Raw genomic sequence first — 141,280 nt, forward strand, 5'->3', positions numbered from 1 at the left:
GGAGCTGGACCCTGAACCCAAGGCCAGCCCGCTCAGGGCTCAGGCCCATCCCCAGGGTTGGGGGGGGGGCACATGTTCTCAACCGTGTCGGATTTGTCCCCAGCCCAAAGTCCCTGGGGAGGTTGGGGCCAATCAGCTGTGTTTGGAGAAGGCAGGTGTGGAGACCTCAGGACCCTGGTTACTCATTACATTTTATTAAATGCTGATAGTGCAAACTATCATAAATAGGCCAAGGAGTGCTAAGTCACCAGAAGGCCAGGCCGGACAAACACGAGCCTTACTGATTAACCAGGCCCGCCAGCTGCTCAGCAGCCTTGGGGAGGCCACGAGTGCCACCTCTGCCAAGGTGGCCAAGGGTCAAGGTTGGGCTTGCTCTCGGGCCCAGCCGTCAGGGATCTTGAGAACCGGCAGTGGCCGGGACCCCTCGGCTTTGGTGCCAGCTCCTGGAGCCTCTAGAAGTCCCTGTCGTGGGTGTTTCCCTATCTTAGCTGTACACATGTCCTGTGATGAGGCTGTAGCAAATTGTTACACACTCAGGGGCTCAACACAACATGAATTTGTTGCCTTAGAGCTCTGGGGGTCACGAGTCTGAAATGGGTCTCTGTGGGCTCAAGTCAAGGACCACCTTCCTGGTGGGGGCTCCAGGGGAGAATCGTTTGCTTGTTCTCTCGGATTTCCAGAGGCTGCCCACTACTGCTTGGCTCAGGGCCCCAGGCCATGATGTTGTCACGTCTCTGTCTGGGACTCTGCCTCTCCTCCTGCCCTCTTAGAAGTGCCCTTGCGACTACAGTGGGCCCAGCCACGTAATAGAGGAATACCTCAAGACCCTTAACTTAGCCGTACCTACAGAATCCCCTTCCCAAGTAAGGTCACGTGTTCCCACCGTCTGCGGATGGGGCACAGACATCTCTGGGGAGAGGCCATTCCTCAGCCGAGCATGGTGAGTTGGCTGTCTTTGCAACGATCACTGACAGCCACTGTGTCCTAAGGTCACCAGGCGTCCTTCCCACTGGCCGAGAGAAACGGGTATTATGATCTGCTCCTTCCATGGGGCCGTCCCTCAGGGTGAAGAGGTCCACCTCCTGGCAGAGGGGCACTTCCCCACCCTTGGGCCCTGACTGAGCCTTGGCCTCTATCCTCAACCATGACTCCTCTCTTGGCCTTGGGTCCGGAACTAGAGTTGGCTATGCCAAGGTCACGAGTGACCTTGGGAAAATTATTGCTGCTTTTGACCCTCCGTTTCCCCTCGCACAAAAGGGTCAACGCTGTCTCCTCCCCAAAGCTATCACGAGGATGGGTTGACACGGTAAACTGTAACTCAGATAACTCAAATACCCATAAAGGCCTCCTTGCCCTTTGGAAGGAGGATAAGATCTCTGAAAAATGCAGCCCAGATTCGGGCACTTCCCTGCTGGATATCCCCCGGGGGCTCCTGGCGCCACTTAGAGCTGAGATCAAGCTCCCTCGAGGGCCCTGCAGGGAACGTGGGGTCTGCCGTCTCGCCACCCTCACCCCGGGTTGTCCACACTGGCCGCCCCAGCTCCTTGAACGCACCGACCTGGCCACCCTTTCGGGGACTTGTCCTTGATTTCCTTTCTGTGCGGGGCACGTGTCCCCAGCGGCGTGGACCGCCAGGCACCTGTCGCCCTTTAGATGCTAGCTCAGGTGCCATCTCTTCAGACAGGCCTGACTTGCCCGCACGGTGTGAACGGTTCCCCCCTTACCCCGGCCGCTGTCACCATACCTTGTTTTTCTCCTTCGTCCCCTTTGTCACGCTCCTCCTCCTCCCGGGCACCGAGGCCACCACACCTCCCCACTTCCTTGCCGCGAGGTGTGGCCACGGGACCGCGCCCTTGGCAATGGCACCTGGGCAGGAGTGCTGTGCTCTGTTTCCAGCGCTGGTGTATGAAACTGCTCCGCACGGGCCTCCGTGCTCCCCATCCCACCCCCCCCCCCCGTCCCTGGCTGTGGGGCCGGTAAGTCCCAGCAGATGGGAGGCATGTCACACGACAGTGAAGCCTGCACCCCAAACCAGGGAAGACTGGATAACCCTCCCACACTAATCCCTCTGCGCGCGAGACACGAGTTTCTATTGCGGGAGGTGCTGAGGTTTGAGGGCCGTTGGACGACACGGACATTCTTATTTTGTGTTTTATTTATTCGCTTTTTAATTTTACTTGTATTTACCTGTTCACTGCCCATCTCGCTAAAAGGTCCCCTCCGTGCGTCAGAGCCGGGCTGTCTTGTCCCTGCTGCTGCCTCAGCTCCAACCACGGTCTCTGACACACCGCAGGTGCATGACCCAAGCTTGTTGGGCAAAAGAACAGACGAGCGAATGAGTGAGTACAATCGGCCTGACTCCCTGTTCTGCGCTCTAGACAAACCCAAAGCCCACCCCAAGTTTTTTGCAAATTCCCGGCGACTCGGGTTCAAGGGCTCAGAGTTACTGGCATGTCACTGTCCTTGCTGCCGGGTCATGAAGTCTGAGAGCCTTCATTCCATCTTCTTAGCATTGCGACACGTCACCCGTGGAGCCCCATCCCTTTCTGTGTGCACACGAACGAGCGCGCACAGGCACACGCCGGCCCAGGCCCTGGGTGGGCCCGGGGTACTTGACTGAGGCGTGTGGGAGGCAGAGGACGGGGACGTGACCCCGCAGCAATGCTTCCAGCTTCCAAAGGAAGTCAGCGACCCGGCTGAAATTTCTAGGGCCTCCCCGTCCACTCCTCCGCCCAAGTCTCCCCGCTCCCGTCTTTCACTTCCATTTCCGGCCACATGTTGTTCTAAACGCATGTTTGTTTCCCGGTTTCTTTTCCCCCCTTCCTCCTCTTCTCTCCCTCCTTGTGGCAGATGGCGCTTTTTTCCATGGTTGACGAGCTCTCCCGTTGTGCCTGCTCTCCTGTTATGTGACCTGACCACCCTCCCTTCCACCGGAGCCGTCCGTCTCCGCCTCCCGACTGTGGGCAGTCCCGTCCCCCCGACAGGGCAAGGAGGGAGTGGTCCTTCTATCCGAGACCAGGTCAGTCTGGTCCGAGACCAGCTTCTGCCAGGCCCACCGGGACACTGGCTTTTGGACCCCTGCGCTTCGTGCAAAAAGTCCTATTCCCTTCGTGGAGAAGCCCAGACCGCACGGAATGGCCGTGATGAATGACGCTCTGGTCAGCAGCCCCAGCTGAGGCCACATCGGCCACCAAACTGGCAGGCACAGATGGCTTTCGACGTGTCCAGCTACCTCACGGGGAGACAGACGTGCCACTGAGTCGTCCCAGACACCGTGGAGCAGACACAAGCCAGCCTTCCCTGCGCTCCGTGCCAATCCCCGACAGAATTTCTGGGAGTCACAAAATTGGGGCTTTCCTTTACCAGAGAGCTCTGCCCTCCAGTCCTACGGCAACCGGGACAGCTCTGCCCTCCGCTCCCTCTGTGGCAGAAAAAGATTCCCCTCCTTTTCCGAAGCCTGGCACAGGCCGTTTCTTTTGTTGGTTTTCTTTGCCCTCGGGGTCCCCGATTCCACCCCGAGCGGCTCGTTAAGGTATTTTCCTAAACAGAACTTCTCTTTGAGAGGTGTTCTGATGCCAGCGATTAAGAGAGCAAAGTGTTTTATCTCTGCCAAGGGCTCCGGTGCCTGGCACTTACGTCTGCTCAATTAACGTCCGTTTCAAATTCTGTGTTCCTTTTTGAACTCCCGGGGAGCTGCAAGGTGAATAAAAGGCTGGGGTAAGGGGGTCGCTTTCGGATTCCAGGAACACGAATTTGGCTCACGCTGGCCTTGGCATCTGATCCGGCGACAAAAGAGCCCTTATCGGGAAGTTTAACAGAGACAATACGGAGAGTCAGGTGCAATGGTGTCTGAGGAATTGAGAGGACTCACGTGTGGGGCCACCAGATGCAACGCAGGAAGGCTAGTTCGATGTGCGTTTCAGATGCACAAGGATTTTCTTTTTTTTTTTTTCCACGTAAGTATGTTCCCTGCATATCTGGGGATACTTCCCCTTAAAATATGACATGTCGACTGGCTGAAATGAAACTTCAATGGGACTTCCTGGTTTTTTTTAATTGACGAATCCTGGCAAACTCTACTCCTGAGGCTCTTGGAGGCATCGTGGAGCCTTGCAACACAGACAGCATCTCTCCCTGGGCTGGGGGATGAGGGAGGAGGGGCTGACACCGGGGGGCGAGGGGCTGAGGCTGCCCCCTGGGGCTCGCACCCTGTCAGGGACTGTCTCGCTGGGGCTGGGACCAGGGAAGGGATGAGGCCACCTCAAAGACGCTGCCCAAAGCAGAGGGAGGAACCCCATAGCTCCCTCCCTCCTCCTGCTCTCTCTCCCCCCCAGCCAGGGCCTCCCACCCGTGGGCCTGGAAAATGTAGTTTGTGAGAGCCAGTCCTCTGGGACAGAGTAGACGAGGGTAAAGTGTCCGCACTATGCATCTCACCAAAAATATATTCAAGGGATGCCTGGGTGGCTCAGCCGGTTAAGTGTCTGACTCTTGATTTCGGCTCAGGTCATGATCTCACTGTTTTGTGGGTTCGAGCCCCACGTCAGGCTCTGCACTGACAGCGCGGAGCCCGATTGGGATTCTCTCTCTCTCCCTCTCTCTCTGCCCTTCCCCTGCTCTCTCTCTCTCTCTGTCTCTCAAAAATAAATAAATAAGCCTATATATATTCGACCTCTTCAACCGTTTCTTGATCCCTCGCAATGTTTGTGGAACTACGTTAAGCAATTCAGAGGCATTATGTCATTCAATCCTTAACCAAACTATGGGGAAGGCGCGATTCTTGTCCACATTTTGCAGATGAGGACATTGAACCTCCGAGAGATTAAGAAATGTGCCCAAATGCCGCACAGGAAGTATGTGTCAGGGTCAGGTCTTTGCTACATCAGCAGGAGGTGCTCCGGCCCTCTGGGCAGGTAGGGAGAAGGGTGGAGGTCAGAGAACCAGGGGCGACATCAATTCACCCAGACCACTGGGTCCGGAAGGGGGGCCATCTTGAGCTACACCCACAGGCTTTTGCTGATGCCTGTACCTGAAACGCCTTCTCATTCTTGCTCTTCCTAAAGGCATCACATCTTTCCTTCCGATACCCACCACACACACGTCGGCAGCCAAGCAGGGTAGAAAGCAGCAGAACCCTGTAACCAGATGGCCGATTCAAATCCTGGCTCTGGCATTTATTAGCTCTGTGACTTAGGGCAAGTTCCTGAAACTCTCTTATCTATCTTACCCTTCATTTATAAAACGGGGCGGAGGATGGTGAAGATTGTGGTGGTGCTGCTGCTGCTGCTGGTGACGTCTACAGTACAGTTGTGTGGACTGTTCACTGCTCCAGACCGCTTCTATATGTAATGGGCCAGGAGCCGCCCTGCCTGCCCATGGATGTGAAGGGCCAGTGGGTTCGTCCACGTGAAGCCCTGGTTCAGTGCCTGGCCCACACTCGGCACCCGAGAAGTGCAGGCTGTTATTATATACATCACAGAACCAGCCCAAAGCAGGGCAGTGTGCTAAGCGCTCAGGGTACAAAGTTACAAGTCTGTGTGTACCGAGCGACGGGGAGGTGAGAGGGGCAGGGAACCACACCATTTCACCAAGTTGTCCTGAGCGCTGATCAGGGTACTGTCATTAGCCCAGCGGGGACAGGAGACAGCAGGGACCGGGACTGACTTAGGGACTGAGGAGGAGTGGGTCTCACGGAGAACACAGGAAAGGCGTGTGAGGGGAAAAAGCAAGTGGGGATGACGGTGAGATGAGGGGGGGACAGGAGGGCATGGGGCAGAGGGAAAGAGAGGAGAAGGGGCAATTCGAGACACAAAAGGCTGGAGAGGTTGGCAAGAGGCCAATACCCTGGGTGTCCCTGGCAACTCGGGCTGCCTTCCCTGGTAGGAAAGATCTTAAGGAGGTCGCTAGTACAGAACTGACGTCAGAGCTGTCACAGTGGCAGGGGTGGGGGGTGGAGGGAACGCACTGCAGAGAACCGACCTCCTTAAAGGGAACCCTGTCTTAGTCCAGAGACGAGATCCCCTTTGTTACCCCCAGGTAACAAAGACTTCCCGAGCACCCAGACCTATGGGGCTCCTTCTCCGGGGTCATTTGAACAGAGACCTTCCAAGCCTAGACAGCAATGCCATCGGTGGTGGAGCCTTGGATAAGTCACCACGCCTTCCTAAGCACGGAGCTGGTGGCCTCGGCTCCCGGCTCTAGGCGAGAGCTGTAAACGGCAGAGAGGACCGTGGCACTGACGCTGGAGGAGGAAGGCAGAATCGGGCAAATACCACGGTATTTCTGGGCACACCTGAACCTTAGCACGAAGTGGCCTCTGTTCTAGGCTGATCCTCCTCCGCTCCAGGCAGATCCCTCCACCTGACCTCTCCAACACTCTGTGGACCTGAGTCTTTGGCCTTGGGAGGGTCCATCCCTCCATCCCACCTGAGGCCACAGGCTCGGAGTCTCGGAGAGGATCACTGCGGGAAAAGCCTTTGGGGATCAGGTCATCCAAGCTCCTTCTTTTATAGATGAGAAAAATGGGCTCGGAGAGGGGCCAGGGGGTCCTGTGGTTCTCCGCCGAGTTGGGAATGGTGGGGAGCCTGCTCTCTGACCTTCAGACCGAGGCCCCTTTCCTTCCCATTCTGCCTCAACACTTCTGTTCACCCGGATGCCCATCCATCCAGCATTTTTTTTTTTTTTTGAGAGACTGTGCATGAGCCAGGCAGGGGCAGAGAGAAAGGGGGACAGAGGATCTGAAGCGGGCTCTGTGCCGACAGCAGTAAGCCCGATGTGGGGCTCGAACTCGGGAAACGCAAGATCATGACCCGAGCCGAAGTCCGACGCTCCACGGACTGAGCCACCCAGGTGCACCCCACCCCTCCTTTTTTAAAGCGATGCCTTTTCTTCACTCGGCCCACACGATCGAGCACCGGCTCACTGCCAGGCACCGCACTGGGCACGAGAGCTCACACGCGTCTGATTGAGAGCTCCCCGTGGAGCGAGGTAGACAGAAAGGCAAAGAAAGAATTCTGGTAAGATAAGCGTGGTGGCTGTCCCGGGGCTCTAGAAGCCTGATGAGGCATAGGATGGGGAGTGCGAGGAGGGAAGGGCCGATTCATCCTCCAGCCAAGGCCGAGAGGGCAGCAGCGGCCTTTCCAGGGGCCCAGAAGCCTGCTCCCTACCAGTCTGCCCAGCAGCACAAAAGCAGGAGAGGAGGCAATCCGTGTGGCCGGGCCAAGGAGCCCAGAACAAGCCAGAGGTGGGTGGGAGGGGCGGGGGGCTGGGACTAGGTTTCCCAGGGGGTCCAGCCTGTGGAAGAATGTGACCAGAGGTGTCATCTGACCAGCCCCTGACGTCTGGCCACGGGCCCAGCAATGCAGACCTAGGGTTCTCTCCGAAGCAGGACAGTCAAGGAATCAGCTTCTGATCTTTCCACTGCTGCTAAGACCCCAGAGACTTGGGGCAAACCTTTTATTCACTCTGAGCCCTAGTTTCCACATCCATAAAAAGGGGTTCTTCTTCACATGTATTTACCCTCTTATAGGTAGAGAGACGCCTAGGTCATTTCTACCTATTGGCTCTTGTGAATAGTGCCGCTGAGAACATTCACGTCCATGTGTTGGCATGCCTATTTTCGGTAACTGGGGTCCACATCCCTACGAGTAGGATTACTGGGTCATACGGTGATTCCGTGTAACTTCTGGGGGAGCCACCAAGCCGTGTGGCACAGCGGGCGTACCATTTTGCATTCACACCAGCGGGGGGCACCCGGAGTCTGATTTCTCCACGTCCTTGCCAGCGCGTGTCGCATTCTGACTTTTTGGTTCACGGCCATCCTGCCGGGTGTGCAGTCAGAATCTCATCAGAGTGACGCCTAACGATGTTGAGCATGTTTTCACGAGCGCCTTGTCCGTTCGTGTATCTTCTTTGGAGAAGTATCCGTTCAAATCCTTTGACCGTTTTTAGACGGGTAATTGGGTTGCTTGCCTTTTTGTTGCTGAGTTGTGGGAATTCTTTATATATTCTAGAAATTATCAGGTATGCGATTTGGAAATAATTTCTCCCAATCTGTAGGTTTTTAAAAAGAATTTATTTTTAATACTAGTTAGAAATATTTTTTTTTAAAAAAGGATCATGTGGGGCGCCTGGGTGGCTCAGTCGGTTAAGTGGCCGACTTCGGCTCAGGTCGTGATCTAGCGGTCCGTGAGTTCGAGCCGCACGTCGGGCTCTGTGCTGACAGCTCGGAGCCTGGAGCCTGCTTCGGATTCTGTGTCTCCCTCTCTCTCTGACCCTCCCCCATTCATGCTCTGTCTCTCTCGGTCTCAAAAATAAATAAGCATTAAAAAAAATTTAAAAAAAATAAAAAATAAAAAAATAAAAAAGTGTCATGTATAGATATAGTATCACCCCATCTGCCCTTCTCCTTCCCTCCTCCTTTTTTCCTCCTTCTGTTTCTTCCTTCCTCCTCCTCCTCCTCCTCTTTCTTTCTTTCTTTTCTTTTGGACATAAACTATATTCTAGAAACTCTGCTAAGAAGTTTTCGCACATTTCAATGTGGAAATTAATGGTTGCAAAATAACAAGCCAGTAAAATGTAAAAATAGATCATTCTCTGTGATGGCAACTCTGTTAAAATACACCTGCAAGGATGAGGGAGGGAGAGGAAGAACAAATTACTGGGTTCTTCTTTCTTTCTTGTTCCCTTCCTGCCTTCATTTCTTTCTTTCTTCCCCCTCCTCCTCCTCCTTCTCTTCCCCTTCCCCTTCTTCTTCTTCTTCTTCTCTCTCTCCCTCCCCCCTACCCCGACCTCCACAGAGAAAGAGAAATGACTTTATATTTCAGTAAGAGATTCCATTCATAACTTTCAGGAGTTTTCAACTCCTTGGGGATGCCTGGGTGGTTCACAGAAGAGCATTGCAAACTGTCCCTTTGTGGAATAACGGAGCCGGTCATCCTCAGGGTGATCCGTGTCTCCCACCCACCCGGGGGACCCTGAGGCCTGGGAGTGCCTAGAAGCCTGACCGAGTCTTGGCCGTGACAAAGCCTGAGCAATGGAAACTCGGGCCTTACCATTACCCATCCGTTCCATTCAAACCTCTCCGATCCCTCACACGTGCATCGTGCTCCTGGACCAGGCTTTCCGCTCGCTTCTGGGAATGCGGGATGGTCTCGGTCACAAGGGGCTCAGTGTCCAACCGGGGAGACGCACCCCCCCCAGCCCTTCCCCCAGCCCTGCCAGCAGCGGGACGGTGTGCAGAGCTGGGGAGTGCAGAGCTCCCCATCCTGAGTCCCGGCCCTGTCTGTCTCTGACTCACTGCTGTCCTATCTCAGCCATCAGCTCGGGTCTGCTCCCCTGTTCCTGGCAGGGTGCTGCTGAATGAGAGCAAGGGTGTGGGGTACTTTGTGAAGTGCACACGTGACGTAAATATGCGTCCAACCGCCCCACCAAGTGTTCTTCTGGAGGGGGCACTTTGGGCTTCCCCGCTTGCTCTGGGCTGCACCCTTCAGTGCCCTCTGTTTTCCCGAGAATAAAGCCCAACCCCCCCCCAAATTCGCAAGAGACCTGGACCCCGCTGCTCCGACCCCCGTCTCTCGTTCCTGCCTCCCTGCCTCGGTGTCACGGAGCATCTGCCGCTCTGTGATTGTGCCACACCCTGTCTCGCCTCTGGGCCTTTGCACGTGCTCGTCCCTCTGCCTGGCATGCTCTCCCACCGTTGCTTGGGTGACCATCCTTACCCCTCACGGCTCAGCCTCTTCCTCCGGGAAGTCTCCCTTGATCTCCCTAGACACGCTCAGGCCCTGTGCTCCACGGAACCCTGACTTCCTGTAGCCACGTGTCACGGTGGCTTCCCATGGCTGGTTTGACCACCTCCACTGGAAACACAAGACGGTTACATCAGGACAGCACAGGAATGACTGCCCGCCCACGGCGGTCACGGAGCTCTGCACTCAACGAACGTGGACGAATGAATCGATATGGTCCGTACCCCCAGGCTGTCCTGGGGCCTCTGTATCCGCGGCCCAGACCCACGGTCATCAGCCCCAGGAGGCTGCAGCCTACCCATGGGTGTGTGTGTGTTTTCTCATGTGCTTTTCAACTGCTTGCTGTCTGGCTCCCAACCAAACCCAGTGTTGAAAGGAATCCTGCCGAAGGCGGGTCCGTTGCGCCCTCTGGTGGCCACCACTGCTAGGTGGCCGGGCCAGCGCTCCCGGCGGGGTCAGAAGGGGAGCCTCTGGACAGCTTGGGCTTTCCCAGCGCAGGACCCACTCTACCACCTGGGACCAGCCCCTGGGGGCTCATCTCCAAAGTGCTTCAGTCTAGAACAAAGCTGACAGTCCCCTGGTCCCACACTCTTGTGGGGAACGGAGGTGTTTAATTCTCAGCCGGGACTCGTGAGCTCAGTACCTTGCTTTTAAAGTCCTGGGTGCACCCCTTCCTTGCTGGCAAGTTTCTTCACCTCCCGGAGACTGTCTCCTCATTAAATTCTCCTCTCCTGGGGGGATTGTGCTTCTTGGCAGAATTGACACAGGATTCAATGAAATTCACGTAGGCAAAGCACTTAGCCTATGTTGACAGGGTGCAGAAGGGAACCATGGTCATTATTAAGAATCTCCCACCTCTCCTGGTGTTGCCGCTGTCTGGCTACCTGCCTGTCCCCCCACCGGACTGAGGTCTTCGGATGGCAGAGACCTCATCTTGCCCGAGCCCCAGCCCCCAGTGGCCCTAGGTGAGTACTTATCAAACGAAATGCATGTAAACCTAAAGTGTGTTAGTTTCCCCCACAATCCCCCGAGGCAGACAAGTCTGGAATCCTCATTCCCACATCACAGAGAAGCTCCACGTCTGGATCCGGGTCTTGGACCCTTGGGGCCTGTGGGGGTCTATGATCCAACCAAGCCCTCTTCTCGGGGGCCTCCGGTGGGGAGAGACCTTCCAGCAATCTACAGATCTACACCACACAGAGCTCCCTGTTCCGGTTAAACTTTCAGGAAAGCCAGTTCAAATGTTATAAAACACGGAGGGGAAGGAGTTCTCGGAAGTCACGGGTACCCACAGGAAGGCGCCCTGGACATCTGCGGCTCTGCAGACACCCTCGGGGCGTCCAGGCCTCCGAGGCGATAGTTTTCCCAATAGGTACGCACCCCTTCTGGAAGCCTTGAGAAAAGATGTTCTCGGCCGATAGCCATCGCAACCCCTGGCTTCGGTCTTCCGCGCTCCAGGAAGCGTGCCAGCCACACGCGGGGAGCGCCCTGGCCCTGCGAAGAGGCAGGCTCGCTGCCCTGACCTGTGAGGCATGCCTGAGGGTCCTGAGGACCCTGCTACCCTCCCAGACTATGGTCACTTTCCTCTCGCTCCCAGCAGCAGCGTCTGGGGTGAGCGCTGCGTCCCTATGGGTCCACGTGGATGTTTCTGGACTTCACCCTCCCACCCGTTGTCCCCAAACTTTTTTTTTTTTCTGCACCTGCCCCGCGGTTACCAGCACTGTCCCTTTTCCTGGCACCTGCCACCTTGCTGCCTCCTTTCCTTCATTCCTGGCGGACTTTACAGTAAGTGTGTTTCTGCCCAGTTTGTGCCCTTATCCCGCTGACCCCAGTGTCCCTGTTTACACACAGCACCTGCCCTCCTGGGCCCTGGACGTCTGCTCTCTCCCGACTTCCCCTTTCCACCTTCCGGCTCGCCATCACCTAGACCTGCTCCATTTCAAAGTCCGTTCCGACAGCTCGTGCCACATTTCTCCCTGAAGTCATCTTGTTCCTGGCCTTGGGGACACCTCACAGCCCCGTGGAGCCGTGGCCTCTCTGTTCTTTCTAGCTCCCTTGTCCTGTTCCTCCCGAGACCGTCCCCACTCACCTCCTGTGGTTTCTCATCCAGACCCACAGCCTCCCTGGTCTATAACCTGGCAGGGTCCAATCTCCGTGTCCAAGCGGCAGGGGTCTCGGGGCCGCAGTCCCACCGTGGCGCGGTGAGGCCTGAGCTAACAGAGAGGCTGATCCGGGAACCTGTTGCTACTCGTACTCTGCGGTCCGGCTGAATCGGAGGACGTGGCTTAGAACCGCGGCAAAAACTCCAGTTGTCTTTTGCCCATCTCCTCCCCAGACGCGGCCTCCTGCCGGTTGCCAGTCTGGAGTGAGCCCCGTGGAGGCCCGGAGATGGGGAGACGTCGGGGGAGGGCGCACTTCCCAGAGCCGAGCAGGACGGTGGCTTCCTGAGCTGCCTTGCGGTTTTTACCTCATCATGCCCCCCCCCGCCCCGCCCATGACCTGCTTTAAACCTGATCACCTCCCAAAGGCCCCCCCTCCAAGCAGCATCACCCTGGGGGTCAGGACTTCAACATAGGAATGTAGGGGACATCACCGGGTCCATAGCAGTGGGTTGGGGTTGAGTACGGCCAGTGTCTGAATTATTCCATGTGCTCACGGGACGTCAGGTGGGGCAGGCGGCCAGCATCTCTGAGAAGCAGGTTACCTGGGATTCAGCCATCCTGTGAAGACCCAGTGTTTCAGCTGACGACGATCAGAAGGGCTTCCCCTTATTCTATGGGGCTCCGGGGCTTGGGCAGGTCTGGGAGGGGGAGCCCTTAGAGGGAGGGGAGCGACAGGGGCAGGTGAATCTGTCAGCATCATCCCACGGATGGAGATCGTGAATTGGGGTGACAGAACCCGGGCCCTGGGGATGCCTCTACTTGGCAGGTGTTGTTGCATCAGTGAACGAAGCAGAAGCAGAAACAGAGGCGGGTCCTTCCCCAGCAGGTGCAGAGGGACCCTGGAATCACTGGGGGACATTTCCTCACCGGGCCCCTACAGCAAAGGTGCCCTGGACCTCCCATGACCGGGACCTCACTTGGCTCTGAATACACAGAACATTTCCTTTTGTGACGCGACCTGTAGTGAATCCTGGTGTAGGTAAACCAGCTTCCTAAGGTGTGGTGAGGACAGCTGAGCGGGGCCCCGTGGGCCGGGCACCAGAGGAAGCGGGGACACCCTCCACCTTGCTGGGTGACGCTGTGTCTCACAGGACAGGCACACTTCCTAGGCACTTCCTCACGGACACGGGGGCAAAATGACTTTTGAGGCAGACTTGTCCCCCTAAACACTGCGGACGTCAACAGTAACAAAAAAGGAAGAATTTTATTTTTATTTGTTTATTATTATTTTTTAAATGTTTTTATTTATTTTTGAGACAGAGAGAGGCAGAGCATGAGCAGGGGAGGGGCAGAGAGAGAGGGAGACACAGAATCCGAAGCAGGCTCCAGGCTCTGAGCCGTCAGCACAGAGCCCGACGTGGGGCTCGAACTCACGGACTGTGAGATCATGACCTGAGCCGAAACCGGACGCTCAACCGACTGAGCCACCCAGGCGCCCTAAAAGGAAGAATTTTAAAAAGGGAGTGGCACGTGTGGAAAACATGATTGTTGAGGTGGGGTTCATCTCTTAATCAGTGCATGTATTTAAAAGTCCTCACGTTTTAAAATCAGAAGCAGGTAGAACGCTTCTTCCCAGGAACTTCTTTTTGGTTCCAGGAGCTCTTTGCTGAGCAGCCAAGCGTGTGTTTGGGGCCGCGTGAGGGGTGTGTCTGGGGGACCTTCCCAGGGTCCCCAACACCCAATCCTGGAAGACCTACGTTTGTGGGAGGCGTGGGGGGTGCACAGCACTGGGCCTGGAGGGCTCTGGCTCTCGTCCTCTGTGTCTGGGCAGGTGCCCGAGGGTCCTGAAGAAACGTTTTCAGGTCCTCAGGGCTCCCCGTGGAGGGTCCTAGCTAATTCCTACCCCTTCCTAGGCTTTGCCCGTGGGCCTGGGACTGGGTGGATGAGCGCCCACCCGGCTGAGCGTGTCGCCACCTGGTGGCCCCTTTCCCACATTGCAGCTATAATGGGAGCTCGCCCAGGTGGGAACTTGGGGGAGGCCGGGTCTCAGTGGAGGGAGCGGGCCGCATGTTAACAAAACTGAGAGAGGGGCCCTGATGGGGTGAGGTTAGCCAAGTGATGGGAACAAGGAAAGGGAATGTTAAGAGTTGAAGAAACCACTTGGAAAGAAAGCAGCACGAAAGCCCCCGGCAAGGGCGGGGCAGGAGAGGGGGCAGAAGAAATCGGACTGGGTGCCCCAGGGGGCCTCACGGTTTTGCTGGCATCTCCTTCCCTCCTCACGACTTTAATTTTTTTTCTTAACGTGTATTTATTTTTGAGACAGAGAGAGACAGAGCATGAACGGGGGAGGGGCAGAGAGAGAGGGAGACACAGAATCCGAAACAGGTTCCAGGCTCTGAGCTGTCAGCACAGAGCCCGACGCGGGGCTCGAACTCACGGACCGCGAGATCATGACCTGAGCCGAAGTCGGACGCTTAACGGACCCAGCCACCCAGGAGCCCCGTCTCCTCACGACTTTAATAACAGCTGACATCTACAGGAGGCTCCCTGGGCACTAGATTCTCTTCTTAGACTGTGGTGTGCATTCACTCATTTAATTCTCAAGCGTGTTTCTAGGCTAGGTACCCCCTCACCCAGACTTTATCCACAAGGAGCTCGGGCTCAGAGAGGTTCAGGGACATGCCCAAACTCGCACAGCTAAGTAGGAACCCAGGCAGCCCGACTCCAGGACACCTGTGTTCCTCTCTGTGCCCTCCTGCCTCTGAGGGCTGCTTTCCGAAGTTCACAAACTTCCCAAACAACTTTGGGAAGACGTCCCTAAGGTCCCAGCCTGGGAGACGTCCCCTGGGGAGGCAGCAGAGTGACAGGGAGCCCCGGACCTTCAGAGGGAACGCTTGCTTTGAACCCCACCCCTGCCCTCGTCTGGCTTTCACTCTGCACCTGTTTGCAAACATGGAAACCCAGGAACCACGCACCCGCTCCGCAGGACCGCTTTGAGAAGTCAAGTTCATGCCCAGCGGGCCGTTGTGGGAGCCGACACGAATTGGGGACTATCACCATTTACACTAATTTTACATTATAGAACCCCACGACTGGATTTCTGGACTATTCACAAAGTCAGAGACTTGTGCCGACTTTGGATCAAACTTGGGATTCGTCCACGGATGTACCTGTTTATTGGGAAGAGATGAACCCTACCTCGCCCACCCTGGGCCCCGGCCAAGGCTATCTCATTCAGCGACTGCTTGAAGCGGCCGACGCAAATCTCTTCGGGCAGGCCTCCTGAGTGATTTTTATTCTTGACCTCACACCCCTTCTGACGGCTGGCATGGTCATATCCATTTGGCGGATGGGGCAGCAGAGGGTAAGAGAGGTGAGGTGCTTCGCCATAGTCACACAGCAGTGAGAGTCACGGTGGCATTTGAGAGGCTAACGCTCTGCTTCCCGAACCTCTGGGCCCTTGGTAGGGACGGACGCAGAGCCAGGAGACCCTCAGCCGACGAGCCACTGGGGCGTTTTTAGGCCGGAGCAGAACCCCTGACCGGAAGCCGTGGGGCGGGGGGGCAACATGAAGGCATGCCCCGCCCCCGCCCAGAAACACCACAAACACACCCAAACGATAAAATAGCTTTTTTTTTTAATTCACTTTGATTTGGATCATTGGACATGTCCAACAATAAATAAAACAGAGCAAAGGCTGAGGAAGGCGGACTCTGGCTAACTTCATTCCGAATGCATTCAGATTAGCGCTCGGCTACAAACCAAACACGAGGCGAGAGGGAAAAGAAAGCAAATTTTACGACGACGACGAGGAACCAAACGAGACCGCGAGGAGTGGAAAGCGCTCGGGAAACTTTGGCCTGGACGTGAGTTCAGCGACGTGCTGACGCGGCTGGGGAGGGCGCTCGCCTCCGGGCGGGGGGCAGGGGGCGAGGTGGCAGGTTAGAGCTGGCGTCGGGGTCACGGCCATCCGCAGCTGGACACAAACGGGAGTTCTGCCCAATGAGCGCGGCTGAGCCAGGGGGTCAAGTTCAACACCAGTGCAGGTCTCTGACGGGCTGAGAGGGAAAGTGGGGGGTGGGGGGGGGTGGGCTGGACGCTTGTGGGAAGCGCATTGCCGCTCGTCTAATGAGCAAGGAAGCTGCTAATGCCCGGATGCCAGCTGTGAACGCCACTTTGGGGGGGTCTCTGCCCCTCCTGCCACAGCACCTTCTCCTCTCTGTGCCCCAGAGGCGGAGGTTCTCCAGGACGAGAAAGCGGAAAGCTGACTCCGTCTCCCAGACCACATGGCCTGTGGGCATGTCTGCTTCCAACCAGATGTCCGTGATGGACACGGTGATGACCCCGAGCTCTGGGGGGCGCCAGGGGGGTGGCACAGGGGCAGCTGCTGGCTCCTGATGGCACGTGGCCAGCGGCCGGCCATCTGTCGCTGGACAGCGGCCACTCGGGGCTTGTCCTTCCCCGGAGGAAGCATTTCTGGTGCTCCCCATGTGGGGGACGGTGAGCTCTTTTCCGTTTCCCGTTTTTGCATTCGGGCTGCCTTGACAAGAACACTTAAAGCAGAGGTCACGGCTCGAAATACTCTCTGTGACTCCACTCCACCCTTGACCCAGAGGCCCAGCCCTTCTTGCCCCCAGCACTTACAAGAATCGCCCTCCCCACCTTCTTGTCTGGCTTCCCTATTTCAAGTCCTGTTTTCTTGTATCTGGCTTCTCCCACTGAGCACAGCCCATGGGGTTTGCCCGACAACACCTGCTGAAGCCAGAGTCTCAAAAGGCATGGGTTTAAGAACTTTCTTTTCTGCCCGATGGCTCTGGGGGCCAGACGCTACAAACCTGCCCTGCTTTGTGCCCCGACAGGGGGAGGGGGTAAGGGCCGGGGCTCCGGGGGGGGCCTGTGGAAGCAGGTGCCGGTTTTGCAGGAGGTGACTCCTGGCTCACCGGGGGTTGGAGAGAGCGCCGAGATCTCTCTTCCTCCTCAGCCCCCATCTTTCTGGCTTTAGGCTTGGCACTGATGACTGCAGGCGGGGACACCTCTGCTCCACGCCTGGGGCGCGGGGCTGGCCTCCCAGGAGCCCTGTGCCTGGAGACCTGGCAGAGCCCTGGGCTGGGAGTCCAACAGTGAGCGGGGTGGACACTAAAGAACCTCCTCTGGCTGGGGGTTTCTCGTTATCCCGCCCACAGTATGCTCAATGCTCTGTGGGAAACAGTCTTGCCCAATTCTCAGCCATCCTTACCCCGGGTAGAGACGCTAACTGGCTTAAGCCAATCAGCGCATTCGATCCCAGTCCCAATGACTGGAGCGTATTGGGTTTAGACCCCTTCGCCAAGCCAACGAACACAAACGTGTGCTGGGGCACTGGGAGGAGCAAGGTTTCTCCCCTACTGGGGGGAAGGCGGCAAAAGGCAGACACCGGGGCTTGCCAGGGCCACCATGGGCAGCCTGGGGACGAGCCAGGTGGGGAGAAGGCAGAGGCCCACCCCCCATCACAGTTCGCTGAGATGCTGGATGGAACCCAGCTGGGAAAGCCCACCTCAGGATGTTTTAAACAGAGAGCCGACGATTTCCTGGTTTTGCTCAAAATGGTTGATTCGTGCCGTCACGATTGTTGGTTCACTTTTGCAAGTCGCTTCCCTTCCCCGGGTCCTGCTTTTCTGATCTGTTAAATGGGAAGGCAGGCGGGCTTGAACGGGCCTAGCGGGAGGGCGAGACGGCCAGGACCGGGCCTCCTCCCCACGGGGACCTGTTCTGACTCAGCAACGCCCAGGAGCCGACTGCGCGCCCTGAACCTGTCACCCCTGTATGGACCCAGGAAGAGCTCGGGAGTCCACCCTGCTCCCTGTCTCAGTGGCCACGGTTCTCAAGCGCTGTCCCCGGGCTCAATCAGCCAATCGACAGACGCCTGCTCTAGTCTCTGAGCGCGGATGATCAAGATGACGACCTCACAGCGAGAGCCTCATGCTTTGGAGGACTTTAAAACAGGCACACGTCGTTTGTGTGTTGTTGTTTTTTTTGTTTTGTTTTTGTTTTTGTTTTTTTTTATACATCACATTCTGGATTCTGAATCTCTGAGAATCTAATAAAGGCTAAGGAATCTCTCCCAGTGACGATGCTCATATGCACAGGCTTGGGGGGAGACAAACGCGGCATGCCATTTCTGGGGACCCCTGGGAACTGCCCAACACCACCTGTGGCCCCGGAGCTGACAACATGCCTCCCTCCCTGTTCGTAGAGGGAGAGGCTGCAGCCGGGAGAACGGGGCTTGCCAGAGAGCCGCGAGAGCGCAGGAGACAGGCCCCGTGGCTTCTGAGACTGGCATGCCTCACGCTCCCCCAGGAAGCTGTCACGCCTCCTCAAGGTGGCATGACCTGCTAGCAAATGCTCTCAACAGGAAAAACGCTTGTTCTGATTAAGGGTCAGTAACTAGAGCCAACAATCACTGTCCTCCTATACGTGTGACCCCACTCCCCACCCGGCCCCAAGGGAGTCCCGCTCTGTTTTGGAGATTCTTAGCCCGAGACCGAATCCAATCCACAATGACGAGGAAGGAAGGTGGGGCCGAAGGGAAGGAGGTACGGAGCACCCCGCAAAGCTGCCAACCTGAAACCCTGGGATCTGCCCACCGGCAAGCCCCCAAGCCCTAGACGCCCCCCACCCCGAGTCTGAAGCTCCCCAAGAACCTAGATCCAAGCTCCCCCACTCCCCGGCTGCCAGGCGAAGCAAGAACAAGCTCAACTAAGCCGTCAGGACCAGCCACAGAGCCACAAAGTGCACACGACGTCAGCGGAGTTAAAAGAAGAAATCAATAAATAATCAGGAAGGCCGAAGAGGAAAGATCAGAGCAGCCCGGGAGGGAGAGAATGAGGTATGTCTTCTCCCGCTCTGAAACTCATGTTCGTGGGATGGCCCTGCAGCCCTCAGGACACCGTGCAGGTGGCCAGCAGGGACGTGGCCCAGAGCGTGGGTTTCCTGGGGAAAGTGCCGGCTGGTGGAGGTTATACGCGTGGCCTTGGAAGGTCATGGGCGCCACATCCAACGGTCTGTGAATGTAAGCAAGAATGATGTTCCACGGCTGACGCGCCTCTGGACAGCACTGCCCGTCATCCTAGCTCTGCTCCAACTCAGGCGCTGCCTCAGGAAACTAGAAAAGATGCCCCCGAGCTATAGGGCAAGGGGGCGGCATTGCTGGGGGTCCCCTCTCCCGAGTCAAGGCTTTTGCCTTGTTTCGGCCAATGCGCGTGTTTCTCCCCAGACGCAAAGGCACGCGGAAGTGGTCAGATCTGCTCTCAGCCACGGTTACAGCCACAAAGATCCATCGCTCCAGGGACATCGGCTGGGGAAGAAGACATCTGCCGGGGCCTGAAACGCTCTGCCACGAGTCTGTGAAGACCTTCGGGGCGGGGAGCCTCTCCGGCCACCATAGATGAGCTTTGGGACGACAGCGGGGCGGCGGGGGGCGGGGGGTTGTCGAGCCAAGTGAGGGAGGGGCCGGGCATCGTGCAAAGAAAGGTGCCATCTTGCCCCCAGTGTCCACATGGTCCAACACGGCTCTGTCCTGAGGTCTTCCCTGGGTCCCCGGGCAGAGGAAAAGTCTCCGCCCATCCGTCCCGGAAAACTGTCCTTTCCTTTAGAACACAGAGTCCCAAGTATCTGCCCCCTCCCCAGAAGCCAAAGGGACCTCGGTGTTTGGAGACTGGACCCTCCCCCGCATCTCCCCACCTCCCTCCAGCTCCGGGCCAGCAGTGAGGGGCCCTCTCCATCTAAGACCAGTTCTGAGACTTCCTTCGCAGACCCGGCGGGGCTCGGGGACCTTGCTGAGCAGACGCTGCCAAATGTTGGCTCGCGGGAGGCCGCGAGGGGCACCTGAACGCCCCCACCCCCGAGGCTGGCCCTCAAAGCTCCCAGGACAGAACGGCCCCAGCGAGAGGCTGGGGCTGGACACAGAGAGGCGTGCCTCAGTTCTCCTTTGCAGCGTCATCTCCCCTTGAATATCCGGATTTTATTGATGGACGCCAAGGTGGCCGTCACGTTGGACTCAAAGTCTCCATCGTGCACCCCGGTCTTGCGAAAAGCCCCCGCCGATGGGTTGTTCTCCCAGTAGTGATGCCAGTTCCCTTTGCTGTCTGCCCCGAAGCCGTACAAGTCTACCTGCGGGGGCAAAGCAAAGGTCAGAACCAGACGGCAGGGCCACAGGTAAAACCTCTAAGAAGGGGAGCCTGCAGGCATCTCCCGAGTCTGTAAGCAATGCTTCCCAAGACTCCTAGAAACCCTTCTCCGTAGAACCCGTCCGGTTCCTTACTGGAACTCCCGGGGGCTCAGGGAAACAAAAGCAAGTTCCATAAAAGTCAAGTGTAACGCCAGAAGGCACGACGGGAGGCCAGCGCGTGGGTGGCCCCGAGGGTGCCGGGGCAGGACAGCCTCTTCTCAGAGGGAGGCTCCTGGGACTGGGCAGGGGGAGTGGGGTTGCCAGCAGGGCTCCCAGCTCTGCCTGGTGGAGCCAGCGAGCGCCAAACCGCTATTCTGAGCCTCGCGTCCCTCATCCGGAAAATGGGCCGAGAAGAATGACCGCGTTGAGGCAGGTGGCAGGTGCTGAACTCTTTCCTCCCTGAGGCTAATATCCATGCGGTTCGGGAGCCCTCACTGGCCAGTGGCCAGGGAGGCCTTTCCCACACGTGACCAGCATTTACTGAGCACTTACTCTGTGCCAAGCACTGCGATAAATACATCAGAGTTCATCACCGGGGCCCCCTGGGTGGGTGCTGGGGAAATCAGGCACTCAGGAGTCAGGTCTCAGACCTTGGAGCCTGTGACTTACCACAAGCACCAGTGAGGACGGGGGCTAACGTCAGGGCTCCCGCAGCACGGAGGACAGCAGGGCCAAGGACGCAAGGGATCTGAGATAGCAGGTGACACTTGAATTGGCTCTCGGGGGAGGCGTTGAAGATGTCCAGGAAGGAACATGCCCTCCAGGGAGAGGAAATGCTATCTGGGCTGCGGCAGCGGGGAGGGCAGATTTGGGGGGGTGGGGCCCCACCGGGGGCAGGAGACACCTCGGTGGCCAGCTGGCCAGCACGGCTTTCTTGTGAAGGCCAGCAGGGCCACAGCGGCCCCGGGGCAGGAGGGAAGAGAAGGGAGTAGCATTTCTGAGGCAGCCGGGTGGAGGTGAGGACGAGAGGTGGCTTCTGGGAGAGACAGCCCAGGCTTCTGGCGACAGTGCGGGTTCACGGGGAGGGTGGTGACAGAGCAGCCCCTCCCCCCTCCCCGGATGTCCCCCAGGACCCAGGTGGGGCAGGGGCGGGGACGGCTGCATGTGACATCTGATTGCCCCGCCTGACCCAGGGCCAGGGAGGAAGAAGGGTGTAGGTGTTGTGGCCCCCCTGCTCCTCTGCCCGGGGTGGCAGTGAGCACCCCAAATCAACATGGCTTGGCGGGCGGTCAGGCAGACCCACGAAGGGAAACACAACACGCACTTGGCAAGATCACTGGTTCTCAGTGTCGGTGAAGAGTGGAAGCCCTGGGTGCCTGGTTTCCACCTTCAGAAATTCTGGCGAACACGGGCCCGGGTGTGGTTTGGGTGCTGGGATTTAGCTCTGGGGACGATTCTAAGAGCGGCCGGGATCGAGACCCCAGCTCTCCCCCGTTACGACCTGCTCCGTTATTCTGCCCCCAGATCCGAGGCTCCACCCGCCAGCTTGACTCGGCCTCCGGAGCCTGCACAGAGCGAGCCAGAACCCTTGCCGCTGCCAACGTTCTCGGGAATGCCCAGAGCGGAGATAAGGAACGGGAGCTTCTGGGAGAAGAGCTACGTCGGGGCCCGGGTGAGGCCAGGGGTCAGCCTGACTGCAGACGCACTCCCGGACGCTCAGAGAAACGCGGAATGAGGGGCTCCCCCCGGGGTGGGGCGGCCTGGCAGGCACGGGGGGCGGGTGTACCTCATCGCAGATGTGCAGCGAGAAGATGACGGACAGAATGCCGGTGGATGGGTATCGCCCGTGGCCCTGCAGCCAGTTGTCAAAGACGTATTTGATGAAAGCCGGATGATAGATCAGGATCTGCGGGGAGAGGACACGGCCCCTCGTGAGCACCTGCTGGGTGCCCCACACGGTCGTGGCCGTGGGGGACAGAGCAGCGAACAGAGCCAGCAGCCCTGCCCTCGTGGGCCTTCCCTCCTAGTGGGAAGGACCGGCGGTGGCCTAACCACGGAGGCAGAGAGTGCTAGATAGAACACGACTATGGAGCCGTGGAGAGAAATGAAGCAGAAAGGAAATAAAGTACGGGGGTGGGGGTGGGGAGAAGGCTGGCTGAGAAGAGGGCTTCCGGTAACATTCACATCAGGCCAGGGAGGTTCCAGGGAACAGCATGCGGCGGGGTCGGGGACGCCTCTGTCACGGGGCAGGAAGACGCAGGGGCTGAGCCGCCCACCCGTCGAATGACCTCTGTGCCACGACATGACCCCACGCGCTAGCTTTCCCTCTCCTCGTGTTATAGATGAGGAAACCGCGCTCAGAGAGCCTAGGTGATGTGCCCGGTGTCACACAGCCAGGGTGGCCAAGCTGGGAGGTGCCTGGAATCAGACCTGCCCTTGACTCCACCCCCCCGGCTGCTTCGAGGACAGCGAAGGGGACGTCTCAGACGGTAGAGGGAATGCATGTCCACGAAGCCTAAGACCAGCCCCCGGGAATGGACTGGAACAGAGGACCGTGCAGGTCTCCGGTCATCACTCAGCCAGGCCTCAAGGGACTGCCATCTCTGGGAGGCTTCCCCACGTACCCACTGGGCCCACATAGGGCTCCCCCCGTTCCCTGGGCGGTGCACCCGTGCAAACGGCAGGGGCTGGAGGCCCGGGTCCAGCCATACCACAAACTGGCTGTGTGTTCCTGAGCAAGTTACTCGACCTCTCTGATCTTGACCTCACCATCTGAAGAGGACAGCATATGCAAAGGACCAGTGAGGTGGACACTTCACTTCTTCCATCCTTCCGCCCTTTGCCCACGTCTTGGCCAACCCCCCTACCAGGGGCCCCCTGGGGACGATGGAGCTATGGAGGCAGGAGGGGAGGTCTGGCTTTGAGAAGCTCACGCCACACAGCGCTGGGTCTCAAAGAGCAGCGGGCATCAGCATCCCTGGAGGGCTGGGAAAAGCCCGGATCGCTGCCCCCTCCCCTCCTCTTAGAGTGTCTGATTCAGCAGGTCTGGGGTGGGTCTGAGCCTCTGCAGCTGTGACAGGACCCCAGTGACGCTGCTGGTCCGGGACCCCCACTCGGGGACACTTTCCCGGTGTTTGTGGAGCAGGGAAGCTGAGTGGGGGCTACGGCCTCCGCGGGCACGGGGGGGGGGGGGGCCCAAGGGCTCTCTGCAGCCAGGCGCCGGCAGAGGGGGGAGGTGGTGCTGTCCAGCCTCGTACAGCTCCTTCGAAAGGAGCTTGAGCTCAGAGGAGAAGGGGCCGAGTTTGACTCACCTTATTCTTTTTCACTTTGATCTTCGCGGGGACAGGGACGTAGGTGCTGCAAGGGGAGAAAGAGCGGTTAATGCGGGGGCGGGGGGGGGGCAGGCTGCCTGCACGCAGCTCTGGCTGGGGGACACTGGAGAGGGAGGGAGGGATGCGGCCTCCCCGCCACAGCCCCGTCCCCCTGCAGCAGTGGCCCACTGTAGACACCAGAGGGCGCTCGTGGCTAATTCAGGAACTTTCAAACCGCAGCCTTTCCCCCCAGAAAGGTGGGGGGCGGGGGGCGACTTTCTCCAAGTCCCCACACCACGGAGCGCAGCAGAGGCCAGAGCGCGCATTGCCACGGCTAGGGCGCTGGCCGATGAGCCCCACGAACGCCCCTTTTCCATCTGCAAGGTTACGTGTGCCCCAAGGTGAAGGTGTAAACGCCGCGCCACCCGGCCTCACGTCCCATCTAACAGGGACAGGGTGGGAGGGCAGCCGAGCCCAGGCCTGGCCCCCTCGCTCCTCCCCTGCTTGAGCCCGCTTCCCTCAGGGCCCTCCTGGGAGGGCGGCCCCGGGCTTCCTGCACCCCAATCCGTCAGGCTTGCTGGCTGGTCCTCAGACAAGGAGGCTTCTGGCCTTGAGGACAGTGAAGCCACTTCCTTTAAGGAAGAGGGAGGGAGCTAGGAACCCGAGACTGGCTCTCAAGCTAGGACAGCATGCTCAGGGCAGGCCTCTGATCCCTCTTTGGGGGAGGGGAGGGGAGGGAGGGGAGGGAGGGAATGGGAGGGGAGGGGAGGGGAGGGGAGAGGCCTCTCCACCCCAGCCCCCCAGGGGACTCACTGAGAGATGGTGCCCGTGGTGGTGGCACTGACCACCCACTCCAGGTCGGTGGTCTTGAAGGGGACGAGGACCATGCTGACGTTCTCCCCCAGCTCCCTGAAGCTCTCTGGGTACACCAGATGGTGCGTGGTCTTGCTCCCGACGTCGGCCTCAAAGCCCGCTGTGGGGGCCTTGTTCATCCTGGGGGACAAGGGACAGAAGGTCGCGCGTCGCATCCCACGGGCACGGGTCAGCCTTAGCTCCACAAGCCTGTGATGTCACCTCTGGTGCCTCACCCTCCGTGGCTGGGCCCCAGCTTCCCGAGCTGGAAAAGGGACTCAAGTCGTTAAGACGCAGCGCAAAAGCTTGCGTAGTTCGTTTTCTCTCCGTTTCTCTTTTACGACCTCACCCGAGCCTGACCATCGTCTCTGCTGATGACCTAGGAAGCACAAGGCACCACCCTGGCCCCTCAAGGCACCTCGTTAACACCTTAATGGTAATGACAACCACACCTGGGAGGCATCCTGTGGCCCTATTTTCCGGTGGAAGAAACCCGAAGGCAAAGACTTTGTCTCAGGACACACAGCTTCCGGGTGGCAGGCTCCAAGTCAGGTTTGTCTGACCCGCTCCCCCTCACCACGAATATTCCTGCTGCACGCCGGGCACACTGAGGCTCCCAGAAGCCAGGCGAGGGGTCTAAGGGCATAAACGCAGAGACCTCGGAAGCGGGAGACTGTTCTAGAAGGCCCCTGGGGAGCAGCAGCCCCCTGCTGCCTGTCCTCGCGCTGAGGCGCTCGTGACCCCGGGGGGCCGAGCGCACAGCGTGGTGGAGATTATGACAAGAAACCCAGGATACACGTCTTCCTGGAGGATCTGTTTTTACTCGGTGCCGGGGAAACGAATTTACATTAAAGACATGCGGTTTTATTACGGCCTCGACTGTAAAACGGGACTGAGTTTTCAAGATTAAACGGGAGTCTTCAAATAAATCTTGCCCTCTCGCCAGGCGTCTCCGTGCCAAGCTCCTGGCCCCGCTGGCTTCCTCCCGCGAGTCGTTCCCCATCTGGGTCCAGAGCGGCGCTGCTCGTCCGCTTCCCTCCCACGATGCACGGCTGGGGAAACTGAGGCCCTCGGGGGGCGGGGGCGTGGCCTGGGGTCCGCGGGGGAGCCTGGCCATGCCGGGACTGGGGTGTCTCGACCTCCTGACCCTGGGCCGAGGCGCCTCTAGCAGCTAAGGGGACGGGCGCTCACCTCAGCACGAAGTCGTGGCCGTCTATCTGAGGCCCGTACCAGGACTCCCTCAGGTTCCCGGAGTTGCCCACCACGGCACAGCGCCGGCAGCCCCCCGACTTCTTCTCCAGCAGGGGGTCCACGTTCCCAGGCACCACCTGGAACAGCTCCTTGATGGTATCGTTCAGGTTATTGGGTTGCTTCTCCCGCTGGAGCCTCTGCGGGCCGAGGACGGAAGGAGACAGGTCAGCCCAGCTGTGCTGCCTCTGGCCGCTCTCAGCCAGCCGGCTGCTGGGCCCCCAGCGCCCCACGAGTGCTCGCTGGGCCCCTAGCTCCCCCCTGTGCTCGCTGGGCCCCAAGCCCCTCCCCGCTGTGCTCATGTGCTCACTGGGCCCAGAGCTCCTCCCTGTGCTTACTGGGCCCAGAGCTCCCGCCCTGTGCTCACTGGGCCCCAAGCTGCCCCCTGTGCTCACTGGGCCCCAAGCCCCTCCCCGCTGTGCTCACTGGGCCCGGAGCCCCTTCCCTCTGTGCTCACTGGGCCCCTAGCTCCCCCCTGTGCTCACTGGGCCCAGAGCTCCCCCCTGTGCTCACTGGGCCCAGAGCTCCTCCCTGTGCTTACTGGGCCCAGAGCTCCCGCCCTGTGCTCACTGGGCCCCAAGCTGCCCCCTGTGCTCACTGGGCCCCAAGCCCCTCCCCGCTGTGCTCACTGGGCCCGGAGCCCCTTCCCTCTGTGCTCACTGGGCCCGGAGCTCCCCCCTGTGCTCACTGGGCCCCTAGCTCCCCCCTGTGCTCACTGGGCCCAGAGCTCTCCCCTGTGCTCACTGGGCCCCAAGCCCCTCCCCGCTGTGCTCACTGGGCCCCAAGCCCCTCCCCACTATGCTCACTGGACCCCTAGCTCCCCCCTGTGCTCACTGGGCCCCTAGCTCCCCCCTGTGCTCACTGGGTCCAGAGCTCCCTGCTGTGCTCACTGGGCCCAGAGCTCCTCCCTGTGCTCACTGGGCCCAGAGCTCCCCCCCTGTGCTCACTGGGCCCCAAGCTGCCCCCGGTGTTCACTGGGCCCCAAGCCCCTCCCTGCTGTGCTCACTGGGCCCGGAGCCCCTTCCCTCTGTGCTCACTGCGCCCCTAGCTCCCGCCTGTGCTCACTGGGCCCGGAGCTCCCCCCCCGTGCTCACTGGGTCCCTCCCTGGCACCTTCCTTTTTGCTGGGCACCTGGAAACTGAGGAGGCTCAGACAGCTCTCTCCGGAAGCCCAGGAACCCCTCAGGGAGGTGGGAAAGATCACTCACTCATATTCCGCAAATGTTTATTGAGCACCTACTGTGTGCGAGCTACTCTGCCAGCCACTGAGGCATCGAGACCCGGTAATATGAGAAAGCCACACGAGAGAAAGGTCAGGTGACCCTCCGTGCCCACCACCCCCGCCTCTGCTCCCTTCCTCCTCCTGACCACCCCCCACCCCCCACCCCCCAGGGACCACTGGGCTCCAGCAAGACTGAGAAACTAGCCCTTTGCTGGACGCGTCAAGGCCTCCGATGTCTGCCTAGCAAATCGCTTTCACCCTTTAAGACCAAGCTCGAGACTTCTGACTTCCTCACCCCTGGTAGAACCTGGAGACATTTCCTAAGGAGCATCCCATCGGACTCTGTCACCATGTCGCTGTGTATATATCACACCACACTGGAACGTAGGTGATAAGGATGTTCTGGGGCCCAGCCTGGTGGAACCACATGTCCCAAATCCAAACCGGGATTTGAACCCAGGCTTTTAGAAACCGAATGTAAAGTCTCTCCCACAACACGGCCCCTGTCTCAGACCCTTGGAACCCAGACCTCGGGAAAGCCCAGCCCCTGGGCTTGGGGGAGGTGGCTGCGGGGTGAGTCCCACCAGCCTCTCCCGGCTCCAGGCCCCGGGCAGTGACTGGGAAAGAAAGGAGAGGTTAGAGATTGCTTTGGCCGTTGTCCAGCACATTAGTGACGGGGCACATAGGGAGATTCAGAGGCACGCAGGCCCCCACCGCCCTGTGACGGGAGGAATCAGATCGCCGAAGGAGAGGCCCATCGGTAAGCCCAGATGGCTCCTTTAGTTAAAACCCCCAGCCCGTCCTCCGCACCTGCCATGGGCGATAAGACTGGGACCGCTGAGCACACACACATAAAACACAGAGAAAGAAAATAACAACCGTTGGTGAGGATATGGAGAAACTGGAACCCACATACGCCGTTGGCGGGGAATGCAAAATGGGGTGGCCACCGCGCATAACAAACACAGAACTACCACGTAAGTCGGCAATCCCATCCCAAAGCACGTCCTCAAAAGAACAGAGAGCAGGGTCACGAGCAGACACCCTGCTGTTCACAGCACCATGATTCACAGCAGCTGTAAAGCGGACGCAAGCCGAATGTCCACTGACAGGTGAACGGATAGGGCAGGTGTGGAACATCACTCGGGTCACAAAAAAGAAGGAAATTTTGATAGACGCTACAGCATGGGGGGGCGGGTCTTAGAAACTCATGCTTGGTGAAGTAAGCCGGACACAAGAAGACAAATACGGAGGGGTCAGATCCATAGCGACAGAAGGCAGAATGGTGGTTGCCCGGGGCCGCGGGAGGAGGAAGAGGAGTTAGGGTTTAACAGGTGCAGGGTTTGGGGGACACAGGGAAAAAATGCTGGCTATAGGGTTTGGGGGACACAGTGAAAAAATGCTGGCCATAGGGTTTGGGGGACACAGTGAAAAAATGCTGGCTATAGGGTTTGGGGGACACAGTGAAAAAATGCTGGCTATAGGTGGTGGTGAGGGTTACACAACAGTGGGAATGTGCTTAAAGCCACTGAATTGTACGCTTACCTTATGGTTAATGTAGTAAATACTGTTAGGTGTATTTCAACACAGTAAAACAGAATAATCTCCAGGTTAAACACCTGCTTCGGATAAGATCTCCTGGGAAGCACCCGAATCAAGGAGCCCGACTCAGTAGGGCTGGGCTGGGCCCAAGAACCTGCATTTCCAACCGCTCCCGGGCAATGCTGGGACAGGCAGAGGGCCCCAGCCAAGCTCTCCTTCAGGAGCCTCCATAAACGGCCCCACCCAGGAAGGGCCCCTTTGCGCCCAGCACTGCGAAGACACGCTCAGGACCAGCGTCCTCACATTGTGTCATTACCTCGGGGGAGTCTGGCACAGTCTGTGGGATTCAGGGGTGACGTGGCATTCCTCAATCCAGCGCTCAGCAGTATTTACTGAGCACCTAGTATATCACATGTGTGCGTGCTTTGCCTCGGAGGCCCCGGGGCTTGAAGCCGGCAGGGGACGTGACTCGGGAGCACAGCACAGCATCCTCTTGAGCCCGGCTATTACTGACTTACTCATCATTCATGACTCATTGCAGGAAAAAAAAAAAGTAAGTTCATTTTAAAAGGAACTCTCACATCCCCACCACAAAGGGACAGCAAGGATTACTTGGCCGGAGAAGAAGGAGAAGAAGGAGGAGGAGGAGGAGAAGGAGAAGGAGAAGGAGAAGGAGAAGGAGAAGGAAAGAAAGAGAAGGAGAAGGAAAAGGAGAAGAAGAAGAAGAAAAGAAGAAGAAGAAGAAAGTCATTGCAGAAAACAATGAAAACAAAATAACGTTATTTCATTTCGGCTCATTCGGTTGCTTGCCCCGGGCAAGATGCCCACCCTCCGTTAGAAGGAAAGCCGGCAGGTGTTGAAGTGCAAAAGGAAACATCGGGTCAGGTTCAAGTCCTCGCGACTGCAGACCCAGCGAGAGAATGACAGCGGACTCCCTTCCTCGCTCTGAGATGCGCGATTCTGGAACCCTCGCGTCTGACGCCCTCGCATCACCTAGAATCACGCCGCTGGCCACGCACAGGCGGCACATGGCCCCATGTCAGCAATTCGGGGTCCGCTGCAGGGCTTTCCTGGCAGCGCTGGAGACCCCGAGGCCCCGAGAGGGGAAGGGGCCAGGCCCTTGGGCGCGTCAGCCGCACAGCCGGGAAGAACTTGGGGGAGGAAAGCCGGGCTGTGTTTCTGCAGGTTAGAATCCGAAATCACCCACCGGCCAGCTGGGTCAGTCGGGGCAGGGCACTCAATGCTGCGTCCCTGCTCCTGTCCCCCTGGGGAAGGAACAGTCTGTCGCGTCTCCCTGCCTTTTGTAAGTAACAGGAAGGGCACTACCAGGTGCTGACTTGCGCATCGGAGAGAACGTTGCATTCAAAGTTCACCCTCCCCGCCCTGCTCGTCCTGAGGAGTTTCCCAGTATCCTTGTCTGCATCCAGTCCGTGCTCCGGAGGCACCTGCCAACTGTGGACGGGGAAGCTCGAGAACGCCTGCGACTCAGGGCGGGGCCGGGAAGCAGAGGCCAAGTCCGGGATGCGTCCGCGAGGGGCGGGCGCTGTCTGCAGCGAGGGAGGGCCGGGCATGCCGTCTCCACTGCGGGACCCACTTCGGCGGGCTGGGACAGGGAGGCGCACATCCTGGGCACACTCACGCTCGGAGCACAGTCTGGGAGAGCCTCCCTCACTGCACGTGCCCTTGCACGTGATGTCACGGGGATCTTGGGGGGCGTGAATCACAGCACAGACAGTCCAGCTTGGAGGCGTGATGTCTGGCCTTCTGTGCCCCCTGTCACAAGCCCCCGTGTGTGCTGCAAAGAGGCACCCTCTCCTCCCATCCCTCCTTCTTTCTCCATCCAGCGAACCCTGCTCCTCCTTCCTGGTCCAGCCTGCCCTGCGGCACCTGGGAGGCCTCCCACAACCCCCCACGATATTGGTCCTGGCCCTTATGCATGTGCTGCGAACCTCGGGTCCCTCAGCACAGGCGTCGTGTGACCCGCAGCTGTTGTGGGCTTGTCTGTCCGGCCCCCTCGGCATCCGAGCCACAAGCACAGGCGTGACATTCGGTAGCCTGCTCCGTGTGCCTTTGCTGTGCTTGCTGAATACGTGAATGTCCTCCACCAGGGTCGACACACATTCACACACCCACGGGACCCATCGCTGCTGAGCCCCCATCATGTGCTCGATGCCGTGTGGCGTGGGCAGGTTAGAGCGGGGACTTTTGCCGGACTTTGAAAGCCCATCATAGGTGGGAGCATGCATTGTTTTTTTGTTTTTTCTTAAGTTTGTGTATTTATTTATTTATTTATTTATTTATTTATTTATTTATTTAGAGGGAGAGGCAGAGAGAGAGCGAGCGAGACAAAGAATCCCAAGCAGGTTCTGCACCCGACGCAGAGCCTGAACTCTCGAACTGCAAGATCGCGACCTGAACCGCGAAACCAAGAGTCAGAAAGCTTAACCGACTGAGCCACCCAGGCGCCCCCCACACATTCTGTGGCTCCTCTTACACGCCGGGCCCTGCGCGGAGCTCTTCATAGGCGTTTTTCTCATTTATTTCCCATAACCGTCCTACGAGAAAGGTGATACGAGGCACCCATTTTACAGATGAGAACACTGAGGTGCGGTGAGGTGGAGTGGGTTCCCCAGGACCCCCCAAGATATGAGTACCCGGGCCTGGCTCCAGGGCTTAGGCACTAGAATGTGATCCCACTGTGCCCCTCACCAGTGAGAAACAGGGGTTAAGATGACCTCCCGGGCTGTGGTGAAGTCGGGGGGCTGGAGGGCAGTGCCTGGAAAGCTTGGCCAGAGTGGCTCTTGGCATTGGATGGGGGCTGCAATTATCAAGTGCACTGAGCGCGATGATCGGGCAGCAAAGACATCTCCTGCGGTTGGGGCAGGACCCCGGGCCCCACGGAGCGGGAGGGCCCAACACCGCGTGGCCTGTCTCAGGAGTGGAAATGTGGCCGGGACACAGGGTGCCTGGGACAGAGGCGGGAGGAGAAGGTCACCGGGCAGGCAGATGGCGGGCGGGCACCAAGCCCGAGGGGGACCCTGTGCGATTGCCCCGGTCTTCCTGCTCCCGTCGGAGCTACATCTGCCTTGTGTTTTTCACCTGCCGGGAGGCCCCTGAGACCCACGGGGACCTTGAAGCTCAGAGACGCGGGACCCCACAGTTCTGGCCTCAGAGTCCCCCCGGCTCGGCCGGTCGGCCCCAGGCCCCGACATCACATCCTCCGCACTTTCCCAAAACCCCGGGGAAGGAGGGACGAAGGGTCTGTGGGCCCGGCTCCCCCACTGGTGGCTGAGTGGCCTCGCCTGGCTGGGTGCTCCCTGGGTACGGACCGAGCTGGAAGTGCCGACTCCAGCCGTCGCCTCCACGCCGGGCTCCGAGGGGTCTGGGACGCGGCGAGTGTGGGAGTCACACAGTGTGAGCCACCTTCCGCTGGCTCCCTGCCAGCCGAGCGCCCCGCAGCTGGGCTCTGACCGGGCTCACGACATTTTAAAGGCACGGGCTCTGTGGTTGGAGCCCTGGGTCTGGATGCATCAGGGACATTTTGCCCCGGCTGTCTGGGGGCCCACAAGCCCGGCCCTGACGCATCTTGGAATCCCTAAGCTGCTTTTGACTGCAAATACTCCGGGCCTCCACCCACAGAACAGGGGTGCCTGTCAGACGTGGTGTCCTGCTTCTTCACTCCAGACATGTGGCCCGCATCCCGTCAAGGAACCCGGAAGCTCTAACGCCCGGCTCGTTGCTATCGATTTCTGTTCACCGGGGGCTCCCTCTTCCCAGCGCCCATCTCTTCCAAGTGGCCACCAGGGGCTGAGCTGCAGAAAAAGAAGGGCTGTAGATAAGAGCTGGGGGTGGGGACGTGGGAGGACAATTTGATAAAATGCTAACAGTCACTTGGAAAAATGTTCAGCCTTGATAAGCGCGGGGGGGGGGGGGGCGGAAAGCAAATTCATTACTACTTGCCCATTCAGCCAGCAAAAAAAAATAAATAAATAAATAAATAAATAAATAGAAATGTTAGCAGCTAGGGGCGCCTGGGTGGCTCAGTCGGTTGGGCGTCCGACTTCGGCTCAGGTCATGATCTCGCGGTCCGTGAGTTCGAGCCCCGGGTCGGGCTCTGTGCTGACAGCTCAGAGCCTGGAGCCTGCTTCCGATTCTGTGTCTCCCTCTCTCTCTGACCCTCTCCCATTCATGCTCTGTCTCTCTCTGTCTCAAAAATAAATAAACATTAAAAAAAAAATTTTTTTTTTAAAATGTTAGCAGCTAATGTTTGCCGTGTCGTAGAGAACGTGGGCAAGGCGGCCGGTATAACCTCAGTCTGAGACTCGGCAAGATGAAGACGTTCGCTCAAAAGCACTCTTGGTAAGACCTGGAACGTCAGGAGCAAAACCCAGGGACCGTGACGCTACGCCCTGATTTCTAAGTCTAGAAGGCACAGAGCATATTCTGTGAAGATACCTAGGGTATAGCGAGAAACCGATGTGCTTTTCTTACACCTTTTTGTACATTCTGGGCTCGGCCCAGCCTGCAAATTTTAGAAACTGCCCTCCCTGAGGGCCTTAGGGAAGGAGGTCGATGAATACCGTCCTGGCTGTCCACTCTAGAAGTTCCCTGCCAGGGTCATCTGGTAACACCTGGAGACGTTTTGGTTCTCACAGCTGGGGGACGGGTGAGGCCGGCATTTAGTGGGTAGAGGCCAGGGACACTTGTGCCAAACGTCTTACGATGTGCACGACAGTCCCAGAAACAAAGAGGTATCCAGGCCCAAGTGTCAAGAGTGTGAAGGCAAAACCCTGCCTGGCCAAGCTTTGGTCCACTGCCCCCTTTAGCAGACTCTGGAATCTTCGAGGGGGCGTAGACCCTGCCTGCTCTGTTCTGTCACCTCCCCGGAACGCACCCCAGGACCTGCACACTGACGTGATCAACACAGCTCAGTGAGTGAACCAAGGCTCGGCCCAGGCATTCCGACTCACTTCTTCTGAGTCATTTCAGCCTCTTCTCAGATGTCCAAATGGACCACAAGCTCCCGGAGTGCAAGAGGTGCTTAAAGAGGGGCGCCTGGGTGGCTCAGTCGGTTAAGCATCTGATTTTGGCTCAGGTCATGATCTCACAGCTTGTGAGCTCGAGCCCCATGTCGGGCTTTATGCTGTCAGCACAGACCCTGCTTCGGATCCTCTGTCTCCCTCTCTCTCTGCCTCTCCCCTGCCCCATGCGCTCTCTCTCAAAAATAGACCAAAAAAAAAAAAAAAAAAAAAAAAAAGAAGAAGAAAGTAAAAAAAAAGAGTTGCTGAAAAGGAAAGTCGGCTTCTTACAGGAAGCCCCCCCTGGTTTTCTCAGCCTTCACTCAACTCCACTTCTTAACAGGATACATGAAGGCCTTCATGAGCTAACGTCAATGGCCTCATGGCTCACACCCCACACCCCCCATTCGCATTCGGATTTTAGCCAGGACGCTCTATGCCTCCAGCAACCCCACCGGTCTTTCTCACGCCTCTAGGCCCATGCACCAAGCGGTCCCTCTGCCTGGAGAGCCCTTCCTCCGGTCCCCACCCGGACAACCTCTCTGAATCTTTTATGATGAGCGTGGCCACGGTCTCCTCCGACAGCCCCAGACCCAGGGTGGGGTTTGACGCCCCTCCTCTGCACCTGTGCATCTCCCGCGCTCCCTCCCAAGTACCGCTCTATCGCCCTGGCGTGCGGCTGTCCGTCTCCTCCCTCGCCACCCCTGCAACCCAAGAAAGGGAAGACTTTTCCATCTCCATATGCTGGCGCTTGGCATACAGGAAGGGCCCAAGGAATCTCCATGGGAGGAATTATTTCTTACTCCCCTTCAATCCACTTTGGGGCTCAACACCCGGAATAACCTTTCAGACCACTAGACCGGATCGCGGACGCCCCTGGCTAAGATCCACGGAGGCTCCCTGGTGCACACAGAACAAACCCGACGCCTCACCGTGGTGCCACCCACCTCCAGGCCAGCACACCCAGCGGGCGCCACCCCAGGGCCCCTGTGCTCGCTGCTGCCGTGACTCCGGCACGTTCTCCAGGCCCTTCCGTGGCCGGCGCCTCCCCTACCTCTGGGGCTTAGCTCAAGTCCTGCCTCCTCAGAGACCTTCCCCGACAGCCCCATGACGGAGCCCCCTGGCCCCTGGCTCCTCTCACAAACCTCCTCTGGTCTTCCTCAGGGCACTTCCCCCTGAGCTTGGCTTCTCCGTCTCGGATCTGTCTCTCTCGGCCAGAACAGAGTTCCAGGAGAGTAGGGACCGTGTCTCTTTTTTGCATCTCGATATCTAGCGGGTGGAGCGGTGGCCCTGCACAAACGTTATGACCACGTCCCAGCTCCCGAACTTGTGAAGGGGCGCTTGTGGAAAAGGGTCATGAACGAGCATCCTGGATTTAGAGGCCCCTGAACCAAGTAACAGGTGGCCTTAGAGAGAAAGGCAGAGAGAGAGAGACCAGAGACCCAGAGAGACCCAGAGGGGAGGGTCGTGTGAAGATGGCGGCTGAGCCTGGTGTGATGTGTCTGCTGTTTCAAACCACCCAGTTTGGGGCAGCCGTCTACGCAGACACAGGAAGCGAACGCAGAACGCTCTGCTCTGATCTACGCGTCGCGGGTCCCCGACCAATAGTTGTTGGGTGAATGAATGGGAGCCTGGCGGGGCCCCCCGGGGGCCCAGCCCCCGCCCAGTCCGGACCCACACCCAGTCCCCGGCTCTCACCAGCCACCAGCTGTAGGTGTCCTCCTCCAGGAGCGCGTTCTGGGCCGTGAGCAGCGGCTGCATGGACCGGTTGAACCTCTCGTCGAACCAGGGCGAGACCCTCTGCTGCCCGATGCAGCGGGCGCACGTGCAGGGCCTGTGCGCGTACTTCATGAACTTCTTGAAGTTCTCGGACAGCTCGACGACCATCTGCTTGGGGAACCAGGTGGTGGCCACCGTGGTGTGGGAGTAGTTCAGGAAGAAGGAGGTGAGGAAGATGAAGAGGACGAGGAGGGTAAGCACTTTGAGAGTCCTTTTCCTCACGGTCACCATTTCTGCTCTGTCCGGAAGGACGCCTCCCAGGGACGGGCTGGAGGAAATCACGCCCGGGAGCGGGGCGGTGGGGGGGGGGGGGGGACGCAGAAGAAAAATCCCAGAGACGGAGGCTCGGTCACAAGGCGAGGCGGGGACTCCCAGGGGGACTGCGGCCGACTTCGCTCCCGCGGGCCAGCGGCCACCCCAGTGTGCCGGACATCACCCTGTGACGGCCGGCGGCTAAGTGACCACTCGGGGTGAGGTTGATTCCCCTCGCATATAATCTGTCTTTCCAGGAGATAAGCAGGCGGCTTGGTCAGCAGTCCTTAAACAGCCAATAGTGTCTCTCGAAGCTTTAATCAAACTTAATAATATGATTTCCGTTCCCATCCAAAGGGGTTGAGGGGCAATTAATCTTTGTGACAGAGGCAGGGACTCTCGGAGGGGGGTGGTGGTGAGGACCTCAAAGGAAGGGTCACGGTGCAGGAGAGAGGGAAGGTGTCTTTGCCACCGTCCTCCGGAAGGGATGATGTGTGCTGATACTCAATTACAACCCGGTCTTTCCCACGCTGTCACCATTAAGCAGCCTGCTTGACGAAGGCACTGAGGGCCGTCTGTCTCCTGCACGGAAAAGGAGGAAGAAAACAGGGTGAAATCGCATTAGCTTGTTATAAAAACCCATCTCTCTCTCCTCACCTCCTCCAGGATGAGCTCCGTGATCTCCCACTCTGTTGTCAAGCCAAGAGGTGGGAGGCTACGGAGGGTTTACTCCCCGTCTTGAGCCTCGGGGTGTGCCTGGGGCTAACGGGATGTTGGCGCCTATTCCGCTAGGTTGCTAAGGGACACAGAAGCTGCCCCCCCCATCTCTCCACAGCCAGAGCCTTGTACATGTAAGCGTTCAACCGAAGTTTGTGAAATGAGTCAACAATGCACGAACAGCGCCAGGCACCCAGAGACCGCTACGCACGTGCTCCTTTCTCGCTCCTTCACTGTCCTTTGGATTCTGAATTCAACAACAATTCTACGCTTCCGCGCACCCCGGCATGCACGCTCTGCCGGTCAGCCTCAGCCCTTTGAAGCAGGCTTTCGATGGCCCAGGTTCAAGTTCTGGTTTACCAGCCCTGTGGTCTTGGGAAGTCTGTCAGTCTTCCCGGCCCTCAGTTTCCTCTTCTGAGAAATGGGAAAACGACACCCCCACTCAGAAGTGGTTAGAAAGGTAAGGTAAAATGCGACAGGCTGAGCTTCTGGGATGTTAGGTGACTGTTCAGCTTTTCTTTTCCTCTTTCCACGCATGACTGAATGAGGATTCTTGGATGATCCACTAAAAGCTGGACACGATGGTCGATCATTCTTGCGTACCTATCTCGTCCAAGAGTCCTCAAAGCGTACTGCCAGACAAACGGGGGTCCCCCGTTTTGTCCTCAGAATAAACAGGCTCAAGGAGACCACATGGCCTTCCGCAGGTCATGGGGAAAAGAGGAAGCAGGTCCTGAATCCAAATCCACACCCCTCTGATCCCACGCGCGGGGAGGGGAGTTCCAGGATCAAGGACTCTGCTCGGGAAGCGATACGCTATCTGGCAACTGGTCTTCGGCTGGAAGGGTGCACCGAAAGGGGGAGCAGATCTCATCAAAGGAAGCCGACAGGGACTCCTCGGATATGCATAGCACAAGTCCCCGGACGTCCCTGACCTTATGGCGGTCATACCTCTTCACTTGAGCATACTGACTCTGGTCTTTGCTTAGCATGTGTCCCCTGCCCCAGCCCCAATCTCCGTCGGGTCAATTCCTCCCCATCCCCGATGTGTAGATGCCACAGGTACATTTTTTTTCTAGGAAAGTAACGGTTGGAGGGCTATTGATTACTATAGAAAAAACGGGGGGGGGCAAAAATCAGATTAAATCCATAGCGCATTCCTGGAGACATCCAGGGCTCCAATGTGCTACCGCCCTCTACGACCTTCCCGATCTTCAGCCCAGCGGGCAAGGGGACATCTTGATTTGCCCAGTGCACACTTGTCACTGTTCAAAACAACCCCACTTGTCCTGGTGACCTACGGGTGTCCAGAGTTGTCCCTTCCGGCCACCCCCCCCCCCCCGGCCGGCTCTTCCAGGAGGAAGCAGCTCTGTCACTTGAGTTAGATTAACCTGCTTACCGTCAAGGGCGGGCTCGGATTTGACTTGGCTGGCAGGGGATTCCGGGCCCTCTCGGTCCAGGGATGGATGGGTATGTGTGCTAAGTCCTCCAGTCAGACTGAAACCCCTGACTTGCAGGAGGCGAAGAAACTTGATTTTGCTCTGGCTGTTTGATTTTTGGACATAAAAGTCAAGGTCGTGCTGGCCGGTTTAATGGCGCAAGCGGACGAAGCAAGGGCTGAGCGGGACCGGGGCAGGTGGTGCTGAACCCGGTCCGGCCTTACCTGCAGTCCGCCCCCCGCCTTAACATCTGCGTGACATGAGACAGGTAACAAAGCCCCTTTATTTTGTAAAGCAGATTGCTTCTCGCTTGAAGCGGTGCGACTGATCCACAGGTCAGAGCTGTCGCTGCCTTTGGGCTCCTGCCCAGGCTGACCCCACCGTGCGGAAAGACCACCCCGCCCTGTTTGACTCCCACTCATTCTTCAGGGATCAACCGGTGCGGACTCCTGGAAGAAGGCCCGCCTCCTCTCTGGCTTCCACAGCATGTGGCTTCATTCCGGGTGTCCTGTTTACTCATCTGTCTCCTCCCTGGGCCGGGAGCTCCACGAGGACGGGAACTCAGTCTCACTCACTGTTGGGTCCCCGTCACCTGGCACACACACACACGGCACAAAAGGAACGCCGAAGCAGATGCCGGGGAAGACAAAGAAAAGCAGAGATGGAGAATCAGAAGATGCTGATTCTCAACCAGGCCGTACCGCCCGTTTGCTGTGTGGCCGTGAACAAGTCACCTGCCCTCCCTGAACCGTTTCTTCAACGGGAAAACGGGGCTGGTATCACAGATTCTTTCCGCTTTGCTGGGCTGTCACCCAGGCAAGGCTTGTCCAGTCATCTGATCCACGCACTGCATGTTTTCTAGGGCTCTGCGATGCTCCAGGCTCTGGGATAGGTGGTTGGGACACATCAAGAAAGAGTCTAAGGTGGGAGGTTCCCAGGCAGATGCAAGGCCCTGGTGCCTTTGGGAGAAAGGAGGCTGGTCCACCTGGATCGATGTGGAGGAGAGGAACAGGCATGTGTGAGGGTGGGGTGGAGAGCACGGGACTGTGGAAGCCACTAGAAAGGCTAAGTTTGCTCAGAGTGACATGGGGACCCGCCGACACCAAGGGCAGAGACAAAGTCACTCAAATAGAGGACTGTTGGACCGCACGGATCAAATAAAGTTCTGAATGAGCTGTCAGGGTCCCTACAAGGTCCTGGCTCCATGGGACAGATATTCATGCTCTGAGCTGATGCTGGGCTGGAGTGAGGGGGGGAACAGAGGGCAAGGCTGGGCTACAGAAGCAGGGGAACCACAACACCCTCCTCCCGTCCACTCAGCACGTCCCGGTAGCCGCATCTCCGAGGCCAGAGCGTTCGCCCGGATCCCATCCCAGCAGAGACCTTCTGTGCCAGCATCAGTGAGTGCTTTCCAAAGCCCTCGCTTGCACGGCAACGGAAAAGCGAGAACACCCTTCCACCCCTTCCCCGGCCCCGGGGAAGAAACAAGGAAAGCGTGACTGCCCTCTACTCCAGTAAGTGACGCAGCCTGTGACACACGGGCGAAAGCCAGCCCTGCTCCCGGGAGCGGAACCCGGACCAAGATGCCACGGGCCTGAGACCTCCGCGCGCGCGTGGAGAGAGAGGCCGGACACACCTCCCCCAGGGACACGGCCCCCTGGCCCGCCTGCAGAGTGACGGGCACCTCTCAACCACGTGCTGGAGGACAAGCCCGCTCCCTTTAGTCGCACTTTGCAGATACCGCGTCTCTTACGAATCGGACAGCGGCATCCCTGTGCCTCGCCAGCCTATCGGTGCCGTTTCCCAACAGTGTTCGCTCACGTCGCATCTCTGCGTGACATTTTGGCCATCCTCGCGATATTTCAACCTTTTTCACTATTAGATTTGTTAAGATGGCCCGTGACCAGTGATTACGGCGGGCTGAAAGCTCAAATGAGGGTTAGCACTTTTTAACAGAAAAGGATTTCTACGTTAAGGTATGCACCTTGTTTTTTTAAGGCATAGTGCTACTGCACACATAACAGACTCCCCCGGTGGAAGTATAACTTCTGTACGCTCCAGAAAACTCATTTGACTCACTTTGTTACGATATCCACTGGATCGCGCTGAACTGAACTCTCGAGATCCCCACGGTATGCCTGTACTGGAGGAGGCACGGAGAACGTGTATGTGACAGTCTAAAGGGGTCACTGGCACAATGGTGACACACGTTAGCACCTTTTCAAGGATCCAGAAAGTCACGATTTCCCTCAAGACGGTGCTGAGCAAGGATAAACCTCTCTGGCAACAGGGAGAGGCTGGCGATGACCAGCCACTGACAGATGAGCTGTTTTAAATGCTTGGAAAGCCTGGTGAGTGAACCGCACGGGTTTCTGTTCCGTTCACGCCTGCCGCGGTGCACAGATTCCCCCAAGGCTGGGATGCCCCCGGCTCTCCGCAGAGCCCCCGCAGGAGAGCTGCCAGTGAAATGACCAAGGGGGCGAGTCGATGGGTGGGTACAACAGCACGTCGCATGGAGAAGTGCAGTGCTGCCCTCCGTGTGGACCCCCTCCATGTGGACCCCCCTCCGTGTGGATCCCCACACAACCGGGCCAAATGGATAATCATGCTTATTTTCCTGACATGGGAAACTGAGGCTCAGAGAAGGCAAGTGACTCGTCTAAGGTCACACAGAGCGATGGTGGCAGAGCCAGCACTCTGCCCCCGCCTTCTGCTGCTCCTTCTAGATCTTTCTCTACAGCCACAGCTACTCCTCTATTTCATCAACACCTGCTCTCATCTTCGTCACCTCCTTTCTCGTCATTTCTTTGGGCTTGAAATCTGTCGTCTTTCCAATTTCTTGAGACACATACTACCTTGCCATGCCCTCTCCCTCTGCATCTAATGTCTTTGAATTAGGTATTGCATTCATTTCAGTTATTGTATTTTTCAGTTCTAGAATTTCCATCTGAGCCAAACTTTTATGGGTTCTTGTTTTCTTCAGGTGAGATTCCCCCTCTTGTCTATCGTCCTGCAATTATTCACCACATTTATTTTAAAGACCATCATGTCTGTCCCTTGTGACATTTGGAGAACATGTGGGTCTACTTCTATTGTCTGTTTTCTCTCTTTATTTCTCTTCCATCATTTGGTTCTGTCTCCCGGCATGCCTGGTAACTGTGCATACTGTATGTGCCAAAAGCACAGAGGCCCTGGAACAGGCTGTCCTTATTCGGAGAGGAACGTGAGCAGGGACTTTGTTCCAGTTGGTGACTGGGATGAGTGGGGCCACGCTCTAGTTTTCACAGTGACTGGTCATTTCTGGTTTGCCCTCACTCAGAGGCCCTTCTCAAAGGATAGCGGGGATGTCTACCCAGGTCCCTCCTCCTTGCCTGCTCTCACCTCCGATTTCTGTCTCCCCTGCACTGTGAGGTTATCAGAAGCGGGGTCCAGCCTTTTAACCTCTCGGCTGCTGTTTTCGGCTTGGTTTCTCGGGGTCTGGTCCCGTGCAACTGAAATACTGGTAAATGCCTTGGAAGGAAGAAAAGGTTCAGGACGATCCCTCTTTTCTCTCTGGTTCCTTTTGCTCTAGGTTCTTGGTCACTTAGGGTTGGGCTGACCTGGTGGTCCCGAGTTCCATTTTTAATTTAATTAGTTTTACTCCCAGCCTTGTGAGACGGCCCAACACGGAGCTGTTGTTCTCTGCTTGTCTCTGGAGCCTCCTACGAGCCAGCACGTCCCTCAGGCAGGAAGGCCGCACGATGTAAGACTCAAGCCCTTCTTCTCCCTTCTCTCTCGATCTTCCTCTCTCAAGTCCTGGCTGCCTTGGCTGCTCTCTTAACACCTTCAAAGAGCTGGATTTCTTTTCTTTTCTTTTTTTTTTTTAAATGTTCATTTATATTTGGCAGGGGGGGCACAGAATCCGAAGCAGGCTCCAGGCTCCGAGCTGTCAGCACAGAACCCGATGCGGGGCTCAAACTCACGAGCTGTGAGATCACGACCTGAGCCAAAGTCGGACGCTTAACCGACTGAGCCACCCAGGTGCCCCTCAAAGAGCTGGATTTCTGTCTCATCCGGCTTTGATAGTCCCCGGTGGGAGAAATGGTCTACAAGCTTCCTCCACAGCTGCAAGTGGAGGCCACAGTCTTTCCTCTGCTTCTCTGATGCCTGGTGCCTGGCACAGCTTCCTGGGTGCATCAGGTGCTTGGCAAACCTGGAGGAGGGGGTGGGGCCCAAAGAAGCCCCAGGGGTGCCACACAGATTGCATCGCCTCATACCAGCGGGGTGGGCAGATGGACAGGTGGAGGGCTGCGGCTGCCTCTCTCGTCTGCCACCCCCTTCCCCGGTTCCGTCTGCTTTCACTTGGCCTCCGCACACACCAGCTTCAGGAGGCACAGCGAGGAGGACTTCCCAGCTCAACCCACCCCGAGAGCATGACGAGCGGTTACGGGGACTTAGCGTCCACGAGGCTTTGGGTCATTGGAAACTGGCTCCCACTAACGTCCCGGCCTTTGGGGGTCCCGGCGGCTTCGCCTGGGGGCCCAGGGTGGCATGAAACAGGAACTAGCTGGTGAAGGGTCCCATCGCTTCTAGCAAAGAAGATCCCTTCTCCCCTGAACTGCTACCCAGCCCCGGCCTGTTCACTGGACACTTGGAATCCACCTCGTCTGGTTCTGTGAGGCACCTGCTAGTGAGTCATGGTCAACAGCTGTCGGAAGAACGACACAGACAGACCCGGGTTCGAATCCCGATTCCTTCCATTCCTGCTCGTGTGCTCTTGAGAATTCCTCCTATTCCTGGTCGTGTGCTCATGGAAAAGGCACTTCATTGCTCTGATACTGGTGTGGATCCAAGAAGCAGGACTAATAGTGCCCACACAGGAGGGCTGTGGTAGATTTAAAAGGACGCGCACAGAAGCGATCAGCCGGTCTCGCACAGAGGCGGTGCATTATAAACATCAATTCTCTGCCCTCCCTAAGGTTCAGGCCTTCATTTATTTAAAAAAAAAAAAAAATCCGACAGAACCCCTGGTTTGCCCTCCTGGCAGGCTTATTTAAAAGAACAAATGAGGGGCGCCTGGGTGGCGCAGTCGGTTAAGCATCCGACTTCAGCCAGGTCACGATCTCGCGGTCCGGGAGTTCGAGCCCCGCATCAGGCTCTGGGCTGATGGCTCAGAGCCTGGAGCCTGCTTCCGGTTCTGTGTCTCCCTCTCTCTCTCTGCCCCTCCCCCGTTCGTGCTCTGTCTCTTTCTGTCCCAAAAATAAATAAACGTTGAAAAAAAAAATTAAAAAAAAAAAAAATAAAAGAACAAATGAAATCGGGCATGAACAACCCCGGGGGCATCATGAAAATGATGCTTCCAGCTTGCTGCATTCGTGATGCCCGTTCCTTAAAGGGCTGCTCCCTATTCTACTGGCCACGACCCCCGAGGACCTGCAGGGAAGGGGTCCCAAAGCCACGAAGGGGCTAGCAGCCGGCAAAGTATATGGAGTCCACACCGCCCCAATTCTCTGCGCAAAGGTTAGTCTGTAGAGCATCAACCTTGTCCACACGCGAGGGCATCCTGCTGTTTGCACGGCCCGCTAGGCTGGGTCCAGTCCACTGGAGTGAGGACTCTTTCCTCCCTCCTCAGTGTCCCCCCAGGGCCTGAAAGTTTGGGAACCACGTTTCCCAGCTTCCCCTGCCTGTAGGGCTCCGGATGCGGTTGAGATTCGGGCCAGTAGTAGTTGGACGGGCAAAAGGGAGGCAGGACCATCCTCCTTCCCACAGGGATGGGTGCTGCTTCGCGGTCTGAACCTTGGGCCCAGAACCACCTGCCTCCCTCACTTCCGGGCTGCTGACTTCCTGTAGTTTCCTGGCCTCTGGACCTCGGCCTGGAGGAGTAGGGCCAAAATACCCAAGGACTGCGCTCCTGTCACCTTTCCAGCAACTTTGCAAGCACCAGATCCTGCGAATCCAACCCGCCTGCTTAAAACTTCTGTCTGTCTTCCCCTATAAGTGTGGGGATAAGCATGGAACCTACCTCTCAGGGCTGGACCGAGAAAAGCAGGAGTCAGTGCAGGTCAATGGCTTAGAGCGGCGCCCAAGCACATCCCGAGCGCTCTCTGGGCTTTAGGGTTTATTATTTCAGTGGGTTCCGTTTTCTTGCACGGACTACACCCCACCTTACATCTCTGCCCCACTTCTTCTGACAGATGTAGAGGCTGAGCTCGCAGAGGGGAAATGACTCGTCCAATGACACAGGGCAATGGCACCAGAGCTCAGAGGAGAGCCAGGCCCCAGATTCCCAGACGTGCCTGGCTCCGGAGACAGAAGTGCTCTGTTCATGCAGCTGCGCTGGCGAAAGGAGCTCGGAAGGCGTTGCGGGCTGAGCCCAAGCAGGGAGAGAACCAGCAGAGGCCCAGGTGGTCCAGCTGCTGCAGCCAGGGGCGAGGCCCTGCGGGAAAATCCGAACCTGAGCCCCTGGGACGGTGACCCCAGGGACATTACGTGGGCTGCCTGAGCTTCCAGTCTGCCGTCTGTAAATGGGGGGTAAAATCCAGCCCTGCCTCTGAGGTGGTTTAACAGGAAGGAGGCGTTCTCTCTGCCGGACCCTATTCTAAGCAGGACGGCAGGTCAAACTGCCCGAGCCCACGACCCTCCTGCTGCCGGGACGGGGTATCATCTCCATCTTTCCGAGGCGGGAACAGAGGCTCACGGCAGACAGGTCACCTGCCCCAGACCGTCCACTGGTGGGTGGTGAAGGGGCAGGCAGAGCCCGGCGGGTGGCGCCCAGGGGTCTGCCCTGCCCTGAGCCTGGTGTGGGGGGTGCAGGGGAGGGTGAGAGGCCCCGCCGGGCAGGGGAGAGAGCGAGACCTCCCTGCTTGTTTGGTTCTCTCCCTGGGGGGCTCGCTCCAGCTCCTCTCCACCCACTCTGAGTCACCAACAAAGCTGGCAGCTGTATCCCCACAGCCCGGCCGGGCCTGGACCGGCCCCAAGCCTCTCCCCTCCCCTGGGGCAGGAAGGACCGACCAGCCAAGCTACAACCGTTCCCTGCACAAACTATCAGCCGGGAGGAACCGGGCCACGACGAGCGGAGGCCTGAGTGGTGGCCCCGGGCACGCAGAGGCAAATGGGGGTCATGACAGGCTCCCCGACACGCAGGGTAGGGTGTGGCTATTTCTCTCTTTGCGGAGTAAAAACCAGGCCCGATGAAGCCGGCCAGCAACTGTGCTCACCTTGAGGCCTCTCTCCTCGCTCTGGGCTTCCCAGAGGACAGAGGACAACGGAGACGGCCCCCCCCCACTCTGGGGCAGGAGCCCTGCAGTCCGGCAGTGACACTGAGTCACCTCAGGACTTCAGGCGAGTCCACATCCCTGGGCCTCAGTGCCCCGTCTGTACGACGGGACAATGATGCATCCCCTGCACACCCCAGACTCGGTGAAGAGAGAAAAAAAATAACGCACACGAGGTCAGCGTGGACAGCCACTTCCCAAAGGGACGGGTCGCCGCCATGTTACGAAAACGTTACCCAGAACGCTGAATATGTACCAGGGATCAGAATCGGTGCTAAGGGTTTAAGGATATAGAAAGCGTCCAGAATGATCCTGACCCTCAGTAAATGCCAGTCGTTACCAACATTAACATCGGGGAGATTTCACCCCGCCCTGGTGTCATCACACGTGTGAGAAACCAAACAAGCATGCGTTGTGGGGGGAGGGGTGGGGTTCAGATGGAGGGAGCGCCCTGTGCGGAGCGGACGCCTCACTCCGATTTGCACCCCGCCACCTGCCGTGCAGATCCCGTCTCGCCCTCGGATTCTTGCAGGCAACAATGACTGGGCACAGGCCATGTGGCCGCAGCTCTGTTACGTGCCGGTCAAACCAACGGTTCGGGAAAGCCAATGACCTTCATCCTCGCCCTCCTGGAACTTAACATTACAGAGTGAGGCGGAGGCTGCCATAACCAAGGAATCACCCAGGGAACTGTGAAAAGGGGTGGTGGTTCAACTCTGTGCATCCGCTCAGCTAGGCCATGGCGCCCAGTTGCCCGGTCAAAACACGAGCCTCGGCGTCGTTGGGAGGGCGGTTTAGAGACGTGGCCGCCATCTATCATCAATTTGACTTTAAACAAAGAAGATCAGCCTCCAAAATGTGGTGGGCCTCATCTAATCAGTTGAAGGCCTTCAGTGCAAAAACGGAGGCTTCCCGGAGAAGGAATTTTGTCTCAAAGCTGTGCCAGGGAGAGGCGCCTGGGTGGCTCAGTCAGTTGAGCATGCGGCTCTTGAGTTTTGGCTCAGGTCACGATCCCAGGGTCGTGGGACTGAGCCCTGCGTAGGGGCTCAGTGCAGAGCATGCTTGAGATTCTCTCTCTCTCTCTCTCTCTCTCTCTCCCCCTCTGCCCTTCTCCCCCACTCTTGCTCTAGACAAACAGACACACAAATAAAGGAAGCCTGAGGCTTCCATGACAGATGGGTAACTAGGCAGAGAAGACAAGAGCCTCCGGACTGGGGAAGCTGCAGGTGCGAAAGGTGTCTCGGGGAGAGCAGGTGAGTCTGAAGGAACTGAAAGAGAGAAGTCCACGCAGAACAGAAACCCAGAGCGCAAGATGCAAAACGGAGCTGGAGGGCGGGCGTGGGCCGGGCCCAAGGGCTGGGGTGACATCCCGGGAGTCGCAGGAAGCCCCTGCAGGGTTTGACACAGTGAGGCTTGCAGACCAGGCTCAGGGAGGTCAAGGCTTGCCTAAGTCCCGCTGCAAGGAGGCCAAATCGGGGCTGACGGAACGGCCATCCCCTCTTGGCCCTGCAGGCCAGGGAGCACAGAACGCGTGCACCCAGGCCTTCTGGGGGTTCAGGGGCAGAGCTGGGCGTCCGGGCTTTCCCTCCAGATGTTTCTTCCACCTTCCCCACGTGCTTTGCGCCCGGGGGGCGGGCCTTAGGGTCGCATCTATGGGCTCCCACTCCGGCTGGCTTCCTGTGGGTTTGGCCCAGGGGAACGAACACAGGCAGGAGACTGGAGGGACAGGGGGCAGAGATTCGGGGCTCCGGCCCCTCCGTGCGTCCACCAGCTCTGTCTTGGGATCTCGGCAACATCTCCGTCCTTAACCTCTCACCCCCTCAGCCCTAGAGCTGGAAATCCCCCACTGTTTCCATCCCTGGGGACAGCACCGCCCTGTGGTCTCTCTACCCCAGACCACATCCTGGTAAATAACCCTTCCCTCAAGCCGCCCTCAGTGGCCCACGTGGAGTGCAATGCATCCTGCTGGCAGGTGCAGCCCTCCCCACCCCGGCCGGTCCTGTACCAACAGCCCCAGGAGGTGCCCCACGGGCGGCCCTGCCCCCCACTTCTAGGAACAGCCCTGGCAACCTCAGAGGATTCGCGTGAAGAGCTGGTTGGGGCCAGCTGGATACCCAGAGCCTTGGCAACCCTCCTACCTTGGGTTAGCTGATCTTTCTGGAACTTTCCCAACCCCGTTCCCACTGCTGCCCAGGAGCTCACCCACTGGGAGGTCTTCTGCGGAGCCCAGCGGCTCTCTGGGGGCAGGTACCCTCCACTCCGCTTTGCAGGGGTGGGGGTAGTGAGGCTCTGAGATGCGAAGCTTTCCCAAGGCTGCACGGCTTCTTAGGGAAGCCAGGGTGTGAGAGAGGCAGTTCCAGGCCCTTTGGGGAAGGTACGACTATCAATACCATTTTACAGACGGGACAGCTGAGGCCCTCGGCCTTAGGATACTGTCTCAAGGTCACAGGGCTAGGAAGGGCGGGGCTGACGCCCGAGGCCGCTCTTCTCTTCAGTGCTGCTATGCCCAGCCTCTCACGGGGCCTCTTACCTGTGGGGACACCTGTACTTTACTGCCCACACCAGGGGGCCTGTCTCTCTTCACCTCCAGACGGCGAGGCCAGACTGGGATCCCACACGTGGCAGTTCACACGTGTAACTCTCTGCTCCGCACGCCCAAGGGCCCCGGTGACTCGGAAGTGCTGGGCTGATGACAACCGGAGAAAGAAGGGAGGCTCCATGGAGGAGGTGTCTGCGGAGACCGAGGAGGTGGAGAGGGTGGGGTCCCAAAAAGTGCACGGCGGCTGGAGCGGCGGCAGTGGTGATGATGGGGGCATCTCGGCGCAGTTACGGAAATCAGGGTGCCCTTCTGAGTGGCTGCGGTGGGCAGGCGGGGTGGGGGGGTAGTCTTTTGGAATGTAGACTTGAGATAAAGGCATTGGGAGCCACTGATGGTTGGTGAGCAGCACAGAGCAGTGATGCGACTGGCATATGGAAACGAGACTGGATGGGGTGCACACGGCGTCCCCTGGAGACTGAAGACGAGCCCTGTCTCTATCTTGGTGGCTTCAGAAGCTCATCTCCTTTGGGACCTGAGTCTCCCCACTCCTTCCCGCGCTGACTCGACGGTTCGCCCGGGTCCCCCACACCCAGGCGGTGCTGACAGGTCGAGAGAGCCCCCTTCTTGCGGTTGGAAATCCTCCTCTCCTTACCCTGGTACCTCTTGCCTGCTCCTTTGCTGGGGGGCGGCTGGAGGGAAAAACACAGATTCCTTGGAGCACAAACAGTGGTTCAGAATGGGACGTTTGGAGACGTGCCCGTGAGAAACACGATTAAGCGGGATTAGGGTCAGACGAGAAGGAGTGGATATATTTTCATATTTTCAGCCGCACAAAAGGAATGCAAATCCGCAAATCTTCTTATGCGTGTAGACTGAGCCGTGCTCAATTCAGAGTCTGAAGACAGCCACGCAACGTGCAGAGCATGTAACACGGTTGGGGCTGCATGTCGAGGCTCACGCCTGCCCCCAGAAAGAAAGAGATCTCCCGATCTAGGTGGTGCAGAAGTCCCGACAAAGGAAAGACTATTCAGGACTCTGAGACCCCCGCCCCAGCCCTGCCTCGGGGGTCTGTCGCTGGTTCTAAAGGGCTCTTGGGTACCTGACAGGTGGAGTCCTGGCGGGTTTGGCGGGAAGGTTTAGACAGCTGACAGGTAGGTACCTTGAAGACATAACGTTCCTCCCGGGCTCCGACTTCCAAGGAGAGATTTTTTTAACTCTTAATGTGCACGGGCATCACAAAGGCTCCTGAAAGAGTTAAGGTGACGATCTCCAGTGACATCCAGAATGGGGATTCAGACTACAGGATAAACCCCAGCGGCCAGTATGGCGAGAGGAGCCCAGCATCCATCGGGGTTCGGAGACGGGCAGGAGCCCTAGGCAAGCACGAGCCTGGCACAAACCATCCCCAGAAAACAAGGGTTGAGGGGTTTCAGGGTGGCCAGTGGGGTCACTGGGATACAGCTGTCCTGCCTTAGCCCCCCCAGAGCCCCACCGGGGAGGAGAGGAAGGGCAGCTGTCATCAGGAAGGGCCACCCATTCAATTCCACAGCACGCTGGGCCCAAGTCATCTGTATGGGTCCCCCTACCCTGAGCCCGCACTGGGGGTTGGGGGGACATCTTGCCCCGTTGACAAGGGACTTCGGAGCAGCTCACGGGGAGGACTGGGAACACGGGTGCCTGGAGCAGGTGGGCGAGGGTCACGTCGTGGGCTGGAGGGCCTTCGGCGCAGCTGAAACCAGGCAGCACCGGTGAGGCTCAACGCAAGAATCCAACGGCACTGGGCAGCCGGGGGCAGCAGAGGTCCAGAGAGTAGGGCACAGAGGCCGGGGGTGACCCGGCACACGGCGGGAAGGTGGGGGAGGCGTCCCGGAGCTGGTGAGTCGTGGAGAAATCCACGCGAATGCAGGTCGGGAAGGAGGCCCGGACACCTGCTCCTGACGTCCACGACGTGTGCCGGTAGCCGGTTGCACGTCTCTGCCGGGGCTCATTCAATCTTCGCAACAGCCCGGCAGAGCGATGGCGTTTCACCTTGAAGGCTGAGGGCACGTGCTCAAGGGCAGCCAGCAAAGGCTGGGCCCCAGATCCGACCTGGGCTGAAAGCCTGTGCTGTGTGTCCTGTGCCTGCCGCGATGCCACACCCTGTGGTGTTCGTATTTGAAACCGCGTAGGGAGATGCTGGGGACGGGGAACACCCAGCCGGCTCTCTCCTCTTGTCATTCCTATTAACTCACTGAATCCGTTCAGATGTCCATTTTGCGGATGAGAAAACGGACGACCAGGGAGGTTAAGCCGCTTGGCCCAGAGTCGTACATTTCAGAAACGAGAAGCCCAAAGGTGACCCAAGCAAGCGCAGCCACAAACCCGGAGCTTTTCGAGCTACGTATCTGCCCTTCAGGTGACAGAGCCCATCACCTCCCCTGAGGGTGCGTCCACACGGGCGGGGGGGACTGTCTCCACTCCGCCCTACTCCCCCTGACCCCCCACAAGGTGCACACAGCTGCCACTCACCCTCTATCCGTGGAGGAGGCAGGCAGGGCAGGAGAGAGGGGACGAGCGAGCCTCGCTGACCCACAGGACAGAGAACGCCCTTGCGGCCGGGGCGCCAGGTGGGCATTCAACACTGGGAGTCCCCCGCCCACCCCCCATCTGTGTCTCTGCTGAGTCCTGGGGGCGGGAGACTGCACGGCTCGTCCCCGGCTGCCCGTCAAAGGGCTTCCCACTCAGGGAACACAGCACCTTTCACAGCACTTTCTTGTTCTGCCCAATTTGCTTTCAAACAGGTGTCCTTTCATCTCCTCCAGGGCAGCGGTGAGAGACGGACTTTGAAAAGGCTGGCGGCCATCCCGGGGTCTCAGAGAGACCAAGGCTGGACGGGGGGTGGGGGGGGCCCGGCACGATTCTGGGCGTAGCGGAACATACACAGCACGGGGCAGGAATGGCGACCCAAAGTGCCAGCCCGCAGATTCTGCCAGCTGGGGGACCTCGGGAAGCCTTCCGTGCCTTGGTGTGTCTGGAGAGGGGCTGTCCCACAGGCTTCCGTTCGTACTTGTCTTTGGCCTTCTGGGGTCCTGACCCTTTACACCTTCTCCTTCCCCGTCCCAGTGAGTGACCAACACTGTCCTTTACTGGGGAAGACACTACCGGGTGGATTTTGCATCTGTGTGTGTGTGTGTGTGTGTGTGTGTGTGTGTGTGTATGTTGTGGACCACAGCTTCATAGCAAACATTTCTATGATCCATAGAGAAAAGGAATAATCATCAAAAACCTGGAAAGAGGAGCTATCAGGATGGGTTTGCTTCCTCTTTGCTGTGTATCGGCGTGTTATGGTTTCAAACCCACCTCCTTATGATTTCAGCAAAGCTCTTTTGACCTCAGGGTGGGTTGCCTTCCACCGAGAAAGCCGTGTCAGGACGCTGTCATTCACATCTGCTGGCCGTAAGCACACGGGAGCTCACGCAGTGCCCAAGTTGCTGGGGGCTTGGCGATAAAAACATAACGGAGCGGCGGCTATGACATGATGGGCATTTAAACTTCAAATACCAAAGGGACGCCTGGGTGGCTCAGTCGGTCAAGCGTCCGACTTCGGCTCAGGTCATGATCTCGCGGTTCATGAGTTCGAGCCCCGCGTCAGGCTCTGTGCTGACAGCTCGGAGCCTGGAGCCTGCTTCGGATTCCGTGTCTCCCTCTCTCTCTGCCCCTCCCCGGCTTGCGCTCTGTCTCTCTGTCTCTTAAAAATAAACATTAAAAAAAAGAAGTATTAAACGTTAAATATCAAGAATTGCGAGGACTCACTGAGTGTTTGGTCCGGGCAAGCCTCCTCTTTGCTGACCTAAGGAACTCTCCGGAAATCTTGAGACACTTGCTCCTGCCTTGGCCGGGCCTTTCCCAGTTGGCAGTGGCATTAACCCGGCAGCCGTCTCAGGAGGAGAAGGGACATCTGTTTCTGCGTTGGCGAGGCTTCTCCTCGTGGGCAGGGGTGCGAGCCACGGAGTTGTCCCTCCGTGGGACACTACGGAGCAGCCCCTGGACCAGCTGTCCCTGGACCTTTGGAGGAGCCCACCTCGCCTGTCAACACCGGTGCCCTCACCGCGAGCTACGTGCCCCGGCATCGAGGGACCCAAGCCGGCAGCTGGTGCTTGGAAGGCCTGACTCCACAGACAAACCAGCTCCTAGCAAGGTGCACCTCAACTGAATTTGGACTCTATTCCTCCCATCGCCCCTGTGCCTGGAACAACAGTGTAATCCATCACTGGTTTGGAGTATGTTATTTCTTTAATGGCTTATTAAGAGACATCATCCTCTATCCTACTGGCTTGTGAAATATTACTATTATAAATTAGAACTCCCTCAGTGAAGCCGTGTTAAATTATTGGCAGAGACAGTCTCAGTCTCTGAGCAGAACTTGCCTCGAATACAATATTCTTGCTAATGCAGGTAATAAGCACATGGTCTTTAGGTTCAACTTCTATTTACGAGGCTCTCACAACGTGCCCGGCTGCTAATCTTCTCCCTCTTTTCCAGGTAGGTAGCCAGGCGTGGCGAGATAAGGGACTTCTGGTAAGCTTTGGCCTGAACCCGGCCCCAAGAACCTTCACTCCCTCCTGTTTTGGGAGCTCAGCATCTTGAGCATTGACCGAGCTATCATCCTGCCCCCAAATTCAGAAGGGGAAACTCTGAGCCCGGGTTCTGGGCAGAAGAGGTGTGAGATCTCTCCCATTCATAACAGGCCCTCGTCCACACCCAGGAGCCTCGCGGCGCCTGCCGCGATCCAAGCAACGGTAACAGGCTAGCTGCTCAGTTAACGGGCGGCGATAAAAAGCAAACCCCGGACCGAACATGCTCTCCTGCTCCCCCATGCCCCTCGACGCCTGCGAGATCCTCCTAGAACTGGTCCTTGCCTACCTTCCGACCCCACTCTCCACGCCTTCCCTTTGCCCACTGTGCTCCCCAGCCCCGTGCCCCCTTGCAAGATGACAAGCCCAGGACCCGTGCACAGCCTGTGTGCCCTGCCCAGATGCTCCTCCCACAGACAGGACGACACCCGCCACTTAACTCAGGATGCTGGGTCCCGTGTCAGCTCGTCAGAGAGACTCTCTCTGAACCTTCTGCACCCCTGAATCACGCCGTCTATCACCCTCTGCACCTCGCCCACCTCTGTTTTCCCACGTTACATGCTTATGGATAGCTGAAAAGGTTCTCCATGCAATTAGGGTCCTTGAGCTCAGACGCCGTTTTGTTCCCCGTCGTGTTCCTACAACAGCGATCTTACATCATCGTGAACGATCACCTGAAAGGTAGCTATTATCCCATTTTACAGATAATAAAACTGGGGCTAAAAGACACCGAACAGTTGCAATTTGCACAATCTCACAGTTAGTAGGTGTTAGACCTCGGGATCAAATCCAGACTTTTTCTGTGCCAACCTATTGTCAAGAGACACTCCTCCAAGGGTCTCTCTCGTGCATTCCCACACGTCTTACTGGGTGGGCTCAGAATGCAAAGCCCTGACCAGTCCTTTATCTGGATTGCTTTTCAGGGTTATGTTTGCAGCAACCAATTGCACGACCTGAGGTAGCCTGGGACCAAAAGAGGGCTTGCTTACCGTTTGCTACGAAATCCTGAACTTTATAACCAGTAAAATGCCCTTGTTAAGTGCCTCGTTGCCCACGAGCAACTTTCTGGCCACTTCCCTTCCCCCCAAATTCACGTGAGACAAGGACGTGTTGGAAGGAAGGAACCAAAAGAAAACGGATTTGACTGAAGAAGGCTAAGCCAATGAATTCGGCGCAGGCATTGTGGAAAACAGATAACACCGACAATTGAAAGTTGCTCAAATGTTTACATCTTTGTGACCTTCAGAGTCAGCTCAGCCATGATGTGTCTGGAGTTCGACCGAACGAGGAAAGTGGTCAGGCTGAGCCCGAACGGTCACTGAGAGCACAGACCGTGTCTCATTTACTTCTGTATCTCTGGCACTGTACCCGTATGGGGGCCTGTTTCATGGGCCGAACGATAACAGCCTTGCTGGTCGACTCCCACGCTAACTGCTCGTCGGGGAGGAAGCAGGAAGGGCTGGGCTCTCTTACATACGGGAGTTTTTACTTTTATTTTTAAGTTTATTCATTTATCTAGAGGGAGAGAGAGAGAGCGAGCGTGGGGGAGGCGCAGGGAGGGAAAGGGAGAGGGAAAATCCCAAGCAGGCTCCGACTGTCAACACACAGCACAAGGTGGGACTCGATCCCACAAACTGTGAGACCATGATCTGAGGTGAAATCGAGAGTCAGATGCTTAACCGACTGAGCCACCCAGGCGCCCCCAAACGGGGGCTTGTTAAGCGTTCCTTCTGGGAAACTTTCAAGGAGTTCACAGGCCGGTAACCAGGCAGAACTGCTGTCTGATTATTCTTTTTCCAGCTGAATGAGCTTCAGTTAATGGAACACTTTAATAAGTCCTTCTGGGTCCCGGGGAAAGAGAGACGTTCCTCTGCTCCTAGAAATGAATTTCTGGTTCCACAGTCACAGGCCCCACACCAGAGAGAGGCGAGGACTACTTGAGGCTCTTATCTGAATGCCCGAGGCAGGATCACCGAGGTCGTGCCCCCTACACTGGGCATCCCTCTGCTGAGAGTTCCAGGCTCACAAAATCAAAAGGGAGCTGCTGGAAGGCTCTGTCCCGATGCCTGACTGCCGCCTGCCTCGGAGGCAAAGGCTTGTCGCATTTCAGGATCACAGAGGAACGGAGGCAGGACCCTACCTGTCTGCTTCCTTTTCCAGGTAGGGAAAGCAAGGCTCAGGGACGTGACTTGTCCGAGGCTGTATAGGCGCCTGTGGTGGCAGCAAGACTTGAACTCGTGGTCCCTAACTCTCCAAACACGTCCCTTCCAGCACACCCCGCCCGGGAGCTGCTTCAGCAGGTGCCAGACAGGTGTCAGTACCAACCAAGATGGCGGAAGAAGGGACCTCCGGGCGGGATTGGAAGCTGCCCAAGATTACAGCCTGCTGATGGCCGTGCCGGGCCACAGGTATGTCTGCTTCTGCCCCACCCCCCCCCATACCGAATATGAAGCTACTTCAAATGTCAACCAAGAATGAACTGTACAAAATGGGTTAAGGAATCAGATGAGTCATTTCCTATTAGATATACACTTTTCTTCTGCTCCACTCAATTCTGTTTGATTTCTTCTTCTTGTCTTTTTTCTTCTCTTTTTTTTTTTTTTTTTTTTTGCTACATAGCCATGACCCCCTACCTCACCCCTGCAGACACTTGGAGGTGACAGATGGAGGAGACAACAGAGACTAGTAGCTGTGTTGGTGGGAGAGTGGGGAGGCAAACATACGGAGGGTCGAAGAGTGTTCTGGTACAACAGTCACATTCCCTGCCCCAGGGCCTTTGCACCTGCCACCCTTCCTGCCCCGCCTAGAAAATTCTTAGCCTAGAATCCACACAGCTTGCTCTCCGGCTGCATTCATGGTTCTGCCCACATGCCCTCCTTGGAGGGGCCTTCCCTGATCCCCCAAAATCGCATCGCTGTCAGTGCTCCCTTGCTCAGCTACATTTCCCTTTGCAGACTCAGTCACAAAATGACACTTCACTGTACACGGTATTCCTTCTCTATTTGTCTCTCTTCCCCCACTAGGGGGGGCAGGGACCTCACCTGCGTCCTTTACTGCTGTGTCCCCCATACGGAGAACAGCGGTGGGCCCTCAATATGTGTGGGCCGCACACAGGATGCAAAGTGCTCAGAGCTCAGCGAGCAGAGGTCCCTCTGGGTTTCTGTAGAATGGGAGGTGGTGGGGGAGGGGGAGTTCTGGGTCATTTCTGGGCCTCAGTGTCCTCATATGGAAAATGGGATGGTGACAGTGACATCCTCAAGGCAGGGTGGCCCACGGATGGCCCAGGGCAAGCGTCCGGCTCAGGGCGGGTGCCCTCTCCGATCTGAGCTCTGTTGGCCCCGGACCGAGCAGACCAGTCACCTTCGGGGACGGGAGGCAGAGCTCCACCTACAGACTTCCTCTGGCTTTTGCAAAAACAATAAAGCCAAAAATACTACAAAACCGCACTCTACATCTGTGCAGGCAGCGAGAGCTGTGGCGAGCAAGTGTGCATCCTGCCTCCTGGGGTCCTCTGTGGCGAGGCAGGATGTGGGGCTCACGGCATGCGAGGGGCACCCGGCCCTACCACGGGGCCCACGGGTCTGGTTCCCAGAGAGCCCGCGGCCTCAGAGTGACTTCCACGGAATACTGGAATGTCAGATGGAGGGGGACTCGTTCCCCCCGGAAGTGCGTGTGACTCTGGATTTGTCCCAACCAGGGTACCCATGGAGGGTGGGGCTGTTTTCATCAAGTATCACCCCTTTCTCAGTCAGTCCCCTGCCCTGATGGGCTTTTCCTTGTCAACTCAGGAGCATAAGCGGCTACATGAGCATCATCAAAGACTCATTGCCGCTCTGGCCAGAAACCACAAGGATCCCACTGTACGGATGGACAAATTGAGGCCCAGTGAAGGTAAAGGACTTGGTGAAATTCACCCAGTGCAACGTGGCGGAACCAGACCTAGAACCAGCTTTCCGGACTTCTGGACGAGGACGTTAGTGAGGTCGTGGTTTCCGGATTTTGTTTAAGCTAGAATCTTACCCGGGCAGAAACTAACTACTGAAGCAGATTTTCCAGTTGAGGGGGGCGGGGCCCAGCCCGGACGCTGGGGCCTCCCCACCACCCCGAAGATGGCTTGAAAACCAACATCACACCCACCTCTACCCCTACTCTAGAGTTTTCTCTGAGGACTTAGGAGACCAAATCAGGCGGTTCATCTGCGGTCACGTTACTAAGTGGGGCTTGTTCATTCTCAAAGATTTTTCAGAAGCAGGTTCTAGGAAACCTTCTGAAAACAAGAGAGTGGGCCTCAAGGATGAGGAAACGGAGACGGGCACTCTTGGTGACGGGAGAGGGGGGGAGCGTGAGAAGTAGCAGGACCGGAAAACGGAGATGGTCAGAATCACACTGAGGGTGCAGAAAAGGCTGGCGGAGGTCAGCCCTTGGCAATGCACCTGCTTGGGTGTGGGATGAGGGCGCTGGGGGCCTGGGCTGGTGTCAGCCCGGTGCTGGACCCCACTTCCGCCACCTGTCCTGCCCTCCTTCCCACCGCGAAGTCAAGGATCGTACTTTCTGAATCACAAAGACACCTCCACAGTCAAAATGGTCTATAGGTACAGTCTGCACATGAAATGTAAGACATGCTTTATGACGGGGTGCAGAATGCATTTCTCATGCCGCACGCGTTGGTGACTTGGGGCATTTAAACGTAGCGAAAAGGGGAAGCCCTTGGTTAAGCAGAACTTTCCAGTGATTCGATGAGCGTCCGGTTCCCTGAACACTGCCCCACCGCGCGGGATTAGAAAGGATCCCCTTCAAAATATCCTGTATGTCTGGAGGGCCTACTGTGCTCTGTGGGAGGCACCGGAAGAGTTACGACACTAACCAGGTCACAGGTCTCCCACCCTTGGCTGCCGGGGGACAACCATTTCAACGCAGTTTAAGACAGAGAAAGCAAGCAATTAACAGCACAGGCTCTGGAGTCACAGAGAGCTGGGCTCAAGTTCCAGCCACTCACCAGCTGTGCGATCTCGGGGGGAGTGCCTCAACCTCTCTGAGCCTCGACTTCTTCATCTGAAAAACAGAAAAGAAAAGTACTCAGACTTACCGCAGGGAGAAGGCGGGAAGATCTCTCCAGACTGTGCCAGCAACAAGCTAAGCTCACACACCCAGAGTAAATAGGGAGTGCTATTCTGATGGCAGAGCCCTGTCAGGCCCACTGGTGGCGAAAGAGAAGAGTCACCAGCAGAGCGCGGGGTCAGAGCCGGGAGCACTGAGTGGGGAGGCTCTGTGCTCCAAAATGTAAACGAACGCTGTGCACTGCGCGATCTCTGAGGCCGCTTCCTGCCCTAGACCAGAGACCAGGGGCCGGGGTGTGCCTAATTTGGAGATGTCCTGTGCACCCGGCAGGGTCAGCCACTCCACACACCCTGTGCAACCTCACGGTTGCACGCACAGTCCCCGAGGCAGCTCCGGCCTCCCGTCGGACCTGGGAGGAAACTGAGGCTCAGACGCGCGGAGTGGCTTGGTGGGGCCACAGGAGCGGGGAGGGGCGGCGCGGGACTGGAAGCTATTGTTCCCCCATGATGGGAAGAGAGAGGCCCGTGCAGGTGGCACCTGCAACCGGGCTGGTGGCAAGTCCCGGCTCACGTGGGGGGCGGGGGGAGGAGGGTCTGACTCTGGAATGTTCTAACTGGCAGGAATCAGACAGCTGGGCATTTTGTAAAGGGAGAGGTTACTTGAATCTGAGACTCAGGAAGTATTATTGTTGTTTGGGCTTTTTTCCTAAGTGCTGGGGGTGGGGGGAGGCTCCCAAAACAGTAATAAGGACAGATGAAAATCCCGCCCCAGCTCTCCCCATGGTATTAATAATAAGCCCTCAGCTTGCAGTAGCTTCAGCCGTTCGCTGTCGCGGCTCTCGTCACCTGCGAGGCATGCAAAATGCTTTCCCTCTGGGAGTGGGGATGAAGAGAACTTTCTATAGCATTCCAATTTTAGTACGTGTGCCTGCCAAGGCAAGCAAGAAAAGAACTTTCGGAATAGTCAAGACCACCTGGGCTTGTTTCTCTCCCTCTCACCTGAACGCACCTGCGCCCGTGGAACTGAGCTCACTGACCTCTGCAGGTCAACAGTGGATGACCCAGAGGCCCATGGATGTTAGTATTACAGAGCGGCTGCTCCGGCCAGCGGGAGTCAGTGCCCAGGATGGGCTGTCCTGCCTCTGTCTGACTCTCCATGGAAACAACATGAAAGGAGAAATTTTTAGAAAGTGTACAATAGTTTAATTCGAAGTAATTACTTTCTAGAATAAGCAGCATGTGTTGTTTGCACCCTTTTTCCTGCCACAGGTCGGGGAGCATTGGGCAGGGGGACATAGTCTTGCATAACTAACACTGGATGAGCTTCAAGGCCATCAGGGCAGTGGCTAGCTGTGTATCTTTCAGTGAGTCACTTTTCCACCATGCCTCAGTTTCCTGATCTGTAAAGTGGGGAGAATGACAGTGTCTAGCTCCTGGCTTGCTTAAAAGATTAAGAAGGCCAACATATATGAAGTGTTTAAACTATGCCTGGCATACAGTAAGTCCTCTCTATGGGAAAAGCTGCCATCATCATAGTCACCATCACCACCACCACCAACATCACCATCGCCATCATCACCACCATCAATATCATCTCCATCATTATCGTCATATCTTCATCATCACCTTCACCATCACCATCATCATATCTTCATCACCATCATATCAACAGCAGTGGCATCACCATTATATCTTTATCATTATCATATCATTACCATCATCATATCACCATTACCATCACCATCACCATCACCATCATTACCACTGTCACCTCCATCAACATCACCATCACCATCAACATCATCATCATCATCATCACCATCAACATCATCACCATCAAAATCATCATCACCATCGCCATCACCATCATCACCACCACCATCACCATCACCATCATTACCACCATCACCTCCATCAACATCACCATCACCATCTCCATCAACATCACCATCATCACCATCACCATCTCCATCAACATCATCACCACTATCACCTCCATCAACATCCTCATCAACACCAACATCAACATCATCACCATCAACATCACCATCACCATCACCATCAACATCACCATCTCCATCAACATCATCATCACCATCATCACCACCATCACCTCCATCAACATCATCACCACTATCACCTCCATCAACATCCTCAACAACATCAACATCAACATCAACATCAACATCATCACCATCAACATTATCATCACCATCACCATCACCATCACCATCAACATCACCATCTCCATCAACATCATCATCAACATCAACATCATCACCACTATCACCTCCATCAACATCACCATCACCATCTCCATCAACATCATCAACATCAACATCATCGCCATCAACATCATCATCACCATCACCATCACCATCACCATCTCCATCAACATCAACATCACCATCTCCATCAACGTCATCATCACCATCATCACCACCATCACCTCCATCAACACCATCACCACTATCACCTCCATCAACATCATCATCACCATCTCCATCAACAACATCATCACTGTCTCCATCAACATCATCACCATCAGCATCATCATCGCCAACACTATCACCATCATCATCATCACTGCTCTCATCTCCATCACCATTCACCGTCACCATCTACTCTGGGCCAGATGCGACACATCTTATGGGAAGTGTCATTGATCCCGTTTCCCAGATGAGGAAATTGAGCCTGCGAGAGTCAACACGCACAGACTTATTTGTTGTGCCAATAATTAATTAGCAGTGAGCTGGGAGGAGGCACATGGCACCATCTGCCCCAACACTGCTGAGCTGAGCCACATCAAGCAGAGGACTTGGAAAGGCAGGCTGTCCCCATGTCCTTTGATCATTTTCTCCTTAGCTGGTGGATCCCTCTGTTAAACACACAGCCTCAGACACATCCCTCCCTAAGCAAGGCCACATATGTATTAGGAATAAGAGACAAACATGGAGTTTGGAGTGTTGCCACTGAATCCCAAGAGGAGACTCTGAGCCTGGTGGTTCTATGAATGGCTACTCAAGACAAATACCCAAACTCATAAACGAGACCCAGAAACTTCCCTGGACACAAAGCCGTGCGAGTGAGTTCTCCTGATGCCCATCCACATCCAGCCCTGTTGTGCAGGGTCATTATGGTGCTTTCTTGGTGGGGGACAGTATCTGTGGCAGGGGACTTGGAGAATTACTGCCACTTGGGGGTTTACAACAGCATCTTTATAAAAAGAATCTCTCGGAGTCAATTCCGGTTCTGAACATTGCCCAATTACCTTAGTGTAGGCACCAAAGGCCACAAGAAAATGAAAATCTACTGAGATTTTGCTGGCGAGAACTTGGGCCACTTTCTTATTTTTTGTTTGTTTGTTTAAATTCCGGTAGAGTTAGCATACAGCGTTACGTTGGTTCCAGGCATACAATACAGCGATTCAACAGTCCCATATATTACCCGGCGCGGCATTATCTACAGTAGCTAAGTTATGGAGGCGGCCTTAGTGTCCATCAACAGATGAACGGGTAAAGAAGACATGGCGTATCTATGCAATGGAATACTATTCGGCCATAAAAAAGGAGTGAAGTCTTGCCATTTGCAAAACATCTGTCTTGACGTGGTAGGTCCCGGTTGGCATAAGGAAAGGACGTGCCTCAAGCCGCAGCAGGTGAGCAACACCCAGGGCTCCCCCAAACCTGGGGGGCTCCCATTAACTGCTTCCTGCTTCACCACAGGATGACAAAAAACGTCTCCTCTGAGCACCTAGTTTGTGCCAGGGAATTGGGACAGGTGACAAGGACATAAAGACGAATGGAATGAGGAGTCACCACGGCAGAGAAATGCCCCATCAGTACAGTTCGGGCCAAGTGACAACCAAGCACGAATAGCAACCCGGCTCCTATTCAGCGCTTCCTTGTGAAGCCCTACCCACCCCCTCACCCCCCGCCCCTGCCAACGGGGCTGTTATTTGGAGACAAGGCCTATAGGGAGGTAATTAAGGGGAGATGCGGTCATACGATTGGGGCCCTAGTCCCACAGACCGGCATCCTTGTAAGAAAAAGAAGAGACTAGGGGTGCCTGGGTGGCTCTGTCGGTTAAGCGTCCGACTTCGGCTCAGGTCATGATCTCGCGGTCCGTGAGTTCGAGCCCCGCGTCGGGCTCTGTGCTGACAGCTCGGAGCCTGGAGCCTGTTTCAGATTCTGTGTCTCCCTTTCTCTCTGACCCTCCCCCGTTCATGCTCTGTCTCTCCCTGTCTCAAAAATAAATAAACGTTAAAAAATTAAAAAAAAAAAAGAAAGAAAGAAAAAGAAGAGACCCTGAAATGCACTCACAGTGCACACGTAAAGAAAGACCAGCAAGGACACAGCAGAAAGATGGCCGTCTACAAGCCGGGAAGAGAAGTCTCACGAGACACCACCTTTGACGGCAACTCGATCTTGGACTTCTAGCCCAAGTGAGAAAGAGAAAATAAGTTTTCGTTGTTTACGACACCCAGCTGTAGAACTCTATTATGGCAGCCCCAGGAGACTCACGCAGGGCTGTAACTGTCATGCCCATTTTACAGATGAGGAAGCTGGGGCATGAGGAGGAGAAGTACCTTCCGGAAGGCCACCCAGCTACTAAATGGTAGAGCCAGGGGTCAGACCTACGCGTCTGGCTGCAGAGCCCAGCAGTTTACGGCCAACTGCGTTACACAAATACGTATTTCCTGCCTCCTCGGTCCCTACTTTCACTGTGAGAAGACTATACCTCCCCCCTGCTTTGATATTCGGTTTGGTCAGCTCTCTTGCTTTGGCCACTGGGATGTCAACAGATAGGAAGTGTGCCATCTCTTGGCAGAAGGCTTAAGTTTGATTATGCGGGAGCACCTGGGTGGCGCAGTCGGTTGAGCGTCGGACTCTTGGTTTCAGCTCAGGTCACAGTCCCAGGGTCATGGGACCAAACCCCATGTTGGGCTCTGCACTGAGCATAAAAAATGCTGATATTCTCTCTCCTTCTGCCCCTCTTCCCCACTTGTACTCTCTCTATCTCTCTCTAATAATAATAATAAATTTGATTATCTGTTTTTTTTTTCAGTTCTAGCATGAGTGTGGCACACCCTAGATAATGACTACCTTTGGCCCAGGCCTTAGAGACAACTCAAGGAACATTGTTGAGCCACAGCCAGCCTGCAACGGACCCACAGTCTACTTGTAATGTGAACAAGAAATAAGCATTTGGTGAAAGGAGATTTAGGGATTGTTTGTTATGCAGCAAAGCTGACACATGTAGGGCTCGGTTTGCAATTATTCTATCTGCAACCAACCAACATCCAATGTGTAAGAATGGAGTAGGAGCTCAGGAGATCTGACTTCCAGCACAGGCTCTGCCATTCGCCAGCTCTTTGGCATTCACTTCCCTGCGCCTCGGTTTCCTCAGTGGCAAAACGGGGATAATAATAGTACCTACATCCTGAGGTTGATGCAAAGAGTCTGCGAGAGAGGATATCGAGTCCTCAGCGTAGTGCCTGACCTAGGAAGGGCTCACTATGGTTGTCAAGGAGGATGCGTGTGATGTGTTAAAGCTAAAGAAACACGGCTGGGTTCAGATCAAGTGCTCCTTTTTCAGTGCATCCTTTAGCGCCCCCTTGGCCAGCCAGTGTGGAGGTCTACGTTCTACCAGAGGACACCCAGAGCCCGGTCCTCCTCAGGGAGGCAGCAGGAGGTTGGATAAGGAAGGAGCAGGGAGGCCCTTGGGTCTTGTGAAGGGGAAGCTGGGCTCTCTCCCAGGCCCAGAGTTGTGAGGGAAGCATGGGTTGGAAAGAAGGGTAGAAAGGTACCTTGAAGGGCTGGCTCCTTTTCTCTCACTCACAGATGAGAAACTAAGGCCCAGAAAGGGGAGTGTCTTCCCCAAGGTCATACAGCTGGTTAGCATCAGAACTTGGACCAGAACCTTGGTCTCCCGAGAGCAGCTCAGGCATCATTCCACCGCCTCCTGCTCATTTAGGAAGAAATGAGACTCATTCCTCATGCCGGCTTGGAAGGCAAATGTCAAGTGTCTCTATCCTCGTGGGTGGATTTACCAAAACTCAACACTGATTCAACAAGCTTTCCTTTGAGTCACTTCAAAACACCCCCTTCTCTTTCTGGGAAAGTCAATCCTGTTCACAGATCCCGGATCCTGGAACAGGTGGTGAGGCCGTCAGCTGTGAATACATGGCAGGCCATACAACAGGAGTCGGTGGTTGCTAGAGTTGTTCTTTTGAGGGTCCCTGTTCACTGGTCTGTGTTCCCCCAAGCCTCCCAATAGGCAACAGACAACTGCCTGTCAAGAGCATGGGACCGGGTGCTCTATGTTAGAGAAGACACAGACTGTGCTGGGCAGGGAGGGCTTCAAGGAGGAGGCAGCCCTGGCCCCGGATCTAGAGAGATGGGAAGAATGTGACAAGGCACAAGAGGAAAGGAATTCCAGAGTCCTGTAGGGTCAAGTTTTGAAAGGGAGCAAGGAGAACAAACGTTTCACGTTTTTGCTTTTGTTTTTGTTTTTGTTTTTGTTTTGCGGGGGGCGGGGGCGGGGAGGGCGAGAGGGCAGTGCTGACAATGAGTAAGAGTAGAAGAGGCCGTAATTGGAATTTTCAGGGAGGACAACTCAAGTGAGCTTCAGTTGATTCATCTGAAAAATGGGGAAACTGAGGCCAACGGCATAGGCTCCTGGAGGGTAGCAAATGATGGAACACACGTGGAGTATCTCAGCGTAGTCACACAGGAGGTTTAGAGCTGCACCCCCAACACAGCAGCTCCTGTTGAGAGACAGTCCCTCATGGTCTCTTGTGCATCTATGTCTCTTAGAAGCAGAATTACTGGCAGCTTCTGTTCTGGGCTAGCTTTTCAAGGATGTATAGGGAATGGAAGGTAGGGGGAGGGTGTCCGTCTGGAGCAGTATCATAATGTCCCCCCCGCCAGGGGAAAAGTTGGCGAGGTTTGCTTGCAGCCCGTTCTAAAAGATCATGGTTCCTCATCCGCGAAGCAAAGCCAGGGGAAATGAGGCCAACGTGAAGCTCAGGCTGTGGGCTGTGCTGTGAGTAACAAAGTCCTTTGTCTCTGATCCAGGAAACTCATGTCTTCCGCCGGCATCTGGCATCCAGCTAAGGTCTTAGCTAGCAAGTCGAGTAACGCCTCCGGATCTCCTCAGTTCTCTACAGCCGCTGGCCACACGTGGCTACTTCTCCTTAAAACTAAATGAAATGTAAAATTTAGCTCCTCAGTTGTATTAGCCAAATATCCAGGACGCAACGGCCCCATGTGGTGGGTGGCTACTAGACTGGACAGTACAGAGCTGGACCGTGTCCATCGTCGGGAAAGTTCTCTTGGCGGGCCCTGGTCTAGTAGATAAGAGCACAGGGTTTGGGGTTCAATCCCTGATTCTACTACTTACTGGCCAGGAGCATTTGAGCAAGTTACTTCACCTCTTTGGGCCCCTCTTCCTCATCTGTAAGGCCAGAGACACAGGGCTGAGTTCACGGATTCTCGCAAGGATTTCACAAGATAACCCGTACAAAGTATACCCAGCCTGGGCCTACGGTGAGGGCTCCCTAACCAAGAGCTAACGTTTTCAGGTAGTGAGCGAATGCCAGTTCCCCCCCCCCACCACAGTTGAGGGTGGTGGCAGGCAACATGAGGGAGGCGACGGAATAGGTGGGAAGGTGGCAAAACCCAGAGGGGCCTGGGAAGCCAGGCCCAGAGGCCTTGCCTTACGCCAAAGGCGAGTGGGAGCCTTAGAAGATTGTAGACAGAGGGATGCCTCTTCTCCCCCAGCCCAAGCTCACGGAGGCAGCGCAGAGAGAAGAGAGATCACAGGCTCTGGCCCAGAAGAGGGAGGTGACATTCTGCACCGCTGGCTGCAAGGCCTCGGGCCAGATGTTTTACCTCAAGAGCCAAGGCTTAGGCCGTGCAGACACCGGCATTATGAGACCCACGTCGCAGGGTTATCGAGAGAGTTAAGTGAGACGAGCCGTGCAAAGCTCCTGGTTTCTGGCACACAGTAGGGACACGAGGAAAAGAAAATCTTCTTCTCTGGGCTGGCCTAGAGGACAAGCAGGAAACCTGAGTGGCACCGAGGGGCAGGAGCTGGTAACCAAGAGATGCTGGGCTTTCCTTAGGTTGCAGATGACTCCCAGTGACCTCCGGAGTCCCTTCAGCTGGAAAGGCAGGTTTCAGGTTTTCATTTCTCAGCCAGGGTCGGGCTACTTGTCCCCGTAGAGCAGATGGTATTGGCACCAGCCTGAATGGCCATTCCCCCCTCAGCTGCTGTGACCGTTGGCTCCGGGGGATCAGCCCGGTTGGACGGGAGCTGCCCTCCCTGGGAGGCGACCACACCCTGGTCCCCTTCCCCCCGGGCAGCCCCCGGACAATGACGGAGGTGCCCGGGGTTACAGGATGCTGGCATCCTTTGGCTCAGTGTGGAACCAACCCTATTGTGGGCGCATTTTGTGCTCAGGGGTCCCATGGAGTCAGCTAAGGGTTGACTACAGCTGGAGGCACAGCCCTGCTCAGCTTCTCTCCCCCACCCTGCTCTGTCCTGTCCCCCTCACCGCCCCCCCTTCTCCTGGAGCACCTCCTTGGTAATCCACACACAGCCAAACGCCTGCCTCAGGCTCTGCTGGGAGGGAACGGAGATCCCTGCATAAAGCTGGCCTGAGCCACAACTGTCAATAAGAGGAAGCTGCACGAGCGAAATGTTTTCAAGTTCAGAGAACTCTGCAAGAGCGAGGGATCTCTTCGGCAACCGCCTGGTCCAAACCCTTGGCGTCATAATGAGCAACCAGACGCCCTCGGTCATTTAGCAAAGACTCATCGGGGCCCAGAATGTGCCAGGCTCTGTTTTGGATGCTGGGGACTCAAGGGCGAACAAGGCAGCACCCCCCCCCCTCTTCTTGAAGCTTCCGGATCCCATCAAACAGCAGGCCACAGCGAACACCACCGGGGCCCCCAGGCCAACGCCACCTTTCACGCCGGATTATTTCGACAAGTGCCAGCTCCACTTCCCACGCGGCTTCTCTGGGCTTTCATGTGAAGGCGCCCATCAGACACGAGGCCGATAAATATTTCATTGTCCTTCCATCTCATCCCACATCACATGAAACGCGGCTGCGGGAGGCGTAGGGGAAGATCTGCTCAACTCGGAGACGAGTCGAGGCAAGAGGGTGGGTTTTCGAAGGGGCTCGCTGCTCTCTGAAGCGGGTTCTGCCGCTTGCCTGCCAGCCAGCCTGAAACCAGTACTGAAGGCCTCTGGTGCCTCAGTCTCTTTGTCCGGAAAATGGGCACGCCGGTAGCCATGACACAGAGGAGTGAAGGCGGCTCGCAGACTCGGCACGCTGGGCACGGGTATCTGGTCTCATCACCACCGATAGTGTGTGTGCTTGGGCTTGGGGGGGGGTTCTCCTCTGCCTAAGGGGGGGGGCAGGATTGAGTAGGAGTCTGAGGAGGCCAGCCCCCAGTTCCTTCTTCCGAAGTCCTCACACTGTGCAATTCTCCGTAACAACCACTGACTTTTCCACTAGGAATCTAAGTGATCGGTCACAGCGGACAGAGGGCAGAGGAGCGAAACCCTCGCCACTCTCCCTCTTTGAGTCTCCAGCGTTCTTACCCAGTGCCCGAATTAAATCCCTTCGATGTACCTGCACATTTTGGCAGTAAATACTCATCTCAGGGGTTTTGAAAAGAGCAGCAAACACCTTCTGAAAATTCTCATCAAGCCGAGGCCCGCGAAGGATGGAGAGGCAAGGTTATCCGGGTGTGGGGCTTTCATTAGCGGTGTAGGGGGAGGGAGACGTGCAGGGAACCTCTAAGTCCCTGGGGAAATAGTGAAAAAGAATATAATGGAAACACAGAAGGGCGACTGTGAACACCTACTAGGTACCTAGCAGGTAAGGTTTACCAACTACTCACATGTGCACAGTTTCAAACGCTTTATGTGAATTAAGCCATTTCATCTTCCAAACAACCTAGTATTAGGGGCCTCGTGTCACTTCCTCTTTGGGCAAGCACAGAGAGGTGAAGTCACTCGTCCAAGGTCACATGGCCAGTAGATGGCAATGTCAGTACCTGAATCCAGAATGCCAGGCTCCGGGGCTGACGCTGATGGTGACACAGGACTTCAAAGTCGTCTCCCTTCCCCTGGGCTACAGACCACAGACCTTGTTACGTGTAATCACGCCCATTTTTTTTTTTTGAGCTTTGAAAAAAATGTTTATTTATTTTGAGAGAGAGGGAGATGGAGCGTGAGTAGGGGAGGGGCAGAGAGAGAGAGAGAGAGAGAGAATCCCAAACAGGCTCTGGACCATCAGCACAGAGCCCGAGGCAGAGCTCAGTCTCACGAACCGTGAGATCATGACCCGAGCCGAAATCAAGAGACTGACGCTTAACCGACTGAGCCACCGGGCGCCCCGATCACTTGTATTCTTAAGGAGCACCCGTCAAGGTGCAGATAGATAAAGGGTCTCCCTGTGAGCGCACTTGGAGACTCAAACCCAAGCGTCCTGTCCTCAGGGTGCCCTGAGGCCACCCAAGCCAAGGGTGGGCAGGGGAGGGAAGCTGGGAGGGAAGGAGGAGAAAAGCCACTGGACCCCGCAAATCCGGACAAGCAAATGCATCTCTCCACTGGCCCTTTGCAGAACCTGCTGGGGCCTTTGAGTTTTTAATTAAAATTTTTGACAGGCAAGCTGTCTCCTGCAGGCAGCGCTGGGTAGAAGAACCCCTGCAAGAAAGGATCCGAAGACAAGTCTAGAGCAGTCTCCTCTGGTGTGGCGTAAAACCCACGTGTGATTCTTTACCATCAGGCTGACAACTCAGTCCGTAGGAGGGTCCAGATCTGGGGGGGAGGAGAGGGAGCAAAGGGGACTCGTCGCGTCCGGGGAAGTTGGCGACCCTCGCTTGGGGTCCCATTGGGGCTACCCAGGACTAACTGGCTGAATGGACAGGAGTGTCCCCCCGAGAACACACTTGAAAATCAAGGTCGGTGGTGAGAACAAAGGTCAGAGAGGAGGCCACAGGGCACACAGGGCACAGGAAACCCCGCGGGAGCCATCCTCCACTCTGGCCCACGCTGCTCGCGTCTCGATGCCTCTGGCCTTGACCCCGCCCTGTGCCTCGTCTATAGCGGGGGCCTCCCTCACTTCCCCCGGGGACTTGGGATGTCCAACGTGCAGATTCGCGCCAGGACGTCCAGGATGCCTTGTCTTGAACCAACTGCCAGAATGAATCACTCATGGGGCATTTTGCTCTTAACCACTTGTGAGTACTTTTTTCTTCTTCTAGTTTCCCCCCTTCACTTAACCTTGAAGTGGGGAAGTTCTCTGTTCCGCATAAAATTCCGTATTTACCCAAAGGAAAAGAGGGAGCATATTAGAAATGGAAACTTCCGTAAGGCAGCAGTTGGTGAACTACAGCCTGGCCCTCTATTCGTGTAAATAAAGTTTTATCGGAACACAGCCGTGCACGTTTATTTCCATATTGCATGGGATGGCTTTTGTGCTACAATGACAGGTAAGGAGCAGTGACCGGACGGCTGTGGCTCTCAAAGCCTAGAGTATCTACTGCCTGGCCCTTGAAAGAAAAAGCTGTCTATGGGATTCAATGCCCTGAACAACAGAGAAAAATAAAGGCAAAGCAGGAAACATATTTGTGGCACCTGGCTGATTGTAATATATAAAGAGCTCTTACAAACTAAGAACACACACACAGACATACACACGCCTATTTTTTAAAGTGGGGGAAGGACGAGAAAGGCAAAACAGCTCAGGAGAAATGCAAGTGACCCGTCAGCTACAAAGAGTAGCGAGCTCTAGTGCACGAACAATCAAAGTGACACAAATAACAGAGAGATGTCATTTCTTACGGTATTGGAATCTCAGGACTCAAGAACAAAGAACACGCCTGACCAAGCCCTAGTTCATTCTTCGTGTGACCCCCTCCTGCTCCCGGGCAACCGGGAACGTGTGTGTTTCGTTGTGGTTTCGGGGGTCACCGACTAGCTCAGGGCGCCCCCCAGAGCCACATCCGCCGGCCCTCTATTGCGACCCCCGCAGGGGCGCACAGGGCGGACGCGTGCTGTGGAAGAGAAGCGAATGGCCGGGGGTCAAGAAAGGAGGGACCACCTGTGGCTGCCCTTCTTCCTTCGAACAGCTGCCCAGTCTCCTTCTGGGGGGTCCCTGCCTTCCCCCCTCTGCCAGCTCCGTGGGACCGGAACCACACTGCCTTCTCATGGCACAAGTGGAGGGATCCCGGGAGGTTCCTCAGGCAGTGGGATTCTGTCCTGCGGCAGGGACCTCTGGGCAAATGAATGAGGCTGGAAGGAATGGCGGGGGGCGGGGGGCCGTGTGGTCCTGCGATCTCAGGGCACAGGTGGACACACAGGGTCCAGACGTGACACGGGTCTGTCTTGCTAAGACCCTCAAGGTCCGCCGGGTTCCTGGCCTTGCCAGTTCGGGGCTGTGGGCCTTGTCTTCAGTCCAAGCCCTACTCACACTTCACAGATCAGAGGATCCACCCTGCTTCCTTGATGTCTTTGGGGCTGGGCTCCCCAGCCCTACTGTGTTTTCTCCATTTTCTGGGCCTCTCTGTTCTCCTGCCCAGGCCTCAGTAGAAAGCTGTGCCTCAGAGGGTGGTGAGGAGCTCACCTTCCTGCGAGACGCCAGCCGGCTGGATCCTCCCTCCACAGACCTCCCCTTGCTCCTGACAGTCCGTGGGTCACCTCTCTCTGCTTTGCCTTCCACGTTCTCCCCTGATCTCTCTGTTCCAGTCCTGCCAACTCCGTATCTGCTCTTGAAGTCCCCAAGTTCATTCCTGCCTCGGGGCCTTTGCACCTGCCGGATGCTCTGACTCCTCCCCGGCATTCCCACCCCAGCTCAAAAGGAATTTGAGGCCGAAAATAATTTACGTTTCTCTAGCATTTTCTTTGGCAATCTGAATCCATCGGCTGGACTACACTCTCACGATAAATCGCTCTGGGACGTCAGCAGGGCAACAATTATTAAAATGGCCAGCCGGCGTCACGGTCGGGACGCGGTGAGCTAGAACTGGCTCATTACTCTCATAACTGCAAGCCCAGGTTCATTCTCCTGGGCCATGGGGCTGGCCACAGAGGAGAATAGACATCTCCCACTCCGTCCGAAACTTCACATCTGAGGAGGCCAGTTCAGGGAAAGGACATGTCCTTCGATCAGACTCCAGGCGCTTGGTTGGAGAGACGCTTCAGGAGAGGCCAGAGACGTTCTCTGCACTCTCGGGGTTGAGTCCATTAGCTCAGCAAGCCTACAAACTACCCACAAACTGCCCTCTGCTCCGGGCAAGGTGGTACCTTACCGTTACTGCTCATTGGCGGGCCAGCCGCTGACCACTGACTGGCCCCGCTCAGAACGAGCCCCGTGCCAAGCTCCGGGCCAAGTTTTTTTTGCCAACACCGTTCCAGGATCGTCTCTGGCCGCGCAGTGGCTGGACAGGTCCCTGCAGGCTCAGAAGGCCCAGGCCTACTCCAGACTCTGCCGTCACAAAGCTGTGTGACTTAGAGAAAGTCCCTTTGCTTCTCTGGGCTTCAGTGCCTGCGCGGGGGAAAGGGTGGTGGGCATCAGGGTGGTGGGCAACATACCAGCACTAAGCCGCAAAGGACTGTGCTTTACGTCCCTCGGGGTCACCACTCGAGGGGACCTTTGGCAAGTTCCCGAATTCTGAGCCTCAGTTTCCCAATCTGTCAAATCTTGTGTTAAATCACAGGGCATGGAAAGTGCTGCCTCCTGGCATGTTTTGTCTGTGCCTTACAGCAATCGACAAGACGTTGAATGAGCTGTCACTTATTTTTTAAGTTTACTTATTTATTGTGGGGACGGGAAGGAGCAGGGAGAGAGGGAGAGAGAAAATCCCAAGCAGGCTCTGCACAGCCAGCACAGAGCCCGACACGGGGCTCAAGCCCACATCCCATACCGGGAGATCACGACCTGAGCTGAAGTCGATTCGGACGCTCGACAAACTCAGCCACTCGGGTGCCCCTGAATTAGGTGTAACTTTAAAACAAAATTTTTTAATGTTTATTTTTGAGAGAGAGAGAGAGAGAGAGAGAGACAGAGCGCAAGTGGGGAGGAGCAGAGATAGAGGGAGATTCAGAATCCGAAGCAGGCTCCAGGCTCCAAGCTGTGAACACGGAGCCTGACGCAGGGCTCGAACCCACAAACCGCGAGATCATGACCCGAGCCGAAGTCGGACACTCAACCGACTGAGCCACCCAGGCACCCCTCGCTATAACTTTTAAAAATCAGAAAACTTTCCATAAAAATCTGGACCTCTGGCTTCCTCGGCAAGAGGACAAAAGATCCAGGATGCTGGCACTCCCGTTTCCCCGGGGCTAAGCAGTGGCCATCTCCTTTGGTCAGAACCCGGTCAGTGTGCCAGTTTGCCACAGACCCCACTACTCCCTACCGCTTACCCGGGCCTCTTTACCCATCGGTATTATCCACGTGGCCCCTGTGGACCTGGGAGACCGTGCCCCCAGGACCGGAGGTTCCAAAGGCCTCCTCGGCTCCTGCTTTCCATGACATTCCTGATATTCACACGCCACCAGATGCCGCCCTGCCAGCCCCCGGGGAAGGGAGTGGAGGACTGCCAGCTTGAGGCTGGGTCCTCCGGGGCTGCCTCTCACGGCCCTGTGAAGGGAGAGGCCCTTGCCTTTGCCAGGATTCCAGTCCCCCGGTCAGTGGAAAGATGATAGCCCTTGAAATGCACCGGGCAGCCTTCAGGCCACGCAGAGCTCCTGCCGCGGCCTCTATAATTACCTGCGGCGTGTAATAAAGCCCCATTGAGAAACCTTAGGAAGGAAGGCTTTTTCCCGGGTAATTTTCTGATCATAGAATTTCAGGGTTGGAAGGGACTTTAAAATGACATCTAGACCAACCCATCATTACTGTCTTGCTGTTTGCCCAGCACTGTCGGGAGCTGAAAATAGAAGATGCAGTGACAGCAGCCCCACCCTGGAGTCCTCTCAAGCTGTGGAGGCCAGTGGCGTCAACAGGTAATGACAATGAACGATCGCCAGGACTCTGATACCCAACAGCTACCAAGGACTCAGCTGTATGAGGTGCTAAACTGCGTGCAAATAATATCTCTGACTTCTCAAAAAAAAAAAAACCCAAAACTCTCCCGGGAGGTGCTGTTTTTAATACTTGGTTTGCAAGGGAGGACTCCGAGGCTCAGAGAGGCTAAGGCCCTCGGTGCAGGTTGCCCAGCCTGTATAATGTTAGCACAGACCTTGATCCCAGCGGTGTGAGAGCCCCGGACTGGATTTGTAAACATGATCTCATCCTGCTTTTCTGGAAGCGTGAGGAGCAGAGAGGGGGGAGGCCAGAGACCAGAGCCTGCGGAAGGGGCAAGTGTCTATCTTTACTTTGAAGGACAAGCAGAAGAGAGAGTGATCTTGCGGGCCGGGGGGTGGTGAGGGGCCGGGTCGAGGGCAAGGCAGGGACAGAAGTCAGGGTCCTCATTAGCGATCCAAGAAATGCAAACGCAGACAGGACGAGGCAGCACTTGATGCCTCTGGGCCTAGCAAAAAATTAGCAGGCGCTGTGATGCCGAGCATCTCTGGTGCGTGCAGACACAGAGCCTCATGCCCAGCGAATGGGAAGGTGGGCGGGTCGGCCATTCTAGGGACCATCCACAGTCCCGGGGCAAGTCTCACATAGGCACGCTCTCAGCCCCAGGAAGTGCACTCCAGGGTGGGATTAGAGAGCTAGCCAAAGTATGGAGGAAACCATTAAGCACATTCCAGAATGTTCTCACATGTGTCACAGGGAGAAAACTTCCGGTTCATAGAAAAAACAAAAATGAGGAAAAGTTTTTGTGATAACGTCAAGGTGTCAGGAGTCAGGAAACACACGGGACGTTGACAGAAACAGCTCGTCGGGTGACCTGGGGCGTGTCCGGGATTGGAGGCCGGGCACATATTTAAGATTCCAAGAAGTGCGGGCGCCTGGGTGGCTCAGTCGGTTCAGCACCCAACTTCTGTCCAGGTTATGATCTCATGGTTCAGGAGTTTGAGCCCCGCATCGGGCTCCGTGCTGACGGCTTGGAGCCCGGAGCCTGCTTCGGATTCTCTCTCTCTCAAAAATAAATTACACATTGAAAAAAAAGAATCCAGCAAATGAATGTGGTCAAGTATTATTGCTTCGGGACCTCTGAGAAGGTCTTTATAATCTCCCCCACTCACCATTGACTCATTCAGTACCTGGGTACTGAGCACCTGCTGTGTGCCACGTAATGTAACGTTCCCTGCAGTGGGACCACAGCAGGGAAGGCTCGTGCACGAAGCAGCTTAGATCCCAGGTGCTCCAGGGAATCAGCAAAGAAGGAAAGTCATTCTGGGTCAGAAGTGCAGAGGCCAGTGGCGAAGACGGAAGACAGGGGCCCCGCAAGGAGCACGCACCATGGGGGTGGGTGTGCTGAGCACGTTCTATGCTGAGCTCCGTCTTGCTGGGGGCAAACCTATTCCAGCATCACAGAACCTTCTATGCACAGACACTTCTGCCTTCCAAGTGCTGCTAGTCATTCCAGCTTTAAGGAACTTACCCTGGATCATCACAGCTCCTAGAGCCTCTTCAAGAAAAGGTGTTGAGCCTGGCCCACCCGGTACCTTCCCTGGCAGTAGGCAGCGCATGGGTTCTAAACCCCCTTCCGGGGCAACACGAGCCCCCTGCAGAGGCGGCTGTGTTCCCGTTAGCTCTGCCAGACGTCAGCCTTCTGTCTGTGACAAAAGGCCATTTGTGTGGGGCATCAGAGGCCCCAAAAGCGTTCTTGCTTCCACTCTGTAATTCCCCTCCAGGAAATGGCTTGATGTGCACAAGTTTGTGCCCAAGAGGCTTATCCCCATGTTATTTTTTTTTAAAATGTTAATGCTTATTCATTTTTGAGAGAAAGAGAGAGACAGAGCATGAGCGGCGAAGGGGCAGAGAGAGAGGGAGACACAGAATCCGAAGCAGGCTCCAGGCTCCGAGCTGTCGGCACAGAGCCCGACGCGGGGCTCGAACTCACGAACCGTGAGATCGTGACCTGAGCCGAAGTCGGATGCTTAACGGACTGAGCCACCCAGGCACCCCACCAGGTTATTTTTAATAGCAAAATGCCAGAGAGTGCCAACGTGCTCCACATTAAAGAAACTATTAAGGGCAACCTCATATGTTCAAATACCCATTATATGACGGAAAAGTCTGCATCATTAATAACGTTCAAGAAGAACTCAAAAGAACACAGGAAAACATCTGCCATGCTGTTAAATCGGAAAAAATAAACAAACAAAAGAAAGGATATCAGAATCAGAATTATAGTCTCAACAATACAGGAGCCAAAAATACAGGGAAAGGAAATACAATGCTAACGTAGGTACTTTCTGGAAAGAGGGCTCCATGAGTTATCTGCCCCCTTCCCTACCCCCGGGGCCATTACACTTTTCCCTATTTTCAGGATTTTCTTCCGTGGTCATGGCTACTTTAATAAGAGTACCAAAAACAAAACAAAACAAAATAAAACAAACCCTAAAAAATAATGGCACCTTTAAAACCTTCTCTAGCAGCCCAATGCTGGGCTGGAGTCTCCCCAGAACCTTGACCTAGAGCTCTCCCAAGGGCTCGATTTAACAAGAAAGCCTCCCAGGGATTTGGGATTTCATTTCCAGAGGCTTAGGCCCAAAGCAAAGAAGGAAAAATAGGAAGCAATAAAGAACGCCGGCAAGGGATGGAAGGTAATGGACGTGTGACAATGCAGACCCAGCAAAATTTTTTAAAATTAAAAAAGAATAAAAATAACACAAATGGCCCCCAGGATTGAGGGCACGGGGAGACTGTCCCCGACTCCCACGCTCCCCAGGGCTCCGTTCAGCCTCACACCGCCCAGCTGAAAAGCCTGTGGATTAGTGGCACTAATCACTCAGTGCTCGTCACTGAGGCATGCAGACAGGTCCCTCCTGGAGTCTGAAAGCTCTGACACAGGCTCACTGTGGCTGGATCTCCTTGTACCCTCCCTGCGGGAATGTATCACATCACGTACGGTATGTCATAGCCGAAGGTCTGGCTCAGAGAGGTCGTCCCACTTGCATGAGGCCACACAGCTGGTCGGGGGACAGAGCAGGAAATGGGACTCGCGCCTTCCTACCCCACAGCACAGCTGACCCCGGATCCAAGCACCGGCATCCACAAGCCTGGGTTCAAGTCTTCGCCAGGAAGGCATTCAATGGCCACGCACCTTGCTAGGCGGCCCCTGCTAGGAAACCAGGCTTCGTGTGCGAACCGGAGGTCCCCGGGTTCCAGCGTGGACACTGCTGGGAAATGAGCGTTACGGCAAAGAGACCAAGAGACCAGGAGGACGCCACTCAGGAGAGCTGGCTCTGCTTCGAGATTTGGCAGAATGTTTCCACGCTGCTTTCTGGCCAAATAGAACCGGTTTCTGGCCAACTGTGCTCAGTGCCCGTCTGATTCCAAACAGATGGGTCTGTGCTGTGCCCCCCCTGCTCCATGGTCTCCCCCCCTCCCGTCTTCCCCCCTTCTCCCCCCGACTCTGGGGCCTTCTGCTTCCGGCCAGACTAAAGGGGGGCTGCACAGAGCGGGAGGATGGTGGGGCACAGCCCTTCCTGGGGGACCCTTGGCTCCTCCTAACACCACAGAGGAGGAGCCTGGAATCTAGACCTGCGTTAGCCAAAAGACTAACAGAGCCCGCCCCCCAGGCACGCCTCTGTCATAGCACGCGTCGGGTCACAACAACCCATACCGGTGCAAGACTGTTTCTCCCCACACACCAAGAGGCAGCAAGGCCTGGTGGGTGAGCTCATGGAGTCAGGGCCAAGTCGCCGGAATCTGAATCTGGCCCTGACAAGTCTTTGCCGGGACCCCTGGGCAAGGATCTCAGCATCTCTGTGCCCTTTCCCTCCTCTAAAGCAGGGATGGTGATGCTGAAACTGACACCTGCCTCCAAGCCGCATCTGGAGGGGCCAAGAGTTCACACAGAGCACTTAGAAGAGACGGGCCATCGACAGAGATCCGCACGGCCAGACCCCCTCCCTGCTCCGTGTCAAATGCACAGTCTACTCTCGGGGGATTCCCGGGACCTCCCGAAGGCCTGCGGTGGGGCCAGCGCTGTCCCCAGGTAAGGCATCGCTGACCACTCAAAAAAATACCTCTCTTGAATGAGAGTTGAACACGTTTTACTCATCCCAATTTTTCAGATGCAAATCTGAAGCACAGAGAGCTTAAGAACTTGTCCAAGGTCACCCAGCCTGGAAATGGCACAGCCGGGACGCAAACCCCGGGCCTGGGCTCCTGAGCTGACAGCTCTGTCCAGCCCTGGAGTCTCCTGGACACCAGACACCCCCACCCGTGCTGTTCACTCTGCCATCATTCATTCCCCAGCCAGCACCCAGGGTCCGGGTTCCTGTAGATTGTTCTAGAAGACTTGGTTGATGAAGACGTTAAGCCTCCCCACATCCAGAGCCAGCAAATCCCTGGGGAGGTCTCATTAAAGGGTCTGTCTAAGCATATAGTTGGCTTCAACCAGCTAATGTCTTCCTTTCTATTTTATTTACTTTTAATTTTTTTAACATTGATTTATTACTCAGACACAGAGAGAGACAGAGCATGAGCAGGGGAGGGGCAGAGAGAGGGGGAGACACAGAATCGGAAGCGGGCTGCAGGCTCCGAGCTGTCAGCACAGAACCCGACGCGGGGCTCGAACGCACGAACCGCGAGATCACGGCCTGAGCCGGGGTCAGACTCTCAGCCGACTGAGCCACCCGGGCGCCCCTAATGTCTTCCTTTTTACCCAGACATCCGTCTCCAGAGAAAAAGGCATCCACTGAGGGGCCAGGAGCCTAATCGCTGTGGGTTCCTGGTATATAATTCCGCGTCAGGGAGAAACGGAGAGAATACTGGGACTTCCGGGCACAGAGAAACCACTATAAAAGCCTGCGATGACAGGGCAAGAACGAAAAAGGGAGCTGCCATGGCCCCCGGGGTGCAAACAGCCCGGCGCGGTTTCCTGAACTTGCAGCACTGCCCGGGATGAGGTCAGAGGTCAGAGGTCAGAGTGGTCACTCACAGGCGGTCGTGGGCTGAAGTTTGGCAGCTGAATGCCGTGGGCAGGCTGTGCTGCATTTCCCCGGTGCAGACGGGCTGAAGGAGCTTCGGGAATAAGTGAGGAAGCGGAGACAGGAGGCCACATCTCCCGGGAACGGAGGCGCGGTGACGGGGTCGGGGGGGGGGGGGACACTCGGACACATCACCACGCTCAGTTCTCAGAGCACCTCGGCCAACGTGGGCCATGCAGCCCCCGGTGCCAGATGAGAACACAGAAGGTCAGAGAGGCCAGCCGACTTGCCCAAGCCCCCCTGAGTACTGATTCTTGAACCCAGATCCGGCTGACCCCAGACCCGGGACATGCATCCTGGCCAACTCAGGTGTGTGTTTGCACCGTCGGCCCCAGGAGAAGGGGCGGCTTCTTAGCAAAGGATGCGGTGAGAGGTTGTTTTATTCTAGGGGGAGGGAGGCACCTTGGCTCTGTTGACTTGCAGGTCAAAAGCCAAAGAAGGGGTTTGGACATGTGGATAAAGCACCGGATTAGAAATCGAATCACCCAGCTTTCAATCTTGCCTCTACTACAAATGCTGTGTGATCGTGGGCAGATCGCTTCAGTTCTCTGTGCGGTGGTGTCGGCAGCTGGAGCGGCAGCTTGTTTGATCCACGTGGTTCCCTCTGCCCCTGGATTATGGGAGCTCGGGAAAGTTACTTCTCCGTGACTCGGTCTGCCCCGAATAAAATGAGGATGATACTACCCAGGGCATAGGCTGGTATGACGATTAAATGAGATAGTGTGTGTGTGTGTGTGTGGGGTGCACACGGGGCTCTGCCTCAGTGTACGTGGGGACTCAAGGCCCACGCAGAGCCCGGGACAATCGCGGTGCGGGAAGGAAACAGCTCGCCCGCTGGTGGGTCTCACAGCTCGGTGCCTCCTTTCCAGGGACTAACAGCACATAGGAAGCTCTACCTGCCCGAACCCCCATCTCAGCTCTGCGGATAGGTCAATCCAGGGGGGCCCTGGTCAAGGCTGGACAGATCTGTGGGTTTGTCCACTGGCTTCCAGAAGAGAGGCATTCGCAGATGTCAGGGTCTAGAGGGCTGAGTAGAATCCTCCTAGGGCGACCTCCAGAGGACTGTGCCCATCCCCACCCGGAGCTCAATAAAATCATTCCAGAAATAGTGCCCCTGGAGGAGGGGATTTAGTTGAGTGCCCGGGGCAGGGGAGGGGGGGGGGCGGCTTAGACGCCTGGAGGGAAGGCGCAGGTCTAGCCCAGAGGACTAGACTCAGTACCTGTGACACAGTCATCCCCTGGCTCACCGACCCACTCGCGTATCCCAGCTGCCTGCCCTGTGCCAGGCACCGTGCTGGCCACTGAGGGTGCAAAGCTCCGTTCAACCCAACCTGCATTCCCAAAGAGCCCAGGTCCAGCGGTGGGGGGGGGGGGGACACAAAAATCAGCATACGGTGCATCATACAGGTTAATCCAGCTGTTTCCCTCTACAGCCTAGATGGAGTCGAGACCGAGGGTCAGTAAACCACAATCCCCGGGTCAAGCCTGGCTTCTGTTTTTGTAAACGAAGTCTTACTGGAACACAACCATACCCCCCTTCACCTTACGCATTGCCTGCGGCTGCTTTTGCTCTGCGATGGCAGAATCTGAACAGTCACACCAGAGACCATCTGGCCCACAAAGCCGAAAATATTTACTATCTGGCCCTTTAAAGATCAACTCTGCTGCCCCTGCAAGCGTGGGGCCGCATGAATCCTTCTGGCACATTAGCCCTCAGCCACCATGGTAAGAGGACGGTGTGCCACTGGGAACAGAGGGGCAGGGGGCAGCACTAAAGCAGATGGGGCATCAGTGAGTTTTCCAGGAATGGCAGGAGCTGGGCAGACACACTTGCTGGGTGAAGAAACGGCGGGGGGCGGTGGGGGGGCTCTTGGCAGAGGAACAGCTCACGTGAGGACACATGGACCCTGCAGGTGCTGAGCTGGACGTACGTACGGGGCAGGTGGAGGGGGCAACGGGTGTTCGGGAACCAGGCACCAAAGCCTCTGGGGCAGACCCTGAGCAGCCAGTCCCCATCCTGACGGACCAGAGCAGGCAGTGAAGGACTTCCCGGCTCTCCAGCCGCAGGGCAGGCAACACACATGGAGTGCAGGCCACCCTTTCAGACGTGGACCCCGTCCTGCCCCGTAGAATTTAGCATCTCGCAGGGGAATCCGACAGGCAAATGCCAGGCAGCACGGGCTGAGCGCCCGGGAGGGGTCCGGGGAGAACGCGTGCGGGGTTCTGAAGCAGCTCCATTTGAAGACAGGATGAGAAGGGTCCCAGGAGACCCTAGCGGGTCCGATGTTAGGGGGTCGGTGGTGGTGCTCCTCAACAGAGGCAGGAGGTCATGAAATTCAGGACCACTTGGCCGGCAAACAACCGAAGGACCCAGCTGATGGGAAGACCAACGGGCAGGCAGATTAACTTGCGTCTGAAGTTGGGGGACAGGAGGCTAGAGGCCCGCGTGGGATGTCATGGGCGCCCAGAGGAGGGGTCCGGGCCCCGAGATGGGTACAGGAGTGGTTTCCCAGAGGAGGCAAGGTTGTGATTTGAATAGCTTAGGGAATTAGCCATAGGAGGTCACTGCGGTCCATTGAGAAGCACGGTGTCACAGTTGGAGACGTTGGTCACCCGAAGGCCAGGGAGGCCACTACGACGGGCCTTCCCGCTTCCTCCCTGACCATCTGCCAGCCCCTCACTCGCTCTGCAGGGGCTCCCCAGGGTGTCTGCCACTCAGATTCCCCAGGTATGCTCCTGCCCCCTTAGGGTTTGATGATGGCTGTCCCCCATGGGGACACATGGACAAGGCTTCCCCTCCTCCAAGCCTCTGGAGCGTGGCCAGCCCCGGCCACCCTCTACCGGCAGCGTTCTGATGACTCCCTCTGAGCACTTCTCACCCTCCTGCGAACATGAGACTCCATTTCCCAACTTTGGAGTTTTATCAGAAGTCCCCTCCGCCACAAGGGATTGCTTGTTGACGGAGGCATTCCCAGCTCTCTGAAGCCCACCTGGCACGGGGAAGCATTCGGTGGATGCTTGTTAATTGAATTAATGAATGAGCCAGAGTGGGAAGCAGCAGTCTGCACAGAAGCAGGTGGAAAAGGCTTCAGGGCGAAACCTCCCTGATGCCTTCACACAGGTGCGATGCAATGGGGACATAATCCAAGCCAACCTTTTATCTTTTCATTTTTTTGAACCTACGCGCATATTTCCAAAGGCTAACGGGATGCATATGCCTTTGTAAGGCTCACACCGTGAACTTCCAGAGAAAAGTATTTTGGGACAAGGCTCCCAGCATGCGAGGCGCCCCCGACTGAGCACGGTGCTATCCATCAGGCACAGGCGGTGGGGGGGGGGGGGGTTCAGGAAATCCCTGGGCCGGGAACTTCAGTCGCTGGCTTTGATTTCTGTCCTGCCCAGTGGCCAGATGTTTTCAATTGGGCGGCCAAATGAAGACGGTTGCGTCACCAGCAAACAGACGAAGAGAAAAGGAGGCGTAAAGTCGGAAGTCACCAAGCCCTCGCTCTGGTTTCCAGGCAAGCAAAGCAGAGGGGAGCTGCAGTCTGCCGGCCTCAGGGCTGCACCGCTGACCTCTCATCTGGGTCCTGCACTTACGGTTCTGCTCCATGGGGCGCTCCCTGTGTCCAACCATGGCTGTGCCCAAAGGGTCCCTCACCCCGGTAAGGGGACCGAAATACGGCCTTAAGAAATGGCTGTGTTTATTGGGGCGCCTGGGTGGCGCAGTCGGTTGAGCGTCCGACTTCAGCCAGGTCACGATCTCGCGGTCCGTGAGTTCGAGCCCCGCATCAGGCTCTGGGCTGATGGCTCAGAGCCTGGAGCCTGTTTCCGATTCTGTGTCTCCCTCTCTCTCTGCCCCTCCCCCGTTCATGCTCTGTCTCTCTCTGTCCCAAAAAAAAAAAAAAAAAAGAAATGGCTGTGTTTAAAATTCCGATTCTTAGAAATGATGTGAAATGGGCGACTTTGGGGGCACTTGGGTGGCTTGGTCAGTTATGTGTCGGACTTCGGCTCAGGTCACGATCTCACACTTTGTGAGTTCGAGCCCCGTATCACGCTCTGTGCTGACAGCTCAGGGCCTGGAACCTGCTTCGGATTCTGTGTCTTCCTCTCTCTCTGCCCCTCCCCCACTTGGGCTCTGTCTCTGTCTCTCAAAAATAAATCAACACTAAAGAAAAATTTGAAGTGTGTGACTTTTGTTGTAGTATCTTTAAAAATATTTTATTGGCTTCGGTATGTATATGATACGTGTTATATATAGTATACACACAAATGTATGCATGTTCGTGTACAGTATATACATATATACACACATATAGCATGTATATGTATATGTGCACCAAGTTATATAGCACACGAAGCATTTAATATGTGCCTGGCACTGCTTAATTTCCATATCAATCCTATGAAATGGGTCCTATTGTCCCATTTTATAGAGGATGGAAGTGAGGCACAGAAAAGTCAAGTATCTTCTCTAAGGTCACTCAGCTGGTTCCAAGTGGACCTGGGATGTGAGAGCCCCCCTCCCATGGCAGCCTGCTTGAAAAGCTATACTCTTAACCTCTGCACCCACACTTCTCATACTATGTTCCCGGGACCGCTGGGGGTCACCGAGGCCCTTCCAGGGAGTTCATGATGCCAAACCATTTTCATAATAATATTAAGATGTCATTTCCTTTTCCCTCTCTCACAAAGGTACAGGGGAGTTTCCCAGAGGTGAGTGACAGGGATTTTACCACAGATCAAATGCAGAAGCAAAGAGGAGAACCCAGCTGCTTTCGTTTAAGACACTGAAGAGATTTGTAAAACCATACCAGTCTTCTCACTACTTTTCTGTTTTGGAAAGTAGTTGTTTTTCATATTTGTGTTACCATGCGATTAATTTATTATTGTTATTTTTTATTTTATCTATGTATTTTTCTTTCTTTGAGAGAGAGAGAGAGAGGGAGAGAGAGAGAGAGACGGAGCGCAAGCAGGGGAGGGGCAGAGAGAGAGGGAGGCACAGAATCTGAAGGCAGCTCCAGGCTCTGAGCTGTCAGCACAGAGCCTGACGTGGGGCCCAAACTCATGCACCATGAGATCACGACCTGAGCTGAAGTCAGATGCTTCACCCACAGAGCGACCCAGGCGCCCCTATTATTGTTATTTTTAAATGAAGGAATACATATGAAAAGCACAGCTCAATTTTAATAACCAACCTGGAACATATTAACAGACATCGGCCATGTTGGGACGCCTGGGTGGCTCAGTCGGTTAAGTGTCCGACTCTTGATCTTGGCTCAGGTCTCGATCTCACGGTTCACGGAATCGAGCCCCGCATCGGGCTTCCGTGCTGCCAGCTCAGGGCCTGCTTGGGATTCTCTCCCTCTCTCTCTGCCCCTCCCCTGCTTGTGCGCTCTCTCAAAATAAATAAATAAAGACTTAAAAAAAAAAAAAACAGATATAAGCCACATAAACAAATGCTCTTTGGGACCATCAGTAGTGTTTAAGGAGTCCTTAATGAAAAGGAGTCTGAACACAGGCAGCTTATGAACCATGGACCATGCCACGCTGCCCCACGCCAGCGTCCCGCAGGGTCCTGGGGAGGCTGCATTTGGCAGTTGGGACAGGCTGACCCTTCCTGCCCATGAAGGGCTGTCCGTGCAGGATGTAGACACCCCGGGCCCCTACGTGCAAAATTCCCGAAGGTTCCCCAGACGCTGTGACAGCCAATATGCCTCTTCCTGCTGTGGGTGCGTTCCCGTGCGTTCTTTGTCTTTCTTGACTATTTTTATTTCAGAGGGATGACTTCGGAGCCAGAGCTCTCTGGATTCCCAAGGGATTCTGGAATTCCGCCCCCCCCCCCCGGTTTCTATGGTATGTGGGCATGCTGTGCCCCTCCCAGGCCAATGGCACTCTGAGCTTCAAGACCTGTGGAACCTTCAAACCCCGGAGTTCCACAAATGTCCTGAAGCCCACCCACGGTGCCCAGAAACCAGAGCAAAGGGTTTGCAGATGTCGCAGGTGCCTAGAATGTCAGGATCTCTGTTTGTGCAGCAGAAATACATTTCTCCCTGTGAATTACCGACACCCCAGTTTTACAAATGAACCAGGCACCTCACAAGCTCCAGTCCCACCTGCACATGGCCCAGAGCGCCCTCCCTTCCCCCATCATGGGGCACACTGCTCCCAAGAAAGGAGGGGCCCCAGGACCCCCTCTCTCTCCTACCAGAAGCAGGTTTCTCTGTCTGGACTTCCTGCCTCCTCATTTGCATCTCCTCCCCTCTCCCCTTCCTCCGGGACCTGGACGCAGAGCCCAGCCGAAAGGAGACCCCCTTGCCAACCCCGACCCCATTCCTGCTGCCTCCAGGCCCTGGTTTTCCCTAGCCCCAGCAGGGATGGGCTTTCAGCTCTTGTCCCCCAGTCTGCCTTCCTCTCTTTGTTCCGAAACAAAGTCACAGCTGGTAACAGGTGGCAAAAACATTTTCAGGATCTTTGTCCTGGGAACTTATCTGAAGAGCATAGTTCAAATGAAGGAAAATGCTAAAAGCATAAAGATGCTCACCGAAATATTATTTATAACCATGATGATGATAATGATATATTACATATATAATATATATATACACACATATATACATATATTATACGCATGTATTCTACAGAAATATGCAGTAACAGAAATGCTTGGGGCGCCTGGGTGGCTTTCTCGGTTAAACATCAGAATCTTGATTTCGGCGCAGGTCATGATCTCACGGTTCTTGAGATCAGCACGGAGCCTGCTTGGGATTCTGCCCCCCTCTGCCTCTCCCCCACTTGCACTCATGTGCGCACTCTCTCTAAATATAGATAAATAAACATTAAAACAAAAGAAATGGTGAAGCCATACAGTACTACCACTTGATGAAACACTACACAACCACACAATGCGACGATTGTTCGTGTCAACTCCAGAAGCGCCCCGAGAGACCCCCAACCCCATCCAATTACGGACGACGCAACAGGGAAGGACATGGCCCCTGCCCTCGGGGAGGTTCCAGTTAAGTGACTGTACATCCGCTGTGCTTTTGAAGTGCAGAGAGCCAATTCCATTCTATTCAACCAACAGAATGAACACATCCATCCCTCCTGCCCCAAAGCCTCCCCTTTCTTCTCTTTTCCTGATGGCCAATCTCCCAACACAGAGGATATTTTCAGTGCCCGCGAGGAAGTGCCTACGTGAAGACTGTTGAGCAACACGGTGGCATAGCCCTGGGACTCACACGGTCCGCAAGACGGTGCCTGCCAAATGGATTTCGGACGGGCTGGCTTTGGTTCCTTCCCACGTCCTCCTTCCTCCTCCCCATTACGCAGATCAGAAAGTACACTTGGCTATTGCGGCAGGTGTGTTTGCTTAACTTAACTGAGGCATGCACATCTATCATCAGCAGCTCTTCATGCTGGCACACAGGCTGAGCTGTAGGCAGCACAGAAATAGCGCCTAATCCCAAAGTTAAAGGACCACTGAGCCCCCAGATGTGGGATCCCTCATTTCCAGGACTCCGCAAGCTGGAAGCAGAAGTCACAAGAAGTGTGGAGGGCTGGTTGATCCCCGGGGGGGGGGGGTATTGAAGAAGAGAGAAATAATCCCCAAGGGCACCCAAGCCTGCGAGTAGCCCAGAGGGTGGTCACCTAGCTGTACCACATGTTTTTCAAACCGGCAGCCGGGGCTGGTTCTGTGCGCCCGGCACAAGTGGTCCCCTGTGCCTGCCTTCACGTATCCATTCTCGGCCCTGCAGACACAGAGACGTGCCCGGCACGGGTGGGTTTTCAGTTAAGTCCCCGTGAAGAGCGAATCACCGTCCTGTTCCCCAAGGAGCTGCCAATCTAACGGGGAAAACACGCACAGGCCACGCAGGGCAGGCAATGTGGTCAAGACACACACAGAGGTATTCCTGGGGATCCAGAGGGAGGATGTGGGACAGGCTAGGGGGAAGGATTTCCAGAAGGGGTGACCCTTGAGTTCTGAAGAGGGAGGATTTAAACCAGAAGGTACAAAGAGGGGGCGCCTGGGTGGCTCCGTCAATTAAGCATCCGACTTCGGCTCCGGTCATGATCTCACAGTCTGTGAGTTTGAGCCCCGCGTCAGGCTCTGTGCTGACAGTTCAGAGCCTGGAGCCTGCTTCGGATTCTGTTATCCCCCTCTCTCCCTCTCTCTCTCTCTCTGCCCCTCGCCCATTCATACTCTGTCTCTCTCTGTCTCGCAAAAAAAAAAAAAAAAAAAATGAATACACGTTAAAAAAAAATTAAAAAAAAAAAGGTACAAAGAGAAGGGTGTTCTAGGTGGAGAGATGTGCATATGCAAACCGCGAGTTCCAAGTCCTGAAGGCTGCATGTAGTGAATTTATTTAGGATAAACATAGACTATATCTATATCTGCATACGTGTATCCATAGCCATAGCCCCATCTGTGTCTACTATCTGTAGTTCAAGTACCTGACAACTAGCTTTTTCGATTGTGATGGCACCTGTTGTTAAGCTTTGATTGCCTAAATGCTTTAAAGACATCTGTCTCAAAGAAATGCAAGGCCAGCTACAGAACCTGATAAACAGCAGGCCGCCCCACCCATCAAGTTCCGCTTTTAGAAAGCCGTGGGTGCCAGAGACCCCACTTTTCCCCTCCCGTGCCCTAATTCCTGCTTCTACGTTTTAAACTCATCAATAGGGGCTCCTGGGTGGCTCAGTCGCTTAAGCGTCCCACTTCGGCTCAGGTCACGATCTCATGATCCGTGAGTTCGAGCCCCGCGTCGGGCTCTGTGCTGACAGCTCAGAGCCTGGAGCCCGTTTCAGATTCTGTGTCTCCCTCTCTCTCTGCCCCTCCCCTGTTCATGCTCTTTCTCTGTCTCAAAAATAAATAAACGTTAAAAAAAATTAAAAAATAAATAAATAAATAAACTCATCAATAAAGAGGAAAGCTGCACCAACGTAGCGCCCCACCCTCAACCCCAATAAAGGCAGAACTCCTTCCCTGTCCCTCTCTCTCCTGGTGACCTGGCCGTGTCGCCCCGGGCGGTGCTGTGTACCCTCAAGCATTGGTAAATAATAAACCCTATTGTTTCCCAAGGTTTCCCCACAGTTGCTGCTGAGAGGTATTTGCAATCCTAATGAGAAGAGGGCCGCAGGGCCACAACACTGACTCTGGTCAGGGGCAATGTCCCCTGGGGCTCACTACGAGCAGCAGGGCCCAGGGGAGAGCCCCAGGCAGTCTGAAGGCTAAGATTGACACAGAACGGTACTTGACACACAGCAGGGGCAGTTAGCACTGCTGTGTGTCCAGAAGGGTCTTAAGCGTTTTTACATATATTAACATATTTAATGCTCGCATCACTGACATCTACTGTGTCCATTCTGCAGATGAGGAAATGCAGATCAAGACAGGTTAAGTGGCCTGCCCAATATGGTACAGTACCCAAGTTAAGTGTGACTTAGACTCAGACTATCTGTCTTACCAGTCTACACTCAAGGGCGCCTGGGTGGCTCGGTAGGCCGAGCGTCCGACTTGGGCTCAGGTCATGATGTCAGGGTTCATGAGTTCGAGCCCCGCGTCGGGCTCTGTGTGGACAGCTCAGAGCCTGGAGCCTTCTTCGGATTCTGTGTCCGCCTCTCTCTCTGCCCCTCGCCTGCTTGCATTCTGCCTCTCTCAAAAATAAATAAACATTGAAAAAAAAACATTCTAATACTCTTAATAGTATTCTTGAAATTACTCTGTGGTTCACAGAAGGTGGGGTGGGGCAGTGATAAGGCCGGGGTCCCAGGTGGGGCCCGGGTCATGGTGAGCTGTGTCCTGCTGTGGAATTTGGACTCTGTCCCAGGGCCATTAGGGACGTGGACACTGAAAAGAGGGAGGACATGACTGAATGCCCTTTAGGAACAAAGGTTATTGGTCAATACCCAAGTGTTTACCATCCGGGCACGAGTGGAATAAACATCAGTCATTTGAGGCCAACTCAGTCTGGGGGCTTGGCTTCCAGAATCACATAGAAAACTTGCACGCATCTGGTGGCACCCCTTCTTGTGGCACGAATACTATCAAGGCCACGGGGCCTGGCCGCAGTGGTTATCCCAGAACGTCCACCCTCCCGTGGAAGAAATTCTGCTACAGCCTCACGGCTCACCCCGCTCTGGCTCAGCTATGAATAACCACGGACGTGAGGGGTCAGCACTGGTCACAGGCCAGGCACCGCGCCCCGCTTTGTGTGCACCTTCTTACCCCGATAGGCCCTTGCAGGTGGGTGCTCCACTGTCTTCCTTACAAACGGGCATCCAGGTCACAGAGCCGGAGAGAGACAGACGGAGGAGGTGCCAGGCCCAGTCCACCCTGAGATCTATTCCAGTGAACCCTCGGAGCTTTCATATCCCTGTGGGGTCCACCTCGCCTGCCGGGCGGGACCAGCCGCATCTTCTCAAGGGAACGACGAGGCTCAGCAGGTTAAGGACCCGCGGCTGGCAGGTGCGGGGTCGCAGCGAGCTTGGGGTGACGCTTGTGGCTTGTTGCTTCCCCCCTTCCAGCCTGGCTGTCGACCAGAACTGGATCTTTGAGCACCCAGGGAGGCCCATGCGCTGCTGCAACTGCCCCGGTCTCAGCTGTGGGTGCCTGACCCTTCTAGAAGATACTAATGATGCCTGCAAAGTGCGCCTCCCTCAACAACTGTAAGGAGTGTGCGCTCCCAAGGCCAGAGGGTGTGTGGGTCCCCAGCTCCGTTTTACAAACGAGGTAACAGGTGCAGGGAGACACTGGTACCAAGGGCACCAGGACCAGTGAGGGATCTATGGGGGCCGCGGGAAGATACGCCGTGCAATGTGCTGGGAACAAGTGTGATCAGAGGGAGAGAGCAGAAGCCTGCCCTGTAAGCGGCATGAGAGCAGAAACCAGGTCTCAGCTCCTTACCGCTGCGTCTCCAGTGTCGGGCACTCAGAAACTACCTGCGAATGAGCCTGTCCAGGAAGGGCGGGGGGTGGTGGGGGGGAAGCTGAGAGGGAGCTTCAAGCACTGTTAACACGCAGTTAACGTCTACTCTCGTTTTCTCTGTGTTCCACCTCCGCACCTGCAATCAAGCCCTGTGACGTGTCTGTCGCTAAAGCTCCTTGCGTGCATCAATCCACAATCCACGAGTTCTGGGACCGTACTTTGGCCCTTCTCCTAACCTTGGCCACTCGGGCTGTCTCTCATGCGCTGCTATAAAGGAATCAGGCAGCGAGGATCATGGATGGACGGGCACCACGGCAAGCAGACTGGGCTCCAGAGGCCGACCACGTGGCTTGAAAGCCCAGCTCCCGCACCTGCTGACAGCTGTGCATCCGCGGTTAAGTTACCCAGCCACTCTGTGCCTCGGTCTGGTCCCATCTCTGGTGGAACAGAGCAGGGAGCCCCCAGGGTGGCTGTGGGGGGTTAAACGTGTCAAGGCGCAGGGCTCTTAGAAGAGCACGTGACCCGCAGTCAGACCTTCTGGCAAACAGTCTGTCAGCACTTAACCTCGAGAAGTTCAGGTGATTCCTTAGAACACAGTCCTGGAAGTGGGATCATAAGGTAGACAGACCCCTTGTAGATGGCAAGGAAATTGCCTTTGAAAGTCTAAGAAGAGAAAGGTCTTTAGCCCTAACGGATTAGCCCAAGAACAAGGGCTTGGGGGACCTAGAAGGTAAGGAGTCCCGCCGCCAGCCTTTCTGCCGAGCTCTGTCCAGCCTCCTGCTGTAAGGCACCCCTGTGCACGGGTACCCCTGGAGAGAGAGCACTCTCACCCACGCCGCAGGAGGTCCCGGCCCCGGGAAGCTTAAGCCCCAGCCCCCGGCAGCACCCCACTTAGCTGGGGCTTGCCTTTCACTTGAAACTCATAATCCGTATCGTTATTTCTCAAAGAGAACTCCCAAATTGTCTTAGCTTCAGGCTTCCCCACACTCCGAACCGAAAGTGCACACACTCTTGACTTGTTCATTTGTCTGCTTCTCCCATGAAAGTATTAATATCTCAAGGGACAGAGCTCTTGTCTTCCCCTTTTGTCCTCCCTCCCCACCCGTCACCCCGGCTGGGTGCTTGGCATAGTGCCAGGGACCCAGAGCCTCTGCTGCATGAATGAATGAATGAATCAATGCATGCACGAACGAACGAATGCATGGATGAGAAGGAAGGAAAAACACAGCCTGAACCGAAACCTCTCTGCTAATTCTACTCGCTCCGCTAGGACGCCCTCCTTAAAATCGTCGGGTACAAGGTGCTGGCCAGTCTTCAGAGGCTCAAAGCCGGGGCCCCCGGGTCTCCTCTCTTCCAGGGGAACAGCCCCTGTTCCCCAACCGTTGCTCTTCTCTTAAAGGTTATCAGCAATAGAAATTCCATCTGGGTCTCACTGCTGTCCGTATCTCTGACCACCAACACTGCCTCTTATCTAGTGAGGCTGCCTTCGCCTCCAGTCCGCCTCTGGGCCCGCTGATAACATTTATGTTTTTGGAGGAAATGCTTGAGTCCTGAGGGATCATGCCCACTTACATGGCTCTTCGAGCCTGAAAAGATACACTGGAGCAAACGGGCCTGGCTTTCCAGGGCGAACGCCAGGGAGGAGTCCCCGTGGGTCCTCTGATCGGGGGCCTCCTCGCCTTCACTGTTGTGCTCTCCTCTGGGCGGTGTCACTGGGTTCCACCGACAGCTCCTCCTGGACCAGCATCCTACACCCGTCCCCACCTGTCCCCCCGCCCTGCCGCCCGCATGGTTAGGTGCCTGCTTACTGCCAGTCTCTTCCTCTTCCCCACTCTCTGCCAGGACGTGAGCTCCCTTTGTCCGCCCAGGACAGCGCCTGGCACATAGAAAGAGCTCAGGAATCGTTGTTAACGCACACGCTATTCACACTAGCATTCGTCAAATTCACAACCTACAATCGTCCTGCTGGGAGCTAGGGATACAAAAGCCTCTGAGCTTAAGCAACTGGGCCAGGAATACCCCTACTGCAAGACAGGAAATGCCCTCTCCCCCGGAGACGCCCACTTCCGCATTCACACCCTCAACCTGATCAAGGTCTTTGCAAGCCCAGGAGAGCAGCCACACAACACCCCTCCCCCCACGAAAACGCTCGTGCGCACATAACACAGTCCCCCACGGCTGCACGCTCCTGCGCCCCCTGTGCATCTCTGCACACCCTGTCGTGTGTTTCGCGACTCCGTCAGGGACGCCGCCTGTAAACATTTCCTGGGGAGTGAAGGAAGTGACCACCACCGTGCTTTCGCCTTCCTGCTGCTCTGGGCGTCAGCGGTCTTGGATCCACGGGGACGAACACTTGCCCCGCCTTTGGCTCGGCTTTTCATCCGAGGCAGCGGGGTCTCCCCCGGCCATCTGGTGCGGTGCCAACAGGCAAACAGGCACCCGCTGTAAACTTGCCACATTTACCAGCCGTGTCGCTTTGCGTAAGTTAATTCTCCTTTCCCGTTTCCTCATCCGTACGTGGGCCACTGGGCTGTTATGAGCGGTCACGGTAAGGGAAGAGTTTGGAACAGGGCCTGATCTATAGTTTAATAAATGGGATGGTCTGTGGTATTGGCACTGGGCCTGGGTGACTGTTCAGCGTCAGGAAGACAGATGTGGATATCAAGAACGTTGTAGCCAGCATCTCCCGTGTGCGCTCGTGGTGTTTTTAATACATCAGTTGATTTAGAAACGATCTCGATGATGTACCTATGTATGGATATTCACATACATATGACGTATATGGGTGTATATACAGATGTGTATACACATGTCTATAAATACGGATGTGTGTATATGTATGACAAATCTATAGGTATACACGTGCACACACACACACACACACACACACACACTGCCCATTTCTCAGCGCTGCCTGCTCAGAGGGCCTAGAGGCAATGCTCCCTCAGTAGCAATGGACACATCTTGTGACCAGAGGATATTTCTAGATGCCATTCTCCACCGAAAGGATCCAAGGCTCCTTGACCAACTGCTGATTCCATCCTTAACCAACTGATAAAGCCAACAATGCAGGAATGGGACAGCCCAGCATCAGCCTTCCAATGTGAGGCCTTCAGGACACCCCACGAGCTCTGTGGGATGCCTGGCAAAAGCATACAATCTAAATCGGATCACGAGGGAGCATCAAACACTGAGGGAGAGTCTGAAAAATAATTGGCTTGAACATGTCAAAAATGCCACAAAATGTGAGACTAAGGAAGTTTTCCAAGAAGGGCACATACCAAATGGGCTTTCTTTTGCTATGAAGGACCTCGCAGAGGGCAACTGCTGAAATCTGAATAAGGCCTAAGGATCAGATAATAGTAGCAAGTCAAGGTTAAGTTTCTGCCTCAGTTGTATCGTCATTGTAAGAATTTTCTGATTTTAGGAAAAAATGGAGAGAGGAAAGGATAGAACAAAAATAATAAAATGTTAACACTTAAGGAATCCGAGTGAATGGTCCCCGGGAATCTTTGGCGGCTGTTTTTTGCAACTTATCTGTAAATTTGCAATTATATCAAGACAAAGTAATTGAAAAAAAAATCAATTGAAACAATACCCTGGGTTCATATACTGAGAAAAAGTGAATATAGTGTTTAGCAAAATAATCTGAAGCTCTTATAATATTATTGTTACCAGAACAGTGTACCCAGCACATAATAAGCTGAAAATGGATAGATGATATTATCACTGTCAATATCATCACCATCACCCCTGTTATCCCTGATGTGCTTGATACTAACTACACAAAACTCAATACCTTTTCTTACTGTGACTTCTAATTACTTCATATCTGCATTCAACTCCATTGTCTGAAGGTCCATTATGGAAACACCCGTTTCAGGTGCTTCCAGCCCTCACCTGCAACGGTGCTGAGTTTGAAGACCAACCAAGAGAAGAGAGGTAGGGCCCATTCAGATCTACACGTACGGACACATATCAATTCAATCTTTTGCCATCGTCCGAATCTCTGCTTTGTTCTTGCTAGTTCCTGGGCAACCCAAGGTCGACTAAGCCCAGCTCCTAAAGACACAACCTAGAGCCTTTGCCTATAGACCTCCTGGATACCTAGAGTTTCTTTTCTGTTCCCTCTTCAGACCCATCCGTAAACACTGGGCATCTCAGTGACTGGGCCTCTTATTCTGCACTGCACTGCCTTATTCGATAAGAGGAACCTCCTATTATACCCCCAGTCCTGACTCATCCAAGATGGCGGGACTATTGCCAAGTCCAAGCTTCTCCCCAAGGGTCTTCTGTGCTCAGACCATTTCTGGGATGTGATAAGGTCCCAATCATCATTAATGTGTGTAACACGTTCTTTAAAAGTAAACCCACAGTCCTTTCCCTATCATCTTTTGTCCCCATCACTCCTCATTCTCTCAAGACTCACCGAAATCGTACCTTTAGCTCATTTTCCTCCTCTCTTCGTTTCTCACCTCCCTTGCCCCTATCTTCAGCCTATGGAGACACTATGGCCATTGCCTCTTCCCCTTTTCAGGAGACCCCATACTGTGTCTGACCTTCCTACGAACACAGAAAGGCTCATATTTGTATCAACCTATTTGTATATAGAAAACCGATAAATCCTAAGGTCCAAGTGGCTTAGTTTTTACATGGAATTATATACAGCGACCACAGGCTGGCTGTCCAAAGAAATTTTAAAAGTAATTCCATGTTTATAGACAAGGCAGGTAGACACAGATATAGATGTCCTCACCAATAATCATATAGAACAGCCACACACACACAAATACATGCACCAACCTTCCTTCTTCCACAGTGGTTGCCATGATATCCAAGCTGAGTTAAACATTGGCAGATCGAAGAGAGACAGCCCAGGGCAGGGCGATCAAAGTTTCCCCAAGCCCGCCTTCCTCACTGATGGAAACGTTCTCAATGTGCACAGTCCAAAATGGTAGCCATGGGTCACATGTGGCTACTGGGCACTTGAAATGTGGTCAGTGTTGAGTGAGGGCTGAATTTTTAATTTTGTTTAATTTTAGTGAACGAACATTTAAATAGCTGTATATGGAGTGGCTACCTGCGGACAGCTTAACTCTAGTCCAGGGCCTGGCACGCTTTTTCCGTTAAGGACCAGACTAAATATTTCAGGCTCTCAGGCCACACAGCCTCTGTCACCACTGCTGTTGTGCTGTGACAGCAACCACAGACATACTTGAACAGAGGAGTGTGGCTGGGTGCCCATAAAACTTTATTTACAAAAAAATGGCCAGGCCAGTTTTGTCCTATGGGTCATAGTTGTTTGCTGATGCTCTCTCCAACACAGCGTCATTCCAGACCTTCTTTGACATGGCAGGCATTGGTCATACGAGGCTGTTCCCAATCCGGTTTTTAAGTACTTGTTTAATGAAAACACAGAAGGCTTTCCTTTCAAGAAAAAGAGGTCACTTGATATCCTAACGGTCCTACATTTTTCCCTTTAGGAGAAAGCCTTCCCTCTTAACGGAATGTCCCCGGGGAGGGCAGGCCAAATTATAAAGAGATCAAGACAAGACATCTCTCCTGCGCGACTCAAGATTATTCTACGGAAGAAACCAGAAAAGACAATACCTCTCACTCGTGCAAGGGGAAGAGGGCAGTCATTTACCTAAGTATGCCCAGGGAATGTCCACTTCCGGTCCTGGCCACAAAGCTCAAAACGTTTGCTCGCCACAGCCCCTGGCGATGATGATCACTTCTGGCATTTCCAGGTCAGAAAGGTGGAGTCTGAAAACGGTCCCAACTGGAAGGGAAGAGGAAGAGGAGAAAAGCTGAAGTCATTTTTGACATTTTGCTCATTCGTGGTCTTTTGAAAATGACTCAGGACGATTAAAAGGCATTCGCCCAATGCCCCACACACCCACCCAGTGATTTAGACATCAAGTATTTTTTTGAAAGAAACACCTATCCCGTTCAGTGCACACAGCCAAGCACCAGAGACAGAAAGGTGAGTAAACCATAGTTCACACCTTTAAGAAGCTCAGGATGGTGGAGAGGACAGAAAAATAAATAAGCCATCTCATGGCAACACGATACAAGGACGTGAATGATATTTGGCAGAGCGAAGGGAGAAATGACCAACCCAGGAGGAGGCCAGATGGATCGTTTCAGCTACTCCTTGCTCAAGTGAAACGCCTTTTGGCAAAAAGAAAAGGGTTGGGGAAAGGGTCTCTGAGGAAGACGAGAAAAGAAAAATGTATGTGAGATCAGGGCTAGGATGCACCAGGGAGGCCGGGTGGGAGATGGTTTGGGAAGGCCTCACCCTTGAGTAAGAACAGAGACCCTCCGTTGAATTCTTACTGTGCCCCAAGCACTGAGAGATGTACCGACCACACGTTGTCTCACGAAATCCCTGGGGTGGTCTCCAGGATCATTCCCATTCAATGGATGGGCAGCTGGAGCTGGGAGAGCTCCTGGGAGCAACCCTGAGCAAGATGACAAAGGCAGTAAGGGGTAGAGAGCGGCCCCCAAGGGGACACCCCCATTCTGTCTGGTTCTACTGTCCTCGTCTTCGCCGCCAGGACAGGTGCGTACGGTAACGGCCCCTCCCATTTGCTCCGGCCACCGTGTACGCACGCTCCTTTGCAGAGTGGTTTTGCTCCCTCTCCCCACGTGAATTGAGGTCCACTTCTCCACCCTCTGAATCCGAACTTGGTCATGTCACTTGCTTTAGCCAGTGAGCCAATAACAAAAGACAAAAAGCTTCAAAGGCGCTTGTGCCCAAAACTTCCCCTTCCTCGCTGCTAGGAATCACTCTGGGGCCACACTGGCCCCCTGAGCTGGTCCCCTGGAGGAGGACAAACACCATGGGAGAGGCCCCAGGCATCCCAGCCAGCCCGGCTGTCCCCCCCCCCCCCCCCCCCCCAGTGCGTGGACCACACCACTGAGTCCCAGCCAAGCTGCCGGGACCACAGGAGCGTCCAATCAACCCACAGATTCAGGAGAGATAACAAGTGTTTGCTGTTTAAGGCACTAAGGTTTGGAGCTGCTTGTTACGCAGGGAAAGCTCACCAATGCAATCACTAAGTAAGCTTTACACTGCCCACGATGGTGATAAAACACGATCAACTTGCAACTTACAAAGACAGGTCAATGGGGGATGGGCATTGAGGAGGGCACTTGTTGGGATGAACACTGGGGTTGCTATATGTGAGAGACGAATCACTGAACTCTACTCCTGAAATCACTATTACACTATATGTTAACTAACTTGGGTTTCATTTTTTTCTTTTTAATCATCACGATAATAAAACGAAAGATCGGCCTGTGTGGGTGATTGCCCAGAGAGGAGGAGGGCCAGAACTAAGGCAGGGCTGGGGGATAAAGGAGATATGGGAGGTTCAAGAGCTATTTTAGATGTAAGGTCAGCAGGATTTAGTTACAGACCGACCCACGATTTGTCTAAAGGCGCCTGGTGTTGACAATAAATAGATTCTATTTGGAGCTCGCTGAGGGGGCGGGATGTGGCCACAGACGACACGCGAAGTGGCCCGAGCCACAGCAGTTGGGGCTCAGTGTCACAGCAAATGCAAGCGCCCAGGATGGAACTTTCTTTTCAGCCCCTGTTGTCTGAAAGAAGAATTAAGGTGAGCTGCTCACTGCCCCAGCCTCCTGACTGGACCTGCCTTTCCCACCTCCTCTAATGCCTTTCCCTGCTCTTGGCAGCCCCCGGAGGGATCCGTGTAAATTGCAACCCTGACCTTCCTCCCTCCCATCACCAGCTGGCACTGTCCTCTTTCCCTCTGTGCTGTCCACACGCTCTTTGGATTTCAGTACCGACGGCCTTTCCCAGGGACAGCTTTGCCGGCCGCCTCGAAGAGGCCAGTCCCCGCCACTGCCCAGAATTCCCTGCGCTCCCAAACAGCATGCGCCACTGGCCTGATAACTCCCTGGGGTCACAGGTGTGCCCGTGCTACATGTCATTCCACCGCCGCCACCTGGCACGCGGCTTACCGCGTGGGACAAAGTCAGTTCCTGTTTCCTGAGTGAGAGAACGAACAGAAACATTCACGTGTCACCCGTCCGAGATGTTTTCTTTAACGTACTCCCTTCCACACTCCAAGCTGGGGTAGCCACCTTGCCGTCGGGCACCCGCGGCTTGCTGTGCTTACCTTCATTCGTTTGCACGGGATTCCTGGCCCCGACCTGGCGAGCTTGCAACTGCGGGGCTTTTCCAAACTACAGCTGTCCCCCAGGTGTCACCCACCTTCCGTGGCCTCCGTTTCTCAGCTCCTGACACACAACTGGGGCGCTAAGCGCGCAGAGAAGGTAACTACCCCACTCTGCACCTGCTGGTCCCAGGGAGCAGCCTAGCTATTATGCACGGAGATTCTCCTGGCCTTTGCTTTTCAATACGCGCCCCGAAAACCTCTTCCGAGGTGGCTCTCTTCCCGCAGCACCCTGCCCTCCTGCATCTCCCTACGTTCCACGTGCTTCCCTACCTTTCCTCTCCCGGGCCTTCGCCCTTTCATTTCTATCCATCCAACTGGTAGCCGCTCCCGGCCCAGGCCCTCAGAAGCCAACTGCTGGGTTTAAACCAGATCTGGAAGCAAAAACCATGTCCACCAACTCTATCTGCTACGTGGGAGATGAGGGCCCATTAGTCATTCCTTCTTCGCCCCTAACAGCATCACCATCGGCGAGCCCCCTGACGTTCTTTTTGACGTTCCTTCCCATCATGCAATAGAACACGATACATCTCGTCAGGGGGTTTTGTTCTCTGATTTTGTTTCTTTGGGGAGCAGAGGAGGGGGCTGGAGGCAAAACTCTGCATCACCCCTGGAGGAGTGCGGCCGGTTCGCTTAATAAATCACGGCTTTCTCCTCCACGCGAGAAGTGATGATCCGGATAACTGTGAACGCTGGGCCCAGCTGAGTAATATCGCTGCCCTTTGAAGGTACAGGAGTCTGTTCCCAGAGGCCGGTGGCCATGTCATACTCCAAAATAATGTGCCTTGCTGCCGGAGGTGCGACAGACCAGGAGAGGCCGGTCAAGCCAGGCTGCGTGACTGTAGACAAACGGCCTTTCTCTGAGCCTTAGTTTGCTCCTTAGTAAAACAGACACCACACCTGCTTCCACTACTTTGCAAGGCTCTACTGCGAAACAAGCGGATAAAAACCAACACGAAATCACTTTAACAACAACGGCAATGAAGTAAAACTCGCAGTAGTGAGAGCCTCCGAGGCCACTCGTAATGGCTCACGGGCACTTTCCCAAACTAAGCCCTGTGTTCTCCAACGCTCTGCTAATCTTCACAAGGATGTCACGTGAACTATTATTTGCATCATCTTGCGGATGAGTACCTGGCGGCTTGAAGAGGCTAAGCAACTCGTCCAAGGACGCAGTCAAGACTGGAGGCCGAGGGATAAACCAATTCCTACCCTGCCTAGCGTGGCGTACTTCACAATCGCACTCACTGAGCCTCGGGTGCGCCCGCCGAGCTCGCTGCTCGGCCCTGGCAGGGACCACAGCACACTCTTGGGTTCTGCCCGTGAGGAGCCCGCCCAGTGGGGAGGGGTGCGGGCACACAGCCGGCAGCCGCGCCACCCTGCACCCCAGGGGGAGCCTGTCGGTGCACAAGCGGGTGGTTTCTTAATCCGAGCTCCTGTCCGGAACACGATGATCACGACCGTGGAGAGTGCGATGAACACAGAGACGGGCAGATCTGTCTGCCACGGGGACGGGCGACCCAGATGTAGGCAGGTGCAGGGACGGATCAGAAGCTGGGCAGTGAGATGACCCAGAAACGCCTGGAGTAGGAGCTGGGTACCCAGAGCAGGGCTGCTGGCCAGCTGGGAGCAGGGTGCAGGGCAGGGGAGCCACGGGTGCCTGGGCCGGCTCCAGGGTAGAGGAGTTGAGCGGCCCCTTCCTGAGGCAGCCGTGTCCCCCCCTCTCGCGGCCCAGGGGCTGAGGAAGCCGGCCCGGCCTGGCGGGCTGGCAGGAAGGGCACTGTACCCGGCAGGAAGCACACACGCTTGTCCTGGGAGGGCTGTCCTGTCGTGCGTCCCCTCCCCCTCTGACAGGGCTTCGGCTGGGGGCGGTTTCTCCGACCCAGTGCATTTCTGAATTCGGAGGCCAGGCGCTGGTCTGGCAGCTTCGGGGAGACGTTATGATTACCGACAGCGAATGGATGGATGTGGACGACGAGGCCAGCAGCGGGCTAAGCAGCCTATGCGCGTGATTTCATTCGGTCTGTGCAGCAGTCCTCTGGTGGCCGGGGGCAGGCTGACCCCCATTTCGAAGATGTGGAAACTGACGCTCTGAAAGCGTTAGGTCGTTGGCCCAAGGCCGCAGGTTCGGCGAGGGGCAGAGGTGCAATTCAAAGTCAGGGTCGCCTCGTACACAGACCCGTCTCCTCGCCTTCTGGCCCGGCTGGGCTCTAGAAGGTCGTCTCCCCACCTCACACCCCACAGATGTGTAAGTTGGGGGGGCGCTGGGGCGGCTCACTGGCCTGCACCTCTGCTCTGGGCTCCCTAACATCCTCAGTGGCGCCCAGCTCTGCGGCGGCTTCAGCTTCTGGTTCCCAGCACCGAGTGCCGTCTGTTCTCCAAGCCCAGAGAAATAAAGACGCGGGAACTTCTCACCCGAGACAAACACCCCAAACACGGCTGGCCGTCACTCCCGCGAGAACCGGGCCGCTCCCTCCCATCCGCCGCGAGCCTCAGTCTGTTGGTTTTCCAACAACGCAGGTCTGGCTACGCCTGTTTCTAGAAGCAGGTAAAGAAACCTCGGTCGTACCTCACTATGAACAACTGAAGGTTGCTCAGAACCCCCAAACCGCAACCTTGCCATTTTCCTCTCTTACAACCCGCTTCCTCCAAGCACACGAAGGGGGGGGGTGCCCTGCTTCCGTCTCGGGGTTCCTCCATGAGGTCCCCTGGGCGCTGGCTCTTTCCACCCTCACTGCCACTGTCACCAGATCCCACCGTCTTCCAGCTTGAAAACTGTCTGTTCTCTGGGGCTTTCCCCCATGCCCCCGCCTCTCCTGTTCTGTTGAGCCCAGCTCCCAGCCAGGAAGATGGGTGGTGCGGCCACAGAGCACCAGTGGGAAGACTGAGGCTCGGACATGGAAGTCACCTGCCCCAGTCTCAGAGATGACAAACGGTGGCCCCCACACTCTGCCCCGGAGCCGGTGTTCTCCTGGCCCTCGCCGCCCCCTCCGGCCCCAGCCCTTCCCGGAGGTGTCCCCTCGGCCTTCCTCGCTGGGGAACCTGAATTCGCCTTCAGAGCAGGGAGACAGACGCTGGAGGCCTAGCAGCCTCCTCTGGGCCTCCCGGCTTCTCTGTACTGCCCAGAATCGCGCTCAGATCTAGGAGGGATTGTGAAATAAGACGCCTGTGTCTGTTTTCCAGGCAACCGCGGCCTAATTAGGGAGGCACAACTATGTACTTTTGAACAACAGTTTGTGGACGAGGGGAAAGAAGGAGGGCGGGGGTGGGGGGGGAGAAAGAAAAAGGGAAGGAAGTGAAGAAAGCAAAGTTGTGCTGACCATGGAAACCTTGAGCCAGAGGACAGGGCTGGCGTCACTCAGAGTCTGTCCGTGCTGAATGTGACCTGGAGTGCCACCATTAACCGTCCTATTTATAGCCCTTTGAAATACGGCTTGGTGAAGTAGGGGGGGAGGGGGGGCTTTGTTCTTTTGGCCTCTTATCTGATTCTTCAGAACAAAGGGAAGGGAAGGGAGGTGGGGGGCAGGTTGGCAGGGGTGTGTGAGTGCGGGCGGTCAGACCAGACACACTGGACCCAGGAAACGTCTGCCACGTGGGTGTGTCACAGCAGGATCTGGTGACGCGAGATGGGGGGGGTGTAACAGCCCCCCCCCAACCCCCGCTCGCTCGACTCAACCTGGGGGACCTTAGGCCCAACGGCCAACTTTAATGAACCTCAGCTTTCCCAACTGTCAAAACACTGATAACAATAATGACCGCAGAGCCCTGGTTAGAACATTAAATGAGCCCGAAATGTCCAGAACGCGGTATTTCCTGAGCACAAACTCCGGAGGGATAAAAGGGCAGACGGCCGCCAGAATTCACAAAACGCAAGCCAGCCTTGCTCAGAGGGAGGTCTACAGGAGCCCGTGTGCAGGGGTGGTCTGGGAGGCTGTGGTGTAAGCACTGTGCCAACAGAGCAGCAGAGAGGGCTTGGCGCAGGGGGTCACGTAGGAGACCCGGCCGCTGGGGTCCCTGGCTGCTGGCCTGGGGAGGACAAGGGAGGCTCGCTCTCTAGGACACCCCGAGCTTCCCAAGTCGGGCAGAAACCCAGCGGTAAAGGCAGGACTTGGCAGCTGCGAACTGCGGGCTGGCTTCTCGCCCCGGCTTTGCCCGCTAACGGGCTGAGGAATCACACAGGTTGGCCCTCTGTCTGCTTAGCTGTGAAGTAGGGGGCAGGGAATATCTAAACTGTCGTGTCAAAGTCTTAGGTGCCTCCAGGGTCCAGTGCCACCCCCAAGCTTCATAAGCCCAGACCACTTCTCAGCCTTAAATTCGGACAGCCCCAGAGCTGCACCCTGTCACCTCCTCCAGGAAGCCCTCCACGGCTGGAAGGTCTGTGTGGCAAAGAGCTTCCTAATCCATAGAGGTGACCAGAGAGCAAAGGGTCACTGCGTGGGGCACAGATCTCGCCTATCACTAGCGGTGTTCGAGCAGACGCAGAACCACCACAGGGGAGGGTGGAAGGGAGGAAACAATTCCCGGGACACCGTGCAAGGGGTTTCTAACTTGAACAAGGATCATGACGACCAAAGCAAGCACTTCGAGTGGGCACTCTGCAGGGCACCGTTCTAAACACTAAGTACCAACTCATTTAGTGCTCGTTTAGTACCTACTGGGAGGTGGGTACTATTACCCATATTTTATTGATGAGGAATGGAGGCACAGAGAGGTTAGGCAACTCGCTCAAGGTCACACAGCTAAGACGCGGCAGAGCCAGTACCTTTATTGAGCGAATCAATGAATGACTCAGTAGATGAATAATTGAAATCTTGGAATAGGGGAAGGTTAAACAAGGGCACTGCTAAGCCTCTTTGCAAATGCTGGGATTTTACAATTCCTTCTTGTTTCATGCTCTATAAACGTGCAACGTCTGTAATGTGTTATCATTCAATCTACTCAAACACACCTTCCTCCCCCCCAACCCCCCCCACCCCCGGCTCCGGAACCCGTCACAGCTTCTGACACTGTGACTCCTGCTCACGGAAAAGGAGAAACCTCCTTTACTTCACCCCAGGGCAGATTCCCAACGAAGCGGAGATATTCTGCTCTTCAAAGCTGTGTCCGGGGCCAGTAAATTTTTTCACCTTGTTTGGACGTTTGGCCTGGTAGAGACATCAGTTTAATTTTTATGATCCTAGAGTTCACAGATCGTTTTTGCTTAGTTCAGTTTGTTCCCTGTCATAGGTAGAGACAGAAAAGCTAGCAGGAGACAGAAAAACCACGTCGGAACCAATTCTTCAAACCACTCGAAAGGCGTGATTTTCATTGGAAATTTCTGGTAGGTGGGGGAGCACGACCTCGCTGGCTTCTAATCTCCCTTTTTCATTTTACTTTCCTTTTTTTGCCGGAAGACTGAGGTCTCACATCTAAGATTTTGCTTTAGCAACAACCAGGAATACCCCCCACAAGGACATTCTTGTTTGTGGCCGCTCGTACGTTTCCCAAGCAAAGGTCTTTATTCATCAGACTCTCCACCAGGTGGTAGGATTAACGGTGTTTTCGAGGCAGGAGAACAACAGCAGACCTTTCTCTCCATTGTGAAGATGTTATTAAAAGGGAATTTTCCAGTGTTGCAACAGCAACTTCTACTAATCATTTTACTTGGAGCAGGTCGCTCAAAGACACCTGCCTGGGGACCTGGGTGGGTCTGCATGCCTGGTGACAAGCTTCATATTAAGCCTTCCTGCTGCTCACGGCCCTGTCTCCGACCCCCGCGGGCTCCCAGACCTTCCTCAATCCCCAGGCACCATGGGGATCTCAGAATTCAATGTATGAGTACAACCCAAAGGAAGGGTGCTTGCCATCGGCAACACAGGGTCCGACACGGAGGCAGAAAAATCCGGCAAGTCTATCAAGGTTAGCTCAATAAACCCATCCAGCCGGCACCAAATGGTGAGGCAGGGAAAAAGCCTTGGAGCCCCACCCGTTGGGACACAGCGTGCAGAGGACAATCAGGACCGCCCTCCCGCCAAAGAAGAGGCTACAGAACCTGGGTCCCTTTGCCGTGGCCATTGGGTGGGATGGCACGCAGCTTGGGTGGGCTTGGGGACAGATGTCCGTGCGATGTGTTTTATATCTGCACCTCTGAGGGAGTCTATTTCTACCCTTGCCGGCCCCCCGATGTAGAGACACCAGATGATCCTGGGAATTACACAACATGAGGCCTGAGATTTTGGGCTTCGGGCAGAAACGGAGCAGTCAGGAATTGCCACTTTTCTAGCTGTGGGACTTCGGGCAAGCGGCTTCACTTCGCTGAGCCTCAGTTTCCACATCTGTAAAACGGGAGTAGGGGGGAAATACAAGCAGTGACTTTACGGGGCTGCTTTATAAAGACTAGGAAAGCAGTATCAAAGGTCAAGTCGCTGATGACAAGTTTGCATCCTGGCCCCGCCAACGTGGAGGAGCTGATGGCGGACCCCGGGCACGTGGGAACCCGAGGGATCTGCCTTTGCTCACATGCCCTTGTGTCGACCAGGCCACCCGACTCATCTGAACCATTCAAGGTGGGAGGGGCGGGGGTGGAGGCCGTGAGCGATGGGCTGAGTTAGATGAGTGAGGGGGCAGCCAGGCCACCGTCTGGTGCTGTTGTGTGTCGGAGGCGTGGGCTTGTGCCTTCCCAGGAGCGACCCACTTTGCTCGTCGGTAACTGCGGGCACATGGGAGATCTGCCTGCAGAGACCGTGTGACCTTGGGTAAGTCACTTCCTCTGCAACCTGGGCAGGACCCTAATCCCAGGGTAGCAGCTAGAGGAGCTGCAATGGAGTCCAAATAAGGTCAGGGCTGCAGATGCCAATGGCTGTGAACGCAGAGGTCAGGGGTTTCAAGAGGTATTTCAGCTCCCACACCGCTAGCAGCTCTCTTAGCCCGTTACCGCAATAGCACAATAAAGAAAGGGAGGGGGAACGAGGCCCCGCATCACTGGGCCAAGCGATTCGAGGGATTTATTTTGGGCTCCAGTCTAGTCTTCCAAGGAAAGAGGTTTTCTTTTCTTCTTTCCTTTTCTTTTCTTTCCACTGAGCCTTTTATTTCTGAAAAGGTAAATGCCCAATTAGATGGATTTTCGTCTTTCATGTGGAGTTGTTGTAGGCTTTTTGAGCATGAAACAATATTTTGGAGTCATTCCACCCTCTCAGTTAGAGAAGAAGCTGGGTTTGCTTTGGGGTTTTTTTTTTTGTTGTTTTTTGTTTTTTTTCGGTTGGGTTTTTCTCAAGAGCCCTCTGCTAAGTAAATATTCATGAAGGGAATTTTTAGCCACTCTGGTCTGTTAGTTCAATGTGGACTCAAACGGATTTTTTTTTTTTAATGTAGCAAAATCTATCACAATGATATCCATTTGGGTTTGATTTCTTTTTTGAAGGTCGCTGGTGGAATTAAAAAAAAAAAAGATTTTTTTTTTTTTTTTGCATACCCAAATGCGGACCTACCAAAAGTCATTAGCAATCTCTTTTTAAATTCCACCAAATAATTTGGAACGAATGTCCTTTCCTGCTCACCTCTGAATGACTGAGGCTGTTTAACTTGTTATTTTTTATTCTCTTAAGGGCTCCAGAATCAGACTTGGCTAGAGAACTTCTACATATTTTACAGGAGAAAAAAATATGTACACACACATACACATACGCAGAGTCAGAAGAACATCCCCGGATGTTTTTGGAAGGAAAAAACTTTTAAGATAAAAACATGCAAACAGTATTATCTGAATATCACATAGGCTTAAAAGGACAGGAGGAATCACCACCAACCCCAAAACCACACGTCTGAACCCTGACCCTTGTGCACAAAAGCTAACATTTGTTGAGTGACTCTTTGATTTTTCGCGTCAACTCTACGGAGTATTATCCCCATGACAGAAGAGGAAACTGAGACCCAGACGAGGTAAGTAACATGATCCTTGAGAAGTAAGTGATAAGCCTCAGACCAAAACCTTAATTCTGAGGTTACTCTGTTTCTTTCAAAGATGCTACGGAAGTCCCAAAGGTCTTCATAATAGTATCTTGCACTTTAAAAAAAAAAAAGCGTATTTATTCTTGAGAGAGAGAGAAAGAGAACAGGAAACAGAGAGAAGGAGACACAGGATCTGAAGCAGGGTCTGGGACACGGGGCTCGAACTCACGAACTTTGGGATCGTGATAAGCCGAAGTCGGGTGCTTAACCCACTAAGCCACCCAGGTGCCCCAATAGTATCTTACACTTGATGCTTTTATCTTACTAGGGGAATAGAGAACAAGGGTTAAAAGTCCGGCTTGCCCCAGAGGTAGGGCCTGGAGTAAGGGAGTTCCCCTCCTGCCTCCGGCTTCTGTCCTTTGGGAATCCTGTGACCACCCCCGCCCCCGGCTGCTGCAGAATCAAATGAGAAGGCAGGTGAGTGCCAGATCACCCTCCGGGGCGGTCCTGCTCCTGAGAGGCCCCAGTAAGGAGCTCTCTGGCCTCTGGCTGCTGTCTGGGCTCAGCTCCTGGTGCCCCAAGGATTGTGGAAGGCAGGCAGGACTCGGCAAGATGGCAGCGTTATCTCCCAGGCTCTTCCCTGCCAGGTTGAGGAGACAGGCTTTCTTCAGAGGCTTCTAGCAGCTCCTATGCCACACTCCCAGGGCCCCTCACCCATCCCTCCGTCTGCCTCTTGGGGGGCGAGGGGGGTGGGTAGGAGACGGTGGGGGGGGGTGGTAACTGGGCTCAGGTAAACCCGCCACTCAGTTTGTGAGTGCGTGTTTGCTACTGGGACCCAGAATGCTTCTCTGTTCAAAACACCTGCCGCTGTACTGGGCACACCCTAAGTGCTCACTGAAAAGCAGATGGGACTCTATTTATTATCAATAAGGCAAGTTCAAGGCTTCCTGCTGGGGGCACCTCCCAATTGTCCCACGCAGGGTGGGAATTCTAGACGGCCATCTACCAGTTGAGGAAACGGGAGACTCCAAGAGGTCCGGTGATGGACCTAAGTCCTCGGCCGGGAACCGCTGGTATGGGATAAGGCCCAGGAGCTAGGAGTCCTGAGTCCTAGGCCAGGGGTTGCCCTGCCTGGACTTTGGATCCTGACACCAAAGTCCTGTCTCCAACACTCGTCCCAGCGCTAACCCCGACAGACCGAGTCCACTCGGCGTGTGTTCAACTTCGACACAGGTCGCACCTGTCGCTGAGCCTGTCGTGCCACGCAGGAAGGGCTCAGGGCACGGCGCACCCCCACCCGTGCACTTCCCCACCGCCCTCCCCCCACCCCACCCCACCCCACCCCATATTCCAGCTCCTGGTAATTCCCCGTGTCAAGCCCTAGGGATAAAAAAACTTTCGAAGTTTTTTTTTTTTTTTTTATTTTCACAACCCACAGGAATGAGAAAAGCACGCTGTTCCTGTAACCTCATCGTCTGGCCTTGCTTCTTCCAATGGGGGCTATTAACAAACCGTTTAACATCAACACCGGCCTTGTACGTCAAGTGTTTTTCCATGAGCTTTCCAGAACTTTCCGCCTTCAGTCAACTCCTTTATTTCCCAAGTGCTCTGTTTGAATTCGGTGCCTCCAGAAAGCGGCACCTCCTGTGCTCACCCGCCCGCACAGGCTCTTAGCTGGGGCATCAGGCACTCTTCCATGCAGGATCTTTAATCCTCACCGTGCGTCCTGAGATAACCCACCTGCACTTGAACCCTAGCCCCCGAGGTGCAGGGCCTGCCTGAGCTCACACAATTAGATGTGGTCATGTGCCTGAAAACCTGGGCACCGTCCCCCACCTGCCTGCCGTGCCGCTTAAAACCCCCTCTCTCGACGCAGCCATGTAATTCTGACATCAAGTTTAAGGACAAGGATGAAAAATAAAGCACAGAATTGTATTTTCTTGAAGCGAAAGCAAAGCAGCTACTTTCTATTTGACAGGCCATCACTGCAGTGCCCGTAACCCTTGGAAGATCTCAATTCAGGGACCTGCATTCTGGCTGAGCGGCAATGATGAATCCCACCCAAGCAAACCAGAAATCGACACCTACTGCAGGAACGGGGCCAAATCACTGAAGCCCTGAAATCCCAGCTCCCTCACCTCTGCAGAACCACGCAGAACAGACCTACATCCGGCCTGTTATTTTATTTTACTTCACTTTTCTTGGGCTCACTAGGCGCACACCATGTTAATTAGATACCAGTTCTAGGCAGGCAAGAAACTACCTTCGCTCTCCTGCGGTGTGACTTCCCTAGTTATTCGGGCTTTGGCTCCCCAGTGAATTCTTCCCTGTGGGTCCCGCAAGGCACAGGAATCCACTCCCTTCTCTGTCCCAGCCCTCCCTCGGCACATGCGTGCTCCGGCCCCGTGCAAACCATACTGCCACAAACTCTTCAAGTGCACCCGTGCGCCTCCCCGCCACGCGGTGACCTCTGGGGGATGGTAACAAGGGTCGATCAGAGTTCTTACAACTCTCTATTTCCAGCATCTTGCATGGTGAGAACACAGTTAAGTTCCTAATAAATGTTGGATCAACAGAAATCAAAACAATCCACCCAACAAGACCCAAGAAAGAGTCAAACCTCAGGCTTCCCAAGGAATGTTGGGTTTCCAAGAGGGAAACAAGGACTTCAGTGCAGGGAAAAGAACGGGGGTAAGGGGAAGGGAAAACACAGGGCACTCACCAGTTGGAGTTTATGAGACCAACTGGTGTTCTAGATCAGCTCTGTCACTCGGGGTCCCCTGATTTCCCCTCTGGGCTTCAGTATTTTTGAATTAATATGAAAATATTGAACAAAATGACTTCTATGAACATTTTCAGCTCGAGTGGGAACCCTATTGGTCCTGGTGAAGTCACCAGGTCCCTGTTTGCAATACACATCATCGGGGCTCCCTCAAAATGCCACCTCGGCTCTGCCCAGTTTCAGACCCCGGAGTCTGAAACTTCTGGGGCGTCTCTCAATGTCCGGTGCTGAGAATTGCTGACGAATGACTTCACCAAGCGGGCGTGGGCTCTGGGAGTCTGGAGCACTCGCAGTGAGTAAGGAGGCGTCATTGCACGGGGTGGCCCTGTTGTCTGTGATGCCAGGAATGCCCGGAAAGTTCTGAGGACGGTGCTGGAGCAAAAAACAAGCAGGGCACAGGCTGTCTTCATGAAGAAAGCCTTTAACGGCCCCAAGGCCATGTCAGCAGAACTCCAAGCCTCTCATTTTGCAGAGAGTGAAACTGAGACCAGAGCCTGGAACAGACGGGTGCCAAATTACAAAGCAATTGCGCACTGGCTCTGGGACTTCCTCTGGGGCCCAAGGTTGGGCTCCTGTGCCCAAATTAGAGAAGAGCGCTCTCAGAGCCTTGGGTCTGCAAGGGGGGAGCGAAGGTTACACGCGTGGTCCACAACTTAACAAAGGGCATGTGAGCCTTATTCTAGAATTCTCTGTGACCAGGCCAGCTCTTCCACGGGAGGGTGGTGCTTGTCCTTTGTGTATATAGGATTTATTGGGAAGCAGGATAAGGAGATCACTGGTGGATTTGTTTTACTTTACTTTGGTTGCTTTTCATGGTGTGGGAGGGAGCCTGGGGAGAGGGTTAAGGTCTAGATCCCGTAAGGCAAAGCCCTGTCCAAATATAACTCCTCTGAGTCAGCAGCTTGCCACACACAGCAAGGGACTCAAGCTAGGTGAGCTGACCAGGAGGTTCAAAGGCACCCCTTCCTGGGGGCGGAGGGTGCGGCTGAGAACTTGCCCCCAGGAGATATCCTGGCCTAGGGGTTGCTTGGTGCAGAGGGGAGACAGAGGCCCTCACGTCCCTGAGGCTCCAGGATCTGCAAGGACCCCTCGCTGCCAGGCCCAAAGACGGACCCACCCCACCATACCTAGGGGACCAAAGGCTCCAGACAGCCGATTCTGTGGAAGTCCCTGACGTCAGAGGGTTGCTGGTATGTCCAGCTGGGGGAATGCCTAGCCTGCCCCCGGAAAGGGAACACAGGCCTGAGGTCAGCAAGCGGGCTACTCAGAGCCACGTTGAGCAGAATGCACACCCCCTAAGAAAAAAGCAAAGAAAAAAAAAAAACCCTCTGCCATTTCTTCAGGCAACACTTCCTGTTTTCTCCGTCAGCCAAGGGCTCAAGAGGCCTCCGCAGGCCTGCCCACCCGGTGAGGTGAGGGGAAGATCCTGCTCCGGCCCAGGCCCTCGCCTTGCCCCGGTGGTAAAGCCTGGACTGGCAAAATGCAGGGCCAGTAGTACGTTGCCAGGCTTGTGGAGGTGTTCAAAGGCAGAGGAAGGGGCCCCCTGCTCATTCTGTTATTTATTTGTTCAGCAAAACTAAATATTTTGGAAGATGGGATTCCTCTCCCCAGACTTTGAGTCACGGTATGTGGATATGCATACGTAGTGTGAATGCGTGAATGCGTATATCCACACGTGCACACGTATTCGCACAATTTTATGTAACTCTGTGCAACACATTTGTAAAGTGATAGTGATGACCCCATTTTACAGATATGAAAACTGAGATTCTGGGAGCTCCAAGTCTCAGGCTCGAAGGTCAGAGACGGAGATGATGAAAGACCTGGGATCTACGGGGAGGGTGGGAGTGTGCTGGACTGGTGAACTCTGGTCGATCTTTCCAGCCAACTGTGGGATTTTAGAAAACGACCAGGCCATGGTTTTGGGGGAAGGAAGAAGAGGTGCAGGAAGGTACCTCCAAGGAGCTCAGGCAAGGTGCCCTCACCGGCGCCCCTTCCCCACCTCGGACACAAGCAGCAGTCTCCGTAGCAGCCTGCAGGGGGCAGTGCGCCTTGCCTTTTGCGAACCGCCTGGGCGCCCTTACGCAGCTCCAGGGAAGGAACACCAGGCGGCTCCGCCCTCTGCTTCTAAACAGCCCAGTTTTGAACCCCGCGCGTAGTAGGTGCTCAAGGCACGCCTAGAGGCCGAAAGGCCTTGGTTAGGGGGATGAACGTAAATTCGGTGGTAGAAATGGGGAGGAGAAGGCGAGAAGGGGACATTCCGGCCCCTGCCAGCGCATTTCCATCTAGAGGCCTTTTCAAACAGCCTTAGTCCCTACTGTGTGTCAGGCGCGGTGGCTACCGCTCCTGGACAACCTCGTTCTCTGCTAATCTCCTTCTCCCCCCACTCCTCCACCCCTCCCCCTCCCTCCGGCCAAACACACACGCTCAGCCTTAGCGGCGGTGGGCGCTCGCTGTCTCCCTAGGGGACATCTCGGCCCAAATCCGCGTGGCGAGGGGACCCGCGAGAGTGGTGAGCCAGAAGGAGCCAGGAGTCCCTAGAGGTGGGACACGTGAGAGCCAGGCGGATGCCTGATGCAGGCCCTCGGCAAAGTGGTCGCTGCCCTCAGGGACGAAGCCGGTTCCCTCTGCGGGACACACAGAGCCCGTGAGACGCAGTGACCCGCCCAGCCCCCACCACTCGCGCACTTCTGGGCGCGCACGTGTCCGCCCGCCGAGCGCCCCCACCGAGCCCTGCGAGTGGCAGGCGCTGGCCGAGACCTTCGGGTAGCAGGCTGGAAGGACTCCGGGCTCCAGCCGCCGATCGGAACCCAGACGCTGCAGACGCCCGTCCCCAGAGACCGGGCCGCGGGGCACGTTGAAGGCAGCCCGGGCGCAGCCTCAACCCCCATCTCAAGTTCAGCCGCGCTTCCTCCCGCAAGGTCAAACTCAAACACACTCAGGCTCAGCGAAAAGGAGGAGCTCAAAGTTGCGCCACGGTCCGGATTCCGAATCTAGCCGTAGCCCCATCCGGGCGCTCCGCCCCAGGGTCACCGCTGCCCTGGCCCTGCGCTCTCCCAAACAGCGGCCCCTGCCCCGCGCAGGTCACACACCCACGAGACGCAGACAAGTTGCTAACTTTTGTCAGATTTTTTCGCTGCAGCTGCGGCGCCTAACGGGGTTGGGGCGGACTCCGGAGTTTCGAGTTGCCACCCGCACCACCCCCGCCACGCTCCCCTGCGCCCACCCAATACCTCCCTGCCCACCACGCCACGTCCAGCTGCCGCGTCCCGGGCGCCAACTTCTCGGTCGTCTCCGGAGTAACGTGGGCCGGCGGCGTCCCCGGGGGCGACGGCCAACTCCCGGATGTGCTCCTGCTCGCAGCGGATTTGGACGCTCGATCCGTACACTGTCCCGCCGCAGCTCGACCGGATCACCGGCGGCCTCCGCGGGCCCCCGCGCCCCTCGCTCCACTCGAAAGCCCCGGAGCCAGCCACCCCGAGGGGACTCATCCCACCGGCGGCCCCGCTGGCCGCTTCGCCCTCTGGCGGCCCGGACCAGGGAGATTCCAGCCTGGCGCCGGTGCAATGTCACTGGGGCCACCCCGGGGACCGCTGCCCCAGACCTGGCGCAGGCTCCCCGCTGAGGTCCCAGCAGCTCTTCCAATAACGGCAAAAGATCCCGGAGACCCGGCCTCCTCCCGGACCTCCTCCCTCTCCCGAAGACCCCGGTGTCGCCGTGGCTAAGGAAGGGGGGGTCTCCCTACGCGTGTCTTCCCCTGGGCGCCCGGGGTCTACAGTCCCACTTCCACTGTCAAGCCCTCCTAGACCCCTCCCGACCACTTCTGTTCCCGGCTCTGGGCAACCGCCCCTCCACTTGGAGAACACACTCGAAACTGCCCCAACTCCGGCGGACGCAGCCCCCCGCTCACCCCGGCCGCGCTGGGCTCGGCGCGCTCACTCACCGCAGCCGGAGACACGCTGGAGTTTCCGCGGCTTTGGAGATGAGGGGCTCCGCGGAGACTAAAGGGGGGGTTGTCCCGAGCACTGGCCCCCTTCCCGGCTCACATCGCGCCGTCCTCCTCTCCCTCCTCCTCCTCGCCCTCCCTGTCCTCCTCTTCCTCCTCCCTCTGGTCTTTGTCTTTGCAAAGTGTCGAAACTGTCTGGCATAGTGGAGCTCCGCCGGCGGAGGCTGGAGCCGGGGAAGCGGGGAGGCGGGGTGAGGATGGGAGCGGTCTCGGGAACACCTTCCCCCGGGTGTAACGGGAGGGGCCGGCGGGCGGCCGGGGAGGGGCCGCTTCCCTGGCCGGCCGGGGCCGGGAGCGGGGCGCGCCGGAGCGGGGCGGGCGCCTGGGCTGCGCGCGGCCCTCCCCTTCCTCCGCCCAGTGCCCGCCCCCCGGGCCCGCTCCCCCCCCACCCTCCTCCCGCGCCCCCTCCGCCCGCTCTCGGCTCGGCTTTCGGCTCGCTCGGGGCTTCCTGCGAGCTCCGGAGCCACGTGGACCGCAGCCGGCTCAGCGGAGGCCAGGCTGGGGAGACGCCGGAGGCGGCGCGGGGACCGGATCGCCGCCCCGGGAGGGCTCTGCGGGGACAGCTCCGCGACACTCCGCGCCGCCGCCGCCGCCCACGGGCTGGAAAGACTAGGGAAGAATCGCCCGGAGACCCGTGGGGTCAACCCCGGGGAGGAGGCGACGGGCGCCCACCCAGAGGACGTGGCGGTGTCCTGAAGAGCCCAAGTCGGCCGCACCGTAGCACAGAAGGGGCCGGCCGACACCCTGTTGGTGACCGGGCAAAGCCATGGACTTCCTTTAAGGGCGCGGGACTCGAGGTGGGATTGAGGGAGGGGGAGGGGAGGAGCGCGGCGGGGCTGGGGCCCTGGTAAGGCCCGAGCCTGGGCCCCGTTCCGAGCCGCAGAGCGGCCACCGCGGCGCGGTCCCCGCCCCGGCTCGCCTGCCCGCCGCAGTTTTTTCCTCCCAGATGCGGAGGCTGCACCGCGGTCCAGGGCAGGGAGCGCCAGGCAGCGGGACGCCAGGCAGGGGCAGGTCCCACGGCGACCTGGGACTGGGGCTTCTGGGACCGGACCCCCTGTGGGACTCAGGTTTGTGGGGCTTTTGCCGTTTCTCCTTTATAGGGAAGTGAGGGCAGTGGAGACTTCTTGCTCAGTGACGGACTTGACAGTCTTAGAGACTAAATGCTGGACGTCAGGTTTAAGAGGCATTAAAAACGTGTGATTGTACAGCTTTTATCCCCTTACGGGGATTTTACCTCTTTTGTAACTTCTCTGAGCAATGCTCAGAGGACAGAGGCACAGCGTGGCCTAAGGGGCGCTTCATTCTTCTGGCTTCCATTTCTTCCCTTGGAGAGGTCAGCCTTTTGCAGTGGAGATAGCTCCCTAGCACGTCATTCATCAGAGTGTGCTTCAGACCAGGGGCTGGATGGGACTTAATGCTTCCCGTCTTGTCTTGCACCTACTGGATGTGTGATCTTAGGCTGGTTACGGAATCTAAGCTTAGGTAGCCCTGTGCCTCAGTTTCCTCTTCTGTGAAAATGGGACTGATTGCCGTCTATCCCATAAGGTTGTTCTAATAAACGAGTGAATCCATCCATGTTGAACCGTTACAACTAGGCTTATCATATAGTAAGTACCCAGTGAAAGTTGGCTTTCACGGATGCTGGGCCCCTACTCATAATGGGGGGGGGATGGGTAAAGGGTGGTCCAGGAGACTTTTCAGCCTTGGAGGAGGAAAAGGGAGCTATTCAGAGCATAGAGAAGTAGAAAAGGAGCAGGTTGAAAAACAGGAGGAGAGAGTGCGAAAATTCACCCCTAGAAAATTAAAGAATTAGCAGTTAAGACTGCGCCATTTTATCCTAGGTGAATCTGGAGAGACGACCAGATTGAGCAAGTAAGTGGCCCCCAAGAACCAGAGACAGCTCTTCATTTCAGCCCTAGGTCCTTGGCAGTTCCCGCCGGTGACTCCACAGTAAAATGGAAATTCCTAATTAAGTGACTCTATGGTGAAGCATGCATATATCATCACCTTATCTAGAAAAAGATTTCCATCAGCTGCACCTTTTCCCGCTCTCGGTCTCGGAGGGGTTAACCCGGCCAGGCTTTTTCTCGCCCGCCTCAGTTGTGTTGCAATGTTATTTCTTACCAGGTGACAGACAGGGCCTCTCCCCCTCTGGGGTTTGTCCTCTATTCCATGGAGGCAGCACTTGCGAGGCCCTCGGGCCTTTCGGGGAGCCCACATCCTCCGGGGCTATGTGTCAGGGGTGTGTGTGAGGGCATTCCTCGTTGTCATCCCGAGTGTCTCCTAACATGCCCTGCCTAGTACAGCCGCCATAGTCATTACTGGGAGTGTCTGCACAGTGAGTCCCCCCAGGGAGCCCTGACATTGATTTAATGCTCACCCCCCCTCCCGCCCCCGTGTGTTCAGAGCAACTGCAAAGCTCTCAGTAATAATGGTGAAGGAAATTGATTTCATCCTCTCCCCGCCCCCTTTCTTCACACATCAGAAAGGAAGGATCCTAATGGGCCCTGATGCTATCTGGGTGATTGGGCAGAAAAGGGCAGCCCGGCTTGTCAGCGGTGAGTTCAGAGCTGCTGGGCACGTGGCCGTTTGTTTTGGGCAGGGTTTTACTTACCACGGTTTTGGGGCCCCAACTTCCCTTACGATAAAAAGAGGTAATAGGGGGATGTACTGACAGAAGCCGGAAGGAGAGACACAGCCAGGCTTCCTGGCTCTGGCTCTGTCCCTCTTTCCCTCCCTCCGCTTTCTCTCCCTGCTCTTGCCCCCTCTCTGCTCTGTTCCATCCCTGCCCACGGTCTCCTTCTGCTAAGTCCTAGGGTCTGCCCTGAAATGTTCCTGGTGTCTGCGGCCCCAGCCCCTGTACGGCGGGGCAGCTGTCAAAACAGTCCTTCTTGTTTCACAGTTTCACTTTCCACTGTTCATCTATTCCGGATTTTAGTTTTTCCAGAAGAGGAATCTGACTGGCAGGCTTCACCGGGTCCTGGGTCAACAACCCAGCGGTGAATGGGCTGCCCAGGCAGCAAGTGCCCACCTGAAGAGTAAGCATGTGGAAGGAGAGCTACACGTTTTGCATAACGGGGACTGCAGGACTCATAACGCTTAAGCCCCCTTCCAGTTCTGAGAATCTTGGGGGCATTTGAGTCAGCAGAACTATTCCGCAGAATCACAACGCTTTACGCTATTCACACGTTAGACCCAACATCCATGCTAAGGCGGCTGATTAATCTTGTCCAATCACGACCGCACTAATCTCTTTGCCAGAATTTGGCTCAGGAATACGTAGATTTAATCCCTGTTTGCATCAAGAAGACAAAGAAATATATTTGTGTTTTCTAGGAAAAGAGTCCTTAAGACTAAGGCCTGGGAAGCTTCTCTTTATTTCCAACTGGACGTGAACACGAAGGTATTTTTAGCTCAAGTTTCTCTGGACGACATCTTGTACCCATGAGGGGAGACAAACTGAAGCTAAGTAGATCCAGAGCCCTGATCACACCATACCTGAAGCCTACCTCTAGACTTTCTGTTGTATTAGAACAATGATTTTGTTTAAGCCACTTTAGGTCATGGTTCTGTTACTTGCTGCCAGATGCTTGAGAACCATACGCAGCTACAGCCAGGTTCCTTTCTCCCCCAAAGTCCCTTCACTGCCCCCAAGGCATTCCCAAGCTCAAAACCCTTAAATCTTCAATGGCTGCCATTGTCTAAGGATGCCAATCCAAACTTCTGAGCCTAGAGATCCAGAGGTCTAATGCAAGGCCTGGGATGAGGGAACTCTGCTTCCTAGCACTGATCACTGTATCCTCAGAGTTTTTGCCGTTCTGGCTGCAGGACCCTTAAAGAACCATGCCTCCTACACGTCGTAGACATTGGGTCCAGCCCTCCTGGATGCTACCATAACAAATTACCGCGAGTCGGGGGGCCCCACACAGCAGACGTGTATTTTCTCACAGCTCAGGAGGCCAGAAGTCTGAAATCAAAGTTTCCCCTGGATGGGCTCCTGTTGGGAGCTCTGAGCGAGAATCTGGCCTGTGCCTTTCTCCCAGCTTCTGGTGGCTGCTGGCAATCTTCGGCCTTCCTTGGCTTGTAGATGATCCCTTCACATGGCTGTGTGTGTGTGTGACTGTGTGAGTGCGTGCCTCCTCCTTTTGTAAGGACAGCAGTCACTGGGCACTTGGGGCCCACCTTAACTCACCACATACTGTGCTAAATGCTGGGGACGTGGAGGTGGGCACAACACGGTCCCCGCCCACCAGGAGCCCACAGTTTGGCAGGGGACTGACCATGCTTGGGATTTCACCATGTTGGGGCAGCGCTGTGACAGGCTAACAGGTGGGTGTAGTGAGGTCACTTAGAGGATGCTGGTTCACAAACCCGGGAGCATCTGGAGTGTAGTCTGAAACTGACCGCACGCACAGAAGACAGGGAGAGACCGAAGACAGAGGCGGGTCACCCCACGTTGGTAAGTGGCAGGTTGAATAAGCAAGAGAACTTGCTTTATAAGCCTGACCTTGAGTGCCTCAAGATGAATAGATACCTGAACCCACCTTCTAGAATCTTAAAAGTTTAGAGAGAGGCCTTTGTGAGGTTCGGTCATATACGCCGTCGAGGCGGTCTCCACAACACCTGTCCCTGAAGACGGCTCCCTCTGTGGGAACAGGGTGTGGGAGAGACTGCATGTACATTCCCAGGACAGGGGAGGGGGAGAAGGCCCTCCACTTCCCCGGGGTCGGCTCTCGGGTCAGCTGGCAGTCACGTCTTCCTGATGACCTCCTCCGCCGGAGGGCAGCTCCTGGGGGACAGGTGTCCTGGGATCTCAGGGAGAACTAGGTGAGAGCAGGGGGGTGGGTGCGGTGTGCAGGAGGCGTGAGCCCATCCGGTTCACATACCACCAGAGGCTCCGAGACTTCACACACCGGGCAGAGGCAACGGGGACGCGGCGACATTTGCATGCTGGCCAGACCACTCCGGCAGCCTCGGGATGTCCGGCGCTGGGGTGTCCAGACTGGAGGGCATGTTCGTTCCGGGAATCCAGCAGAGGCCAGGGGTCTGACCTGAGGAAGGAGCAGAAGTGAGACATCTGGCCAGGCATCACCCATCTTTCATGGCGAGGCCGGCAGAAGCATGATAGGTTGACAGAAAAACCTTTGATCCCCGAAGGCCTCACAACAGGTTCAGGGTTGGTAACATCTTCCCTCAGATCCCTTGTTTTGTGAGGGAGAACGTTTAACCATGCTCAGCCCGGTTTCTCGAAGGTACCATAGTGAGATTGTTTTTATTAAAAAAAAAAAAAAAAAGTGTCTAACGTTTGTTTATTTTTGAGAGCAAGCGAGACAGAGTGCAAGTGGGGGAGGGGCAGATGGAGAGGGAGACACAGAGTCCGAAGCAGGCTCCAGGTCCTGAGCTGTCAGCACTGAGCCGGACACGGGGCTCGAATTCACGAACCGCGAGATCATGACCTGAGCCGAAGTCGGACGCTTAACCGACTGAGCCACCCAGGCACCCTGAGATTTTTTTTTATTATTATTTGTAACCCAACTGCAAAAATAATTGACACTCAGTGGATGGTGGCCATCTCTAAACTACGACACCTCGGACTGCGGAAGGAGAAAGGAACCGTTTTCACACGTCCCATTTCGGTTTTTTGCGGGACTTTTCATTTGCCGCTGACTCTGGTTACCAACCCTGCGTAACACAACATCCCCAAAACCAGAGGCATGAGACGGCCGTTCCTGCCTGCGTTTGATCATGGGTTCTGGGGGTGAGGAATTTGGATGGAACCCCGCAGGGTGGGCTTATCTCTGCCCCACGTGTCTGGGAAGCTGAGAGTACCTTGAATGGCTGAGGCTGGAGTCCGGAGGCTTCTTCACTCGTGGATCTGGGATCGGGGATGAGTTGACTTGAAGACGAAACTCAGTCCGCCAGAGCACCTCCACGTGGCCATAGAGGCTAGATGTTGAGACGGAGCATCCCAGGGGAACGGGGTAGAAGCCATATGCCCTTTATGACCTCGCTTCCGAAGTAACATAGCCTCATCTTTGTGCTCTGCGCTCCCCGTCACGAGCCCGTGCAGACACAAGGGAGAGGATGGGGTGCAGGCGTTGGCAGGCTGCAGGCTGTAGTATGTTCAGGACTGGGTTGCAGGACTAGATTCACAGACAACGGGTGGTGGTGGGGACCTGGTGTGGATGAGGTCACCTGGGGATGTTGTAGAAAATGAAGAGGGACAAGGTCAGAGCCCCGAGGACATGGTGATGGTCAATAAATGGTTATGGAATAAATCAATCGTTCAAGAACGTAACTATAGGTAACTCCCCCCCCCCCTCAGGTCAGCGGCTCTTCATTCTGGCCTCAAGCAGGAGAAGGATCATGGTTAAGTCTCCAGTTACCTCCTGGAGCCCGACAAGGAACCCGTAAGGTCTATTTCTCCAAGTTCACTGCCTACAGGGATGACTCCAGGAGGCTTATTCTAAGCTCAGATTCCTGGGTCCTACTCCCAGAGACTTGAAATTCACTTGCCTTGCAGTGGGGTCCAGGAATCTGCCTTTTGAAACAGCTTCCTTCGGTAATACAGCTACAAGGACCGCGTGGACAGCACCCCGCTCAGCCGCTCAACCATAAATTCCAAAGGGACCAGGGACAAAGTCTTCCTGATAGGATGTTCTGGCCCCGAGTCCCGGCTCTTGCGACTTTGCCGCCACCTGACTTTGGACAGTTTCCTTTTTCTGGCCTCAACTTTCTTGTCTGTACGCTCAGGAGGTTGAGTCAGAGCAATGTTTTCAAACTGGGCTCCGTCATACCTCAGGGGATTGCACCTTGGCTACCCACCTCCATTAATCCATTTAGCAAATATTCGTGGCACGGGTGGATACCGGGGGTGTTACAGGATCAGCGATTAATTATCATGATGGGCGTTCTTTCCAAAGAAGTGCAACAAAGGGTAAGAGGGCGCTCACAAAGATGGCTTACGTTGTGCGTGTCCTTCCGCTTGAATTGCCGTTTGGACAAACTGTTCCCGGGATTGAAACTGCTGGCTTAGATCATCTTAAGGGTCCTTGCGGCAGGAAACCTTTTGTTCTGTGATGTTTCTTCGATGATTTTATTTCTGAGCAACGTCAAAACAAGCAGAATGCAATTACTGGGTGTGAAATCCGTCAGGGCCCCCCAGGTTAACCCTTTCGTTCTGGAAAAGAAACTTCAGGCTCTTTAGAAGGTTTTCTGACGGTGAAGAGCCAGCACCTTAACCTGGGAAACTGAGTGAAAGGCGGACTGGGAAGCTACAAAGCCGCCCTGCCCGCTTGTGGAGGAAACAGCAGGCGGGGCGGGGGCGGGGGGCTCTGGACCCACGAGCCTTCCGGTTTTTGTCTGCAGAATGGGCAGATGGTACCTGGCCCCCAGAGTTGTTTTAAGGAGACAGATTATATATACAAAATTAGTAGCTCAGTGCCAGATACTTAGTAAGCATTCAATAAATGATGGCCATTATTAATTTAAGTATCTTTCTTATGCATATTATACTTGTCAACATTCCTGCAAATGTTTTATAGATGAGAATGGAAAAGTACTCAGCACGGGAGCTGCCAAATATCAGGGTTCTGCCAGGCCAACTGCATCTCTGGGGGAAGAAAGCCCTGTAATTCCCTCTTCTTGAAACTACATGCCCATGGTGGCGGCCTTGAGATTCTGAGTGTCCCTCTGCCCCCCCCCCCCCCCGCCCCGCCAAAGGAAAGCAAGTTACTTTTCTCAGTAGAAAGCAAGCCGATACCCAAATTTGGGATAGGTTTCCACATTGAGGTAGAATAAAGATGACAGCCATAAATGTTGCGGAGAAATTACAAAGAAGCCCTGAAATCATCGCTTTGTATTTTTTGTAGTTGAACGCCCTAACTTTCCTTGAGACTAAACATGCGTGCATCTTTTATTCTCTCTCTGGCTGGATCCTTAAAACAGTACAGAGACTGAACACAGTTGGGAACACCTCTATCACTTAGTTTATGGGGTGCGACTCCACGGCTGAGCTTGGGGAAAACATGTGGCCACAGCTTCCTTATGTCTAAACTGAGGATAACGATAGACTTCACCCTCTAGGATAAATAGGGTGGTTATTAGCCATGCACACAGTAAGTGCACAGTACGTTAACTATTGTTATTTTCGCGTGTATTGATTTACTCGGTATTTTGGTGCTCACTTATGTATTCTCAACTACAGACTCATAAAATATAAATTAACGTTAGCTTCTTGCATTTAACGATCTGCATTTAATGATTCTGGGGGCAGCCCAATCTACCGTGGCGTTGGGTTGGGAGCTATAGCCTCAGCTTTAAGAGATATGACACCTGCTACCGATTTGGGGCATCCATTTGGTAAAATCATGTAAATCACTTGGGGTGCCCTAGGACTGTGGTCTACAACCGGACACGGGAGAAGGCAGAATTCCATCGGGCAGTCAAATAGCTGACTGGTGAAGAATTCCCTCCGGGGGGGGGGAGGATCCAGAATTTCACCTACGCAAATCAGGCAGTAGTATCTAGCAGTTAGGATTAGGTTCGACAGCGGAAAACCCCAAATTACAGTGGCTTCACTGGGTAGAAGTTAGTTTTTCCCTTTCCTAAGTCCTGGCACACAAGGTTGGTATAGCATTGTACAGGGTCAGGGACGCAGGCTCAGCCAGCTCGTTGCTTCACCGTAGAGCACACCATCCTCCCCAACTTGATTTCCTGGTCCAAGCTGGCCGCCCCAGCTCCAGACATCAAATCTTTATTCCAGGCATCCAGAAGGAGATAAGAACGTGCCCTTTCCCTTTAAGTTCATTCTACAGATTGTCCCCAGGACTTCCACTTCTGTCTCGCAGCTGCCTAGCCGCAGGGGACACTGGTAAACATAGTCCTTATATTGGGACACACACTGTGCGACACACGTATTCGGGGACAATTAGCAGTCTGTGCTGCCAGGTTAGAAGAGGTTAGATCATTCAACTTAGATCCAGGGGCAAGAGCGCAGAAACTAATCTCAGGTGCACAGTGTGGGCTTGGAGTTGCTTGTTGCCATGGTGACTAGAAAAGCCTGAACCTGCCAACTGTCGTGAAGAAAAAAAAAAAAAAATCGTCCTTGTCCCTCAGCCCCTGTGTTCTGGCCAGAAATCTCTGGTCGATAATTTCATAAGTTTAGGTCGGGACTTGCTTGTGATGTTAAAACAACTTGTTTCTTCTCCTGGTGCCGAACACTTCTGCCCTGGCAAAGTTCAGAATGTATTCTGCGGAGTGAAGAGAAAGGAAATCCCAGAAGTCAAGTCTGGGGGGAAATCAGCATATGGCGGGTATTTGAAGTATGTGGTATAATTAAAAAAAAGAAAAAGGTTTTGATACATTAGAGTCAGATTAGTCTGATCATGCCAATTAAAATGTAACTGAGCAGTGAGGTAATTTAGACTTGTAAATTTTCATTGGGAAAGTTTTTTGTTTTGTTTTTTTTTTTTAATTAGAAAGTGTGCCAAGTTTGACTGTTCGGAAGAATCCGAGAGTCTCACCCTTGGTTATACGTTGAATTACTGGTTCACCAGATGTTTGAAATACTTAGGCAGGCTTTTGTCACATCGGTTGAAGCAATGGAGAGGATTTAACGAATCCAGTTGTTACCTGGGCCCGTTGTGTGAAGTTATTTAGGGTTCTTTAAACAAGAGACTCCTTGAAAGTAGTTGTTAAAATATAGTCTATGTTAAAAGAGACTTAGAAGTTGAATTGAAAGATCTAAGGAAAATGGGTTTTTTACTGATTTTCATATTAAAACATTTTTAAAAACTCAAATAGTTTTCAATTGTGAAACGTTGTCTCGTAACAATAATAGAATAATAACAATAATCAAAACCTCAAAATACAACTTCCACTTTTTCCCGTTTTTATTAATTTGTATACAAAATAGAAGGGCTCTGGGGAGCCTGGGTGGCCCAGTCGGTTAAACCTCCGACTCTTCGTTTCAGCTCAGGTCACGATCTCACTACTTGTGGGTTCGAGTTCCACGTTGGGCTCTGTGCTGGCAGTGTGGAGCCTGCTTGGGATTCTCTCTTTGCCCTTCCCCTGCTCACTCTCTCTCTCTCTCAAAAATAAATAAACTTAATTTTTTAAAAAGTTTTTGGTATTTAAAAAATTTTTTTGTGTGTGTTTTTATTTATTTTTGAGACAGAGGGAGACAGAGCATAAGCAGGGGAGGGGCAGAGAGAGAGGGAGACACAGCACCCGAAGCAGGCTCCAGGCTCCGAGCTGTCGGCACAGATCCCGACGCGAGGCTCGAACTCAAGAACCGCGAGATCATGACTGGAGCCGAAGTCGGCCGCTTAACCGACTGAGCCACCCAGGCGCCCCCTCTTTAAGAAAAATTTTAAACCCAAAGGAAAGATGCCTCTATCCAAAACTTCTGGGAAAGAAGTAGCCACGCGCAAACCAGGGCTGGGCACCCACCACGTGCAAGGTGCACGTGACCTGGCGGAGGGAGAGACACACGCGTGAGTTCTGACCCCAACGTGTTCCTTTCCTTACCTAGACCCTGCGTCAGAGCGCGCCCACCAATCCACCCCTCACACCTCTGTCCCAGACCCCTGGGAGGCTGTCACCCTTTCAACCATGAGCCGTCGAGCACCCCGAAAGACGCCCATTCAATCATCTGTTTCCAGGAAGGCATCCAGCCCTTCAGCCACATCTAGAACAGCCAAGCTTTGATTTCTACAGTCCCACTTTTTCCCTAGACCTGGACCGGACCTTGTGGTGGGGCTTCCAGACAACCCAAGTTTGCGTACTGACAGTCACTCCGTCGCCGTGCACAAGTCACTTAGCCTCTCTGAGCCTTCTCTTTCTCGTCAGTAAATACAGGGAACTCACCATAACTTCGCAGACCTCTTGTGAGGCTTAATTACGGCATGATTTATATAAATCTGAAGGCCATTTATATGTAAGATCTTAAGACCTTCCCTGACCCACAACCGATGCCGGATTCACATTAGTGCCCGGGGTCTCTTTAGAAAATGGAGGGCCAGAACTGGCCAAGCCCTTTATTAATTCAAACCGTTCATTTTATTTTCTCTGTGGTTCAGAGAAACTCCCTGACTTCCTCAGAGTCCTGCAGGCAAAGTCAAGGGAGAGTCGTTCATTGACTGGTATGTTTAATAAATGTGTGAATGATACTTACAACGTATCAGACGCTGCTCTAAGGTGGTTGGCAAATATCGGTACTCTTTTTTTAAGTTTATTTATTTATTTTGAGAAAGAGAGAGAGAGATGGGGGGAGGGGGGGGAGGCTGAGAGAGAAAGAGAGAGAGAGAGAGAAAGAATCCCAAGAAGGCTCCACACTGTCAGCACAGAGCCCAACCTGGGGGTCGATCTCATGAACCATGAGATCATGACCTGAGCCGAAATCAAGAGTCAGACACTTAAGCCACTGAGCCAGCCACCCAGGCACCCCATGGGCAAATATCAGTACTCTTAATATTTGCAGACCCCTGTGACGTCAGAATTATTTTCACCTGCAGTTTCCAGAGGAGGAAACTGAAGGTTCGGAGGCTTGTAACTGACGAGAGAGGTGCGCAAACCCAGGGCGGCCGGCTGCAAAGTCTGTGCAAGGAAGCACTGTGTCCGCTCCTGGAATGTGCATGATCCTTCTTTAACACCCACCCACTGCCAAGGGCACCCCCTCTCCCCCTCTCTCTGTCACACTCTGCCTCCTCCTGCCTTTTAGCTATCCTAATTAATAATAATGAGAGCGAAATCACTTTCTCTTCGAATCCCACCGAGCAAAGGCTGAGGAAAAGCTTGCTCGTAATTACGTTACTCTAGGAGAGAGATTTCCAAAGAAGCTGGAGAGAGAAAAGGGGAGGCGAGTTGGGAGGGAGTGGAACACAGTGGGGGGGGTATGTGATGGGGAGGGGGGCACCACTTGGTATTGTTTTATCGCCAGGACCATCTCTAAGAGGCTCGGAACTGCTGCACCAGGGAGCAGACTGGGGGGTGGGGGGGGGAGCGAGGGGAGCGAGTTCACTCACTTCCTTCCACTTCTCATCCATCGCAGGTCTGGCCTCATGGGTCATCCACTCACCAGCACTTCCTGGGCCAAGGATGCTGGTCATGCCCGGGCTCTAGGAATCCCACCTCAGAAGCAGCAGAGACCCTTGGAGAAGCTTGTCATGGTAGGAGGGGCTGAGCTGGCGTGGGAACGCATGGAGGGTTCCAGGGTGTGGAGAGGGAGGCTCTGAGGAGCTGGGCTGTGTGCTGGGGGGGTGGGGAGGGTGTCTGACACACCTGCCCAGCAGGTGTCGAATCCTCTTGACCGTCCAGATCCAGCCAGGACTTCCCCGTCTGTCGTATTTTCCTCATTCCTATTTATCCTTAAGCTAATTGTCTCTGTAATTTGGGGCAGGTCTCTTAATTTCTATTGCTTTTCCATTTATTAAATGGGATATTATGAATATCAGATCAGCTAATGAACAGACAGGGCACGCATCCAAGATTACACAATGGCTGATGGGAGAGCAAAAAGAAATATCTAGCTTTTGCAGCGACGTCGGGGTGCTTTTCGAACAACACTGGAGAGGAAGAAACTTTTAACCATCTGGAAGCCAGCCACGGAGAAAAAGCCCCGTGCAGACTCCATGGGAGCCATCTGTAAATGGCTGACATCAGGGCCACACGGCTGGAAATGTAAACTCATGGAGGGTCAAGAAAGTGAGTTCTCCTCATTCCCTGACTTCTGAGTGGTCAAAGAAGGTTTCGTGCTCAATTTATAAGCAATGCCCCTGCCTCAAGATGGCATCCGTAGCTGACAAATACTTCCCTTCTTTACCCGATGGCGACACAGATCAACGAAGCACTGAAGGCATTTGATCATTTTGAAAAAGCACAAGATACAAATAATGAACATGTATTAAGCCACTCTTAGGTACCAGAAACTGTGCTAGGTGCCGCATCTCCAGTAGAATTGTTAACATAAATTATGTGTTTCTGCCATTCAGGGCACAGCTCAATGCAGGGTAACCTGTGCGGCTCCCTGGGTCCCTCCAGCAGCCCTGGGAGATGGGAACTGGTATGAAATGGACACTGGTTTTGTCTATTTCACAGACGAGAAAAACGAGGCTCAGGGAAGTTAAGTAACTTGCCCCATGTCACACAGCTGGTGTGACGTGGGATTGAGAATCCCGTTCAGGCCTGGGGCTGTACAGGTGATACTGTGCACTTCTCTCTCCTCGATGCTAGGTCATGCTCAGCTTGACCCGCATTTGGCCCCCCGGGGTCTGCCAAGCTGCCAAGCTGGGATCTTGCCTGGAAGATAAAGTGCAAACTCTGTGTGGAATGTTCTACCCAGCCGACCTCCCCACCCCTACTGACCCCTTCCCACCCTATGCCCTTCTGCTGGTGCCAGGGAAAATGCACTGCAAACCCGATCTGCTACATTCTAGTTCTCTGACCTTGAACGAGTTACCGTCACCTCTGGGCCTCTGTGTCCTTATCTGCAGGCTTAGGGGAAGAAACTCTTCCTTCACAAGGGTCTTAGGAGGGACGCTGCACATTGTGTGGGAAACGCGTCAATGCCAGGAACATAGACGAGTTTAGTTAATGCCCATTTTCTTCCCTTCCGCCTTCTGAACTTCTGAACTTCAGCTGAGATCAGTTTGCAACATGAACCAGGCACCGCCCAGCAGATACCTCCTGTTCCTCCCTCACTTTGCAAGAGCCTGGGGAGGGAGCACGCTGTGTTATATTTATCAGAGTATGTGTCTCTCCTCCCACTGGGTTATGCGAGGGGGGAGCTTATGGGTCCACCTGTTCCTAAGTGCCCTGGGCGCCGCTCAGGGTCTGGGACAAGGGCAGGGGCTTTGCGGATAAATGCCTGTTGCATAAACGAGGGAACAACGCAATCCTGTCTTTTCGGGTGCATAGCAGGAGCGCAGTACTGACTTGGCAACTTGGGATTTGACTTGGTTAGACCTGTGTGTGCCTGTTTGGATCTCCAGGGGAACACAGCAGAGAGGGATTATCTTCTAGCCTTTCTGCGCGCCGCTCAATTCAGCCAGCATTTTCCCCTGCAATAAACACAGAAGTGGGGAAAAGGCAAAGAAAGACCGGCCGCTCGTGAAGAGCACGCGCGGCTCTGCCCTCATTTCTGGGCTCATCATGCCGGTTCTTCCAAATCCCTGCACAAATTAGCCACTCGAGAGGCGTTTTTTAATGAATACACATTTGTCTGTCCTTTGCCCAGACTCACAAGGCAGCAGAAAAAGGAGGCAGGCAGGCTCCAAGATCAAAGAAATTTCGGGTGCTTGCCTTCTACATTCTCCCTCCACCCCCCCATCCCCCCCACCCCCCGTCTTACATAGATGTAAACACACAGGTACCCGCACACACGCTGTATTCTCCAGGTTTAAGAGGCAGCAATCTCAAGTAACTAGCATGGAAATAGTAGGCCTGCCCCTCCTTCCCGCTGGGGTTTAAAATAGTTTCATGACTGCTTCGCCGGGTCTGCAATGGAACATTTCACACCACCAGGAGGGACCCGCCCAAGCTCCCCCGCCCCCCCAGCATAGAGGCCTGCCAGCACAGGACAAGTGGGGCCCAGGAGGTCTCCAGACGGAGTCCACGCTGATGCACCTGCAGCCGCCAGTTGTTCAGGTCATCAGCACACAAAGGCACCCGCTGCAAATAGTGTCACACGCAGGCTAAGCAGGGCTGGGAGTGGAGGGGCGGGGGGCGGGGCAAGAGGCAGACAGGACGGGAGGTGGATTCGCCGCCTCCGTGGTGACCAAGGGTTTGCAGAGCATCGCGCCTAATCTGCTCTACCAACCCGTTAATCATCCCTCAGGAGTAGCGTGAGGGTGAAATCCGCCGAGGCCTCTGGAAGGCCCATGGCGGAAAAACACAGAAGGAACGTTTGCCCTTACATAGGGCACGACTTCTGCAAAGTGCACCGACCTTCCGCGTAAAGCTCAGTGACCTTGTACACGCAGTGCATCTCCGTCCAGAAGGGGCCGCACCCAGGCACATCCCGGTCTCCGCGTGCTTGATGTAAATATCTATTCCCTTGCCCCCAAAATACACTGCCCCCAGCTCGAAACGTACAGGGATTGAAAAAAGACCTTTGAAATGTAGCACTCTGTTGGAAAATAGATGTTGACTAGAAAATTGCCCCAATTTATTGCTGCTTTTGCCGCTATTTTTTTCCACCAGGTACCTACTGGATATCATCATCAATAATATGATGACCATTTGTAAAGAATTTGAGAAACTCCTACCACAGGGAACTGTGTTTCCAAGAAGTTATGAAGACACGGGGCCATCCTGCAGCCCCGCCTTAGACGCCCCTCGGTCTAATTTCTGCATTTCGGGATATGCCCTCAGAGACTGCAGGCCTCAGAGGAAAGACTGCCAAACCCGAGGGTCAGTTCTGCTCCAGATTTTACCACCACCGAGTCACCTGGCCCGCCTCGAGCCTTGGGACCCCGGTCTGTAAAACCCCGGGAATGGTATTTGCTTTCTCTTTCTCTGTGCTTTAAAGGGAAAGATGGCTCTCTCTTCAAGACCACTCAGACCTGGGTCCCTCCAAATCCTCAGACACAGTCGGGACATTGCTAGCTTACATGGAGTCTCTATGCAATTAGAGACTGATGGGTGAGTACAACCCCACCCCTCAGGGAAATGGGTGATCCCTTTTCGAGAAGGAAATTCCCCCTTGGTTTTGACAGGTCTAGTCTTGCCGCAGAGAACACATTTGGCCAGAAGAGGGTGATTTGGATTTCAGCCTCTGCTCATCTTTTTTTTGTGCAGTGCACAACCTATAGAACCGGATGTTCTGGCAGCCTAACAGGTCTCTCCTTGGTTGACCCAGACCTTTTGCACTCCTGGCTTAGCTGACTTCAGCCCTCCTTGCCAGGGCCTCAAGCCTGGATCTCCCCAACTCCTTCGGGCTGTTGAGTGGATCCTTGGCATTTGAGGATTTTCCTTTCTTGGTTTTGAGTCTTGTCAAATCAATGCAGAAGGTTCACAGTAAAGAGATCGGTTTAGAGAAGCGGGGCGTTTAGTGCAGGGATAGCCACTCATTAGCTTTGTGATCCTGGTCTGATTGTTTAAGCTTTCCAAGCCCCCATCTGCTCATCAGTAAAACAGGATGATGGATGGGTGTCTCGCTGGGTCTGTTGACTGGGAAGATTAAGCAAGACCATCTGGGAAGGCCACTGGACACATAAGACACACTTGATAAGGCAGATGTTCCCAGGACTGTTCTCTGATCCAGGTCAGCAAACTTTTCTCAAATTCTCTAAAAAAAAATGTTTTTTTATGTTTATTTATTTTTGGGAGAGAGCACAAACAGGGGACGAGCGGAGAGAAAGGGGGATGGAGGATCCGAAGCGGGCCTCCACCCTGTCAGCACAGAGCCCAACGTGGGCCTCGAACTCCTGAACCGTGAGATCATGACCTGAGCCAAAGCTGGACACTTAACCACTGAGCCACCCAGGCACCCCTGCTTTATAAGTTTTCATTTAACCTTTCTCGAATTTTACACAGGAAAACATGCTTGTGTATGTGATTGTTTGTGTTTTAAATACTGGAAGATTCGTGACATTTGTCGGCTCTGTCCCTCGATGACGTACTCTAGACTCAAAATACAGCTCCCTTTTATTGAGTGTACATGACAGGCCTGGGATCCAGTATTCTACTTACATTTAATTTAACTCCTAGAAGCCGGATCATCCCCACTTTATGGATGAGGTCAGGGGAACTCAGAGGGGTAAGTAAATTTACCCACCGTCACCCAGCAAATAAGAGGCAGAACAGGATCCTGTCTCAGTTCTGACTGACCCTAGAGCCCTGGGTTTTTAGTGCCGTTCTCTTCTGACCTCCACCTTCCCTCGTTGACTCCTTGGGTCCCATCCTGGGTCCTGAGCTGCCAGCTCTCCCCAGCCCCACCCCCACCATGGAGAGGGGAGGAAGAGTCTGCTCAGTATTAGCTGCGTATGTTCTGAGCCGGGTGCCTCCTTTCTCCCAGCATTCTTTAAACGCAGTGAGGTTGGGAAAGGTCTGGAAAGGACCACAGTCAAGTCCAGAAAAGCCTCAAAGAACAGAAGGCAGTAAGGACTCAGCCAGTGCTGGATCCCATAATTGCTTACTAGAGTATCGGGGCGGGACACAGCCCTGTTATCTCTGAGATGAGGGCAGGAGCCAAGGCCACCGTGGGGCCACCAGAGACACGGAGGGAGACTCATCTGAGTTGTTGCGTAAGCGTCCGTGTAGTCTAGGATCAAGGTAAGTCAGAAATTCAAATAAACCAATGAAAGCAGAAACAAGAGGGGCGGTTTTACATAATATATGTCAGAAATGGTAACGAGATAAATGCATCACCAGAAATGCAATATTGATCTCATTGAGAGAGCTGGAACATTTTGTCTTGCCAAAGGTTCTGAGGTCAGCCGTTGGCCGATAAAGCACTTATAAGCTTTTCCGGCCACATGATATTTTGAAAACTCTGGACCTGTCTGTGGCTGGACCAGGAGGCCGAGCCTAATTATGACAACTCGAGCTATTATCCTTATTTCTAATAGTAAAACTTCTTCTTGCAAGTCTGAAACGATAGCCCTAGACAGATGTTTCCCAAACTGTTATGTACAGACAGATCACCCAGCGGTCTGGTGAAAAACGAGGCTGACTCAGCCAGCAGGTCTGGGGCAGGGTCTGAGACGCCGCGTTTCTGACCAGCTCCCAGGGGGTGCCGATGCGGCCGGACCTCTGGACTCTGGACCTCGCTCCAAGTAGCGAGGCTCTCTGCGCCACATCCCACGCGCACTGCTGGCCCTGACTTAAAGTGACCTCTAGGCTTCACGTAGGGTCACTCTGTGACTGTGTTCATAGCTGAGTCACAGCAGAAAGAGCCCCACGCTAGGGAGCGGGACGTGAGCGTCCACATGTAGTCTGTTTCTTGTCTGTAACGGGGTCTTTGGCAAATTGTCTTCGCTCTGAGAGTCTCCGTTTCCTCACGTATGAAGGAGAAAAAAATAAACCTTCCACAGAAAGGCCGGAAGGAGTAAATGAGGTCACGTGTGTAAAGACACTCAGCACATGCATACATGTATCTGAGCCTGAAACTATTCTCACAGGCCAGCTCTCACTGCAAGTACCCTCAGGGTGCCCCCCGCCCGGAGTGCCCACGGTGGAGTGTGGGCTCCATGCTTGAGAGTTTGGAAAGCAGGGTTTTTTTCTTTTCTCTTTTCTTTTCTTTTCTTTTCTCTTCTTTTCATTTTCTTTTCTTTTTTCTTTTCTTCTTCTTTCCTTTCCTTTTCTTTTATATTTTCTTTTCTTTTCTCTTTTTTTTTCCTTTTTCTTTCCTTTCCTTTTCTTTTCTTTTCTTCTCTTTTCTTTCATTTTCTTTTCTTCTTTTTCTTTTCCTTTTCTTTTCTTCTTTTCTTTTCTTTCCTTTCCTTTTCTTTTATCTTTTCTTTTCTTTTCTCTTTTTTTCTTTTCTTTCCTTTTCTTTCCTTTCCTTTTCTTTTTTCTTTTCCTTTTCCTTTCTTTTCTTTTCCTTTTCTTTTTTTCTTTTCTTTTCTCTTTTCTTTTCTTTTTCCTTTCCTTTCCTTTTCTTTTCCTTTTCTTTTCTTTGTTTTCTTTTTTCTCTCCTCTCCTCTCTGTTCTTTTCTTTCTTTCTTTCTTTCTTTCTTTCTTTCTTTCTTTCTTTCTTTCTTAAGTGTATTTATTTATTTTGAGGGGGAGAGCACACGAGCAGAGGAGGGACAGAGAATCCCAAGCAGGCTCCCCACTGTGAGAAATGAGATGACCCATTTTCAGAAATACCAAATAAAAGCTGTGCTGTCTAGTTAACAATAGGTTCACAACCTGAATGGAAATATGTAAGACCCCACCCCCACCACCCCCCACCCCTCCCCCCCCACCAATGGAGTCCCAAACCCTTAGACACTTTGCTTCTTGGTTCTTCTTCCCCTTTCTGTTTCTCAGGCTGATTTTTGCAGGCTTTGCAATGAGCATGGGCCAAAGAACTGAAGTCTCTGTGTCACCACAAGAAATGTACATTTGTTCCAGTCAGACTGCTTTTTGCCTTATGTAAGCTTAGGTGACTTTCGGGTCAGGCTGTAACCTCTGTAGTACTCAGCCAATGAGAAATCGGGGGAGGGACTTACCTCTGTAGTACTCAGCCAGTGAGGAACCAGGGGAGGGACTTCCCGCTACAGTACTCAGCCAATGAGAAATCGGGGGAGGGACTTGCCTGCTAGAAGACAAATTGCCTGCTGTAACTGCCCAGCGTGAGCCTGTCAGTCAGACACCCACTCGCTCTTGCAAGATGTTGATTAAAGCCTCGCTTCGCTCTGCTCCGAGTCTCTGCGTCCCTCCTTTGATTGTGTCAGTGGGCGTATTCTCACACCACTGACAGGGCTTAGCCCAATTCGGGCCTCGAACTCACTAACCGTGAGGTCATGACCTAAGCCTACATCAAGTCTCCCTGAGTTGGAGCCCCGTGTGGAGGTCAAAAGTTGGACACTTAACTGACTGAGCCACCCAGGCACCCCTGGAAAAGCGACTTCTTTTCCAACATCTGTTCTCACTCTGGCCGCAGCTTGGATGTCCCTCTCTCCCTTTCTTCCTCTCCTGCCCCTCCCCTCCCTTGCTGTCACCCTCTCCCCAGTTGGTTGCCCCAGTTCCTTGCTCTGTTGGAAGGTCCCCTTGTGTTGGGGTGGGGCCTTTCCAAACCCCTCTTGCGGCACAGGCCTTTAGGCAGCTACAACTAAGCCCCACGTGGCCATTCCAGCTGTGCGGAGAGGAAGGAGACTACCACAGGGCCTCCACCCCTGACCTTGAACTGCCCTTCACAGGCCTCGCTCATTGGTGGCTTCCTACTGCCTCCTGACCTGGTTCATTTCACCTCAAGTGCAAGCATCTCTCACTGCCCCTGGGAAAGCTGCCAGCATGCAGCGGGAGGGCCCTCGATGGCCTGCTAGAGGACCAGGGCTTCACATCACCCCTGGGGACGTCACAAGCACCAGCAACAAAAGAAAGCCTTGAATGCACTTCTTCCAATGCAAAACTGTGCATGAAAGGACATGATCAACAAAACCAAAAGACAACGCACAGAATGGGGCAAATATCTGCAAACCATCTATCTGATGAGGGTCTGGTATCCAAAAGAGAGAGAGGATTTTTGCAACGTAACACATGAGAAAAGACAAACAGCACAATTAGAAAGTGGGCAAAGCATATGAATCGCTGTTTCTTTAAAAAAAAAAGGGTACACAAATGGCGAATGCGCACATGAATAGGTGCTCAGTGGCATCAGGTGTTTGGGAAATGCAGTTAAAAATCCCAATGAAATACCACTTTACACCCATTAGGATGATGATAAAAATTAAAAAAAAAAAAAGGAAAGTGGCAAGTGTTGATATGCATATGGTGAAACCGGAACCCTTTGGACCTTGCTGGTGGGAATGCAAAAAGGTACACATGGGATTGGTACATGACCCAGCAATTCAGCTCTTAGGTAGAGGTTCAAAAGCAAGGATTCAAACCAATGCTTATACATGAATATTTGTAGCAGCATTATGTTATTTAAGTTTATTTATTTATTTTTTTGAGAGAGGGAGAATGAGCAGGGGAAGGGCGGAGAGAGGGACTCCCGAGCAGGCTCTGCACTCTCAGTGCAGAGCCGGACGCGGGGCTCGATCCCATGAACTGTGAGATCGTGACCTGAGCCGAAATCAAGAGTCAGAGGCTTCATCGACTGAGCCACCCAGGCGCCCCTACAACAGCATTACCCACAATGACCAAAAGACGGACACAACCAGACCCGTGTCAGCAGATGAGCAGCTGAACAAATCGTGGCGTGCGCACACAGCGGAGTATCGGTCGGCCACAGAGAGGTTCTGACACCTGTTACCACATGGATAAGTCTGGAAAACAATACGTGAAGTGAAAGTTTGATTCCATTTATACGAACTATCTGGAGCAGGTAAAATGCATTCGTAGGGAACCCAGATGGGAAGTTGCCAGGAATGAGGGGAGGAAGAAGTAAGGAGTAACTGTTTAATGGGTAAGAGATTTTAGTTTGTGTGGCAAAGATGTTTTGGAACCAGACAGAGGTGGTGACGGCACAAGGTTGTGAACGCAGTAAACATCGCTGAATTGTACATTTTAAACGACCCGGTTGCTTGTGTAGTATGTGAATTTCACTTCCATGGAAAAAAAAATGTATCAGAAAAACTAAAAGGTAGCAATGAACGTTCCTTTTTCACTAAAAACAAAACAAAACAACACACAAAAAGCCCTAACAGTGTGGCTCTGGGTAAGTCCCTTCATTTCTCTGCGCCCGTATTCTCTCTCTAGTCTGTAAAATGGGAAGGACATCCACCTCCCAAGGGAACTACTTTGAAATGCATCTAATATCGGATGCCGTGCATTTTTTTTTAAGTAAGAAAATAAAACATGTCACATGCACATTTCATTTCCGTTGGAGGCCAACCCTATCTATGCTTCTCTTCATTTTCCTGTCTTGTAAACTCTCTCCTGCTCCCTATCTCATACAAAGTCACTTCATCACCCTCTCCCTGACATTTGTTCTTTGAGTTCTCCCCAACGTGACATCTTAGCCTGTTATCGTAAATCCCCAGAAGGAGGAGACCATGCCCATGTTTAACCCCTCCCAGCACCTCGGTGCCCTGCCCGGCCCCAACCACATGATAACCCCACCAGCGTCTATCGTGTGGTACTTCCGGTAGTAAGCTGGGTTCTAGGCTAAGCCCTTTACCCACGCGGTATTTTAGTAAATGCTTGCAACAATTCTGTGAGGTAATTATCGCCGTGCCCATTTTGCAGAGGGGAAGGAAGGCGGGTGGAGGAGGTGGGTGGCTTCTCCAAGGCCACCGAGCTGACAGGTGACAGCCTGGGATGTGTGTGAAGATCCGTTCCGATTAGACCGGAATCCTCAGTCCCTAGACGACATCATAGGACTTTCAAAACACTTGCTGGGCTGGGTTTGATTTGCTGCCCGACTGGGTGTGAGCTTTGAGAGCACGTTGGCAGGAAAGGAAGATGGTGAAGTGACACAAAAAGGCATTCCCCTGACAGTCGAGAGACGTGTACCTCCGTCCAAGCTTTGCTTTTTTTCTCCCCGGACCTCAGTTTTCCTGTCTGTTCAATGGGAGACCTGGATTAGCCCTTCAGTCACTGTAATGCTGTGAGTGCCCACAAGAGACTCATTATGGAAGAATGAGAGCTTCAAGCTGCCCTCGTTGCTCTCGGAGCGCCTCGTATTTTTGTCCCCCAAGGGAAAGCTGTAGAGAGTCGTTTCACTCTCTGAAAAGCGGCCCACTTCCGTGAGGTCACCTCACAGGTTGTCAGACAAGACAAGGGGAAGCCCCTGGCGTTCCCTGAGCACCTGCCCCTGTGGCTCGTGAACTCCACGATAGTCCCGGGTGGCAGGAACTGTGCGTTCATGTGACAGGCGAGACAGCTGTGGCTCGGAGCTGGGCGATGACTGTCCCAACCTGACTTCTGAGAAGACCCAGCTTTGCTGGAATCCCAGACTCTACTTTTTACTCTGTGGCAGCTTGTGGTGGGGCGGGCTCAGCTCCACGGTGGTGCCGGGGGTGGGGAAGGGGCACCATGCGGGGAAACGGTTCTAGAATGGATTGTCGGGGAGGACGGCGGCGGGTGGGGGGGGGGGGCTTTTGCCGGCCGGCTGTAACGACACCCCTCCTCCTCGGCTCCTCGCCGACTGCCCTCGGCTTTGACCAAGGGGACAGGGCCAGTCACCGCTCAGCTCACTGATATTTCGGCTGAGACCCAAGCGTATTTGCGGACAGAGCGATGTGAGCAGAGGGGGACGTGGGGCACCCAGGCAATCCCACCAGGAGAAGAGGAGGAGATCCAGAAGTCAGCTCGACCCCGCAGGGGCCGATACCCTGGCCCTACCCTGGACCAATTGGGCCTGAATCTGAGCACGGGCATCTTGGTTTACTCTCCACGCGTGAGTGTGCCGCGCGGTCGAACTTTGAGAACCACTGGTTTCGTACCAGTTGACCTTCGCAGAGACCTTCCAAGGACAAGGTTTCTTCTTCTCATTTTGAGAGGTCTGCCTGCGACAAGCACCGATGCTCTTGCCCTGTGGGGGCGGGTTTAGGGCCTGATGAGGACGCCGGGAGACACGGTGGCCAAGTGGCGGGAGAGGCGATTTGCCACCGGGGCGGGCACGGAGCTGGGCTCAGTCACAGTACGCAAGAGGTGGCCCCAGAGCTCCTGCTCGGACAGGCGGGCGTCGTGCCAGCTGCAGGCGAATGGAGAGGGATGGAAGCTTCGCTTCTGCAGGATTCCCTCACTCCAGGGGCACCCGGGGAGCTCAGACGGTTAAGCGTCCGACTTCAGCTCGGGTCACGGTCTCAAGGCTCGTGGGTTCGAGCCCCGCGTCGGGTTCCGTGCTGACCGCTCAGAGCCTGGAGCCTGCTTCGGATTCTGTGTCTCCCTCTCTGTCTCTGCCCCTGTCCCACTCTCTCTCAAAAATAAAAATAAACATTAAATTTTTTTGTAAAAAAATCCTAGCTCCTGGATTTGCACCTGAGAATTGGTTAGAAGTACAAATTATTGGGCCCCGCCCCAGAGCTACCGAATCAGAATCCTGGGTCATGGGGTCTGCAGTCTGTGGTTTAACGGCCCTCCGCCTGCTCCCATGTGACAGCTAGGAGGCTAGGTCTTTGACCTGGGTCATGGGACACAAGCCCCCCAGAGCATCAGCTTCCTTAATCGTACGATGCAACAGATAATCCAGACTCCACAGGATGAAATAAAACCACGCGCAAAAAGAGCTCGGAGAATTACCTGGAAAACAGTAACCACCATCACAACACATTTAGTATTTTTTGCCCTTTGCTACATGGTTAATCTAGATAATCTCATTTGACCCTCCCACCAGCCCTATGGTTTGCCTCATTTTACAGGCAAAGAAATGAGGGACAGAGGCCCAGGACGGTGCCTAAGGGCGATCTAGCTCTAGGGACCCCGCATTGAACCCCTACCCCCCACTGCAGTCACTGGGGGGGGCCACTGGAGAAAGTGAGACTGAGCCATAAGTACAACTGTGACAGGGTAAGGATATGGAGTCTCCTGGACCACCACCTCTCCACTCCAGGTAGGACGGAGAAGGATGAAATAGAAACTTCTATTTGCGATGACTTCTATCCGATACGCGACACTTTTATATGGAAGGCGAGTGACGGAAGAAACTGAGAGAAGCAGGTTGGAGGCGGGGCTGAAGGTCTGCTCATCTCCATCACTGCAAGAAAAACGTGAAAGATTTATGTAAAAATGTATCAACCCTGTGCCCCGACAGGTGTCAGAGCCGACAGGCCAACGAAAGCCTCCTAGGAGGGTGTGAACTGAACCAGAAGAGGTGGCTGAGGCCTGAGGAGGAGCTGGGGTGTGGAGACAGGTGGACCCGGCGGGGGGTGGGGGGGCCTTTCCCCTCTGCCCCTTGCTGCTGTGTGACCCCGGGCCAGTGCCCTGGCCTCTCTGAGCATCACGGCCTCATCCCCACAGAGTGTGAAGCATTGCTTGGGTGTTTTCTCACTGAATTCTCACCAGCCCCACGGGCACTGCTAGCCTGGCTCCCATCCTACGTGTGTGCACGTGTGTGTGCATGTAAGTGTGTGTGTGTGTGTGTGTGTGTGTGTGTGTTGCTTTTTGACTTGGCATACCTTTTAAAACCCACCAAACATGGCAATGATTGCTCCATGCCATGAGGTCCTTACTCAGCTCTGTTTGCCCTCCCCAGGGTCCCCACACCTCCACGCTTCTCCCTGGGACCGTTTGCTTCTAACCCAAAGAACGGTCATTATCCGGTATTTCCTTCTCTTCTGGCTTCTCTGAAAAATTCCATTTTCATTTTTCAAAATCGATTTCTACTGCCCATGTAGAATTCTAGTTGGTGATTTCTTCTGGAATTTGAGGGTGTCATTCCATTGTCTTCTGACTTGCATCATTTTTGTTGAAAGGTCAGCTGTAAGCCATACTGCTGTTCCTTTGAAAGAAATGTTGGTCCTTCGTTCCTTTGTTCCTTTGTTCGTTCCTTCCTTCCTTCCTCCCTTTCTTCCTTCCTTCTTTTCTTCCTTCCTTCCCTCCTTCCTCCCTTTTTTCCTTCCTTCCTTTCTTCCTTCCTTCCCTCCTTCCTCCCTTTCTTCCTTCCTTCTTTTCTTCCTTCCTTCCCTCCTCCCTTCCTTCCTTCCTTCCTTCCCTCCTACCTCCGCCCTTCCTCCCTCTTTCCGTCCTTCCATTCTTCCCTTTTCCCTCCCTTCCTTCCGCCTTCCCACCTTTATCTCCCTCTCTTTTCTCCCTTCTCTCTTTCTTTAAATAATAAAATATCCACAAACACACAGAAAATGTATTCACCCTAAGTATACATAGGACGGAATGAACTCTCACATAGTGAGTGAACTTTCACATACCCGCAGAATCTGCAAACAGGTAAAGAAGCAGGTCATGGTCAGCTCTTCCGGAAGCTTTCCTGCCATATCACTTCCACTAACTACTCTCCACCAATGTCCCAACACCCACTTGCAATGTTTCTGGGCTTTATATAGATGGAATCATGCATGCCCGTGCCTGCTCTCGTCTCCCGCTTCCTTTTCAACATGATGTTTGTGAGATTCCGCTGTGCTGTCATGTGTAGTCATAGAGGCTGTGCTCTCAGTGCCGTGTCATATTGCATGGGAGGAAGGTGCCACCATTCATGTACTTTTTCATTCTACCGTGGTTGGGATCTGGGTGACTCCCAGTGATGAGCAGTGTTTCTATGAGTATTCAAGCATGTGTCTGGGTAAACATATCCTGGAGTGGAGTTGCTTCATTAAGGGATAGGCATGTATTCCACATTTGTAGATGTTGCCAGGCCAAGAGCTCCAACTGCTCCGTACCTCCTGACGACTAATAACTTTGCCTTTTACATTTTAGCCACTCGAGAGGGTGTTACACCATGCTTTGAGCTCATTGTTGACACCCTTGATGAGCTGTTCGGGCCACCGCAGATGAAACCAGAGAGGTAAGGATGTAAGCCACGGCAGGAAGGAGGCACCTAACAGTGATAGATCCTGAGGTCAGATAGAGCATTATTGTTTCCATTTTGCAGATGATGAAAGTGAGACCCAAAATGCCGAAGCGACTTACCTAAGGACACACAGCCAGTAGAAGACAGGAATTGGATTCGCCCGAGATTTGTCTGACTCCTAGACGCTCCCCCTGCCACAAACAAGCAAACAGACAAACAGGCGGGGCACTTTGCTATTCCCCCTCACTTCTGGGGTGCCTTGCTCCCTATTCATCCTGGACTCCCCTGCCTGCCTCTGTGATCTTGGCCCTGGCCCTCGCTTCTCTGGGCAAAACTACCAGCGAAGGCGAGTGAGTAACCGGAATGTGGTTCTCTATTCGTTCTCATTCTGACTTCAAGATCCACAGAGGGTGGCTCAGAAAAACGAGGTGACTCCTCTGGGCTCTTGCCGCTAGGGGGCGGCCAAGCAGACTCCTGGGCTAATAAGCTTCCTGCCACCCACCTCACTGCCTCGGTGGCGTCCAGGGCAGAGCTGACAGAAGGAGAAGGTGCGTTTCTGTTTTGTTTTCGTGGCACGAAATCGTGTTTGTGTTGTGCCGTAAAGTGAACAGTGTTTCCAAATGGCGTATGTGCGTGCGTGTGCGGGAAAACACTCGTGCAGGCTCGCGGGGAGGGCTTTATCAAGGCCCCGGCCTGGAGGGCGATACTGTACGTCTCGAAGAATGCAAGTTTGCCTTGTTCAGGAAATGCCTTGTTCAGGAAACCCCAATGCCTGGGATTCCTGGAATATGAGGAAATGCGTTTACGGTTTAGTCCTAGCTCCTGGGTATGACCCAGAAACAGGGGCAGGAAGAGGCACCTGGCTTGCGAGGGGTCACATCTATTCACCGAACATTCACTGAGTGCCTGATGTTCGCCAGGCGTTGGGCTGGGTGTGGGGGTACCGAAGCTACGCAAGACATGGTCCCGGTCTTCACGGAGATTTCGAGAAACAAACACCAGTGTTTGTACCGACCGTTCTGTGTGACGGGGGCTCTGACTGTACAAGCAAAGTGGAGACGCTGCGAGGACTGGGTCTTGCCTTTCCTGTCCCCACTGTGTCCCTTGCACCTGGTACAGTTGCAGGCACGTGGACGTGACATGGGGTGAGCGTGAGGGTGGGACTGATTTTACTCAAGAAATCACAGAGGTAGAGCTTAGCTAATATTAGAAGCTGGGTACCTGTGCCCTTGCTTGTTCATTTTTCATTCATTCTTCATCTCCTCAGGTGTTAACTGAGCCATGAGCTCTTGTGATGGTCATGGTACAGGAGGAAGGAGGATGAGTAGCAGCTAAACTGCCACGTCACTTGGAACACGCTCCACCAGGGTCAAAGTCGGCTCCAGAAGACGAAGGGAGTGTGTGCGTCTTCCCAGAGAAGGTAGCGCTTGAAGTGACCTTGAAGGGCAAATGGAAGTCTCCAGAGACTCGAAGGAGCTGGCGTGAGTATGTTAGCAAGAATCTGGGGCCATTACAATGGAACTTTCCAAATCGTCTACCACGAGGCTCCCGATCTCGGTAGAACTGACCATACGTCACCGTGCAAGCGTGTGTATGAACGTACTTTACAGACTGTGAAGCACCCTGAACGACCCCCCAGGAGGCTAAGCAGCGTGATAGTAACTCGATTGTTGGTACATTTGGGCACCACAAGTCCACAGCAGGCGTTGGCTTTGGGTGGACACATTAACACCCTTGACACCACAGTCGTACAAAGATCTTTGGTGAACGATACTTCTGGCCAGCGCACTCGAGGGAGATGAGGCCTTAGAGCTTCCATAATCATTGGGTTTTGTAGTCATTGTTTTACTCACTTATTCATTCATTCATTCGTTCATTCGTTCATCCTTATGTAGCAATGGCTCTCGTCCTTCGTAAGAACCTCATGTAGCCTTCATACGTAAACCAACCAACGTGGAATTATTCTGGTGGAAGGTAAAAGGGGGAACCTGGCCAGAAACCCACCCCACTTCCTCTACCTCGAGCCCCACTGCAGGATCCATGGTGCTTCAGGACTTCCAAGGAACGCAATTGGAAAACTTCACCCGGAATGTAGAAAGTAAGATCCAAAGAGAGCAAGGACTTGTCTACGAGCTGACAAGATTCTTTCCATGAAAGCACCCAGGAAACCCGGCCTCACAACAGGCAAGGATAGAAACCGTAGCCCAGAGAGGTTGACTGAGGCCCCATCCATTGCTAACTTCGGAGGGCAGACCTTCTCTGGACACTTGCTCCCTGACTGCCATGCCAGCTTGGATACAATTGGTAGAAAGGGCACAGACGTGGGGAACAGAGCAATGAGCCTTTAACCCTGCTCCTGTTATGTAATAATCACACAATCTTGGGAAACACATATGCTTCTCTGGGGCTCAGTTCTCTCACCGATGAAATGGACGCATATTGAGAGGATTCAATAAAACAATGTATGTCAAGCACAGATCCCATGGCTGGCACCGTGCTGGTCTTTGCTAAAGTGGGTCTTTGCTAAATGCTATTTCTTTCTTCCTTTTTGCAGCAAACTTTTTATTAGAGATATTTTCACTCGACCCTGCCGTTTTGGGCTTGTCCAAAATTAATTAGTCACAGGCATCCCTGCGGCCACAGAGCAACATTCTTCTTTCTCAAATCATCAACCTTTAAAAAGAGTCACCCTTTTAAATGGACCCAAATGACCCTGTGGCTGCTATCCTTCTCTCCAGCCTCTGGATTCTGCGAGGGGAGGGTTTGAAATCACCTGGAACAAGAATAACGAGATGGGCCAGGAACAAACAGCAGAAAATCTTCCAAAAAACCCATTGCCCTCTTAGCTGGAACTGTGTTCTGGAAGGAAAACTGGGCCTGGAGAACAATACGCAGCTTTTTTAATGGTAAGGAAGTGGTCAAGCAGGAGTAGAAGGTTTTAGAAACTCTAAAGAGACTCTGGTTTAACAGCCTGGTTTTGTCATGCTTGTGACCCATCATTGAGAACTCTGAACCAGCCCCAGTCTGAACCTGGGGAGTCAGCGCTAATTAGAACCATGTTTTCCAGAGAAAACAGGGCTTGCCTGCTAAAGATACAGATCCTGGAGCCCCAGCCCAGAAGCCCTGGTGGAAAGGCCTGAGGACGTTTAGAAAAGCAGAGTGGACTTCGAAGTCACTGCTGATGGGCTAGACAGGTGAGTAGGGAGGTATTGCCAGGGGGCGGGGACCCCGCCTGCAGTCCTCACCATGGGGCTCAGGGAGGCTCCCTGTGGGGTTACACCTTGGCCTTCAAGGAGGAGCTAGCGGGTGAAGGGTAATCAGGTGATGAGTGTGGACAGAGGGTTCTGTGAAGAGGAAGAACAAGGGTGGAGACGCAGCTCAGCATTGCCTTGTGGGGGGGGCCGCGGGGAGGTGGGGCTGGAGGTGGAGGGGGCGACCAGATCATGGTGGCTCTTGGAAGCTCAGCTGACAGCCGGCCCTTTACTCTCTGTCTCTTGGGAGTTATCGGAGGGCTTTGGCAAGAGCATGATAACGCCCGCCATCTACTTTGGAATCGGCATGACGGAGGTGGCGGAGAATATGCTTACAGGGGCAAACCAGGGGCAGGGCAGTTGCTCAGGGGACATCAGAAAGAGCCTGACCTAAAGGAGGGGGATCTGGATCCTCCCAGGGGCAGAGGGACTGGAACCATGGAGTTGGGCGAGAGTGGGGGATTCATTTCATTTGGGCAGAATGAGGGAGATGTGGGGCAGGCCCTGGGGTCTCTGACTGCATGGTTGCAGGGAACGTGGGGCCATTCTATGGAGGACGGAGAAGGCAGGAGCTGGGTCCTGGTGCTGTGTCCTCTCCGGTCCCCCAAATCCCTCTTGACTTGGATGGAAGCACTGAGCCTAAATCCCAGAAGGTTGGCTTCACGTCTGTTGCCTGTTGGAAGGCAGAATAAAAGGCATTCAGGGTCGCAGAGAATGTGATTCAGAGTTTTGTTAGAACTCTGAACTTACCAGCTCCTAATATATCAGAGTTGACCTTCAGAGGCCATCTTCACGAAAGAACCAAGAAGGGAGTGTTCACGTGTTCAGACGTTGGGCCTGTGGGACTAGCCCCCAGAGTCACCTCTGTCACTGCATCCCTTGTGATGATGGGCTCACTATTTAATCTCCCTTCCTGGTTCCTTATCCATAAAGTAGGGAAGCTGCCCCCTGTCAGCAGGAAGGTCATGAAGATTAGACAAGATGGTGGACACGACATATTTAAGGCCGTGGTAGGCTCTTCTGAGCTCAGAAAATATTTCTTCTTCTAATCAGTTATTGTGGTGATTAGATTTCTACCCCATCCCTTCTCACTGGGGAAACTGAGAGGGAAAAGGAAGTGGCTTTTTCAAAGCCAAACAGCTACTCAGTGGAAG

General features: G+C 54.7%; 1 protein-coding gene and 1 long non-coding RNA gene across 8 annotated transcripts; both read right to left on the reverse strand.

Moving 5' to 3' along the window:
• Positions 1–8,290: 8,290 nt before the first annotated feature.
• Positions 8,291–12,236, reverse strand: LOC124507829 (uncharacterized). 3 transcript variants are annotated; one of them, XR_006961150.1, is made up of 4 exons: positions 11,124–12,236; positions 9,717–10,545; positions 9,051–9,130; positions 8,291–8,620 (listed from the first exon to the last, which is right to left on the reverse strand). It is a non-coding gene; the product is annotated as an uncharacterized LOC124507829 (long non-coding RNA). The 3 variants fall into 3 exon arrangements; XR_006961148.1 differs by having other exon boundaries at positions 9,051–10,545; XR_006961149.1 differs by lacking the exon at positions 8,291–8,620 and having other exon boundaries at positions 8,788–9,854; positions 10,387–10,545.
• A 3,224-nt stretch (positions 12,237–15,460) lies between these two features.
• ST3GAL1 (ST3 beta-galactoside alpha-2,3-sialyltransferase 1) lies at positions 15,461–111,103 on the reverse strand. Of its 5 annotated transcripts, XM_047074215.1 has the most exons (9): positions 110,754–111,103; positions 93,543–93,677; positions 56,772–56,827; positions 34,882–35,796; positions 25,346–25,542; positions 24,116–24,295; positions 23,303–23,348; positions 21,778–21,897; positions 15,461–19,993 (listed from the first exon to the last, which is right to left on the reverse strand). In XM_047074215.1, exons 4-9 carry the CDS (start codon positions 35,191–35,193, stop codon positions 19,820–19,822), a joined length of 1,029 nt encoding a protein of 342 aa, XP_046930171.1. In that variant the 5' UTR covers positions 35,194–35,796; positions 56,772–56,827; positions 93,543–93,677; positions 110,754–111,103; the 3' UTR covers positions 15,461–19,819. The 5 variants fall into 5 exon arrangements, with proteins under 5 accessions (XP_046930171.1, XP_046930172.1, XP_046930174.1 ...); XM_047074216.1 differs by lacking the exons at positions 93,543–93,677; positions 110,754–111,103 and adding an exon at positions 56,923–57,040; XM_047074218.1 differs by lacking the exons at positions 56,772–56,827; positions 93,543–93,677; positions 110,754–111,103 and adding an exon at positions 50,502–50,777.
• Positions 111,104–141,280: the final 30,177 nt, after the last annotated feature.

This window comes from Lynx rufus, unplaced genomic scaffold (genome assembly GCF_022079265.1).
Source record: "Lynx rufus isolate CCGP_SWC_20201006 ecotype Redwood Valley unplaced genomic scaffold, mLynRuf1.p SCAF_12, whole genome shotgun sequence".
NCBI lineage: Eukaryota > Metazoa > Chordata > Mammalia > Carnivora > Felidae > Lynx > Lynx rufus.

Excerpts from the sequence above, each read along its gene's own strand:
- ST3GAL1 (XM_047074215.1), bottom strand. The coding sequence starts at position 35,193 with ATGGTGACCGTGAGGAAAAGGACTCTCAAAGTGCTTACCCTCCTCGTC. Across the intron at positions 24,296-25,345 it reads GGCCACGACTTCGTGCTGAG|GATGAACAAGGCCCCCACAG; the intron begins GTGAGCGCCCGT and ends CTTGTCCCCCAG. Across the intron at positions 19,994-21,777 it reads CGCTGCACATCTGCGATGAG|GTAGACTTGTACGGCTTCGG; the intron begins GTACACCCGCCC and ends TTGCCCCCGCAG.